Source organism: Pezoporus flaviventris, unplaced genomic scaffold (assembly GCF_033815535.1).
Source record: "Pezoporus flaviventris isolate CSIRO_AGI_PZ_B2104156 unplaced genomic scaffold, CSIRO_AGI_Pfla_v1 ptg000046l, whole genome shotgun sequence".
Lineage (NCBI taxonomy): Eukaryota > Metazoa > Chordata > Aves > Psittaciformes > Psittacidae > Pezoporus > Pezoporus flaviventris.
This window is the reverse complement of record NW_026892594.1, coordinates 3,910,037-4,052,351: the sequence shown is the minus strand read 5'-3', so window position 1 is coordinate 4,052,351 and position 142,315 is coordinate 3,910,037. Positions and strand designations below refer to the sequence as shown.

The following is a 142,315-nucleotide window of genomic DNA, read 5'->3' as shown; positions in this document are numbered from 1 at the left end:
ATTTGTTTAATATAAACATTTCAAAAGGTAATTCTTCTGTAGTCTTAAATAAGGTAACACCCCTCGTTACTGCAACCTAGGGCAACTGCTCAGCCAGATTCTTTATAGAATCATAGAAGAGTTTGGGTTGGAAAGGGCCTTAAGATCATCCAGTTCCAACCCCCCTGCCACGAGCAGGGACACCTCACACTAAACCATCTCACCCAATGCTTTGCCCAACCTGCCCTTGAACACTGCCAGGGATGGAGCATTCACAACCTCCCTGGGCAACCCATTCCAGGGCCCCCCACCCTCACAGGAAAGAACTTCCTCCTTCCAGACAATCTAAACTTCCCCTGTTTAAGTTTCAACCTGTTACCCCTTGTCCTGTCACTACTGTCCCTAATGAAGAGTCCCTCCCCACCATCCCTATAGGCCCCCTTCAGATACTGGAAGGCTTCTCGGAGGTCTCCACGCATCCTTCTCTTCTCCAGGCTGAACAGCCCCAACTTTCTCAGCCTGTCTTCATACAGGAGGTGCTCTGTTGCAGAATGACTCTAAGAGCAGGACCATAGAGTTCTGGAGGACTGTGCAAGCAAGGCAGGGGGTGGCCCCCACAGGTGGCCGGAGACCGGACCTGGGAGGAGAATGTGGAGGAAGCTGTGGGGGCTAACCAATACTGTTATACCAAGAAGGAGTGGCTGAATACCACTCCTATATATGTGTGAACTGCGTCACAAATAAAGAAGTTGCTTATCACCCATATGGGGTTGGCCTGTCTGCTTCTCCTCGCCACTTACAAATGGCGCCCGAACAGGGACGCGGACTACAGGGCCCTGGTCGCTGGGGACCCGGAATACAGGGCCCCGGTTTAACGGGGACCCGGATACAGGGCCCCGGTCGACGGGGACCCGGGATACAGAGCCCCAACTAGCGGGGACCTGGATACAGGGCCCCGGTCGACGGGGACCCGGAACGGCGAGTGAGCGGCGCCGGCTGCAGCGGCCGGGAAGCGCGGGCAATGCTGCTGCGGTGGCGTGATGGACCCGGGTGCTTGGACCAACCGAAAGAAATCCGCCGCTGGGGCGAACCAGACACTGCTGCATCGGGAGGCCGATCCGGAGACCGAGGTTACAGGACGACCCAGAAGAAGACGATCCGGAAAAGGCTGGCCATGAAAATGGACCGAGAGGTAGCCCTGGACTTATTACAGTGCTTTTTATAAAAGCGGGGAACTGAGCCCTGAACTTTTTGCAGTGCTTTTTATAAAAGCGGGGAATTGAGCCTGAGACTCTAAAGCAGCTAGCAGGTCTACTGGCTGTAGGGAAGGCTAAGGGAGTTTTTTTGCAGATCCTTATACAATATTTGAGGAGAGTGAGTGGCGAAAGTTTGGTGATGAACTATTTGACTCAGTGCTTAATGATTATAAATAGGCAAAGAAACTCGGTAAACCACGGAGGGAAGTAATGAACTGTATAAAAAGATACAAGGCAGAAAAGAAAACTGCCGCGGTAGCAACGGAGAAACTAGGAACAGACGTCCCCGGTCGGTTGAAACCGGGGGAAGATTACAACTCGTTTCCCCCAACTCGCGCGAGCACAGGGTTCCCCCACCCCCCCCCTTTTCTTCCCCCCTTTTCTCCCCCTCCATCAGAAGGTGCCGCGGAGGAGGTGTAACCCCCTGCTTCCCCACCACCCCAGTTCCGAAAGTAGGGACTTTGAAAAGGACAGAGAAAGTATATTAGAAGGGATACGTATGATAAAAGTCGAGGAATCCGAAAGAAAGAGGGCGGTGCCTCGGCGCCGGATCGATTGCGGCGCCACTGTGAAGCCCGCAGTAGAAAATAGGGATCATGCGCGAGCGGGAGATTTAAAGGAACCGCGAGCCTTTCCAACCCACTATGCCCTAGAGTGAAAAAAAATTTAACTCAGTCACAGAGGAGCCAGGTCTGCAGATGGCCACATACCGAACGAGAGACATCTGATAAGAAAGACACAGCTGCGAGCAGCGGAGACCCCGAGTTCAGCGCAGGATCAGCCCCCGAATCCCCTGAATCCGAGCCAGATCTATATCCTCTGCTTCCAGACCCTGACTCTTCATCTCCCGGGTCGGTCTGCTCAGACTTACTGGCCCTGGAGACGCTCAGCTGTAACAATGGGTAACCAAAGATGCGAACATCACTGGGGAATTTTCTGCAATGGGCATCTTTGCATATCCTGTGTTTACTACACAGCAGGGGGCTAAAGAGTGGGAAGCTCTTGATCTCAAAATAGTTAAGGAGGCCTGACAAACAGTGACCACGTATGCGTTAAAATCCTCTTATACTCAAGCTGTATACGTTATGATTTTTTCCTTGCAATTGACAGGGGGAGCCCATACAGTTTCTCTGTGATACTCATGTACTAGAAGTTGGTATATATAAGTATGTCCAGGTTTCTATCAACCCTTGGAGACCTCTGTAGATACTGCTGGCCACTTCTTCCAGCACAGGCAGGCTACCTGTGTCGGAATGAGTGTGCATTTTGGTCAGTATAAAAGCCCAAGCCTCATACGATGTGGGGGAGGCAGAGCCTCTGCGGGGACGCCCGCTAAGGTTGAGCCTGCCACCTCGCACTGCAGTGATGCTTCTCGGAGCTGGTTTGCTGTTAGTCTCCACAGGGTCCTTGTGCCACGTTCTGCACGTGGGACTGTAGTGGGGAAAAAAAAAGGGGGGGGGGGGAGAGAGTAATGATGTTACATTTAACTTTAACCTGTCTAACCTGTCTACTTCTGAAGAACTGATAACCTGGGGGAGGGGGTATATTTGTGTCCTCCTGCCTACAGGTCCATGGTGAATGCCTGCAAAGTTTGTCAAGCCTTCCCATGAGCTGGACAGACGAATGGAAAAACCTGATGCCTCAGCTACAGGAGCTGACCCTGATTACCCCAAGCAGAATGAGATAGAGGAAGAGAAAGAACAAATAACTGCAAAACATCACTTGGGGGCAACTGAAAAGTAACATCCTGAATATGTGTGCTTGTAAAGTAGCTATTATTAGAGGTTGTGATTTTGTGTATAAAACCACCTGTATTTACTAGCTAGTTGCTAGTAAGAAACTGCACCTTGTATTGTATAGATTGGTCACTTGTAAAAGAGTTGTTAGAGTATGGAAATTTGCAGTAGCTGCTAGAAAATGCTAAGGCAAAAGCTAGAAAAATTTTAATACAATGGTAGTGTTATAAAGCAGGTGATGGAACAAATTAAGAGGGGGGAGAATTCCACTGGTAAGAAATTTCTTTGGGTGGTCCCTCGCTGTCATCAGCATCTTCAACTGCTGCTGCACCCTGTAATAGTTACTCTGCTAATGTAAATGTGTGTGTGCCTTGCTGTAGTAGCGACTTGTCACTGGATAAAGCAGGTGAAACTGTGCCTTGACAGCAAGGTGCAAGGACTGAGGCTGACCAAATGCCTGCCACCACAATCAAGGGCAAGACTGGGTTGGCTTCTGTGTTTGCCACCAAGAAGAACCTTTAGCTCCGCTGCTGGCTGCAACCCAGCAGGCGTGGAGCGGTGGGGACACACGTCATGCCAGACCTTGATGTGAAGGAACAGAGAGCTATACAGCCTGTTACCGGAGAGCCATACAGCAGAAAAAAAGGGCAGGACCAGGCAGTCTCTGGTTGGCATATGTTGGAGACATAATCTAGCCCAGATCCCCTGCTCAAGTAGGGTCACCCAAACCATATATAGAACATAAAGGGGGAAGATGCGGAGACAGTGTTCTCACGGGAGAATGCATAACTGGTACATAAACTTTGAATAGTCCTGAAAGATACAGCAAGGCCATGAGAGGCCTGAAGAAGCTTAAGCAAGCAAGATAAGAGGCTGGAATTCACCAAGTTAATGAGAACTGTGGACTGTTGGCAAGCTTTCAAGGTTGAGTTCTCACACCTGTGTTTAACCAATTATATGTTAGTCACTAAGGGTCTTCAAAACATGTATCCAATCATAATATGCCAAATCACTGTAAGTGCTTCAGCCGGGCCTTGGCTCAACTAAGCAGACTGGGTTGCTGAGTTGCTAAGCAAATCCTACATCAAAGGCAATTTATGATTTGTTTTAACGTTGACTCTGTAAGACATGCAACACTGCAGAAGCTTTTGTTGTTGGAACAGGGACATGGATGTGAAAAGTTTGTTGGAATGTGTTGTATGAGTCTCTGATTATGCTAATTCGATGCACGCACAGCTGAGAACCCTGGCTCAGCTTACCCAGCAATAGTAAATGAGCAATATCCTAAGAATAACTAGATGGTTGTCTTCACGCGGCATTACAGGTTGAGTCAAACACTGTTTAAAAGTATTGCACTTATGTATCATTGATTGGGTTAATCATCGTAGCTATTAGACATGTTTATAGTTGTGTGATAAAACAGGTGAACAGAATAACCCATAGTGCCTTGCTTGCACAAAGAAAAAGGGGGGAATTGCTGCAGAATGACTCTAAGAGCAGGACCATAGAGTTCTGGAGGACTGTGTAAGCAAGGCAGGGGGTGGCCCCCACAGGTGGCCAGAGACCGGACCTGGGAGGAGAATGTGGAGGAAGCTGTGTGGGGGCTAACCAATACTGTTGTGCCAAGAAGGAGTGGCTGAATACCACTCCTATATATGTGTGAACTGTGTCACAAATAAAGGAGAAGTTGCTTATCACCCATATTGGGTTGGCCTGTCTGCTTCTCCTCGCCGCTTACATTTCCCCTTGGTGTTTTTCATGTGCCTTAGCATGCCTTCCAGGAGAATTTTCTCCAAGATTTTGCCAGGCACACAAGTGAGACTGACTGCTCTGTAGTTCCCTGGGTCATGCAGGAGACTCTGGGGACGCAGGCTCCCAAACAGGGCTTTTCCAGGCCAGAGAGTGCCAGTGGAGTGCAGCAGCTTGGTGGGCACAGGTGCTTGTATGTGGGGTGGCCAGGGGCTGCTCCTGCAGTGACACGTGGCCACAGGCCAGGGATGCTGCCGAGCCCTCCTTGTGTGTGATGGGGAGTTTCCGAGCCAGGGTTCCACACTCAGCCCACACAGGTGCTTGGGTGAACATGAGGAATTATTTATTGGCTGCTGGGCCCACAGGGTGCTAGGGCTTCAGCGGGGGACGCCCAGTCGTGCGTGGCTCCTGGGGTTTGAGTTTGACGGAAGGGGGCAGGAGGGGCTGGACGAGCCGCGGTGCCTGGGGAAGGCTGCCCTGGGTCGGGTTCCTCCTGCCTGTACCCTCCTTGCCCTTGAGCACAGGCTGCTGCTTGTCCTGCCGGCGGCTGGTGTTGCCCAGCAGCTCGGTTGCATTGTCACCATCCTGCTGGGAAGGAGAGAGGGGTCTGGCTAAAGCACGGGGCAGTATTGATCATTCCCAAGCAACCCTCCACACGCAGCCCTCCTGGGGAAACTGAGGCACGAATCCCCCCATCCCAAATACTCAGCATCACACTCCCAGCCTCATTTGCCCCCTCCAGATCCCTTCCTTCTTCATCCCTACCTTCCTGTGGAGCACAGCGGACGGCCTGAGAGTCCGTGGGGTGCTGGGTGAGACAGGCTGGGGAGCAGTGTTCTGGTCCCCGCACTGCCACGGCACGCTGGGGTTCCAGCAGCGAGCCGCCTGCTCCCTGCAGGATGGGAAATAGGGGGACTCAGCACCCAGCACTGTGGTCTGCCAGGGTGGGGGACAGGGCGTATGTGGGCAGCCTGCCCAGGCACCCACAGAGCCTTCTATCCCCACCCAGGGAAGAGCTCTCCCGCCAGGGCAGGGCCACCCTGCACCCTGGCAGGGGATGGGTCCCAAGTCCCCTACCTCTTGCTTTCCCCTGGTTTGAGGGAACGAGGAATTTTCTCAGTGACGCGGGAGGTCAGCCGTGGCGCGGGTGGGATGGGCTTGACGGGCCTGTGGAAACCAAGAGCCACCGGTGGGTGACAGGGGACAAATGATCCAGCCCGCCTCAAGGCAGTGCCCCAAAATCCACGGGCTTTCACCCTATGGCATCCCCCTGCCCACTGCCCTCAGGGAAGGGTCCCCATCCCCCCACTCGTGGGCAGAGCATTAGAGGGGTCTCAGCAGGGTCAACCCCCCCACACTGACTCCCAGAACCCTGTGCCTGTCAGGCGGAGCTCTCAGCATCCGTCTCCTCCCGTGCCACCCGTGCAGCCCCTCGATGCTCCAGGGACAGGTGCTACTTACGAGGCAGGCACCCTCACGTTGAGCTGCCGGTCACAGGACAGGCGCCGGGAATCGGCATTGGAAGGCTGCCTGGGCAGGGGAGGAAAGGGCTGGGTGAGCTGGGAAACGTGGGTTTCAGCCCGGTTTGTAGCCTAGCACCCAAGCAAGGTCCCAACCCCCTGGCTGCTTACAGAAGAATGGCGGGAGGATGAGGGAGAGCAGTTGGAGGTTGGCTCCAAAAACCACCACCATCAGTGCGAACTACTGCCATGGGCACTCAGAGCACCATAGGAACCGGGGGTGCTGGCACGGCCAAAGTGGCAACGGGGCGAGTGCTGTCTCTGAAGCCACCACTGTCCCCATCACACTCACGTCTTAATGCCAGCCGCATTGTTAGCCTCTCTCGGCGGTGCCTTCTCCGTGACCTGCTCCAGACTTCTCTTCCACTGCTCCTCCAGCTGCTGCTGGAAAGGCCCCAGCTCCTTGCGGTCCAGCTGCAGGCACACACACTCCCCTCAGCCAGCGGCCCCAGCTTGGGGCACTGCGGCGCCCAGAGAAAAGCCAGGAGCAGGAATCCTCAGAGGGATACAGCCTTGGGCCACCAAGCCCCAGAGGTGCCAGTTTGGCTCGGGGGGGTTGGGCCACCCCTCACCTTGGAGGCCATCTCTTCCCGCAGCTGATGACGGACTTGCTGCAGCTCCTGCTCCTGGGCCTTCAAGCGGCTCAGCACCTCCTGGTCCTGATGCAGGGAGGAAGACGACAGGGTAGTGCCATGCAAGGGGGGGGTGCCTGTCCCTTGGGAACAGACCTGGCTTAATGGGCAAGTGACCACGGGCTCTCAGTGCCAGCAGGACATCTACAGCACAGCTGCAATTTCCCTCCATGCTGCTGACTCGTACAACCCTATCTGGGGGGAGGAGCAAGGGGCTCTCCCCACATTTCACAGAAGCACAACCAGCTGCGGGGCAGGGGAGGTCCCAGCAGCCTCTTCCGAAGCCCCCCATGCCACCATCTCCATCAGCTCCTGCTTCAGCTTCTGAAGCGCGGACGTGAGCTGGGAGCAGTGGTGGGGCAGAGTCAGGGCATGGTGCCAGTGTCTTCCCAGACCAGGGGCTCTTCTTCTGCCCCTCCCTGCCCAAACCCCCAAGCATCCCCACGTGCCCCCTGGGGACTGCCACCGGCTCACCTTCCACACCTTCTGCTTTAAGTCACTTGCCAGGCCCTGCAGGGAGGACGCCTGGCCACGGAGCTCCTCAAGCTTGATGGCGATGCTCTCCTGGCCTGCAAGAACATGGGCCAAGGGGACACACTGTCAGTGAGGGGGTCTCACCTTCAAGGCCAGGCTCTGAGGGCAACGAGCCCCCGACCCAGGCTCTCAAACATCCCACCAGACCTCACAGCTCCCACCTTCCTCCTGCTGGTGCAGCAGCTCGGACCGCAGCATCTCCAGCTCAGCGCGGTCCGACTTGGTGGCTTGCAGCTGCGCCGCCTGCTTCTTTAGCAGATCATAGAGGCTGTGAAGAGTCTTGAACTCAGCCTCCATCATCGAGGAGGTGGAGGAACTGCTGGAGCCGGAGGATTCTGACGATCCACACGCCTCTTGCAGCTGGCCCATGGCCCTGGGATGCACACTGGAGCTAGGGGCTATTGGCTGCGTCCCTGCTCCCTGGAGGTCTGCCCAGGAAACCCTTTTTCTGGAACGCATCCCTGGGCTGCGGGTCTTGCTGGAAACAAGACAAGACTTTCTCCGTGGAGCCTTGGCCGCGGCGACAGCAGCTCCAACTTCTTTCTTTGATCTCCAGGCAGGGGTGGCAGCAAGAGAAGGCTTTCTCCATACAGCCCTGTCCTCACGGTCAGCAGCTCCAGCCCATCTCCATGAGATGTTGGGCGGAACACTGCGACTTGCAGACCTGCTGGTTGAGCTGGTGCTCTGAGCAGTAGGGGCTGCACGCTCTGTCCCTGGTTCCTTGGGACGCAGTGCTGAGCTTGCCCTGTGCAGGGTGTCCATGTCCAAAGTGGAGGACTTGGTGAGGGCAGACCGGGCTCTGTAGTCCTCCTGGGAAGAGGCGGCAAAGGGGAGCAGGTTTGTGGACAGAAGTGCAGCAGCAAGGGCAGAGCCAGGGCTCCCCGCACGGTCCCCAGCTCTGTCCCCAGCCGCCCCGGGCTGAACTCACACACTTTCACACTTCCGGCTCAGAGCCCCCTTCCCACTCCTCCCTCGCTGGGTGGCGCCCAGGGTGATGGACACAGGGTTACGCAGGGAGGAAACGATGGGCACAGGGACCCCAGCAGCAGCTCAGCAAGCCAAGCCCCTTCCCGACTGCCTCGTTCATGCCACCGATCCCCTCCGGGAGAGGCTGGGACAGAGCCATGTCCTAGGAGAGGAGGGCGGCGGGGGTTGAGCCCCAGGGGAGGGCCCCTGCAGACCAGGAGCTGGTTCTCCAGGCCTGCCCCTTGGGACACCCGGGAAAAGCCTGTGCCTGAGCAGCTCAGTGCCGTGCAGGGTGAGGCCCCTCTCCAGTACCCCGCAGTGCCGGGTTTAGCCCTGGGGCGAGCCAAGGAGACTGGAGGTGGAGATGAGGCCCATGAGGTGCTGACGGTGCCTCTCAGGTGCCTGAGGAGTGGACACGGCTCCCACCCATGTGTCAGGAGTGGGGAAGACAGGGATGGAGAGGATGGTGGGGCCAGAGCTCCAGGGCTGTGGAGCCCATGGGACTTGGGAGAGCCCCTACCTCAGAGCTGCTGCTGTCCACGTCTTCCATCTCCTCCAGCTGCCCCACACCGGCAGCCCTGGTGTAAAGTCGGGAGCTGCCAGCGGTGCCCTGCAGCAGGGCTGTCCTGGGCTGCCACCCGCCTGGCTCCAGGCGCTGCTGCCTCACATGCCGGGCCTGGGCCCTGACCCCCTGGGCAGCCTGCCCCCAGTCTGGGACAGGCAGGTCCCCAAGGCCCGTGAGCTCCAGCACAGCCCGCAGTAGGATTCGCAGCTGCATGATATTCACGCGTCCCCCGTTGGAGGTGCTGATGGCAGCGTCCAGCAGCTGAAATAGGCTGAGCGTTGCCATCGCTGCTGCGGTGTTCCACAACGGGAGTCTGACCTGGGGGCAGTAGAGACAGCGGGCAGCCGGCGGCCTTCCTCCTGCCCCTCCGCACCTGCAGCAGTGACTGAGACCACCCTGCCCCCTGCCCGCTATTTATTGGCCACAGCCCGCTGCTCCTCGATGCCCATTGGCCGAGTCCATTGTCCGTTTCCGGGCGACGCCCCGTTGCCATCCCGCAGCTCCAGCGCATCGCCTCGTGTCCCGGGCACACTGGCAGACGCACGAAGCCTGTGTTCCCTTTCCTTGGAGTCGCCGTTCCATTTCCATCCGCAGCCTTTGCCTTTCCTCGCAGCTTTCTTCCTCTTTGTCCAAACCAAACGCGCTGGCAGTGCAAACACGAAGCCCAGAGCGACAACATTTGATTTACGCCTCTAAGATTACACGAGGTGACTTGGATTCAAACAGCCCGTCTTCATTCATTCTCATGACCTTGGCATGTCAATCCAGCAGGAATTTCAGGGTTGTTTCGTAACCCTCTGGGAAAACCTGCTGCACTTGCAGCCCCTTTCCTGCAGAGCAAGATGCTGTCCTGAGAGCACAAAGGAAAACAGTCAGTGTAGCAAGGAACAGGAGGGAAGGATGCACTTGATGTCATAATGATCTTAGATCTTAGTTGGTTGATGTGGTTGGAGGAGCCAACAGAGGGTGAGGACCAGAGGTAATTGTTTTCTCACTCCTTGGCAGGGACGGCTGAGTTAGAGACATGCTCTGCAGGCTACTCAAGCCTAAAGTAGCTGTTAACACTAGAGAATCGACAGTGTGAAAACGAGCTCATGCTGAACGAGCCATGGGCTAGATGCAAATTTGGGGTGCTTAAGAAGTGAAGTCAAAAGCTTTTTGTGCAGGCGACTCTCTCCGAGTCAGACCTCCTGCTAGACCAAGAGCTAGCTCGTGGATGCAATGGAGCAAGTCAGAAGGCACCATATGCCTGCTCTGGGCTTACTCTTTCCCTTTGTGATGCAGCCTTACCCCTTAACACTCCCCATTCAACCCGAGTAGATGACCTCAGAGAGTTGAGTACAACCCAAAAGGACCAGTGACACTTCCTTTGGGGCTTGGTTTTCTGCTTGATGGCGCTTATGGAAACACCACTTTGTGGCATGTGGCCATTGCCAATAGGATGCATGAGAAAACCCTAAATTCCAATGTTATGGATGCAGAGCTCAATGCTTGTTTTCACTATGACTTCCTAGACAGATATTCCTGTGTCCATACTAAGCAAGTGGGGACATTTGAAATGCGTCTTTCCAGGAGTATGTGAACAAGAGGCAGTGAGTCACAAACTGCGGTGAGCTAAACTCAGCATTCCCTTTGTTCTGTGTGCTTCTGCACCAACATGGCTTTGAAAGTGTTGTATATGGGCAGCACCCATCTTTCCGAGTAGGGAACAGGGAGGGCTGATGGGTCTGCAGGTCTAACTGGAGCAGGGTGAGACAATGAACCACAACAATGGGCTAATTCTTCACTGACGAACAAAGATCTTCCTCACACAGAAGCAGGCAGGAACCCATCAAGGAAATGCAGAAACCTGCATGCAGCCAGGTCAGACCTCAGCTCAGCTGCCTCTTTGATGCCTTTCCTATGACAAAGGTATTGCCATAGGACACCAAATTCACAGTGAGGATCCACTGCCAGGACCCATCCCTCAATGGGGGATATTTGCCAGGGCAGAGAAAGTAGCTGATGATGTTAGAGAAGCCTTGTGTCAAGGCAAGCTGCAGCAGCAGTCCACCAGATGGGTCTAACCAGAGGCTGTTTTGCTCTTGAAAAGCAAAAGCAGAAGTATCTGCTGGCACCTGCGAGGAAACCAGCCCAGCAGAACAGCTTTGTGCGAGATGCATCTGAAATCAAGACTGGCTGATAAGAGCAGATCCCATTAGTAATAAATCTTTGGAGGCCGTTTAGGTGTTTCTGCATGTTTAATTTCCCACCTACAGCTCTTTTTTCTTCCTTTCACTCCTTTATCTGCAAAAACTCTCTGTTTAAAGACAGAGCCTTCTCTGGAAAGGGACTTTTGACAAGAGCCTGTAGGGACAGGACAAGGAGTAATAGCTTTAAGCTGAAAAGGGTTAGATTTAGATTGGATATCAGGCAGAAGCTCTTCCCTGTGAGGGTGCTGAGGCGCTGGCACAGGGTGCCCAGAGAAGCTGTGGCTGCCCCATCCCTGGCAGTCTTCAAGGCCACATTGGACAGGGCTTGGAGCGAGCTGCTCTAGTGGAAGGAGTCCCAGGACCCAAAGGTAGTGAGGGAGAAGGAGTCAGAGAGCAGTCATGTCCGACCTCAAATGTCAAAAGGCAAGTCGATATGAAACCAAGGGCCAGATGTAAAAGACCCGGACAGTTACTCAGAATAAGACCAAAATAGAGGTCAATGCACTTAGGGCTCATTCTGGTAAATGCAGAGCTGTTGCCATCATTTACAGGATCCTGGGAGGTGAGGTACAAGAAACACAGCACTGAGCACATGATGCTTACTTCTGGTACCACTCCCACACTTCATTCCTGGGTGTGGAATTATAGAATGGAATAGTTTGGATTGGAAGGGCCCTTCAAAGCCCATCTAGTCCACCCCACCTGCAATAAGCAGGGAGAGCTAGATCAGCTTACCCACGGATATTCCCTGTGGAATGCTTTATTTGGAAAGCATGTTGAGTTGCCACAAACTTGCCATTAAATTCCGTGCATTTGTTTAATATAAACATTTCAAAAGGTAATTCTTCTGTAGTCTTAAATAAGGTAACACCCCTCGTTACTGCAACCTAGGGCAACTGCTCAGCCAGATTCTTTATAGAATCATAGAAGAGTTTGGGTTGGAAAGGGCCTTAAGATCATCCAGTTCCAACCCCCCTGCCACGAGCAGGGACACCTCACACTAAACCATCTCACCCAATGCTTTGCCCAACCTGCCCTTGAACACTGCCAGGGATGGAGCATTCACAACCTCCCTGGGCAACCCATTCCAGGGCCCCCCACCCTCACAGGAAAGAACTTCCTCCTTCCAGACAATCTAAACTTCCCCTGTTTAAGTTTCAACCTGTTACCCCTTGTCCTGTCACTACTGTCCCTAATGAAGAGTCCCTCCCCACCATCCCTATAGGCCCCCTTCAGATACTGGAAGGCTTCTCGGAGGTCTCCACGCATCCTTCTCTTCTCCAGGCTGAACAGCCCCAACTTTCTCAGCCTGTCTTCATACAGGAGGTGCTCTGTTGCAGAATGACTCTAAGAGCAGGACCATAGAGTTCTGGAGGACTGTGCAAGCAAGGCAGGGGGTGGCCCCCACAGGTGGCCGGAGACCGGACCTGGGAGGAGAATGTGGAGGAAGCTGTGGGGGCTAACCAATACTGTTATACCAAGAAGGAGTGGCTGAATACCACTCCTATATATGTGTGAACTGCGTCACAAATAAAGAAGTTGCTTATCACCCATATGGGGTTGGCCTGTCTGCTTCTCCTCGCCACTTACAAATGGCGCCCGAACAGGGACGCGGACTACAGGGCCCTGGTCGCTGGGGACCCGGAATACAGGGCCCCGGTTTAACGGGGACCCGGATACAGGGCCCCGGTCGACGGGGACCCGGGATACAGAGCCCCAACTAGCGGGGACCTGGATACAGGGCCCCGGTCGACGGGGACCCGGAACGGCGAGTGAGCGGCGCCGGCTGCAGCGGCCGGGAAGCGCGGGCAATGCTGCTGCGGTGGCGTGATGGACCCGGGTGCTTGGACCAACCGAAAGAAATCCGCCGCTGGGGCGAACCAGACACTGCTGCATCGGGAGGCCGATCCGGAGACCGAGGTTACAGGACGACCCAGAAGAAGACGATCCGGAAAAGGCTGGCCATGAAAATGGACCGAGAGGTAGCCCTGGACTTATTACAGTGCTTTTTATAAAAGCGGGGAACTGAGCCCTGAACTTTTTGCAGTGCTTTTTATAAAAGCGGGGAATTGAGCCTGAGACTCTAAAGCAGCTAGCAGGTCTACTGGCTGTAGGGAAGGCTAAGGGAGTTTTTTTGCAGATCCTTATACAATATTTGAGGAGAGTGAGTGGCGAAAGTTTGGTGATGAACTATTTGACTCAGTGCTTAATGATTATAAATAGGCAAAGAAACTCGGTAAACCACGGAGGGAAGTAATGAACTGTATAAAAAGATACAAGGCAGAAAAGAAAACTGCCGCGGTAGCAACGGAGAAACTAGGAACAGACGTCCCCGGTCGGTTGAAACCGGGGGAAGATTACAACTCGTTTCCCCCAACTCGCGCGAGCACAGGGTTCCCCCCCCCCCCCTTTTCTTCCCCCCTTTTCTCCCCCTCCATCAGAAGGTGCCGCGGAGGAGGTGTAACCCCCTGCTTCCCCACCACCCCAGTTCCGAAAGTAGGGACTTTGAAAAGGACAGAGAAAGTATATTAGAAGGGATACGTATGATAAAAGTCGAGGAATCCGAAAGAAAGAGGGCGGTGCCTCGGCGCCGGATCGATTGCGGCGCCACTGTGAAGCCCGCAGTAGAAAATAGGGATCATGCGCGAGCGGGAGATTTAAAGGAACCGCGAGCCTTTCCAACCCACTATGCCCTAGAGTGAAAAAAAATTTAACTCAGTCACGGAGGAGCCAGGTCTGCAGATGGCCACATACCGAACGAGAGACATCTGATAAGAAAGACACAGCTGCGAGCAGCGGAGACCCCGAGTTCAGCGCAGGATCAGCCCCCGAATCCCCTGAATCCGAGCCAGATCTATATCCTCTGCTTCCAGACCCTGACTCTTCATCTCCCGGGTCGGTCTGCTCAGACTTACTGGCCCTGGAGACGCTCAGCTGTAACAATGGGTAACCAAAGATGCGAACATCACTGGGGAATTTTCTGCAATGGGCATCTTTGCATATCCTGTGTTTACTACACAGCAGGGGGCTAAAGAGTGGGAAGCTCTTGATCTCAAAATAGTTAAGGAGGCCTGACAAACAGTGACCACGTATGCGTTAAAATCCTCTTATACTCAAGCTGTATACGTTATGATTTTTTCCTTGCAATTGACAGGGGGAGCCCATACAGTTTCTCTGTGATACTCATGTACTAGAAGTTGGTAAATATAAGTATGTCCAGGTTTCTATCAACCCTTGGAGACCTCTGTAGATACTGCTGGCCACTTCTTCCAGCACAGGCAGGCTACCTGTGTCGGAATGAGTGTGCATTTTGGTCAGTATAAAAGCCCAAGCCTCATACGATGTGGGGGAGGCAGAGCCTCTGCGGGGACGCCCGCTAAGGTTGAGCCTGCCACCTCGCACTGCAGTGATGCTTCTCGGAGCTGGTTTGCTGTTAGTCTCCACAGGGTCCTTGTGCCACGTTCTGCACGTGGGACTGTAGTGGGAAAAAAAAAGGGGGGGGGGGGGGGAGAGAGTAATGATGTTACATTTAACTTTAACCTGTCTAACCTGTCTACTTCTGAAGAACTGATAACCTGGGGGAGGGGGTATATTTGTGTCCTCCTGCCTACAGGTCCATGGTGAATGCCTGCAAAGTTTGTCAAGCCTTCCCATGAGCTGGACAGACGAATGGAAAAACCTGATGCCTCAGCTACAGGAGCTGACCCTGATTACCCCAAGCAGAATGAGATAGAGGAAGAGAAAGAACAAATAACTGCAAAACATCACTTGGGGGCAACTGAAAAGTAACATCCTGAATATGTGTGCTTGTAAAGTAGCTATTATTAGAGGTTGTGATTTTGTGTATAAAACCACCTGTATTTACTAGCTAGTTGCTAGTAAGAAACTGCACCTTGTATTGTATAGATTGGTCACTTGTAAAAGAGTTGTTAGAGTATGGAAATTTGCAGTAGCTGCTAGAAAATGCTAAGGCAAAAGCTAGAAAAATTTTAATACAATGGTAGTGTTATAAAGCAGGTGATGGAACAAATTAAGAGGGGGGAGAATTCCACTGGTAAGAAATTTCTTTGGGTGGTCCCTCGCTGTCATCAGCATCTTCAACTGCTGCTGCACCCTGTAATAGTTACTCTGCTAATGTAAATGTGTGTGTGCCTTGCTGTAGTAGCGACTTGTCACTGGATAAAGCAGGTGAAACTGTGCCTTGACAGCAAGGTGCAAGGACTGAGGCTGACCAAATGCCTGCTACCACAATCAAGGGCAAGACTGGGTTGGCTTCTGTGTTTGCCACCAAGAAGAACCTTTAGCTCCGCTGCTGGCTGCAACCCAGCAGGCGTGGAGCGGTGGGGACACACGTCATGCCAGACCTTGATGTGAAGGAACAGAGAGCTATACAGCCTGTTACCGGAGAGCCATACAGCAGAAAAAAAGGGCAGGACCAGGCAGTCTCTGGTTGGCATATGTTGGAGACATAATCTAGCCCAGATCCCCTGCTCAAGTAGGGTCACCCAAACCATATATAGAACATAAAGGGGGAAGATGCGGAGACAGTGTTCTCACGGGAGAATGCATAACTGGTACATAAACTTTGAATAGTCCTGAAAGATACAGCAAGGCCATGAGAGGCCTGAAGAAGCTTAAGCAAGCAAGATAAGAGGCTGGAATTCACCAAGTTAATGAGAACTGTGGACTGTTGGCAAGCTTTCAAGGTTGAGTTCTCACACCTGTGTTTAACCAATTATATGTTAGTCACTAAGGGTCTTCAAAACATGTATCCAATCATAATATGCCAAATCACTGTAAGTGCTTCAGCCGGGCCTTGGCTCAACTAAGCAGACTGGGTTGCTGAGTTGCTAAGCAAATCCTACATCGAAGGCAATTTATGATTTGTTTTAACGTTGACTCTGTAAGACATGCAACACTGCAGAACCTTTTGTTGTTGGAACAGGGACATGGATGTGAAAAGTTTGTTGGAATGTGTTGTATGAGTCTCTGATTATGCTAATTCGATGCACGCACAGCTGAGAACCCTGGCTCAGCTTACCCAGCAATAGTAAATGAGCAATATCCTAAGAATAACTAGATGGTTGTCTTCACGGGGCATTACAGGTTGAGTCAAACACTGTTTAAAAGTATTGCACTTATGTATCATTGATTGGGTTAATCATAATAGCTATTAGACATGTTTATAGTTGTGTGATAAAACAGGTGAACAGAATAACCCATAATGCCTTGCTTGCACAAAGAAAAAGGGGGGAATTGCTGCAGAATGACTCTAAGAGCAGGACCATAGAGTTCCAGGCCAGAGAGTGCCAGTGGAGCGCAGCAGCTTGGTGGGCACAGGTGCTTGTATGTGGGGTGGCCAGGGGCTGCTCCTGCAGTGACACGTGGCCACAGGCCAGGGATGCTGCCGAGCCCTCCTTGTGTGTGATGGGGAGTTTCCGAGCCAGGGTTCCACACTCAGCCCACACAGGTGCTTGGGTGAACATGAAGAATTATTTATTGGCTGCTGGGCCCACAGGGTGCTAGGGCTTCAGCGGGGGACGCCCAGTCGTGCGTGGCTCCTGGGGTTTGAGTTTGACGGAAGGGGGCAGGAGGGGCTGGACGAGCCGCGGTGCCTGGGGAAGGCTGCCCTGGGTCGGGTTCCTCCTGCCTGTACCCTCCTTGCCCTTGAGCACAGGCTGCTGCTTGTCCTGCCGGCGGCTGGTGTTGCCCAGCAGCTCGGTTGCATTGTCACCATCCTGCTGGGAAGGAGAGAGGGGTCTGGCTAAAGCACGGGGCAGTATTGATCATTCCCAAGCAACCCTCCACACGCAGCCCTCCTGGGGAAACTGAGGCACGAATCCCCCCCCATCCCAAATACTCAGCATCACACTCCCAGCCTCATTTGCCCCCTCCAGATCCCTTCCTTCTTCATCCCTACCTTCCTGTGGAGCACAGCGGACGGCCTGAGAGTCCGTGGGGTGCTGGGTAAGACAGGCTGGGGAGCAGTGTTCTGGTCCCCGCACTGCCACGGCACGCTGGGGTTCCAGCAGCGAGCCGCCTGCTCCCTGCAGGATGGGAAATAGGGGGACTCAGCACCCAGCACTGTGGTCTGCCAGGGTGGGGGACAGGGCGTATGTGGGCAGCCTGCCCAGGCACCCACAGAGCCTTCTATCCCCACCCAGGGAAGAGCTCTCCCGCCAGGGCAGGGCCACCCTGCACCCTGGCAGGGGATGGGTCCCAAGTCCCCTACCTCTTGCTTTCCCCTGGTTTGAGGGAACGAGGAATTTTCTCAGTGACGCGGGAGGTCAGCCGTGGCGCGGGTGGGATGGGCACGACGGGCCTGTGGAAACCAAGAGCCACCGGTGGGTGACAGGGGACAAATGATCCAGCCCGCCTCAAGGCAGTGCCCCAAAATCCACGGGCTTTCACCCTATGGCATCCCCCTGCCCACTGCCCTCAGGGAAGGGTCCCCATCCCCCCACTCGTGGGCAGAGCATTAGAGGGGTCTCAGCAGGGTCAACCCCCCCACACTGACTCCCAGAACCCTGTGCCTGTCAGGCGGAGCTCTCAGCATCCGTCTCCTCCCGTGCCACCCGTGCAGCCCCTCGATGCTCCAGGGACAGGTGCTACTTACGAGGCAGGCACCCTCACGTTGAGCTGCCGGTCACAGGACAGGCGCCGGGAATTGGCACTGGAAGGCTGCCTGGGCAGGGGAGGAAAGGGGTGGGTGAGCTGGGAAACGTGGGTTTCAGCCCGGTTTGTAGCCTAGCACCCAAGCAAGGTCCCAACCCCCTGGCTGCTTACAGAAGAATGGCGGGAGGATGAGGGAGAGCAGTTGGAGGTTGGCTCCAAAAACCACCACCATCAGTGCGAACTACTGCCATGGGCACCCAGAGCACCATAGGAACCGGGGGTGCTGGCAAGGCCAAAGTGGCAATGGGGCGAGTGCTGTCTCTGAAGCCACCACTGTCCCCATCACACTCACGTCTTAATGCCAGCCGCATTGTTAGCCTCTCTCGGCGGTGCCTTCTCCGTGACCTGCTCCAGACTTCTCTTCCACTGCTCCTCCAGCTGCTGCTGGAAAGGCCCCAGCTCCTTGCGGTCCAGCTGCAGGCACACACACTCCCCTCAGCCAGCGGCCCCAGCTTGGGGCACTGCGGCGCCCAGAGAAAAGCCAGGAGCAGGAATCCTCAGAGGGATACAGCCTTGGGCCTCCAAGCCCCAGAGGTGCCAGTTTGGCTCGGGCGGGTTGGGCCACCCCTCACCTTGGAGGCCATCTCTTCCCGCAGCTGATGACGGACTTGCTGCAGCTCCTGCTCCTGGGCCTTCAAGCGGCTCAGCACCTCCTGGTCCTGATGCAGGGAGGAAGACGACAGGGTAGTGCCATGCAAGGGGGGGGTGCCTGTCCCTTGGGAACAGACCCGGCTTAATGGGCAAGTGACCACGGGCTCTCAGTGCCAGCAGGACATCTACAGCACAGCTGCAATTTCCCTCCATGCTGCTGACTCGTACAACCCTATCTGGGGGGAGGAGCAAGGGGCTCTCCCCACATTTCACAGAAGCACAACCAGCTGCGGGGCAGGGGAGGTCCCAGCAGCCTCTTCCGAAGCCCCCCATGCCACCATCTCCATCAGCTCCTGCTTCAGCTTCTGAAGCGCGGACGTGAGCTGGGAGCAGTGGTGGGGCAGAGTCAGGGCATGGTGCCAGTGTCTTCCCAGACCAGGGGCTCTTCTTCTGCCCCTCCCTGCCCAAACCCCCAAGCATCCCCACGTGCCCCCTGGGGACTGCCACCGGCTCACCTTCCACACCTTCTGCTTTAAGTCACTTGCCAGGCCCTGCAGGGAGGACGCCTGGCCACGGAGCTCCTCAAGCTTGATGGCGATGCTCTCCTGGCCTGCAAGAACATGGGCCAAGGGGACACACTGTCAGTGAGGGGGTCTCACCTTCAAGGCCAGGCTCTGAGGGCAACGAGCCCCCGACCCAGGCTCTCAAACATCCCACCAGACCTCACAGCTCCCACCTTCCTCCTGCTGGTGCAGCAGCTCGGACCGCAGCATCTCCAGCTCAGCGCGGTCCGACTTGGTGGCTTGCAGCTGCGCCGCCTGCTTCTTTAGCAGATCATAGAGGCTGTGAAGAGTCTTGAACTCAGCCTCCATCATCGAGGAGGTGGAGGAACTGCTGGAGCCGGAGGATTCTGACGATCCACACGCCTCTTGCAGCTGGCCCATGGCCCTGGGATGCACACTGGAGCTAGGGGCTATTGGCTGCGTCCCTGCTCCCTGGAGGTCTGCCCAGGAAACCCTTTTTCTGGAACGCATCCCTGGGCTGCGGGTCTTGCTGGAAACAAGACAAGACTTTCTCCGTGGAGCCTTGGCCGCGGCGACAGCAGCTCCAACTTCTTTCTTTGATCTCCAGGCAGGGGTGGCAGCAAGAGAAGGCTTTCTCCATACAGCCCTGTCCTCACGGTCAGCAGCTCCAGCCCATCTCCATGAGATGTTGGGCGGAACACTGCGACTTGCAGACCTGCTGGTTGAGCTGGTGCTCTGAGCAGTAGGGGCTGCACGCTCTGTCCCTGGTTCCTTGGGACGCAGTGCTGAGCTTGCCCTGTGCAGGGTGTCCATGTCCAAAGTGGAGGACTTGGTGAGGGCAGACCGGGCTCTGTAGTCCTCCTGGGAAGAGGCGGCAAAGGGGAGCAGGTTTGTGGACAGAAGTGCAGCAGCAAGGGCAGAGCCAGGGCTCCCCGCACGGTCCCCAGCTCTGTCCCCAGCCGCCCCGGGCTGAACTCACACACTTTCACACTTCCGGCTCAGAGCCCCCTTCCCACTCCTCCCTCGCTGGGTGGCGCCCAGGGTGATGGACACAGGGTTACGCAGGGAGGAAACGATGGGCACAGGGACCCCAGCAGCAGCTCAGCAAGCCAAGCCCCTTCCCGACTGCCTCGTTCATGCCACCGATCCCCTCCGGGAGAGGCTGGGACAGAGCCATGTCCTAGGAGAGGAGGGCGGCGGGGGTTGAGCCCCAGGGGAGGGCCCCTGCAGACCAGGAGCTGGTTCTCCAGGCCTGCCCCTTGGGACACCCGGGAAAAGCCTGTGCCTGAGCAGCTCAGTGCCGTGCAGGGTGAGGCCCCTCTCCAGTACCCCGCAGTGCCGGGTTTAGCCCTGGGGCGAGCCAAGGAGACTGGGGGTGGAGATGAGGCCCATGAGGTGCTGACGGTGCCTCTCAGGTGCCTGAGGAGTGGACACGGCTCCCACCCATGTGTCAGGAGTGGGGAAGACAGGGATGGAGAGGATGGTGGGGCCAGAGCTCCAGGGCTGTGGAGCCCATGGGACTTGGGAGAGCCCCTACCTCAGAGCTGCTGCTGTCCATGTCTTCTATCTCCTCCAGCTGCCCCATACCGGCAGCCCTGGTGTAAAGTCGGGAGTTGCCAGCGGTGCCCTGCAGCAGGGCTGTCCTGGGCTGCCACCCGCCTGGCTCCAGGCGCTGCTGCCTCACATGCCGGGCCTGGGCCCTGACCCCCTGGGCAGCCTGCCCCCAGTCTGGGACAGGCAGGTCCCCAAGGCCCGTGAGCTCCAGCACAGCCCGCAGTAGGATTCGCAGCTGCATGATATTCACGCGTCCCCCGTTGGAGGTGCTGATGGCAGCGTCCAGCAGCTGAAATAGGCTGAGCGTTGCCATCGCTGCTGCGGTGTTCCACAACGGGAGTCTGACCTGGGGGCAGTAGAGACAGCGGGCAGCCGGCGGCCTTCCTCCTGCCCCTCCGCACCTGCAGCAGTGACTGAGACCACCCTGCCCCCTGCCCGCTATTTATTGGCCACAGCCCGCTGCTCCTCGATGCCCATTGGCCGAGTCCATTGTCCGTTTCCGGGCGACGCCCCGTTGCCATCCCGCAGCTCCAGCGCATCGCCTCGTGTCCCGGGCACACTGGCAGACGCACGAAGCCTGTGTTCCCTTTCCTTGGAGTCGCCGTTCCATTTCCATCCGCAGCCTTTGCCATCCCTCGCAGCTTTCTTCCTCTTTGTCCAAACCAAACGCGCTGGCAGTGCAAACACGAAGCCCAGAGCGACAACATTTGATTTACGCCTCTAAGATTACACGAGGTGACTTGGATTCAAACAGCCCGTCTTCATTCATTCTCATGACCTTGGCATGTCAATCCAGCAGGAATTTCAGGGTTGTTTCGTAACCCTCTGGGAAAACCTGCTGCACTTGCAGCCCCTTTCCTGCAGAGCAAGATGCTGTCCTGAGAGCACAAAGGAAAACAGTCAGTGTAGCAAGGAACAGGAGGGAAGGATGCACTTGATGTCATAATGATCTTAGATCTTAGTTGGTTGATGTGGTTGGAGGAGCCAACAGAGGGTGAGGACCAGAGGTAATTGTTTTCTCACTCCTTGGCAGGGACGGCTGAGTTAGAGACATGCTCTGCAGGCTACTCAAGCCTAAAGTAGCTGTTAACACTAGAGAATCGACAGTGTGAAAACGAGCTCATGCTGAACGAGCCATGGGCTAGATGCAAATTTGGGGTGCTTAAGAAGTGAAGTCAAAAGCTTTTTGTGCAGGCGACTCTCTCCGAGTCAGACCTCCTGCTAGACCAAGAGCTAGCTCGTGGATGCAATGGAGCAAGTCAGAAGGCACCATATGCCTGCTCTGGGCTTACTCTTTCCCTTTGTGATGCAGCCTTACCCCTTAACACTCCCCGTTCAACCCGAGTAGATGACCTCAGAGAGTTGAGTACAACCCAAAAGGACCAGTGACACTTCCTTTGGGGCTTGGTTTTCTGCTTTATGGCGCTTATGGAAACACCACTTTGTGGCACGTGGCCATTGCCAATAGGATACATGAGAAAACCCTAAATTCCAATGTTATGGATGCAGAGCTCAATGCTTGTTTTCACTATGACTTCCTAGACAGATATTCCTGTGTCCATACTAAGCAAGTGGGGACATTTGAAATGCGTCTTTCCAGGAGTATGTGAACAAGAGGCAGTGAGTCACAAACTGCGGTGAGCTAAACTCAGCATTCCCTTTGTTCTGTGTGCTTCTGCACCAACATGGCTTTGAAAGTGTTGTATATGGGCAGCACCCATCTTTCCGAGTAGGGAACAGGGAGGGCTGATGGGTCTGCAGGTCTAACTGGAGCAGGGTGAGACAATGAACCACAACAATGGGCTAATTCTTCACTGACGAACAAAGATCTTCCTCACACAGAAGCAGGCAGGAACCCATCAAGGAAATGCAGAAACCTGCATGCAGCCAGGTCAGACCTCAGCTCAGCTGCCTCTTTGATGCCTTTCCTATGACAAAGGTATTGCCATAGGACACCAAATTCACAGTGAGGATCCACTGCCAGGACCCATCCCTCAATGGGGGATATTTGCCAGGGCAGAGAAAGTAGCTGATGATGTTAGAGAAGCCTTGTGTCAAGGCAAGCTGCAGCAGCAGTCCACCAGATGGGTCTAACCAGAGGCTGTTTTGCTCTTGAAAAGCAAAAGCAGAAGTATCTGCTGGCACCTGCGAGGAAACCAGCCCAGCAGAACAGCTTTGTGCGAGATGCATCTGAAATCAAGACTGGCTGATAAGAGCAGATCCCATTAGTAATAAATCTTTGGAGGCCGTTTAGGTGTTTCTGCATGTTTAATTTCCCACCTACAGCTCTTTTTTCTTCCTTTCACTCCTTTATCTGCAAAAACTCTCTGTTTAAAGACAGAGCCTTCTCTGGAAAGGGACTTTTGACAAGAGCCTGTAGGGACAGGACAAGGAGTAATAGCTTTAAGCTGAAAAGGGTTAGATTTAGATTGGATATCAGGCAGAAGCTCTTCCCTGTGAGGGTGCTGAGGCGCTGGCACAGGGTGCCCAGAGAAGCTGTGGCTGCCCCATCCCTGGCAGTCTTCAAGGCCACATTGGACAGGGCTTGGAGCGAGCTGCTCTAGTGGAGGGAGTCCCAGGACCCAAAGGTAGTGAGGGAGAAGGAGTCAGAGAGCAGTCATGTCCGACCTCAAATGTCAAAAGGCAAGTCAATATGAAACCAAGGGCCAGATGTAAAAGACCCGGACAGTTACTCAGAATAAGACCAAAATAGAGGTCAATGCACTTAGGGCTCATTCTGGTAAATGCAGAGCTGTTGCCATCATTTACAGGATCCTGGGAGGTGAGGTACAAGAAACACAGCACTGAGCACATGATGCTTACTTCTGGTACCACTCCCACACTTCATTCCTGGGTGTGGAATTATAGAATGGAATAGTTTGGATTGGAAGGGCCCTTCAAAGCCCATCTAGTCCACCCCACCTGCAATAAGCAGGGAGAGCTAGATCAGCTTACCCACGGATATTCCCTGTGGAATGCTTTATTTGGAAAGCATGTTGAGTTGCCACAAACTTGCCATTAAATTCCGTGCATTTGTTTAATATAAACATTTCAAAAGGTAATTCTTCTGTAGTCTTAAATAAGGTAACACCCCTCGTTACTGCAACCTAGGGCAACTGCTCAGCCAGATTCTTTATAGAATCATAGAAGAGTTTGGGTTGGAAAGGGCCTTAAGATCATCCAGTTCCAACCCCCCTGCCACGAGCAGGGACACCTCACACTAAACCATCTCACCCAATGCTTTGCCCAACCTGCCCTTGAACACTGCCAGGGATGGAGCATTCACAACCTCCCTGGGCAACCCATTCCAGGGCCCCCCACCCTCACAGGAAAGAACTTCCTCCTTCCAGACAATCTAAACTTCCCCTGTTTAAGTTTCAACCTGTTACCCCTTGTCCTGTCACTACGGTCCCTAATGAAGAGTCCCTCCCCACCATCCCTATAGGCCCCCTTCAGATACTGGAAGGCTTCTCGGAGGTCTCCACGCATCCTTCTCTTCTCCAGGCTGAACAGCCCCAACTTTCTCAGCCTGTCTTCATACAGGAGGTGCTCTGTTGCAGAATGACTCTAAGAGCAGGACCATAGAGTTCTGGAGGACTGTGCAAGCAAGGCAGGGGGTGGCCCCCACAGGTGGCCGGAGACCGGACCTGGGAGGAGAATGTGGAGGAAGCTGTGGGGGCTAACCAATACTGTTATACCAAGAAGGAGTGGCTGAATACCACTCCTATATATGTGTGAACTGCGTCACAAATAAAGAAGTTGCTTATCACCCATATGGGGTTGGCCTGTCTGCTTCTCCTCGCCGCTTACAAATGGCGCCCGAACAGGGACGCGGACTACAGGGCCCTGGTCGCTGGGGACCCGGTTTACAGGGCCTCGACTAGCGAGGACCCGGGATACAGGGTCCCGGTCAGTGGGGACCTGGATTACAGGGCCCCGACTAGCGGGGAGCCGGATGACAGGGCCCCGGTCGACGGGGACCCGGATTACAGGCTCCCCACTAGCGGGGACCCAGAATACAGGGCCCCGACTAGCGGGGACTGGGAATACAGGGCCCCGACTAGCGGGGACCTGGATACAGGGCCCCGACTAGCGGGGACCCGCGATACAGGGCCCCGACTAGCGGGGACCTGGATACAGGGCCCCGACTAGCGGGGACCCGGAATACAGGGCCCCGGTTTAACGGGGACCCGGATACAGGGCCCCGGTCGACGGGGACCCGGGATACAGAGCCCCAACTAGCGGGGACCTGGATACAGGGCCCCGGTCGACGGGGACCCGGAACGGCGAGTGAGCGGCGCCGGCTGCAGCGGCCGGGAAGCGCGGGCAATGCTGCTGCGGTGGCGTGATGGACCCGGGTGCTTGGACCAACCGAAAGAAATCCGCCGCTGGGGCGAACCAGACACTGCTGCATCGGGAGGCCGATCCGGAGACCGAGGTTACAGGACGACCCAGAAGAAGACGATCCGGAAAAGGCTGGCCATGAAAATGGACCGAGAGGTAGCCCTGGACTTATTACAGTGCTTTTTATAAAAGCGGGGAACTGAGCCCTGAACGTTTTGCAGTGCTTTTTATAAAAGCGGGGAATTGAGCCTGAGACTCTAAAGCAGCTAGCAGGTCTACTGGCTGTAGGGAAGGCTAAGGGAGTTTTTTTGCAGATCCTTATACAATATTTGAGGAGAGTGAGTGGCGAAAGTTTGGTGATGAACTATTTGACTCAGTGCTTAATGATTATAAATAGGCAAAGAAACTCGGTAAACCACGGAGGGAAGTAATGAACTGTATAAAAAGATACAAGGCAGAAAAGAAAACTGCCGCGGTAGCAACGGAGAAACTAGGAACAGACGTCCCCGGTCGGTTGAAACCGGGGGAAGATTACAACTCGTTTCCCCCAACTCGCGCGAGCACAGGGTTCCCCCCCCCCCCCCCCCTTTTCTTCCCCCCTTTTCTCCCCCTCCATCAGAAGGTGCCGCAGAGGAGATGTAACCCCCTGCTTCCCCACCACCCCAGTTCCGAAAGTAGGGACTTTGAAAAGGACAGAGAAAGTATATTAGAAGGGATACGTATGATAAAAGTCGAGGAATCCGAAAGAAAGAGGGCGGTGCCTCGGCGCCGGATCGATTGCGGCGCCACTGTGAAGCCCGCAGTAGAAAATAGGGATCATGCGCGAGCGGGAGATTTAAAGGAACCGCGAGCCTTTCCAACCCACTATGCCCTAGAGTGAAAAAAAATTTAACTCAGTCACGGAGGAGCCAGGTCTGCAGATGGCCACATACCGAACGAGAGACATCTGATAAGAAAGACACAGCTGCGAGCAGCGGAGACCCCGAGTTCAGCGCAGGATCAGCCCCCGAATCCCCTGAATCCGAGCCAGATCTATATCCTCTGCTTCCAGACCCTGACTCTTCATCTCCCGGGTCGGTCTGCTCAGACTTACTGGCCCTGGAGACGCTCAGCTGTAACAATGGGTAACCAAAGATGCGAACATCACTGGGGAATTTTCTGCAATGGGCATCTTTGCATATCCTGTGTTTACTACACAGCAGGGGGCTAAAGAGTGGGAAGCTCTTGATCTCAAAATAGTTAAGGAGGCCTGACAAACAGTGACCACGTATGCGTTAAAATCCTCTTATACTCAAGCTGTATACGTTATGATTTTTTCCTTGCAATTGACAGGGGGAGCCCATACAGTTTCTCTGTGATACTCATGTACTAGAAGTTGGTAAATATAAGTATGTCCAGGTTTCTATCAACCCTTGGAGACCTCTGTAGATACTGCTGGCCACTTCTTCCAGCACAGGCAGGCTACCTGTGTCGGAATGAGTGTGCATTTTGGTCAGTATAAAAGCCCAAGCCTCATACGATGTGGGGGAGGCAGAGCCTCTGCGGGGACGCCCGCTAAGGTTGAGCCTGCCACCTCGCACTGCAGTGATGCTTCTCGGAGCTGGTTTGCTGTTAGTCTCCACAGGGTCCTTGTGCCACGTTCTGCACGTGGGACTGTAGTGGGAAAAAAAAAGGGGGGGGGGGGGGGAGAGAGTAATGATGTTACATTTAACTTTAACCTGTCTAACCTGTCTACTTCTGAAGAACTGATAACCTGGGGGAGGGGGTATATTTGTGTCCTCCTGCCTACAGGTCCATGGTGAATGCCTGCAAAGTTTGTCAAGCCTTCCCATGAGCTGGACAGACGAATGGAAAAACCTGATGCCTCAGCTACAGGAGCTGACCCTGATTACCCCAAGCAGAATGAGATAGAGGAAGAGAAAGAACAAATAACTGCAAAACATCACTTGGGGGCAACTGAAAAGTAACATCCTGAATATGTGTGCTTGTAAAGTAGCTATTATTAGAGGTTGTGATTTTGTGTATAAAACCACCTGTATTTACTAGCTAGTTGCTAGTAAGAAACTGCACCTTGTATTGTATAGATTGGTCACTTGTAAAAGAGTTGTTAGAGTATGGAAATTTGCAGTAGCTGCTAGAAAATGCTAAGGCAAAAGCTAGAAAAATTTTAATACAATGGTAGTGTTATAAAGCAGGTGATGGAACAAATTAAGAGGGGGGAGAATTCCACTGGTAAGAAATTTCTTTGGGTGGTCCCTCGCTGTCATCAGCATCTTCAACTGCTGCTGCACCCTGTAATAGTTACTCTGCTAATGTAAATGTGTGTGTGCCTTGCTGTAGTAGCGACTTGTCACTGGATAAAGCAGGTGAAACTGTGCCTTGACAGCAAGGTGCAAGGACTGAGGCTGACCAAATGCCTGCTACCACAATCAAGGGCAAGACTGGGTTGGCTTCTGTGTTTGCCACCAAGAAGAACCTTTAGCTCCGCTGCTGGCTGCAACCCAGCAGGCGTGGAGCGGTGGGGACACACGTCATGCCAGACCTTGATGTGAAGGAACAGAGAGCTATACAGCCTGTTCCCGGAGAGCCATACAGCAGAAAAAAAGGGCAGGACCAGGCAGTCTCTGGTTGGCATATGTTGGAGACATAATCTAGCCCAGATCCCCTGCTCAAGTAGGGTCACCCAAACCATATATAGAACATAAAGGGGGAAGATGCGGAGACAGTGTTCTCACGGGAGAATGCATAACTGGTACATAAACTTTGAATAGTCCTGAAAGATACAGCAAGGCCATGAGAGGCCTGAAGAAGCTTAAGCAAGCAAGATAAGAGGCTGGAATTCACCAAGTTAATGAGAACTGTGGACTGTTGGCAAGCTTTCAAGGTTGAGTTCTCACACCTGTGTTTAACCAATTATATGTTAGTCACTAAGGGTCTTCAAAACATGTATCCAATCATAATATGCCAAATCACTGTAAGTGCTTCAGCCGGGCCTTGGCTCAACTAAGCAGACTGGGTTGCTGAGTTGCTAAGCAAATCCTACATCGAAGGCAATTTATGATTTGTTTTAACGTTGACTCTGTAAGACATGCAACACTGCAGAACCTTTTGTTGTTGGAACAGGGACATGGATGTGAAAAGTTTGTTGGAATGTGTTGTATGAGTCTCTGATTATGCTAATTCGATGCACGCACAGCTGAGAACCCTGGCTCAGCTTACCCAGCAATAGTAAATGAGCAATATCCTAAGAATAACTAGATGGTTGTCTTCACGGGGCATTACAGGTTGAGTCAAACACTGTTTAAAAGTATTGCACTTATGTATCATTGATTGGGTTAATCATAATAGCTATTAGACATGTTTATAGTTGTGTGATAAAACAGGTGAACAGAATAACCCATAATGCCTTGCTTGCACAAAGAAAAAGGGGGGAATTGCTGCAGAATGACTCTAAGAGCAGGACCATAGAGTTCCAGGCCAGAGAGTGCCAGTGGAGCGCAGCAGCTTGGTGGGCACAGGTGCTTGTATGTGGGGTGGCCAGGGGCTGCTCCTGCAGTGACACGTGGCCACAGGCCAGGGATGCTGCCGAGCCCTCCTTGTGTGTGATGGGGAGTTTCCGAGCCAGGGTTCCACACTCAGCCCACACAGGTGCTTGGGTGAACATGAAGAATTATTTATTGGCTGCTGGGCCCACAGGGTGCTAGGGCTTCAGCGGGGGACGCCCAGTCGTGCGTGGCTCCTGGGGTTTGAGTTTGACGGAAGGGGGCAGGAGGGGCTGGACGAGCCGCGGTGCCTGGGGAAGGCTGCCCTGGGTCGGGTTCCTCCTGCCTGTACCCTCCTTGCCCTTGAGCACAGGCTGCTGCTTGTCCTGCCGGCGGCTGGTGTTGCCCAGCAGCTCGGTTGCATTGTCACTATCCTGCTGGGAAGGAGAGAGGGGTCTGGCTAAAGCACGGGGCAGTATTGATCATTCCCAAGCAACCCTCCACACGCAGCCCTCCTGGGGAAACTGAGGCACGAATCCCCCCCCATCCCAAATACTCAGCATCACACTCCCAGCCTCATTTGCCCCCTCCAGATCCCTTCCTTCTTCATCCCTACCTTCCTGTGGAGCACAGCGGACGGCCTGAGAGTCCGTGGGGTGCTGGGTAAGACAGGCTGGGGAGCAGTGTTCTGGTCCCCGCACTGCCACGGCACGCTGGGGTTCCAGCAGCGAGCCGCCTGCTCCCTGCAGGATGGGAAATAGGGGGACTCAGCACCCAGCACTGTGGTCTGCCAGGGTGGGGGACAGGGCGTATGTGGGCAGCCTGCCCAGGCACCCACAGAGCCTTCTATCCCCACCCAGGGAAGAGCTCTCCCGCCAGGGCAGGGCCACCCTGCACCCTGGCAGGGGATGGGTCCCAAGTCCCCTACCTCTTGCTTTCCCCTGGTTTGAGGGAACGAGGAATTTTCTCAGTGACGCGGGAGGTCAGCCGTGGCGCGGGTGGGATGGGCACGACGGGCCTGTGGAAACCAAGAGCCACCGGTGGGTGACAGGGGACAAATGATCCAGCCCGCCTCAAGGCAGTGCCCCAAAATCCACGGGCTTTCACCCTATGGCATCCCCCTGCCCACTGCCCTCAGGGAAGGGTCCCCATCCCCCCACTCGTGGGCAGAGCATTAGAGGGGTCTCAGCAGGGTCAACCCCCCCACACTGACTCCCAGAACCCTGTGCCTGTCAGGCGGAGCTCTCAGCATCCGTCTCCTCCCGTGCCACCCGTGCAGCCCCTCGATGCTCCAGGGACAGGTGCTACTTACGAGGCAGGCACCCTCACGTTGAGCTGCCGGTCACAGGACAGGCGCCGGGAATTGGCACTGGAAGGCTGCCTGGGCAGGGGAGGAAAGGGGTGGGTGAGCTGGGAAACGTGGGTTTCAGCCCGGTTTGTAGCCTAGCACCCAAGCAAGGTCCCAACCCCCTGGCTGCTTACAGAAGAATGGCGGGAGGATGAGGGAGAGCAGTTGGAGGTTGGCTCCAAAAACCACCACCATCAGTGCGAACTACTGCCATGGGCACCCAGAGCACCATAGGAACCGGGGGTGCTGGCAAGGCCAAAGTGGCAATGGGGCGAGTGCTGTCTCTGAAGCCACCACTGTCCCCATCACACTCACGTCTTAATGCCAGCCGCATTGTTAGCCTCTCTCGGCGGTGCCTTCTCCGTGACCTGCTCCAGACTTCTCTTCCACTGCTCCTCCAGCTGCTGCTGGAAAGGCCCCAGCTCCTTGCGGTCCAGCTGCAGGCACACACACTCCCCTCAGCCAGCGGCCCCAGCTTGGGGCACTGCGGCGCCCAGAGAAAAGCCAGGAGCAGGAATCCTCAGAGGGATACAGCCTTGGGCCTCCAAGCCCCAGAGGTGCCAGTTTGGCTCGGGGGGGTTGGGCCACCCCTCACCTTGGAGGCCATCTCTTCCCGCAGCTGATGACGGACTTGCTGCAGCTCCTGCTCCTGGGCCTTCAAGCGGCTCAGCACCTCCTGGTCCTGATGCAGGGAGGAAGACGACAGGGTAGTGCCATGCAAGGGGGGGGTGCCTGTCCCTTGGGAACAGACCCGGCTTAATGGGCAAGTGACCACGGGCTCTCAGTGCCAGCAGGACATCTACAGCACAGCTGCAATTTCCCTCCATGCTGCTGACTCGTACAACCCTATCTGGGGGGAGGAGCAAGGGGCTCTCCCCACATTTCACAGAAGCACAACCAGCTGCGGGGCAGGGGAGGTCCCAGCAGCCTCTTCCGAAGCCCCCCATGCCACCATCTCCATCAGCTCCTGCTTCAGCTTCTGAAGCGCGGACGTGAGCTGGGAGCAGTGGTGGGGCAGAGTCAGGGCATGGTGCCAGTGTCTTCCCAGACCAGGGGCTCTTCTTCTGCCCCTCCCTGCCCAAACCCCCAAGCATCCCCACGTGCCCCCTGGGGACTGCCACCGGCTCACCTTCCACACCTTCTGCTTTAAGTCACTTGCCAGGCCCTGCAGGGAGGACGCCTGGCCACGGAGCTCCTCAAGCTTGATGGCGATGCTCTCCTGGCCTGCAAGAACATGGGCCAAGGGGACACACTGTCAGTGAGGGGGTCTCACCTTCAAGGCCAGGCTCTGAGGGCAACGAGCCCCCGACCCAGGCTCTCAAACATCCCACCAGACCTCACAGCTCCCACCTTCCTCCTGCTGGTGCAGCAGCTCGGACCGCAGCATCTCCAGCTCAGCGCGGTCCGACTTGGTGGCTTGCAGCTGCGCCGCCTGCTTCTTTAGCAGATCATAGAGGCTGTGAAGAGTCTTGAACTCAGCCTCCATCATCGAGGAGGTGGAGGAACTGCTGGAGCCGGAGGATTCTGACGATCCACACGCCTCTTGCAGCTGGCCCATGGCCCTGGGATGCACACTGGAGCTAGGGGCTATTGGCTGCGTCCCTGCTCCCTGGAGGTCTGCCCAGGAAACCCTTTTTCTGGAACGCATCCCTGGGCTGCGGGTCTTGCTGGAAACAAGACAAGACTTTCTCCGTGGAGCCTTGGCCGCGGCGACAGCAGCTCCAACTTCTTTCTTTGATCTCCAGGCAGGGGTGGCAGCAAGAGAAGGCTTTCTCCATACAGCCCTGTCCTCACGGTCAGCAGCTCCAGCCCATCTCCATGAGATGTTGGGCGGAACACTGCGACTTGCAGACCTGCTGGTTGAGCTGGTGCTCTGAGCAGTAGGGGCTGCACGCTCTGTCCCTGGTTCCTTGGGACGCAGTGCTGAGCTTGCCCTGTGCAGGGTGTCCATGTCCAAAGTGGAGGACTTGGTGAGGGCAGACCGGGCTCTGTAGTCCTCCTGGGAAGAGGCGGCAAAGGGGAGCAGGTTTGTGGACAGAAGTGCAGCAGCAAGGGCAGAGCCAGGGCTCCCCGCACGGTCCCCAGCTCTGTCCCCAGCCGCCCCGGGCTGAACTCACACACTTTCACACTTCCGGCTCAGAGCCCCCTTCCCACTCCTCCCTCGCTGGGTGGCGCCCAGGGTGATGGACACAGGGTTACGCAGGGAGGAAACGATGGGCACAGGGACCCCAGCAGCAGCTCAGCAAGCCAAGCCCCTTCCCGACTGCCTCGTTCATGCCACCGATCCCCTCCGGGAGAGGCTGGGACAGAGCCATGTCCTAGGAGAGGAGGGCGGCGGGGGTTGAGCCCCAGGGGAGGGCCCCTGCAGACCAGGAGCTGGTTCTCCAGGCCTGCCCCTTGGGACACCCGGGAAAAGCCTGTGCCTGAGCAGCTCAGTGCCGTGCAGGGTGAGGCCCCTCTCCAGTACCCCGCAGTGCCGGGTTTAGCCCTGGGGCGAGCCAAGGAGACTGGGGGTGGAGATGAGGCCCATGAGGTGCTGACGGTGCCTCTCAGGTGCCTGAGGAGTGGACACGGCTCCCACCCATGTGTCAGGAGTGGGGAAGACAGGGATGGAGAGGATGGTGGGGCCAGAGCTCCAGGGCTGTGGAGCCCATGGGACTTGGGAGAGCCCCTACCTCAGAGCTGCTGCTGTCCATGTCTTCCATCTCCTCCAGCTGCCCCACACCGGCAGCCCTGGTGTAAAGTCGGGAGTTGCCAGCGGTGCCCTGCAGCAGGGCTGTCCTGGGCTGCCACCCGCCTGGCTCCAGGCGCTGCTGCCTCACATGCCGGGCCTGGGCCCTGACCCCCTGGGCAGCCTGCCCCCAGTCTGGGACAGGCAGGTCCCCAAGGCCCGTGAGCTCCAGCACAGCCCGCAGTAGGATTCGCAGCTGCATGATATTCACGCGTCCCCCGTTGGAGGTGCTGATGGCAGCGTCCAGCAGCTGAAATAGGCTGAGCGTTGCCATCGCTGCTGCGGTGTTCCACAACGGGAGTCTGACCTGGGGGCAGTAGAGACAGCGGGCAGCCGGCGGCCTTCCTCCTGCCCCTCCGCACCTGCAGCAGTGACTGAGACCACCCTGCCCCCTGCCCGCTATTTATTGGCCACAGCCCGCTGCTCCTCGAAGCCCATTGGCCGAGTCCATTGTCCGTTTCCGGGCGACGCCCCGTTGCCATCCCGCAGCTCCAGCGCATCGCCTCGTGTCCCGGGCACACTGGCAGACGCACGAAGCCTGTGTTCCCTTTCCTTGGAGTCGCCGTTCCATTTCCATCCGCAGCCTTTGCCATCCCTCGCAGCTTTCTTCCTCTTTGTCCAAACCAAACGCGCTGGCAGTGCAAACACGAAGCCCAGAGCGACAACATTTGATTTACGCCTCTAAGATTACACGAGGTGACTTGGATTCAAACAGCCCGTCTTCATTCATTCTCATGACCTTGGCATGTCAATCCAGCAGGAATTTCAGGGTTGTTTCGTAACCCTCTGGGAAAACCTGCTGCACTTGCAGCCCCTTTCCTGCAGAGCAAGATGCTGTCCTGAGAGCACAAAGGAAAACAGTCAGTGTAGCAAGGAACAGGAGGGAAGGATGCACTTGATGTCATAATGATCTTAGATCTTAGTTGGTTGATGTGGTTGGAGGAGCCAACAGAGGGTGAGGACCAGAGGTAATTGTTTTCTCACTCCTTGGCAGGGACGGCTGAGTTAGAGACATGCTCTGCAGGCTACTCAAGCCTAAAGTAGCTGTTAACACTAGAGAATCGACAGTGTGAAAACGAGCTCATGCTGAACGAGCCATGGGCTAGATGCAAATTTGGGGTGCTTAAGAAGTGAAGTCAAAAGCTTTTTGTGCAGGCGACTCTCTCCGAGTCAGACCTCCTGCTAGACCAAGAGCTAGCTCGTGGATGCAATGGAGCAAGTCAGAAGGCACCATATGCCTGCTCTGGGCTTACTCTTTCCCTTTGTGATGCAGCCTTACCCCTTAACACTCCCCGTTCAACCCGAGTAGATGACCTCAGAGAGTTGAGTACAACCCAAAAGGACCAGTGACACTTCCTTTGGGGCTTGGTTTTCTGCTTTATGGCGCTTATGGAAACACCACTTTGTGGCACGTGGCCATTGCCAATAGGATACATGAGAAAACACTAAATTCCAATGTTATGGATGCAGAGCTCAATGCTTGTTTTCACTATGACTTCCTAGACAGATATTCCTGTGTCCATACTAAGCAAGTGGGGACATTTGAAATGCGTCTTTCCAGGAGTATGTGAACAAGAGGCAGTGAGTCACAAACTGCGGTGAGCTAAACTCAGCATTCCCTTTGTTCTGTGTGCTTCTGCACCAACATGGCTTTGAAAGTGTTGTATATGGGCAGCACCCATCTTTCCGAGTAGGGAACAGGGAGGGCTGATGGGTCTGCAGGTCTAACTGGAGCAGGGTGAGACAATGAACCACAACAATGGGCTAATTCTTCACTGACGAACAAAGATCTTCCTCACACAGAAGCAGGCAGGAACCCATCAAGGAAATGCAGAAACCTGCATGCAGCCAGGTCAGACCTCAGCTCAGCTGCCTCTTTGATGCCTTTCCTATGACAAAGGTATTGCCATAGGACACCAAATTCACAGTGAGGATCCACTGCCAGGACCCATCCCTCAATGGGGGATATTTGCCAGGGCAGAGAAAGTAGCTGATGATGTTAGAGAAGCCTTGTGTCAAGGCAAGCTGCAGCAGCAGTCCACCAGATGGGTCTAACCAGAGGCTGTTTTGCTCTTGAAAAGCAAAAGCAGAAGTATCTGCTGGCACCTGCGAGGAAACCAGCCCAGCAGAACAGCTTTGTGCGAGATGCATCTGAAATCAAGACTGGCTGATAAGAGCAGATCCCATTAGTAATAAATCTTTGGAGGCCGTTTAGGTGTTTCTGCATGTTTAATTTCCCACCTACAGCTCTTTTTTCTTCCTTTCACTCCTTTATCTGCAAAAACTCTCTGTTTAAAGACAGAGCCTTCTCTGGAAAGGGACTTTTGACAAGAGCCTGTAGGGACAGGACAAGGAGTAATAGCTTTAAGCTGAAAAGGGTTAGATTTAGATTGGATATCAGGCAGAAGCTCTTCCCTGTGAGGGTGCTGAGGCGCTGGCACAGGGTGCCCAGAGAAGCTGTGGCTGCCCCATCCCTGGCAGTCTTCAAGGCCACATTGGACAGGGCTTGGAGCGAGCTGCTCTAGTGGAGGGAGTCCCAGGACCCAAAGGTAGTGAGGGAGAAGGAGTCAGAGAGCAGTCATGTCCGACCTCAAATGTCAAAAGGCAAGTCGATATGAAACCAAGGGCCAGATGTAAAAGACCCGGACAGTTACTCAGAATAAGACCAAAATAGAGGTCAATGCACTTAGGGCTCATTCTGGTAAATGCAGAGCTGTTGCCATCATTTACAGGATCCTGGGAGGTGAGGTACAAGAAACACAGCACTGAGCACATGATGCTTACTTCTGGTACCACTCCCACACTTCATTCCTGGGTGTGGAATTATAGAATGGAATAGTTTGGATTGGAAGGGCCCTTCAAAGCCCATCTAGTCCACCCCACCTGCAATAAGCAGGGAGAGCTAGATCAGCTTACCCACGGATATTCCCTGTGGAATGCTTTATTTGGAAAGCATGTTGAGTTGCCACAAACTTGCCATTAAATTCCGTGCATTTGTTTAATATAAACATTTCAAAAGGTAATTCTTCTGTAGTCTTAAATAAGGTAACACCCCTCGTTACTGCAACCTAGGGCAACTGCTCAGCCAGATTCTTTATAGAATCATAGAAGAGTTTGGGTTGGAAAGGGCCTTAAGATCATCCAGTTCCAACCCCCCTGCCACGAGCAGGGACACCTCACACTAAACCATCTCACCCAATGCTTTGCCCAACCTGCCCTTGAACACTGCCAGGGATGGAGCATTCACAACCTCCCTGGGCAACCCATTCCAGGGCCCCCCACCCTCACAGGAAAGAACTTCCTCCTTCCAGACAATCTAAACTTCCCCTGTTTAAGTTTCAACCTGTTACCCCTTGTCCTGTCACTACGGTCCCTAATGAAGAGTCCCTCCCCACCATCCCTATAGGCCCCCTTCAGATACTGGAAGGCTTCTCGGAGGTCTCCACGCATCCTTCTCTTCTCCAGGCTGAACAGCCCCAACTTTCTCAGCCTGTCTTCATACAGGAGGTGCTCTGTTGCAGAATGACTCTAAGAGCAGGACCATAGAGTTCTGGAGGACTGTGCAAGCAAGGCAGGGGGTGGCCCCCACAGGTGGCCGGAGACCGGACCTGGGAGGAGAATGTGGAGGAAGCTGTGGGGGCTAACCAATACTGTTATACCAAGAAGGAGTGGCTGAATACCACTCCTATATATGTGTGAACTGCGTCACAAATAAAGAAGTTGCTTATCACCCATATGGGGTTGGCCTGTCTGCTTCTCCTCGCCGCTTACAAATGGCGCCCGAACAGGGACGCGGACTACAGGGCCCTGGTCGCTGGGGACCCGGTTTACAGGGCCTCGACTAGCGAGGACCCGGGATACAGGGTCCCGGTCAGTGGGGACCTGGATTACAGGGCCCCGACTAGCGGGGAGCCGGATGACAGGGCCCCGGTCGACGGGGACCCGGATTACAGGCTCCCCACTAGCGGGGACCCAGAATACAGGGCCCCGACTAGCGGGGACCGGGAATACAGGGCCCCGACTAGCGGGGACCTGGATACAGGGCCCCGACTAGCGGGGACCCGCGATACAGGGCCCCGACTAGCGGGGAGCCGGATGACAGGGCCCCGGTCGACGGGGACCCGGATTACAGGCTCCCCACTAGCGGGGACCCAGAATACAGGGCCCCGACTAGCGGGGACTGGGAATACAGGGCCCCGACTAGCGGGGACCTGGATACAGGGCCCCGACTAGCGGGGACCCGCGATACAGGGCCCCGACTAGCGGGGACCTGGATACAGGGCCCCGACTAGCGGGGACCCGGAATACAGGGCCCCGGTTTAACGGGGACCCGGATACAGGGCCCCGGTCGACGGGGACCCGGGATACAGAGCCCCAACTAGCGGGGACCTGGATACAGGGCCCCGGTCGACGGGGACCCGGAACGGCGAGTGAGCGGCGCCGGCTGCAGCGGCCGGGAAGCGCGGGCAATGCTGCTGCGGTGGCGTGATGGACCCGGGTGCTTGGACCAACCGAAAGAAATCCGCCGCTGGGGCGAACCAGACACTGCTGCATCGGGAGGCCGATCCGGAGACCGAGGTTACAGGACGACCCAGAAGAAGACGATCCGGAAAAGGCTGGCCATGAAAATGGACCGAGAGGTAGCCCTGGACTTATTACAGTGCTTTTTATAAAAGCGGGGAACTGAGCCCTGAACGTTTTGCAGTGCTTTTTATAAAAGCGGGGAATTGAGCCTGAGACTCTAAAGCAGCTAGCAGGTCTACTGGCTGTAGGGAAGGCTAAGGGAGTTTTTTTGCAGATCCTTATACAATATTTGAGGAGAGTGAGTGGCGAAAGTTTGGTGATGAACTATTTGACTCAGTGCTTAATGATTATAAATAGGCAAAGAAACTCGGTAAACCACGGAGGGAAGTAATGAACTGTATAAAAAGATACAAGGCAGAAAAGAAAACTGCCGCGGTAGCAACGGAGAAACTAGGAACAGACGTCCCCGGTCGGTTGAAACCGGGGGAAGATTACAACTCGTTTCCCCCAACTCGCGCGAGCACAGGGTTCCCCCCCCCCCCCCCCCTTTTCTTCCCCCCTTTTCTCCCCCTCCATCAGAAGGTGCCGCGGAGGAGGTGTAACCCCCTGCTTCCCCACCACCCCAGTTCCGAAAGTAGGGACTTTGAAAAGGACAGAGAAAGTATATTAGAAGGGATACGTATGATAAAAGTCGAGGAATCCGAAAGAAAGAGGGCGGTGCCTCGGCGCCGGATCGATTGCGGCGCCACTGTGAAGCCCGCAGTAGAAAATAGGGATCATGCGCGAGCGGGAGATTTAAAGGAACCGCGAGCCTTTCCAACCCACTATGCCCTAGAGTGAAAAAAAATTTAACTCAGTCACGGAGGAGCCAGGTCTGCAGATGGCCACATACCGAACGAGAGACATCTGATAAGAAAGACACAGCTGCGAGCAGCGGAGACCCCGAGTTCAGCGCAGGATCAGCCCCCGAATCCCCTGAATCCGAGCCAGATCTATATCCTCTGCTTCCAGACCCTGACTCTTCATCTCCCGGGTCGGTCTGCTCAGACTTACTGGCCCTGGAGACGCTCAGCTGTAACAATGGGTAACCAAAGATGCGAACATCACTGGGGAATTTTCTGCAATGGGCATCTTTGCAGATCCTGTGTTTACTACACAGCAGGGGGCTAAAGAGTGGGAAGCTCTTGATCTCAAAATAGTTAAGGAGGCCTGACAAACAGTGACCACGTATGCGTTAAAATCCTCTTATACTCAAGCTGTATACGTTATGATTTTTTCCTTGCAATTGACAGGGGGAGCCCATACAGTTTCTCTGTGATACTCATGTACTAGAAGTTGGTAAATATAAGTATGTCCAGGTTTCTATCAACCCTTGGAGACCTCTGTAGATACTGCTGGCCACTTCTTCCAGCACAGGCAGGCTACCTGTGTCGGAATGAGTGTGCATTTTGGTCAGTATAAAAGCCCAAGCCTCATACGATGTGGGGGAGGCAGAGCCTCTGCGGGGACGCCCGCTAAGGTTGAGCCTGCCACCTCGCACTGCAGTGATGCTTCTCGGAGCTGGTTTGCTGTTAGTCTCCACAGGGTCCTTGTGCCACGTTCTGCACGTGGGACTGTAGTGGGGAAAAAAAAAGGGGGGGGGGGAGAGAGTAATGATGTTACATTTAACTTTAACCTGTCTAACCTGTCTACTTCTGAAGAACTGATAACCTGGGGGAGGGGGTATATTTGTGTCCTCCTGCCTACAGGTCCATGGTGAATGCCTGCAAAGTTTGTCAAGCCTTCCCATGAGCTGGACAGACGAATGGAAAAACCTGATGCCTCAGCTACAGGAGCTGACCCTGATTACCCCAAGCAGAATGAGATAGAGGAAGAGAAAGAACAAATAACTGCAAAACATCACTTGGGGGCAACTGAAAAGTAACATCCTGAATATGTGTGCTTGTAAAGTAGCTATTATTAGAGGTTGTGATTTTGTGTATAAAACCACCTGTATTTACTAGCTAGTTGCTAGTAAGAAACTGCACCTTGTATTGTATAGATTGGTCACTTGTAAAAGAGTTGTTAGAGTATGGAAATTTGCAGTAGCTGCTAGAAAATGCTAAGGCAAAAGCTAGAAAAATTTTAATACAATGGTAGTGTTATAAAGCAGGTGATGGAACAAATTAAGAGGGGGGAGAATTCCACTGGTAAGAAATTTCTTTGGGTGGTCCCTCGCTGTCATCAGCATCTTCAACTGCTGCTGCACCCTGTAATAGTTACTCTGCTAATGTAAATGTGTGTGTGCCTTGCTGTAGTAGCGACTTGTCACTGGATAAAGCAGGTGAAACTGTGCCTTGACAGCAAGGTGCAAGGACTGAGGCTGACCAAATGCCTGCCACCACAATCAAGGGCAAGACTGGGTTGGCTTCTGTGTTTGCCACCAAGAAGAACCTTTAGCTCCGCTGCTGGCTGCAACCCAGCAGGCGTGGAGCGGTGGGGACACACGTCATGCCAGACCTTGATGTGAAGGAACAGAGAGCTATACAGCCTGTTACCGGAGAGCCATACAGCAGAAAAAAAGGGCAGGACCAGGCAGTCTCTGGTTGGCATATGTTGGAGACATAATCTAGCCCAGATCCCCTGCTCAAGTAGGGTCACCCAAACCATATATAGAACATAAAGGGGGAAGATGCGGAGACAGTGTTCTCACGGGAGAATGCATAACTGGTACATAAACTTTGAATAGTCCTGAAAGATACAGCAAGGCCATGAGAGGCCTGAAGAAGCTTAAGCAAGCAAGATAAGAGGCTGGAATTCACCAAGTTAATGAGAACTGTGGACTGTTGGCAAGCTTTCAAGGTTGAGTTCTCACACCTGTGTTTAACCAATTATATGTTAGTCACTAAGGGTCTTCAAAACATGTATCCAATCATAATATGCCAAATCACTGTAAGTGCTTCAGCCGGGCCTTGGCTCAACTAAGCAGACTGGGTTGCTGAGTTGCTAAGCAAATCCTACATCAAAGGCAATTTATGATTTGTTTTAACGTTGACTCTGTAAGACATGCAACACTGCAGAAGCTTTTGTTGTTGGAACAGGGACATGGATGTGAAAAGTTTGTTGGAATGTGTTGTATGAGTCTCTGATTATGCTAATTCGATGCACGCACAGCTGAGAACCCTGGCTCAGCTTACCCAGCAATAGTAAATGAGCAATATCCTAAGAATAACTAGATGGTTGTCTTCACGCGGCATTACAGGTTGAGTCAAACACTGTTTAAAAGTATTGCACTTATGTATCATTGATTGGGTTAATCATCGTAGCTATTAGACATGTTTATAGTTGTGTGATAAAACAGGTGAACAGAATAACCCATAGTGCCTTGCTTGCACAAAGAAAAAGGGGGGAATTGCTGCAGAATGACTCTAAGAGCAGGACCATAGAGTTCTGGAGGACTGTGTAAGCAAGGCAGGGGGTGGCCCCCACAGGTGGCCAGAGACCGGACCTGGGAGGAGAATGTGGAGGAAGCTGTGTGGGGGCTAACCAATACTGTTGTGCCAAGAAGGAGTGGCTGAATACCACTCCTATATATGTGTGAACTGTGTCACAAATAAAGGAGAAGTTGCTTATCACCCATATTGGGTTGGCCTGTCTGCTTCTCCTCGCCGCTTACATTTCCCCTTGGTGTTTTTCATGTGCCTTAGCATGCCTTCCAGGAGAATTTTCTCCAAGATTTTGCCAGGCACACAAGTGAGACTGACTGCTCTGTAGTTCCCTGGGTCATGCAGGAGACTCTGGGGACGCAGGCTCCCAAACAGGGCTTTTCCAGGCCAGAGAGTGCCAGTGGAGCGCAGCAGCTTGGTGGGCACAGGTGCTTGTATGTGGGGTGGCCAGGGGCTGCTCCTGCAGTGACACGTGGCCACAGGCCAGGGATGCTGCCGAGCCCTCCTTGTGTGTGATGGGGAGTTTCCGAGCCAGGGTTCCACACTCAGCCCACACAGGTGCTTGGGTGAACATGAGGAATTATTTATTGGCTGCTGGGCCCACAGGGTGCTAGGGCTTCAGCGGGGGACGCCCAGTTGTGCGTGGCTCCTGGGGTTTGAGTTTGACGGAAGGGGGCAGGAGGGGCTGGACGAGCCGCGGTGCCTGGGGAAGGCTGCCCTGGGTCGGGTTCCTCCTGCCTGTACCCTCCTTGCCCTTGAGCACAGGCTGCTGCTTGTCCTGCCGGCGGCTGGTGTTGCCCAGCAGCTCGGTTGCATTGTCACCATCCTGCTGGGAAGGAGAGAGGGGTCTGGCTAAAGCACGGGGCAGTATTGATCATTCCCAAGCAACCCTCCACACGCAGCCCTCCTGGGGAAACTGAGGCACGAATCCCCCCATCCCAAATACTCAGCATCACACTCCCAGCCTCATTTGCCCCCTCCAGATCCCTTCCTTCTTCATCCCTACCTTCCTGTGGAGCACAGCGGACGGCCTGAGAGTCCGTGGGGTGCTGGGTGAGACAGGCTGGGGAGCAGTGTTCTGGTCCCCGCACTGCCACGGCACGCTGGGGTTCCAGCAGCGAGCCGCCTGCTCCCTGCAGGATGGGAAATAGGGGGACTCAGCACCCAGCACTGTGGTCTGCCAGGGTGGGGGACAGGGCGTATGTGGGCAGCCTGCCCAGGCACCCACAGAGCCTTCTATCCCCACCCAGGGAAGAGCTCTCCCGCCAGGGCAGGGCCACCCTGCACCCTGGCAGGGGATGGGTCCCAAGTCCCCTACCTCTTGCTTTCCCCTGGTTTGAGGGAACGAGGAATTTTCTCAGTGACGCGGGAGGTCAGCCGTGGCGCGGGTGGGATGGGCTTGACGGGCCTGTGGAAACCAAGAGCCACCGGTGGGTGACAGGGGACAAATGATCCAGCCCGCCTCAAGGCAGTGCCCCAAAATCCACGGGCTTTCACCCTATGGCATCCCCCTGCCCACTGCCCTCAGGGAAGGGTCCCCATCCCCCCACTCGTGGGCAGAGCATTAGAGGGGTCTCAGCAGGGTCAACCCCCCCACACTGACTCCCAGAACCCTGTGCCTGTCAGGCGGAGCTCTCAGCATCCGTCTCCTCCCGTGCCACCCGTGCAGCCCCTCGATGCTCCAGGGACAGGTGCTACTTACGAGGCAGGCACCCTCACGTTGAGCTGCCGGTCACAGGACAGGCGCCGGGAATCGGCATTGGAAGGCTGCCTGGGCAGGGGAGGAAAGGGCTGGGTGAGCTGGGAAACGTGGGTTTCAGCCCGGTTTGTAGCCTAGCACCCAAGCAAGGTCCCAACCCCCTGGCTGCTTACAGAAGAATGGCGGGAGGATGAGGGAGAGCAGTTGGAGGTTGGCTCCAAAAACCACCACCATCAGTGCGAACTACTGCCATGGGCACTCAGAGCACCATAGGAACCGGGGGTGCTGGCACGGCCAAAGTGGCAACGGGGCGAGTGCTGTCTCTGAAGCCACCACTGTCCCCATCACACTCACGTCTTAATGCCAGCCGCATTGTTAGCCTCTCTCGGCGGTGCCTTCTCCGTGACCTGCTCCAGACTTCTCTTCCACTGCTCCTCCAGCTGCTGCTGGAAAGGCCCCAGCTCCTTGCGGTCCAGCTGCAGGCACACACACTCCCCTCAGCCAGCGGCCCCAGCTTGGGGCACTGCGGCGCCCAGAGAAAAGCCAGGAGCAGGAATCCTCAGAGGGATACAGCCTTGGGCCACCAAGCCCCAGAGGTGCCAGTTTGGCTCGGGGGGGTTGGGCCACCCCTCACCTTGGAGGCCATCTCTTCCCGCAGCTGATGACGGACTTGCTGCAGCTCCTGCTCCTGGGCCTTCAAGCGGCTCAGCACCTCCTGGTCCTGATGCAGGGAGGAAGACGACAGGGTAGTGCCATGCAAGGGGGGGGTGCCTGTCCCTTGGGAACAGACCCGGCTTAATGGGCAAGTGACCACGGGCTCTCAGTGCCAGCAGGACATCTGCAGCACAGCTGCAATTTCCCTCCATGCTGCTGACTCGTACAACCCTATCTGGGGGGAGGAGCAAGGGGCTCTCCCCACATTTCACAGAAGCACAACCAGCTGCGGGGCAGGGGAGGTCCCAGCAGCCTCTTCCGAAGCCCCCCATGCCACCATCTCCATCAGCTCCTGCTTCAGCTTCTGAAGCGCGGACGTGAGCTGGGAGCAGTGGTGGGGCAGAGTCAGGGCATGGTGCCAGTGTCTTCCCAGACCAGGGGCTCTTCTTCTGCCCCTCCCTGCCCAAACCCCCAAGCATCCCCACGTGCCCCCTGGGGACTGCCACCGGCTCACCTTCCACACCTTCTGCTTTAAGTCACTTGCCAGGCCCTGCAGGGAGGACGCCTGGCCACGGAGCTCCTCAAGCTTGATGGCGATGCTCTCCTGGCCTGCAAGAACATGGGCCAAGGGGACACACTGTCAGTGAGGGGGTCTCACCTTCAAGGCCAGGCTCTGAGGGCAACGAGCCCCCGACCCAGGCTCTCAAACATCCCACCAGACCTCACAGCTCCCACCTTCCTCCTGCTGGTGCAGCAGCTCGGACCGCAGCATCTCCAGCTCAGCGCGGTCCGACTTGGTGGCTTGCAGCTGCGCCGCCTGCTTCTTTAGCTGATCATAGAGGCTGTGAAGAGTCTCGAACTCAGCCTCCATCATCGAGGTGGAGGAACTGCTGGAGCCGGAGGATTCTGACGATCCGCACGCCTCTTGCAGCTGGCCCATGGCCCTGGGATGCACACTGGAGCTAGGGGCTATTGGCTGCGTCCCTGCTCCCTGGAGGTCTGCCCAGGAAACCCTTTTTCTGGAACGCATCCCTGGGCTGCGGGTCTTGCTGGAAACAAGACAAGACTTTCTCCGTGGAGCCTTGGCCGCGGCGACAGCAGCTCCAACTTCTTTCTTTGATCTCCAGGCAGGGGTGGCAGCAAGAGAAGGCTTTCTCCATACAGCCCTGTCCTCACGGTCAGCAGCTCCAGCCCATCTCCATGAGATGTTGGGCTGACCACTGCGACTTGCAGACCTGCTGGTTGAGCTGGTGCTCTGAGCAGTAGGGGCTGCACGCTCTGTCCCTGGTTCCTTGGGACGCAGCGCTGAGCTTGCCCTGTGCAGGGTGTCCATGTCCAAAGTGGAGGACTTGGTGAGGGCAGACCGGGCTCTGTAGTCCTCCTGGGAAGAGGCGGCAAAGGGGAGCAGGTTTGTGGACAGAAGTGCAGCAGCAAGGGCAGAGCCAGGGCTCCCCGCACGGTCCCCAGCTCTGTCCCCAGCCGCCCCGGGCTGAACTCACACACTTTCACACTGCCCGCTCAGAGCCCCCTTCCCACTCCTCCCTCGCTGGGTGGCACCCAGGGTGATGGACACAGGGTTACGCAGGGAGGGGGCGATGGGCACAGGGACCCCAGCAGCAGCTCAGCAAGCCAAGCCCCTTCCCGACTGCCTCGTTCATGCCACCGATCCCCTCCGGGAGAGGCTGGGACAGAGCCATGTCCTAGGAGAGGAGGGCGGCGGGGGTTGAGCCCCAGGGGAGGGCCCCTGCAGACCAGGAGCTGGGTCCCCGGCCCTGCCCCTTGGGACACCCGGGAAAAGCCTGTGCCTGAGCAGCTCAGTGCCGTGCAGGGTGAGGCCCCTCTCCAGTACCCCGCAGTGCCGGGTTTAGCCCTGGGGCGAGCCAAGGAGACTGGGGGTGGAGATGAGGCCCATGAGGTGCTGACGGTGCCTCTCAGGTGCCTGAGGAGTGGACACGGCTCCCACCCATGTGTCAGGAGTGGGGAAGACAGGGATGGAGAGGATGGTGGGGCCAGAGCTCCAGGGCTGTGGAGCCCATGGGACTTGGGAGAGCCCCTACCTCAGAGCTGCTGCTGTCCACGTCTTCCATCTCCTCCAGCTGCCCCACACCGGCAGCCCTGGTGTAAAGTCGGGAGTTGCCAGCGGTGCCCTGCAGCAGGGCTGTCCTGGGCTGCCACCCGCCTGGCTCCAGGCGCTGCTGCCTCACATGCCGGGCCTGGGCCCTGACCCCCTGGGCAGCCTGCCCCCAGTCTGGGACAGGCAGGTCCCCAAGGCCCGTGAGCTCCAGCACAGCCCGCAGTAGGATTCGCAGCTGCATGATATTCACGCGTCCCCCGTTGGAGGTGCTGATGGCAGCGTCCAGCAGCTGAAATAGGCTGAGCGTTGCCATCGCTGCTGCGGTGTTCCACAACGGGAGTCTGACCTGGGGGCAGTAGAGACAGCGGGCAGCCGGCGGCCTTCCTCCTGCCCCTCCGCACCTGCAGCAGTGACTGAGACCACCCTGCCCCCTGCCCGCTATTTATTGGCCACAGCCCGCTGCTCCTCGATGCCCATTGGCCGAGTCCATTGTCCGTTTCCGGGCGACGCCCCGTTGCCATCCCGCAGCTCCAGCGCATCGCTTCGTGTCCCGGGCACACTGGCAGACGCACGAAGCCTGTGTTCCCTTTCCTTGGAGTCGCCGTTCCATTTCCATCCGCAGCCTTTGCCATCCCTCGCAGCTTTCTTCCTCTTTGTCCAAACCAAACGCGCTGGCAGTGCAAACACGAAGCCCAGAGCGACAACATTTGATTTACGCCTCTAAGATTACACGAGGTGACTTGGATTCAAACAGCCCGTCTTCATTCATTCTCATGACCTTGGCATGTCAATCCAGCAGGAATTTCAGGGTTGTTTCGTAACCCTCTGGGAAAACCTGCTGCACTTGCAGCCCCTTTCCTGCAGAGCAAGATGCTGTCCTGAGAGCACAAAGGAAAACAGTCAGTGTAGCAAGGAACAGGAGGGAAGGATGCACTTGATGTCATAATGATCTTAGATCTTAGTTGGTTGATGTGGTTGGAGGAGCCAACAGAGGGTGAGGACCAGAGGTAATTGTTTTCTCACTCCTTGGCAGGGACGGCTGAGTTAGAGACATGCTCTGCAGGCTACTCAAGCCTAAAGTAGCTGTTAACACTAGAGAATCGACAGTGTGAAAACGAGCTCATGCTGAACGAGCCATGGGCTAGATGCAAATTTGGGGTGCTTAAGAAGTGAAGTCAAAAGCTTTTTGTGCAGGCGACTCTCTCCGAGTCAGACCTCCTGCTAGACCAAGAGCTAGCTCGTGGATGCAATGGAGCAAGTCAGAAGGCACCATATGCCTGCTCTGGGCTTACTCTTTCCCTTTGTGATGCAGCCTTACCCCTTAACACTCCCCGTTCAACCCGAGTAGATGACCTCAGAGAGTTGAGTACAACCCAAAAGGACCAGTGACACTTCCTTTGGGGCTTGGTTTTCTGCTTGATGGCGCTTATGGAAACACCACTTTGTGGCACGTGGCCATTGCCAATAGGATACATGAGAAAACCCTAAATTCCAATGTTATGGATGCAGAGCTCAATGCTTGTTTTCACTATGACTTCCTAGACAGATATTCCTGTGTCCATACTAAGCAAGTGGGGACATTTGAAATGCGTCTTTCCAGGAGTATGTGAACAAGAGGCAGTGAGTCACAAACTGCGGTGAGCTAAACTCAGCATTCCCTTTGTTCTGTGTGCTTCTGCACCAACATGGCTTTGAAAGTGTTGTATATGGGCAGCACCCATCTTTCCGAGTAGGGAACAGGGAGGGCTGATGGGTCTGCAGGTCTAACTGGAGCAGGGTGAGACAATGAACCACAACAATGGGCTAATTCTTCACTGACGAACAAAGATCTTCCTCACACAGAAGCAGGCAGGAACCCATCAAGGAAATGCAGAAACCTGCATGCAGCCAGGTCAGACCTCAGCTCAGCTGCCTCTTTGATGCCTTTCCTATGACAAAGGTATTGCCATAGGACACCAAATTCACAGTGAGGATCCACTGCCAGGACCCATCCCTCAATGGGGGATATTTGCCAGGGCAGAGAAAGTAGCTGATGATGTTAGAGAAGCCTTGTGTCAAGGCAAGCTGCAGCAGCAGTCCACCAGATGGGTCTAACCAGAGGCTGTTTTGCTCTTGAAAAGCAAAAGCAGAAGTATCTGCTGGCACCTGCGAGGAAACCAGCCCAGCAGAACAGCTTTGTGCGAGATGCATCTGAAATCAAGACTGGCTGATAAGAGCAGATCCCATTAGTAATAAATCTTTGGAGGCCGTTTAGGTGTTTCTGCATGTTTAATTTCCCACCTACAGCTCTTTTTTCTTCCTTTCACTCCTTTATCTGCAAAAACTCTCTGTTTAAAGACAGAGCCTTCTCTGGAAAGGGACTTTTGACAAGAGCCTGTAGGGACAGGACAAGGAGTAATAGCTTTAAGCTGAAAAGGGTTAGATTTAGATTGGATATCAGGCAGAAGCTCTTCCCTGTGAGGGTGCTGAGGCGCTGGCACAGGGTGCCCAGAGAAGCTGTGGCTGCCCCATCCCTGGCAGTCTTCAAGGCCACATTGGACAGGGCTTGGAGCGAGCTGCTCTAGTGGAGGGAGTCCCAGGACCCAAAGGTAGTGAGGGAGAAGGAGTCAGAGAGCAGTCATGTCCGACCTCAAATGTCAAAAGGCAAGTCGATATGAAACCAAGGGCCAGATGTAAAAGACCCGGACAGTTACTCAGAATAAGACCAAAATAGAGGTCAATGCACTTAGGGCTCATTCTGGTAAATGCAGAGCTGTTGCCATCATTTACAGGATCCTGGGAGGTGAGGTACAAGAAACACAGCACTGAGCACATGATGCTTACTTCTGGTACCACTCCCACACTTCATTCCTGGGTGTGGAATTATAGAATGGAATAGTTTGGATTGGAAGGGCCCTTCAAAGCCCATCTAGTCCACCCCACCTGCAATAAGCAGGGAGAGCTAGATCAGCTTACCCACGGATATTCCCTGTGGAATGCTTTATTTGGAAAGCATGTTGAGTTGCCACAAACTTGCCATTAAATTCCGTGCATTTGTTTAATATAAACATTTCAAAAGGTAATTCTTCTGTAGTCTTAAATAAGGTAACACCCCTCGTTACTGCAACCTAGGGCAACTGCTCAGCCAGATTCTTTATAGAATCATAGAAGAGTTTGGGTTGGAAAGGGCCTTAAGATCATCCAGTTCCAACCCCCCTGCCACGAGCAGGGACACCTCACACTAAACCATCTCACCCAATGCTTTGCCCAACCTGCCCTTGAACACTGCCAGGGATGGAGCATTCACAACCTCCCTGGGCAACCCATTCCAGGGCCCCCCACCCTCACAGGAAAGAACTTCCTCCTTCCAGACAATCTAAACTTCCCCTGTTTAAGTTTCAACCTGTTACCCCTTGTCCTGTCACTACGGTCCCTAATGAAGAGTCCCTCCCCACCATCCCTATAGGCCCCCTTCAGATACTGGAAGGCTTCTCGGAGGTCTCCACGCATCCTTCTCTTCTCCAGGCTGAACAGCCCCAACTTTCTCAGCCTGTCTTCATACAGGAGGTGCTCTGTGGCAGAATGACTCTAAGAGCAGGACCATAGAGTTCTGGAGGACTGTGCAAGCAAGGCAGGGGGTGGCCCCCACAGGTGGCCGGAGACCGGACCTGGGAGGAGAATGTGGAGGAAGCTGTGGGGGCTAACCAATACTGTTATACCAAGAAGGAGTGGCTGAATACCACTCCTATATATGTGTGAACTGCGTCACAAATAAAGAAGTTGCTTATCACCCATATGGGGTTGGCCTGTCTGCTTCTCCTCGCCGCTTACAAATGGCGCCCGAACAGGGACGCGGACTACAGGGCCCTGGTCGCTGGGGACCCGGTTTACAGGGCCTCGACTAGCGAGGACCCGGGATACAGGGTCCCGGTCAGTGGGGACCCGGATTACAGGGCCCCGACTAGCGGGGAGCCGGATGACAGGGCCCCGGTCGACGGGGACCCGGATTACAGGCTCCCCACTAGCGGGGACCCAGAATACAGGGCCCCGACTAGCGGGGACCGGGAATACAGGGCCCCGACTAGCGGGGACCTGGATACAGGGCCCCGACTAGCGGGGACCCGCGATACAGGGCCCCGACTAGCGGGGACCTGGATACAGGGCCCCGACTAGCGGGGACCCGGAATACAGGGCCCCGGTTTAACGGGGACCCGGATACAGGGCCCCGGTCGACGGGGACCCGGGATACAGAGCCCCAACTAGCGGGGACCTGGATACAGGGCCCCGGTCGACGGGGACCCGGAACGGCGAGTGAGCGGCGCCGGCTGCAGCGGCCGGGAAGCGCGGGCAATGCTGCTGCGGTGGCGTGATGGACCCGGGTGCTTGGACCAACCGAAAGAAATCCGCCGCTGGGGCGAACCAGACACTGCTGCATCGGGAGGCCGATCCGGAGACCGAGGTTACAGGACGACCCAGAAGAAGACGATCCGGAAAAGGCTGGCCATGAAAATGGACCGAGAGGTAGCCCTGGACTTATTACAGTGCTTTTTATAAAAGCGGGGAACTGAGCCCTGAACGTTTTGCAGTGCTTTTTATAAAAGCGGGGAATTGAGCCTGAGACTCTAAAGCAGCTAGCAGGTCTACTGGCTGTAGGGAAGGCTAAGGGAGTTTTTTTGCAGATCCTTATACAATATTTGAGGAGAGTGAGTGGCGAAAGTTTGGTGATGAACTATTTGACTCAGTGCTTAATGATTATAAATAGGCAAAGAAACTCGGTAAACCACGGAGGGAAGTAATGAACTGTATAAAAAGATACAAGGCAGAAAAGAAAACTGCCGCGGTAGCAACGGAGAAACTAGGAACAGACGTCCCCGGTCGGTTGAAACCGGGGGAAGATTACAACTCGTTTCCCCCAACTCGCGCGAGCACAGGGTTCCCCCCCCCCCCCTTTTCTTCCCCCCTTTTCTCCCCCTCCATCAGAAGGTGCCGCGGAGGAGGTGTAACCCCCTGCTTCCCCACCACCCCAGTTCCGAAAGTAGGGACTTTGAAAAGGACAGAGAAAGTATATTAGAAGGGATACGTATGATAAAAGTCGAGGAATCCGAAAGAAAGAGGGCGGTGCCTCGGCGCCGGATCGATTGCGGCGCCACTGTGAAGCCCGCAGTAGAAAATAGGGATCATGCGCGAGCGGGAGATTTAAAGGAACCGCGAGCCTTTCCAACCCACTATGCCCTAGAGTGAAAAAAAATTTAACTCAGTCACGGAGGAGCCAGGTCTGCAGATGGCCACATACCGAACGAGAGACATCTGATAAGAAAGACACAGCTGCGAGCAGCGGAGACCCCGAGTTCAGCGCAGGATCAGCCCCCGAATCCCCTGAATCCGAGCCAGATCTATATCCTCTGCTTCCAGACCCTGACTCTTCATCTCCCGGGTCGGTCTGCTCAGACTTACTGGCCCTGGAGACGCTCAGCTGTAACAATGGGTAACCAAAGATGCGAACATCACTGGGGAATTTTCTGCAATGGGCATCTTTGCATATCCTGTGTTTACTACACAGCAGGGGGCTAAAGAGTGGGAAGCTCTTGATCTCAAAATAGTTAAGGAGGCCTGACAAACAGTGACCACGTATGCGTTAAAATCCTCTTATACTCAAGCTGTATACGTTATGATTTTTTCCTTGCAATTGACAGGGGGAGCCCATACAGTTTCTCTGTGATACTCATGTACTAGAAGTTGGTATATATAAGTATGTCCAGGTTTCTATCAACCCTTGGAGACCTCTGTAGATACTGCTGGCCACTTCTTCCAGCACAGGCAGGCTACCTGTGTCGGAATGAGTGTGCATTTTGGTCAGTATAAAAGCCCAAGCCTCATACGATGTGGGGGAGGCAGAGCCTCTGCGGGGACGCCCGCTAAGGTTGAGCCTGCCACCTCGCACTGCAGTGATGCTTCTCGGAGCTGGTTTGCTGTTAGTCTCCACAGGGTCCTTGTGCCACGTTCTGCACGTGGGACTGTAGTGGGGAAAAAAAAAGGGGGGGGGGGAGAGAGTAATGATGTTACATTTAACTTTAACCTGTCTAACCTGTCTACTTCTGAAGAACTGATAACCTGGGGGAGGGGGTATATTTGTGTCCTCCTGCCTACAGGTCCATGGTGAATGCCTGCAAAGTTTGTCAAGCCTTCCCATGAGCTGGACAGACGAATGGAAAAACCTGATGCCTCAGCTACAGGAGCTGACCCTGATTACCCCAAGCAGAATGAGATAGAGGAAGAGAAAGAACAAATAACTGCAAAACATCACTTGGGGGCAACTGAAAAGTAACATCCTGAATATGTGTGCTTGTAAAGTAGCTATTATTAGAGGTTGTGATTTTGTGTATAAAACCACCTGTATTTACTAGCTAGTTGCTAGTAAGAAACTGCACCTTGTATTGTATAGATTGGTCACTTGTAAAAGAGTTGTTAGAGTATGGAAATTTGCAGTAGCTGCTAGAAAATGCTAAGGCAAAAGCTAGAAAAATTTTAATACAATGGTAGTGTTATAAAGCAGGTGATGGAACAAATTAAGAGGGGGGAGAATTCCACTGGTAAGAAATTTCTTTGGGTGGTCCCTCGCTGTCATCAGCATCTTCAACTGCTGCTGCACCCTGTAATAGTTACTCTGCTAATGTAAATGTGTGTGTGCCTTGCTGTAGTAGCGACTTGTCACTGGATAAAGCAGGTGAAAGTGTGCCTTGACAGCAAGGTGCAAGGACTGAGGCTGACCAAATGCCTGCCACCACAATCAAGGGCAAGACTGGGTTGGCTTCTGTGTTTGCCACCAAGAAGAACCTTTAGCTCCGCTGCTGGCTGCAACCCAGCAGGCGTGGAGCGGTGGGGACACACGTCATGCCAGACCTTGATGTGAAGGAACAGAGAGCTATACAGCCTGTTACCGGAGAGCCATACAGCAGAAAAAAAGGGCAGGACCAGGCAGTCTCTGGTTGGCATATGTTGGAGACATAATCTAGCCCAGATCCCCTGCTCAAGTAGGGTCACCCAAACCATATATAGAACATAAAGGGGGAAGATGCGGAGACAGTGTTCTCACGGGAGAATGCATAACTGGTACATAAACTTTGAATAGTCCTGAAAGATACAGCAAGGCCATGAGAGGCCTGAAGAAGCTTAAGCAAGCAAGATAAGAGGCTGGAATTCACCAAGTTAATGAGAACTGTGGACTGTTGGCAAGCTTTCAAGGTTGAGTTCTCACACCTGTGTTTAACCAATTATATGTTAGTCACTAAGGGTCTTCAAAACATGTATCCAATCATAATATGCCAAATCACTGTAAGTGCTTCAGCCGGGCCTTGGCTCAACTAAGCAGACTGGGTTGCTGAGTTGCTAAGCAAATCCTACATCAAAGGCAATTTATGATTTGTTTTAATGTTGACTCTGTAAGACATGCAACACTGCAGAAGCTTTTGTTGTTGGAACAGGGACATGGATGTGAAAAGTTTGTTGGAATGTGTTGTATGAGTCTCTGATTATGCTAATTCGATGCACGCACAGCTGAGAACCCTGGCTCAGCTTACCCAGCAATAGTAAATGAGCAATATCCTAAGAATAACTAGATGGTTGTCTTCACGCGGCATTACAGGTTGAGTCAAACACTGTTTAAAAGTATTGCACTTATGTATCATTGATTGGGTTAATCATCGTAGCTATTAGACATGTTTATAGTTGTGTGATAAAACAGGTGAACAGAATAACCCATAGTGCCTTGCTTGCACAAAGAAAAAGGGGGGAATTGTTGCAGAATGACTCTAAGAGCAGGACCATAGAGTTCTGGAGGACTGTGCAAGCAAGGCAGGGGGTGGCCCCCACAGGTGGCCAGAGACCGGACCTGGGAGGAGAATGTGGAGGAAGCTGTGTGGGGGCTAACCAATACTGTTGTGCCAAGAAGGAGTGGCTGAATACCACTCCTATATATGTGTGAACTGTGTCACAAATAAAGGAGAAGTTGCTTATCACCCATATTGGGTTGGCCTGTCTGCTTCTCCTCGCCGCTTACATTTCCCCTTGGTGTTTTTCATGTGCCTTAGCATGCCTTCCAGGAGAATTTTCTCCAAGATTTTGCCAGGCACACAAGTGAGACTGACTGCTCTGTAGTTCCCTGGGTCATGCAGGAGACTCTGGGGACGCAGGCTCCCAAACAGGGCTTTTCCAGGCCAGAGAGTGCCAGTGGAGCGCAGCAGCTTGGTGGGCACAGGTGCTTGTATGTGGGGTGGCCAGGGGCTGCTCCTGCAGTGACACGTGGCCACAGGCCAGGGATGCTGCCGAGCCCTCCTTGTGTGTGATGGGGAGTTTCCGAGCCAGGGTTCCACACTCAGCCCACACAGGTGCTTGGGTGAACATGAGGAATTATTTATTGGCTGCTGGGCCCACAGGGTGCTAGGGCTTCAGCGGGGGACGCCCAGTCGTGCGTGGCTCCTGGGGTTTGAGTTTGACGGAAGGGGGCAGGAGGGGCTGGACGAGCCGCGGTGCCTGGGGAAGGCTGCCCTGGGTCGGGTTCCTCCTGCCTGTACCCTCCTTGCCCTTGAGCACAGGCTGCTGCTTGTCCTGCCGGCGGCTGGTGTTGCCCAGCAGCTCGGTTGCATTGTCACCATCCTGCTGGGAAGGAGAGAGGGGTCTGGCTAAAGCACGGGGCAGTATTGATCATTCCCAAGCAACCCTCCACACGCAGCCCTCCTGGGGAAACTGAGGCACGAATCCCCCCATCCCAAATACTCAGCATCACACTCCCAGCCTCATTTGCCCCCTCCAGATCCCTTCCTTCTTCATCCCTACCTTCCTGTGGAGCACAGCGGACGGCCTGAGAGTCCGTGGGGTGCTGGGTGAGACAGGCTGGGGAGCAGTGTTCTGGTCCCCGCACTGCCACGGCACGCTGGGGTTCCAGCAGCGAGCCGCCTGCTCCCTGCAGGATGGGAAATAGGGGGACTCAGCACCCAGCACTGTGGTCTGCCAGGGTGGGGGACAGGGCGTATGTGGGCAGCCTGCCCAGGCACCCACAGAGCCTTCTATCCCCACCCAGGGAAGAGCTCTCCCGCCAGGGCAGGGCCACCCTGCACCCTGGCAGGGGATGGGTCCCAAGTCCCCTACCTCTTGCTTTCCCCTGGTTTGAGGGAACGAGGAATTTTCTCAGTGACGCGGGAGGTCAGCCGTGGCGCGGGTGGGATGGGCTTGACGGGCCTGTGGAAACCAAGAGCCACCGGTGGGTGACAGGGGACAAATGATCCAGCCCGCCTCAAGGCAGTGCCCCAAAATCCACGGGCTTTCACCCTATGGCATCCCCCTGCCCACTGCCCTCAGGGAAGGGTCCCCATCCCCCCACTCGTGGGCAGAGCATTAGAGGGGTCTCAGCAGGGTCAACCCCCCCAGACTGACTCCCAGAACCCTGTGCCTGTCAGGCGGAGCTCTCAGCATCCGTCTCCTCCCGTGCCACCCGTGCAGCCCCTCGATGCTCCAGGGACAGGTGCTACTTACGAGGCAGGCACCCTCACGTTGAGCTGCCGGTCACAGGACAGGCACCGGGAATCGGCATTGGAAGGCTGCCTGGGCAGGGGAGGAAAGGGCTGGGTGAGCTGGGAAACGTGGGTTTCAGCCCGGTTTGTAGCCTAGCACCCAAGCAAGGTCCCAACCCCCTGGCTGCTTACAGAAGAATGGCGGGAGGATGAGGGAGAGCAGTTGGAGGTTGGCTCCAAAAACCACCACCATCAGTGCGAACTACTGCCATGGGCACTCAGAGCACCATAGGAACCGGGGGTGCTGGCACGGCCAAAGTGGCAACGGGGCGAGTGCTGTCTCTGAAGCCACCACTGTCCCCATCACACTCACGTCTTAATGCCAGCCGCATTGTTAGCCTCTCTCGGCGGTGCCTTCTCCGTGACCTGCTCCAGACTTCTCTTCCACTGCTCCTCCAGCTGCTGCTGGAAAGGCCCCAGCTCCTTGCGGTCCAGCTGCAGGCACACACACTCCCCTCAGCCAGCGGCCCCAGCTTGGGGCACTGCGGCGCCCAGAGAAAAGCCAGGAGCAGGAATCCTCAGAGGGATACAGCCTTGGGCCACCAAGCCCCAGAGGTGCCAGTTTGGCTCGGGGGGGTTGGGCCACCCCTCACCTTGGAGGCCATCTCTTCCCGCAGCTGATGACGGACTTGCTGCAGCTCCTGCTCCTGGGCCTTCAAGCGGCTCAGCACCTCCTGGTCCTGATGCAGGGAGGAAGACGACAGGGTAGTGCCATGCAAGGGGGGGGTGCCTGTCCCTTGGGAACAGACCCGGCTTAATGGGCAAGTGACCACGGGCTCTCAGTGCCAGCAGGACATCTGCAGCACAGCTGCAATTTCCCTCCATGCTGCTGACTCGTACAACCCTATCTGGGGGGAGGAGCAAGGGGCTCTCCCCACATTTCACAGAAGCACAACCAGCTGCGGGGCAGGGGAGGTCCCAGCAGCCTCTTCCGAAGCCCCCCATGCCACCATCTCCATCAGCTCCTGCTTCAGCTTCTGAAGCGCGGACGTGAGCTGGGAGCAGTGGTGGGGCAGAGTCAGGGCATGGTGCCAGTGTCTTCCCAGACCAGGGGCTCTTCTTCTGCCCCTCCCTGCCCAAACCCCCAAGCATCCCCACGTGCCCCCTGGGGACTGCCACCGGCTCACCTTCCACACCTTCTGCTTTAAGTCACTTGCCAGGCCCTGCAGGGAGGACGCCTGGCCACGGAGCTCCTCAAGCTTGATGGCGATGCTCTCCTGGCCTGCAAGAACATGGGCCAAGGGGACACACTGTCAGTGAGGGGGTCTCACCTTCAAGGCCAGGCTCTGAGGGCAACGAGCCCCCGACCCAGGCTCTCAAACATCCCACCAGACCTCACAGCTCCCACCTTCCTCCTGCTGGTGCAGCAGCTCGGACCGCAGCATCTCCAGCTCAGCGCGGTCCGACTTGGTGGCTTGCAGCTGCGCCGCCTGCTTCTTTAGCTGATCATAGAGGCTGTGAAGAGTCTTGAACTCAGCCTCCATCATCGAGGAGGTGGAGGAACTGCTGGAGCCGGAGGATTCTGACGATCCACACGCCTCTTGCAGCTGGCCCATGGCCCTGGGATGCACACTGGAGCTAGGGGCTATTGGCTGCGTCCCTGCTCCCTGGAGGTCTGCCCAGGAAACCCTTTTTCTGGAACGCATCCCTGGGCTGCGGGTCTTGCTGGAAACAAGACAAGACTTTCTCCGTGGAGCCTTGGCCGCGGCGACAGCAGCTCCAACTTCTTTCTTTGATCTCCAGGCAGGGGTGGCAGCAAGAGAAGGCTTTCTCCATACAGCCCTGTCCTCACGGTCAGCAGCTCCAGCCCATCTCCATGAGATGTTGGGCGGAACACTGCGACTTGCAGACCTGCTGGTTGAGCTGGTGCTCTGAGCAGTAGGGGCTGCACGCTCTGTCCCTGGTTCCTTGGGACGCAGCGCTGAGCTTGCCCTGTGCAGGGTGTCCATGTCCAAAGTGGAGGACTTGGTGAGGGCAGACCGGGCTCTGTAGTCCTCCTGGGAAGAGGCGGCAAAGGGGAGCAGGTTTGTGGACAGAAGTGCAGCAGCAAGGGCAGAGCCAGGGCTCCCCGCACGGTCCCCAGCTCTGTCCCCAGCCGCCCCGGGCTGAACTCACACACTTTCACACTGCCCGCTCAGAGCCCCCTTCCCACTCCTCCCTCGCTGGGTGGCACCCAGGGTGATGGACACAGGGTTACGCAGGGAGGGGGCGATGGGCACAGGGACCCCAGCAGCAGCTCAGCAAGCCAAGCCCCTTCCCGACTGCCTCGTTCATGCCACCGATCCCCTCCGGGAGAGGCTGGGACAGAGCCATGTCCTAGGAGAGGAGGGCGGCGGGGGTTGAGCCCCAGGGGAGGGCCCCTGCAGACCAGGATCTGGGTCCCCGGCCCTGCCCCTTGGGACACCCGGGAAAAGCCTGTGCCTGAGCAGCTCAGTGCCGTGCAGGGTGAGGCCCCTCTCCAGTACCCTGCAGTGCCGGGTTTAGCCCTGGGGCGAGCCAAGGAGACTGGGGGTGGAGATGAGGCCCATGAGGTGCTGACGGTGCCTCTCAGGTGCCTGAGGAGTGGACACGGCTCCCACCCATGTGTCAGGAGTGGGGAAGACAGGGATGGAGAGGATGGTGGGGCCAGAGCTCCAGGGCTGTGGAGCCCATGGGACTTGGGAGAGCCCCTACCTCAGAGCTGCTGCTGTCCACGTCTTCCATCTCCTCCAGCTGCCCCACACCGGCAGCCCTGGTGTAAAGTCGGGAGTTGCCAGCGGTGCCCTGCAGCAGGGCTGTCCTGGGCTGCCACCCGCCTGGCTCCAGGCGCTGCTGCCTCACATGCCGGGCCTGGGCCCTGACCCCCTGGGCAGCCTGCCCCCAGTCTGGGACAGGCAGGTCCCCAAGGCCCGTGAGCTCCAGCACAGCCCGCAGTAGGATTCGCAGCTGCATGATATTCACGCGTCCCCCGTTGGAGGTGCTGATGGCAGCGTCCAGCAGCTGAAATAGGCTGAGCGTTGCCATCGCTGCTGCGGTGTTCCACAACGGGAGTCTGACCTGGGGGCAGTAGAGACAGCGGGCAGCCGGCGGCCTTCCTCCTGCCCCTCCGCACCTGCAGCAGTGACTGAGACCACCCTGCCCCCTGCCCGCTATTTATTGGCCACAGCCCGCTGCTCCTCGATGCCCATTGGCCGAGTCCATTGTCCGTTTCCAGGCGACGCCCCGTTGCCATCCCGCAGCTCCAGCGCATCGCCTCGTGTCCCGGGCACACTGGCAGACGCACGAAGCCTGTGTTCCCTTTCCTTGGAGTCGCCGTTCCATTTCCATCCGCAGCCTTTGCCATCCCTCGCAGCTTTCTTCCTCTTTGTCCAAACCAAACGCGCTGGCAGTGCAAACACGAAGCCCAGAGCGACAACATTTGATTTACGCCTCTAAGATTACACGAGGTGACTTGGATTCAAACAGCCCGTCTTCATTCATTCTCATGACCTTGGCATGTCAATCCAGCAGGAATTTCAGGGTTGTTTCGTAACCCTCTGGGAAAACCTGCTGCACTTGCAGCCCCTTTCCTGCAGAGCAAGATGCTGTCCTGAGAGCACAAAGGAAAACAGTCAGTGTAGCAAGGAACAGGAGGGAAGGATGCACTTGATGTCATAATGATCTTAGATCTTAGTTGGTTGATGTGGTTGGAGGAGCCAACAGAGGGTGAGGACCAGAGGTAATTGTTTTCTCACTCCTTGGCAGGGACGGCTGAGTTAGAGACATGCTCTGCAGGCTACTCAAGCCTAAAGTAGCTGTTAACACTAGAGAATCGACAGTGTGAAAACGAGCTCATGCTGAACGAGCCATGGGCTAGATGCAAATTTGGGGTGCTTAAGAAGTGAAGTCAAAAGCTTTTTGTGCAGGCGACTCTCTCCGAGTCAGACCTCCTGCTAGACCAAGAGCTAGCTCGTGGATGCAATGGAGCAAGTCAGAAGGCACCATATGCCTGCTCTGGGCTTACTCTTTCCCTTTGTGATGCAGCCTTACCCCTTAACACTCCCCATTCAACCCGAGTAGATGACCTCAGAGAGTTGAGTACAACCCGAAAGGACCAGTGACACTTCCTTTGGGGCTTGGTTTTCTGCTTGATGGCGCTTATGGAAACACCACTTTGTGGCACGTGGCCATTGCCAATAGGATACATGAGAAAACCCTAAATTCCAATGTTATGGATGCAGAGCTCAATGCTTGTTTTCACTATGACTTCCTAGACAGATATTCCTGTGTCCATACTAAGCAAGTGGGGACATTTGAAATGCGTCTTTCCAGGAGTATGTGAACAAGAGGCAGTGAGTCACAAACTGCGGTGAGCTAAACTCAGCATTCCCTTTGTTCTGTGTGCTTCTGCACCAACATGGCTTTGAAAGTGTTGTATATGGGCAGCACCCATCTTTCCGAGTAGGGAACAGGGAGGGCTGATGGGTCTGCAGGTCTAACTGGAGCAGGGTGAGACAATGAACCACAACAATGGGCTAATTCTTCACTGACGAACAAAGATCTTCCTCACACAGAAGCAGGCAGGAACCCATCAAGGAAATGCAGAAACCTGCATGCAGCCAGGTCAGACCTCAGCTCAGCTGCCTCTTTGATGCCTTTCCTATGACAAAGGTATTGCCATAGGACACCAAATTCACAGTGAGGATCCACTGCCAGGACCCATCCCTCAATGGGGGATATTTGCCAGGGCAGAGAAAGTAGCTGATGATGTTAGAGAAGCCTTGTGTCAAGGCAAGCTGCAGCAGCAGTCCACCAGATGGGTCTAACCAGAGGCTGTTTTGCTCTTGAAAAGCAAAAGCAGAAGTATCTGCTGGCACCTGCGAGGAAACCAGCCCAGCAGAACAGCTTTGTGCGAGATGCATCTGAAATCAAGACTGGCTGATAAGAGCAGATCCCATTAGTAATAAATCTTTGGAGGCCGTTTAGGTGTTTCTGCATGTTTAATTTCCCACCTACAGCTCTTTTTTCTTCCTTTCACTCCTTTATCTGCAAAAACTCTCTGTTTAAAGACAGAGCCTTCTCTGGAAAGGGACTTTTGACAAGAGCCTGTAGGGACAGGACAAGGAGTAATAGCTTTAAGCTGAAAAGGGTTAGATTTAGATTGGATATCAGGCAGAAGCTCTTCCCTGTGAGGGTGCTGAGGCGCTGGCACAGGGTGCCCAGAGAAGCTGTGGCTGCCCCATCCCTGGCAGTCTTCAAGGCCACATTGGACAGGGCTTGGAGCGAGCTGCTCTAGTGGAGGGAGTCCCAGGACCCAAAGGTAGTGAGGGAGAAGGAGTCAGAGAGCAGTCATGTCCGACCTCAAATGTCAAAAGGCAAGTCGATATGAAACCAAGGGCCAGATGTAAAAGACCCGGACAGTTACTCAGAATAAGACCAAAATAGAGGTCAATGCACTTAGGGCTCATTCTGGTAAATGCAGAGCTGTTGCCATCATTTACAGGATCCTGGGAGGTGAGGTACAAGAAACACAGCACTGAGCACATGATGCTTACTTCTGGTACCACTCCCACACTTCATTCCTGGGTGTGGAATTATAGAATGGAATAGTTTGGATTGGAAGGGCCCTTCAAAGCCCATCTAGTCCACCCCACCTGCAATAAGCAGGGAGAGCTAGATCAGCTTACCCACGGATATTCCCTGTGGAATGCTTTATTTGGAAAGCATGTTGAGTTGCCACAAACTTGCCATTAAATTCCGTGCATTTGTTTAATATAAACATTTCAAAAGGTAATTCTTCTGTAGTCTTAAATAAGGTAACACCCCTCGTTACTGCAACCTAGGGCAACTGCTCAGCCAGATTCTTTATAGAATCATAGAAGAGTTTGGGTTGGAAAGGGCCTTAAGATCATCCAGTTCCAACCCCCCTGCCACGAGCAGGGACACCTCACACTAAACCATCTCACCCAATGCTTTGCCCAACCTGCCCTTGAACACTGCCAGGGATGGAGCATTCACAACCTCCCTGGGCAACCCATTCCAGGGCCCCCCACCCTCACAGGAAAGAACTTCCTCCTTCCAGACAATCTAAACTTCCCCTGTTTAAGTTTCAACCTGTTACCCCTTGTCCTGTCACTACTGTCCCTAATGAAGAGTCCCTCCCCACCATCCCTATAGGCCCCCTTCAGATACTGGAAGGCTTCTCGGAGGTCTCCACGCATCCTTCTCTTCTCCAGGCTGAACAGCCCCAACTTTCTCAGCCTGTCTTCATACAGGAGGTGCTCTGTTGCAGAATGACTCTAAGAGCAGGACCATAGAGTTCTGGAGGACTGTGCAAGCAAGGCAGGGGGTGGCCCCCACAGGTGGCCGGAGACCGGACCTGGGAGGAGAATGTGGAGGAAGCTGTGGGGGCTAACCAATACTGTTATACCAAGAAGGAGTGGCTGAATACCACTCCTATATATGTGTGAACTGCATCACAAATAAAGAAGTTGCTTATCACCCATATGGGGTTGGCCTGTCTGCTTCTCCTCGCCACTTACAAATGGCGCCCGAACAGGGACGCGGACTACAGGGCCCTGGTCGCTGGGGACCCGGAATACAGGGCCCCGGTTTAACGGGGACCCGGATACAGGGCCCCGGTCGACGGGGACCCGGGATACAGAGCCCCAACTAGCGGGGACCTGGATACAGGGCCCCGGTCGACGGGGACCCGGAACGGCGAGTGAGCGGCGCCGGCTGCAGCGGCCGGGAAGCGCGGGCAATGCTGCTGCGGTGGCCTGATGGACCCGGGTGCTTGGACCAACCGAAAGAAATCCGCCGCTGGGGCGAACCAGACACTGCTGCATCGGGAGGCCGATCCGGAGACCGAGGTTACAGGACGACCCAGAAGAAGACGATCCGGAAAAGGCTGGCCATGAAAATGGACCGAGAGGTAGCCCTGGACTTATTACAGTGCTTTTTATAAAAGCGGGGAACTGAGCCCTGAACTTTTTGCAGTGCTTTTTATAAAAGCGGGGAATTGAGCCTGAGACTCTAAAGCAGCTAGCAGGTCTACTGGCTGTACGGAAGGCTAAGGGAGTTTTTTTGCAGATCCTTATACAATATTTGAGGAGAGTGAGTGGCGAAAGTTTGGTGATGAACTATTTGACTCAGTGCTTAATGATTATAAATAGGCAAAGAAACTCGGTAAACCACGGAGGGAAGTAATGAACTGTATAAAAAGATACAAGGCAGAAAAGAAAACTGCCGCGGTAGCAACGGAGAAACTAGGAACAGACGTCCCCGGTCGGTTGAAACCGGGGGAAGATTACAACTCGTTTCCCCCAACTCGCGCGAGCACAGGGTTCCCCCCCCCCCCCCTTTTCTTCCCCCCTTTTCTCCCCCTCCATCAGAAGGTGCCGCGGAGGAGGTGTAACCCCCTGCTTCCCCACCACCCCAGTTCCGAAAGTAGGGACTTTGAAAAGGACAGAGAAAGTATATTAGAAGGGATACGTATGATAAAAGTCGAGGAATCCGAAAGAAAGAGGGCGGTGCCTCGGCGCCGGATCGATTGCGGCGCCACTGTGAAGCCCGCAGTAGAAAATAGGGATCATGCGCGAGCGGGAGATTTAAAGGAACCGCGAGCCTTTCCAACCCACTATGCCCTAGAGTGAAAAAAAATTTAACTCAGTCACGGAGGAGCCAGGTCTGCAGATGGCCACATACCGAACGAGAGACATCTGATAAGAAAGACACAGCTGCGAGCAGCGGAGACCCCGAGTTCAGCGCAGGATCAGCCCCCGAATCCCCTGAATCCGAGCCAGATCTATATCCTCTGCTTCCAGACCCTGACTCTTCATCTCCCGGGTCGGTCTGCTCAGACTTACTGGCCCTGGAGACGCTCAGCTGTAACAATGGGTAACCAAAGATGCGAACATCACTGGGGAATTTTCTGCAATGGGCATCTTTGCATATCCTGTGTTTACTACACAGCAGGGGGCTAAAGAGTGGGAAGCTCTTGATCTCAAAATAGTTAAGGAGGCCTGACAAACAGTGACCACGTATGCGTTAAAATCCTCTTATACTCAAGCTGTATACGTTATGATTTTTTCCTTGCAATTGACAGGGGGAGCCCATACAGTTTCACTGTGATACTCATGTACTAGAAGTTGGTATATATAAGTATGTCCAGGTTTCTATCAACCCTTGGAGACCTCTGTAGATACTGCTGGCCACTTCTTCCAGCACAGGCAGGCTACCTGTGTCGGAATGAGTGTGCATTTTGGTCAGTATAAAAGCCCAAGCCTCATACGATGTGGGGGAGGCAGAGCCTCTGCGGGGACGCCCGCTAAGGTTGAGCCTGCCACCTCGCACTGCAGTGATGCTTCTCGGAGCTGGTTTGCTGTTAGTCTCCACAGGGTCCTTGTGCCACGTTCTGCACGTGGGACTGTAGTGGGGAAAAAAAAAGGGGGGGGGGGAGAGAGTAATGATGTTACATTTAACTTTAACCTGTCTAACCTGTCTACTTCTGAAGAACTGATAACCTGGGGGAGGGGGTATATTTGTGTCCTCCTGCCTACAGGTCCATGGTGAATGCCTGCAAAGTTTGTCAAGCCTTCCCATGAGCTGGACAGACGAATGGAAAAACCTGATGCCTCAGCTACAGGAGCTGACCCTGATTACCCCAAGCAGAATGAGATAGAGGAAGAGAAAGAACAAATAACTGCAAAACATCACTTGGGGGCAACTGAAAAGTAACATCCTGAATATGTGTGCTTGTAAAGTAGCTATTATTAGAGGTTGTGATTTTGTGTATAAAACCACCTGTATTTACTAGCTAGTTGCTAGTAAGAAACTGCACCTTGTATTGTATAGATTGGTCACTTGTAAAAGAGTTGTTAGAGTATGGAAATTTGCAGTAGCTGCTAGAAAATGCTAAGGCAAAAGCTAGAAAAATTTTAATACAATGGTAGTGTTATAAAGCAGGTGATGGAACAAATTAAGAGGGGGGAGAATTCCACTGGTAAGAAATTTCTTTGGGTGGTCCCTCGCTGTCATCAGCATCTTCAACTGCTGCTGCACCCTGTAATAGTTACTCTGCTAATGTAAATGTGTGTGTGCCTTGCTGTAGTAGCGACTTGTCACTGGATAAAGCAGGTGAAACTGTGCCTTGACAGCAAGGTGCAAGGACTGAGGCTGACCAAATGCCTGCCACCACAATCAAGGGCAAGACTGGGTTGGCTTCTGTGTTTGCCACCAAGAAGAACCTTTAGCTCCGCTGCTGGCTGCAACCCAGCAGGCGTGGAGCGGTGGGGACACACGTCATGCCAGACCTTGATGTGAAGGAACAGAGAGCTATACAGCCTGTTACCGGAGAGCCATACAGCAGAAAAAAAGGGCAGGACCAGGCAGTCTCTGGTTGGCATATGTTGGAGACATAATCTAGCCCAGATCCCCTGCTCAAGTAGGGTCACCCAAACCATATATAGAACATAAAGGGGGAAGATGCGGAGACAGTGTTCTCACGGGAGAATGCATAACTGGTACATAAACTTTGAATAGTCCTGAAAGATACAGCAAGGCCATGAGAGGCCTGAAGAAGCTTAAGCAAGCAAGATAAGAGGCTGGAATTCACCAAGTTAATGAGAACTGTGGACTGTTGGCAAGCTTTCAAGGTTGAGTTCTCACACCTGTGTTTAACCAATTATATGTTAGTCACTAAGGGTCTTCAAAACATGTATCCAATCATAATATGCCAAATCACTGTAAGTGCTTCAGCCGGGCCTTGGCTCAACTAAGCAGACTGGGTTGCTGAGTTGCTAAGCAAATCCTACATCAAAGGCAATTTATGATTTGTTTTAATGTTGACTCTGTAAGACATGCAACACTGCAGAAGCTTTTGTTGTTGGAACAGGGACATGGATGTGAAAAGTTTGTTGGAATGTGTTGTATGAGTCTCTGATTATGCTAATTCGATGCACGCACAGCTGAGAACCCTGGCTCAGCTTACCCAGCAATAGTAAATGAGCAATATCCTAAGAATAACTAGATGGTTGTCTTCACGCGGCATTACAGGTTGAGTCAAACACTGTTTAAAAGTATTGCACTTATGTATCATTGATTGGGTTAATCATCGTAGCTATTAGACATGTTTATAGTTGTGTGATAAAACAGGTGAACAGAATAACCCATAGTGCCTTGCTTGCACAAAGAAAAAGGGGGGAATTGTTGCAGAATGACTCTAAGAGCAGGACCATAGAGTTCTGGAGGACTGTGCAAGCAAGGCAGGGGGTGGCCCCCACAGGTGGCCAGAGACCGGACCTGGGAGGAGAATGTGGAGGAAGCTGTGTGGGGGCTAACCAATACTGTTGTGCCAAGAAGGAGTGGCTGAATACCACTCCTATATATGTGTGAACTGTGTCACAAATAAAGGAGAAGTTGCTTATCACCCATATTGGGTTGGCCTGTCTGCTTCTCCTCGCCGCTTACATTTCCCCTTGGTGTTTTTCATGTGCCTTAGCATGCCTTCCAGGAGAATTTTCTCCAAGATTTTGCCAGGCACACAAGTGAGACTGACTGCTCTGTAGTTCCCTGGGTCATGCAGGAGACTCTGGGGACGCAGGCTCCCAAACAGGGCTTTTCCAGGCCAGAGAGTGCCAGTGGAGCGCAGCAGCTTGGTGGGCACAGGTGCTTGTATGTGGGGTGGCCAGGGGCTGCTCCTGCAGTGACACGTGGCCACAGGCCAGGGATGCTGCCGAGCCCTCCTTGTGTGTGATGGGGAGTTTCCGAGCCAGGGTTCCACACTCAGCCCACACAGGTGCTTGGGTGAACATGAGGAATTATTTATTGGCTGCTGGGCCCACAGGGTGCTAGGGCTTCAGCGGGGGACGCCCAGTCGTGCGTGGCTCCTGGGGTTTGAGTTTGACGGAAGGGGGCAGGAGGGGCTGGACGAGCCGCGGTGCCTGGGGAAGGCTGCCCTGGGTCGGGTTCCTCCTGCCTGTACCCTCCTTGCCCTTGAGCACAGGCTGCTGCTTGTCCTGCCGGCGGCTGGTGTTGCCCAGCAGCTCGGTTGCATTGTCACCATCCTGCTGGGAAGGAGAGAGGGGTCTGGCTAAAGCACGGGGCAGTATTGATCATTCCCAAGCAACCCTCCACACGCAGCCCTCCTGGGGAAACTGAGGCACGAATCCCCCCATCCCAAATACTCAGCATCACACTCCCAGCCTCATTTGCCCCCTCCAGATCCCTTCCTTCTTCATCCCTACCTTCCTGTGGAGCACAGCGGACGGCCTGAGAGTCCGTGGGGTGCTGGGTGAGACAGGCTGGGGAGCAGTGTTCTGGTCCCCGCACTGCCACGGCACGCTGGGGTTCCAGCAGCGAGCCGCCTGCTCCCTGCAGGATGGGAAATAGGGGGACTCAGCACCCAGCACTGTGGTCTGCCAGGGTGGGGGACAGGGCGTATGTGGGCAGCCTGCCCAGGCACCCACAGAGCCTTCTATCCCCACCCAGGGAAGAGCTCTCCCGCCAGGGCAGGGCCACCCTGCACCCTGGCAGGGGATGGGTCCCAAGTCCCCTACCTCTTGCTTTCCCCTGGTTTGAGGGAACGAGGAATTTTCTCAGTGACGCGGGAGGTCAGCCGTGGCGCGGGTGGGATGGGCTTGACGGGCCTGTGGAAACCAAGAGCCACCGGTGGGTGACAGGGGACAAATGATCCAGCCCGCCTCAAGGCAGTGCCCCAAAATCCACGGGCTTTCACCCTATGGCATCCCCCTGCCCACTGCCCTCAGGGAAGGGTCCCCATCCCCCCACTCGTGGGCAGAGCATTAGAGGGGTCTCAGCAGGGTCAACCCCCCCACACTGACTCCCAGAACCCTGTGCCTGTCAGGCGGAGCTCTCAGCATCCGTCTCCTCCCGTGCCACCCGTGCAGCCCCTCGATGCTCCAGGGACAGGTGCTACTTACGAGGCAGGCACCCTCACGTTGAGCTGCCGGTCACAGGACAGGCGCCGGGAATCGGCATTGGAAGGCTGCCTGGGCAGGGGAGGAAAGGGCTGGGTGAGCTGGGAAACGTGGGTTTCAGCCCGGTTTGTAGCCTAGCACCCAAGCAAGGTCCCAACCCCCTGGCTGCTTACAGAAGAATGGCGGGAGGATGAGGGAGAGCAGTTGGAGGTTGGCTCCAAAAACCACCACCATCAGTGCGAACTACTGCCATGGGCACTCAGAGCACCATAGGAACCGGGGGTGCTGGCACGGCCAAAGTGGCAACGGGGCGAGTGCTGTCTCTGAAGCCACCACTGTCCCCATCACACTCACGTCTTAATGCCAGCCGCATTGTTAGCCTCTCTCGGCGGTGCCTTCTCCGTGACCTGCTCCAGACTTCTCTTCCACTGCTCCTCCAGCTGCTGCTGGAAAGGCCCCAGCTCCTTGCGGTCCAGCTGCAGGCACACACACTCCCCTCAGCCAGCGGCCCCAGCTTGGGGCACTGCGGCGCCCAGAGAAAAGCCAGGAGCAGGAATCCTCAGAGGGATACAGCCTTGGGCCACCAAGCCCCAGAGGTGCCAGTTTGGCTCGGGGGGGTTGGGCCACCCCTCACCTTGGAGGCCATCTCTTCCCGCAGCTGATGACGGACTTGCTGCAGCTCCTGCTCCTGGGCCTTCAAGCGGCTCAGCACCTCCTGGTCCTGATGCAGGGAGGAAGACGACAGGGTAGTGCCATGCAAGGGGGGGGTGCCTGTCCCTTGGGAACAGACCCGGCTTAATGGGCAAGTGACCACGGGCTCTCAGTGCCAGCAGGACATCTACAGCACAGCTGCAATTTCCCTCCATGCTGCTGACTCGTACAACCCTATCTGGGGGGAGGAGCAAGGGGCTCTCCCCACATTTCACAGAAGCACAACCAGCTGCGGGGCAGGGGAGGTCCCAGCAGCCTCTTCCGAAGCCCCCCATGCCACCATCTCCATCAGCTCCTGCTTCAGCTTCTGAAGCGCGGACGTGAGCTGGGAGCAGTGGTGGGGCAGAGTCAGGGCATGGTGCCAGTGTCTTCCCAGACCAGGGGCTCTTCTTCTGCCCCTCCCTGCCCAAACCCCCAAGCATCCCCACGTGCCCCCTGGGGACTGCCACCGGCTCACCTTCCACACCTTCTGCTTTAAGTCACTTGCCAGGCCCTGCAGGGAGGACGCCTGGCCACGGAGCTCCTCAAGCTTGATGGCGATGCTCTCCTGGCCTGCAAGAACATGGGCCAAGGGGACACACTGTCAGTGAGGGGGTCTCACCTTCAAGGCCAGGCTCTGAGGGCAACGAGCCCCCGACCCAGGCTCTCAAACATCCCACCAGACCTCACAGCTCCCACCTTCCTCCTGCTGGTGCAGCAGCTCGGACCGCAGCATCTCCAGCTCAGCGCGGTCCGACTTGGTGGCTTGCAGCTGCGCCGCCTGCTTCTTTAGCTGATCATAGAGGCTGTGAAGAGTCTTGAACTCAGCCTCCATCATCGAGGAGGTGGAGGAACTGCTGGAGCCGGAGGATTCTGACGATCCACACGCCTCTTGCAGCTGGCCCATGGCCCTGGGATGCACACTGGAGCTAGGGGCTATTGGCTGCGTCCCTGCTCCCTGGAGGTCTGCCCAGGAAACCCTTTTTCTGGAACGCATCCCTGGGCTGCGGGTCTTGCTGGAAACAAGACAAGACTTTCTCCGTGGAGCCTTGGCCGCGGCGACAGCAGCTCCAACTTCTTTCTTTGATCTCCAGGCAGGGGTGGCAGCAAGAGAAGGCTTTCTCCATACAGCCCTGTCCTCACGGTCAGCAGCTCCAGCCCATCTCCATGAGATGTTGGGCGGAACACTGCGACTTGCAGACCTGCTGGTTGAGCTGGTGCTCTGAGCAGTAGGGGCTGCACGCTCTGTCCCTGGTTCCTTGGGACGCAGCGCTGAGCTTGCCCTGTGCAGGGTGTCCATGTCCAAAGTGGAGGACTTGGTGAGGGCAGACCGGGCTCTGTAGTCCTCCTGGGAAGAGGCGGCAAAGGGGAGCAGGTTTGTGGACAGAAGTGCAGCAGCAAGGGCAGAGCCAGGGCTCCCCGCACGGTCCCCAGCTCTGTCCCCAGCCGCCCCGGGCTGAACTCACACACTTTCACACTGCCCGCTCAGAGCCCCCTTCCCACTCCTCCCTCGCTGGGTGGCACCCAGGGTGATGGACACAGGGTTACGCAGGGAGGGGGCGATGGGCACAGGGACCCCAGCAGCAGCTCAGCAAGCCAAGCCCCTTCCCGACTGCCTCGTTCATGCCACCGATCCCCTCCGGGAGAGGCTGGGACAGAGCCATGTCCTAGGAGAGGAGGGCGGCGGGGGTTGAGCCCCAGGGGAGGGCCCCTGCAGACCAGGAGCTGGGTCCCCGGCCCTGCCCCTTGGGACACCCGGGAAAAGCCTGTGCCTGAGCAGCTCAGTGCCGTGCAGGGTGAGGCCCCTCTCCAGTACCCCGCAGTGCCGGGTTTAGCCCTGGGGCGAGCCAAGGAGACTGGGGGTGGAGATGAGGCCCATGAGGTGCTGACGGTGCCTCTCAGGTGCCTGAGGAGTGGACACGGCTCCCACCCATGTGTCAGGAGTGGGGAAGACAGGGATGGAGAGGATGGTGGGGCCAGAGCTCCAGGGCTGTGGAGCCCATGGGACTTGGGAGAGCCCCTACCTCAGAGCTGCTGCTGTCCACGTCTTCCATCTCCTCCAGCTGCCCCACACCGGCAGCCCTGGTGTAAAGTCGGGAGTTGCCAGCGGTGCCCTGCAGCAGGGCTGTCCTGGGCTGCCACCCGCCTGGCTCCAGGCGCTGCTGCCTCACATGCCGGGCCTGGGCCCTGACCCCCTGGGCAGCCTGCCCCCAGTCTGGGACAGGCAGGTCCCCAAGGCCCGTGAGCTCCAGCACAGCCCGCAGTAGGATTCGCAGCTGCATGATATTCACGCGTCCCCCGTTGGAGGTGCTGATGGCAGCGTCCAGCAGCTGAAATAGGCTGAGCGTTGCCATCGCTGCTGCGGTGTTCCACAACGGGAGTCTGACCTGGGGGCAGTAGAGACAGCGGGCAGCCGGCGGCCTTCCTCCTGCCCCTCCGCACCTGCAGCAGTGACTGAGACCACCCTGCCCCCTGCCCGCTATTTATTGGCCACAGCCCGCTGCTCCTCGATGCCCATTGGCCGAGTCCATTGTCCGTTTCCGGGCGACGCCCCGTTGCCATCCCGCAGCTCCAGCGCATCGCCTCGTGTCCCGGGCACACTGGCAGACGCACGAAGCCTGTGTTCCCTTTCCTTGGAGTCGCCGTTCCATTTCCATCCGCAGCCTTTGCCATCCCTCGCAGCTTTCTTCCTCTTTGTCCAAACCAAACGCGCTGGCAGTGCAAACACGAAGCCCAGAGCGACAACATTTGATTTACGCCTCTAAGATTACACGAGGTGACTTGGATTCAAACAGCCCGTCTTCATTCATTCTCATGACCTTGGCATGTCAATCCAGCAGGAATTTCAGGGTTGTTTCGTAACCCTCTGGGAAAACCTGCTGCACTTGCAGCCCCTTTCCTGCAGAGCAAGATGCTGTCCTGAGAGCACAAAGGAAAACAGTCAGTGTAGCAAGGAACAGGAGGGAAGGATGCACTTGATGTCATAATGATCTTAGATCTTAGTTGGTTGATGTGGTTGGAGGAGCCAACAGAGGGTGAGGACCAGAGGTAATTGTTTTCTCACTCCTTGGCAGGGACGGCTGAGTTAGAGACATGCTCTGCAGGCTACTCAAGCCTAAAGTAGCTGTTAACACTAGAGAATCGACAGTGTGAAAACGAGCTCATGCTGAACGAGCCATGGGCTAGATGCAAATTTGGGGTGCTTAAGAAGTGAAGTCAAAAGCTTTTTGTGCAGGCGACTCTCTCCGAGTCAGACCTCCTGCTAGACCAAGAGCTAGCTCGTGGATGCAATGGAGCAAGTCAGAAGGCACCATATGCCTGCTCTGGGCTTACTCTTTCCCTTTGTGATGCAGCCTTACCCCTTAACACTCCCCATTCAACCCGAGTAGATGACCTCAGAGAGTTGAGTACAACCCGAAAGGACCAGTGACACTTCCTTTGGGGCTTGGTTTTCTGCTTGATGGCGCTTATGGAAACACCACTTTGTGGCACGTGGCCATTGCCAATAGGATACATGAGAAAACCCTAAATTCCAATGTTATGGATGCAGAGCTCAATGCTTGTTTTCACTATGACTTCCTAGACAGATATTCCTGTGTCCATACTAAGCAAGTGGGGACATTTGAAATGCGTCTTTCCAGGAGTATGTGAACAAGAGGCAGTGAGTCACAAACTGCGGTGAGCTAAACTCAGCATTCCCTTTGTTCTGTGTGCTTCTGCACCAACATGGCTTTGAAAGTGTTGTATATGGGCAGCACCCATCTTTCCGAGTAGGGAACAGGGAGGGCTGATGGGTCTGCAGGTCTAACTGGAGCAGGGTGAGACAATGAACCACAACAATGGGCTAATTCTTCACTGACGAACAAAGATCTTCCTCACACAGAAGCAGGCAGGAACCCATCAAGGAAATGCAGAAACCTGCATGCAGCCAGGTCAGACCTCAGCTCAGCTGCCTCTTTGATGCCTTTCCTATGACAAAGGTATTGCCATAGGACACCAAATTCACAGTGAGGATCCACTGCCAGGACCCATCCCTCAATGGGGGATATTTGCCAGGGCAGAGAAAGTAGCTGATGATGTTAGAGAAGCCTTGTGTCAAGGCAAGCTGCAGCAGCAGTCCACCAGATGGGTCTAACCAGAGGCTGTTTTGCTCTTGAAAAGCAAAAGCAGAAGTATCTGCTGGCACCTGCGAGGAAACCAGCCCAGCAGAACAGCTTTGTGCGAGATGCATCTGAAATCAAGACTGGCTGATAAGAGCAGATCCCATTAGTAATAAATCTTTGGAGGCCGTTTAGGTGTTTCTGCATGTTTAATTTCCCACCTACAGCTCTTTTTTCTTCCTTTCACTCCTTTATCTGCAAAAACTCTCTGTTTAAAGACAGAGCCTTCTCTGGAAAGGGACTTTTGACAAGAGCCTGTAGGGACAGGACAAGGAGTAATAGCTTTAAGCTGAAAAGGGTTAGATTTAGATTGGATATCAGGCAGAAGCTCTTCCCTGTGAGGGTGCTGAGGCGCTGGCACAGGGTGCCCAGAGAAGCTGTGGCTGCCCCATCCCTGGCAGTCTTCAAGGCCACATTGGACAGGGCTTGGAGCGAGCTGCTCTAGTGGAAGGAGTCCCAGGACCCAAAGGTAGTGAGGGAGAAGGAGTCAGAGAGCAGTCATGTCCGACCTCAAATGTCAAAAGGCAAGTCGATATGAAACCAAGGGCCAGATGTAAAAGACCCGGACAGTTACTCAGAATAAGACCAAAATAGAGGTCAATGCACTTAGGGCTCATTCTGGTAAATGCAGAGCTGTTGCCATCATTTACAGGATCCTGGGAGGTGAGGTACAAGAAACACAGCACTGAGCACATGATGCTTACTTCTGGTACCACTCCCACACTTCATTCCTGGGTGTGGAATTATAGAATGGAATAGTTTGGATTGGAAGGGCCCTTCAAAGCCCATCTAGTCCACCCCACCTGCAATAAGCAGGGAGAGCTAGATCAGCTTACCCACGGATATTCCCTGTGGAATGCTTTATTTGGAAAGCATGTTGAGTTGCCACAAACTTGCCATTAAATTCCGTGCATTTGTTTAATATAAACATTTCAAAAGGTAATTCTTCTGTAGTCTTAAATAAGGTAACACCCCTCGTTACTGCAACCTAGGGCAACTGCTCAGCCAGATTCTTTATAGAATCATAGAAGAGTTTGGGTTGGAAAGGGCCTTAAGATCATCCAGTTCCAACCCCCCTGCCACGAGCAGGGACACCTCACACTAAACCATCTCACCCAATGCTTTGCCCAACCTGCCCTTGAACACTGCCAGGGATGGAGCATTCACAACCTCCCTGGGCAACCCATTCCAGGGCCCCCCACCCTCACAGGAAAGAACTTCCTCCTTCCAGACAATCTAAACTTCCCCTGTTTAAGTTTCAACCTGTTACCCCTTGTCCTGTCACTACTGTCCCTAATGAAGAGTCCCTCCCCACCATCCCTATAGGCCCCCTTCAGATACTGGAAGGCTTCTCGGAGGTCTCCACGCATCCTTCTCTTCTCCAGGCTGAACAGCCCCAACTTTCTCAGCCTGTCTTCATACAGGAGGTGCTCTGTTGCAGAATGACTCTAAGAGCAGGACCATAGAGTTCTGGAGGACTGTGCAAGCAAGGCAGGGGGTGGCCCCCACAGGTGGCCGGAGACCGGACCTGGGAGGAGAATGTGGAGGAAGCTGTGGGGGCTAACCAATACTGTTATACCAAGAAGGAGTGGCTGAATACCACTCCTATATATGTGTGAACTGCGTCACAAATAAAGAAGTTGCTTATCACCCATATGGGGTTGGCCTGTCTGCTTCTCCTCGCCACTTACAAATGGCGCCCGAACAGGGACGCGGACTACAGGGCCCTGGTCGCTGGGGACCCGGAATACAGGGCCCCGGTTTAACGGGGACCCGGATACAGGGCCCCGGTCGACGGGGACCCGGGATACAGAGCCCCAACTAGCGGGGACCTGGATACAGGGCCCCGGTCGACGGGGACCCGGAACGGCGAGTGAGCGGCGCCGGCTGCAGCGGCCGGGAAGCGCGGGCAATGCTGCTGCGGTGGCGTGATGGACCCGGGTGCTTGGACCAACCGAAAGAAATCCGCCGCTGGGGCGAACCAGACACTGCTGCATCGGGAGGCCGATCCGGAGACCGAGGTTACAGGACGACCCAGAAGAAGACGATCCGGAAAAGGCTGGCCATGAAAATGGACCGAGAGGTAGCCCTGGACTTATTACAGTGCTTTTTATAAAAGCGGGGAACTGAGCCCTGAACTTTTTGCAGTGCTTTTTATAAAAGCGGGGAATTGAGCCTGAGACTCTAAAGCAGCTAGCAGGTCTACTGGCTGTAGGGAAGGCTAAGGGAGTTTTTTTGCAGATCCTTATACAATATTTGAGGAGAGTGAGTGGCGAAAGTTTGGTGATGAACTATTTGACTCAGTGCTTAATGATTATAAATAGGCAAAGAAACTCGGTAAACCACGGAGGGAAGTAATGAACTGTATCAAAAGATACAAGGCAGAAAAGAAAACTGCCGCGGTAGCAACGGAGAAACTAGGAACAGACGTCCCCGGTCGGTTGAAACCGGGGGAAGATTACAACTCGTTTCCCCCAACTCGCGCGAGCACAGGGTTCCCCCCCCCCCCCTTTTCTTCCCCCCTTTTCTCCCCCTCCATCAGAAGGTGCCGCGGAGGAGGTGTAACCCCCTGCTTCCCCACCACCCCAGTTCCGAAAGTAGGGACTTTGAAAAGGACAGAGAAAGTATATTAGAAGGGATACGTATGATAAAAGTCGAGGAATCCGAAAGAAAGAGGGCGGTGCCTCGGCGCCGGATCGATTGCGGCGCCACTGTGAAGCCCGCAGTAGAAAATAGGGATCATGCGCGAGCGGGAGATTTAAAGGAACCGCGAGCCTTTCCAACCCACTATGCCCTAGAGTGAAAAAAAATTTAACTCAGTCACGGAGGAGCCAGGTCTGCAGATGGCCACATACCGAACGAGAGACATCTGATAAGAAAGACACAGCTGCGAGCAGCGGAGACCCCGAGTTCAGCGCAGGATCAGCCCCCGAATCCCCTGAATCCGAGCCAGATCTATATCCTCTGCTTCCAGACCCTGACTCTTCATCTCCCGGGTCGGTCTGCTCAGACTTACTGGCCCTGGAGACGCTCAGCTGTAACAATGGGTAACCAAAGATGCGAACATCACTGGGGAATTTTCTGCAATGGGCATCTTTGCATATCCTGTGTTTACTACACAGCAGGGGGCTAAAGAGTGGGAAGCTCTTGATCTCAAAATAGTTAAGGAGGCCTGACAAACAGTGACCACGTATGCGTTAAAATCCTCTTATACTCAAGCTGTATACGTTATGATTTTTTCCTTGCAATTGACAGGGGGAGCCCATACAGTTTCTCTGTGATACTCATGTACTAGAAGTTGGTATATATAAGTATGTCCAGGTTTCTATCAACCCTTGGAGACCTCTGTAGATACTGCTGGCCACTTCTTCCAGCACAGGCAGGCTACCTGTGTCGGAATGAGTGTGCATTTTGGTCAGTATAAAAGCCCAAGCCTCATACGATGTGGGGGAGGCAGAGCCTCTGCGGGGACGCCCGCTAAGGTTGAGCCTGCCACCTCGCACTGCAGTGATGCTTCTCGGAGCTGGTTTGCTGTTAGTCTCCACAGGGTCCTTGTGCCACGTTCTGCACGTGGGACTGTAGTGGGGAAAAAAAAAGGGGGGGGGGGAGAGAGTAATGATGTTACATTTAACTTTAACCTGTCTAACCTGTCTACTTCTGAAGAACTGATAACCTGGGGGAGGGGGTATATTTGTGTCCTCCTGCCTACAGGTCCATGGTGAATGCCTGCAAAGTTTGTCAAGCCTTCCCATGAGCTGGACAGACGAATGGAAAAACCTGATGCCTCAGCTACAGGAGCTGACCCTGATTACCCCAAGCAGAATGAGATAGAGGAAGAGAAAGAACAAATAACTGCAAAACATCACTTGGGGGCAACTGAAAAGTAACATCCTGAATATGTGTGCTTGTAAAGTAGCTATTATTAGAGGTTGTGATTTTGTGTATAAAACCACCTGTATTTACTAGCTAGTTGCTAGTAAGAAACTGCACCTTGTATTGTATAGATTGGTCACTTGTAAAAGAGTTGTTAGAGTATGGAAATTTGCAGTAGCTGCTAGAAAATGCTAAGGCAAAAGCTAGAAAAATTTTAATACAATGGTAGTGTTATAAAGCAGGTGATGGAACAAATTAAGAGGGGGGAGAATTCCACTGGTAAGAAATTTCTTTGGGTGGTCCCTCGCTGTCATCAGCATCTTCAACTGCTGCTGCACCCTGTAATAGTTACTCTGCTAATGTAAATGTGTGTGTGCCTTGCTGTAGTAGCGACTTGTCACTGGATAAAGCAGGTGAAACTGTGCCTTGACAGCAAGGTGCAAGGACTGAGGCTGACCAAATGCCTGCCACCACAATCAAGGGCAAGACTGGGTTGGCTTCTGTGTTTGCCACCAAGAAGAACCTTTAGCTCCGCTGCTGGCTGCAACCCAGCAGGCGTGGAGCGGTGGGGACACACGTCATGCCAGACCTTGATGTGAAGGAACAGAGAGCTATACAGCCTGTTACCGGAGAGCCATACAGCAGAAAAAAAGGGCAGGACCAGGCAGTCTCTGGTTGGCATATGTTGGAGACATAATCTAGCCCAGATCCCCTGCTCAAGTAGGGTCACCCAAACCATATATAGAACATAAAGGGGGAAGATGCGGAGACAGTGTTCTCACGGGAGAATGCATAACTGGTACATAAACTTTGAATAGTCCTGAAAGATACAGCAAGGCCATGAGAGGCCTGAAGAAGCTTAAGCAAGCAAGATAAGAGGCTGGAATTCACCAAGTTAATGAGAACTGTGGACTGTTGGCAAGCTTTCAAGGTTGAGTTCTCACACCTGTGTTTAACCAATTATATGTTAGTCACTAAGGGTCTTCAAAACATGTATCCAATCATAATATGCCAAATCACTGTAAGTGCTTCAGCCGGGCCTTGGCTCAACTAAGCAGACTGGGTTGCTGAGTTGCTAAGCAAATCCTACATCGAAGGCAATTTATGATTTGTTTTAATGTTGACTCTGTAAGACATGCAACACTGCAGAAGCTTTTGTTGTTGGAACAGGGACATGGATGTGAAAAGTTTGTTGGAATGTGTTGTATGAGTCTCTGATTATGCTAATTCGATGCACGCACAGCTGAGAACCCTGGCTCAGCTTACCCAGCAATAGTAAATGAGCAATATCCTAAGAATAACTAGATGGTTGTCTTCACGCGGCATTACAGGTTGAGTCAAACACTGTTTAAAAGTATTGCACTTATGTATCATTGATTGGGTTAATCATCGTAGCTATTAGACATGTTTATAGTTGTGTGATAAAACAGGTGAACAGAATAACCCATAGTGCCTTGCTTGCACAAAGAAAAAGGGGGGAATTGTTGCAGAATGACTCTAAGAGCAGGACCATAGAGTTCTGGAGGACTGTGCAAGCAAGGCAGGGGGTGGCCCCCACAGGTGGCCAGAGACCGGACCTGGGAGGAGAATGTGGAGGAAGCTGTGTGGGGGCTAACCAATACTGTTGTGCCAAGAAGGAGTGGCTGAATACCACTCCTATATATGTGTGAACTGTGTCACAAATAAAGGAGAAGTTGCTTATCACCCATATTGGGTTGGCCTGTCTGCTTCTCCTCGCCGCTTACATTTCCCCTTGGTGTTTTTCATGTGCCTTAGCATGCCTTCCAGGAGAATTTTCTCCAAGATTTTGCCAGGCACACAAGTGAGACTGACTGCTCTGTAGTTCCCTGGGTCATGCAGGAGACTCTGGGGACGCAGGCTCCCAAACAGGGCTTTTCCAGGCCAGAGAGTGCCAGTGGAGCGCAGCAGCTTGGTGGGCACAGGTGCTTGTATGTGGGGTGGCCAGGGGCTGCTCCTGCAGTGACACGTGGCCACAGGCCAGGGATGCTGCCGAGCCCTCCTTGTGTGTGATGGGGAGTTTCCGAGCCAGGGTTCCACACTCAGCCCACACAGGTGCTTGGGTGAACATGAGGAATTATTTATTGGCTGCTGGGCCCACAGGGTGCTAGGGCTTCAGCGGGGGACGCCCAGTCGTGCGTGGCTCCTGGGGTTTGAGTTTGACGGAAGGGGGCAGGAGGGGCTGGACGAGCCGCGGTGCCTGGGGAAGGCTGCCCTGGGTCGGGTTCCTCCTGCCTGTACCCTCCTTGCCCTTGAGCACAGGCTGCTGCTTGTCCTGCCGGCGGCTGGTGTTGCCCAGCAGCTCGGTTGCATTGTCACCATCCTGCTGGGAAGGAGAGAGGGGTCTGGCTAAAGCACGGGGCAGTATTGATCATTCCCAAGCAACCCTCCACACGCAGCCCTCCTGGGGAAACTGAGGCACGAATCCCCCCATCCCAAATACTCAGCATCACACTCCCAGCCTCATTTGCCCCCTCCAGATCCCTTCCTTCTTCATCCCTACCTTCCTGTGGAGCACAGCGGACGGCCTGAGAGTCCGTGGGGTGCTGGGTGAGACAGGCTGGGGAGCAGTGTTCTGGTCCCCGCACTGCCACGGCACGCTGGGGTTCCAGCAGCGAGCCGCCTGCTCCCTGCAGGATGGGAAATAGGGGGACTCAGCACCCAGCACTGTGGTCTGCCAGGGTGGGGGACAGGGCGTATGTGGGCAGCCTGCCCAGGCACCCACAGAGCCTTCTATCCCCACCCAGGGAAGAGCTCTCCCGCCAGGGCAGGGCCACCCTGCACCCTGGCAGGGGATGGGTCCCAAGTCCCCTACCTCTTGCTTTCCCCTGGTTTGAGGGAACGAGGAATTTTCTCAGTGACGCGGGAGGTCAGCCGTGGCGCGGGTGGGATGGGCTTGACGGGCCTGTGGAAACCAAGAGCCACCGGTGGGTGACAGGGGACAAATGATCCAGCCCGCCTCAAGGCAGTGCCCCAAAATCCACGGGCTTTCACCCTATGGCATCCCCCTGCCCACTGCCCTCAGGGAAGGGTCCCCATCCCCCCACTCGTGGGCAGAGCATTAGAGGGGTCTCAGCAGGGTCAACCCCCCCACACTGACTCCCAGAACCCTGTGCCTGTCAGGCGGAGCTCTCAGCATCCGTCTCCTCCCGTGCCACTCGTGCAGCCCCTCGATGCTCCAGGGACAGGTGCTACTTACGAGGCAGGCACCCTCACGTTGAGCTGCCGGTCACAGGACAGGCGCCGGGAATCGGCATTGGAAGGCTGCCTGGGCAGGGGAGGAAAGGGCTGGGTGAGCTGGGAAACGTGGGTTTCAGCCCGGTTTGTAGCCTAGCACCCAAGCAAGGTCCCAACCCCCTGGCTGCTTACAGAAGAATGGCGGGAGGATGAGGGAGAGCAGTTGGAGGTTGGCTCCAAAAACCACCACCATCAGTGCGAACTACTGCCATGGGCACTCAGAGCACCATAGGAACCGGGGGTGCTGGCACGGCCAAAGTGGCAACGGGGCGAGTGCTGTCTCTGAAGCCACCACTGTCCCCATCACACTCACGTCTTAATGCCAGCCGCATTGTTAGCCTCTCTCGGCGGTGCCTTCTCCGTGACCTGCTCCAGACTTCTCTTCCACTGCTCCTCCAGCTGCTGCTGGAAAGGCCCCAGCTCCTTGCGGTCCAGCTGCAGGCACACACACTCCCCTCAGCCAGCGGCCCCAGCTTGGGGCACTGCGGCGCCCAGAGAAAAGCCAGGAGCAGGAATCCTCAGAGGGATACAGCCTTGGGCCACCAAGCCCCAGAGGTGCCAGTTTGGCTCGGGGGGGTTGGGCCACCCCTCACCTTGGAGGCCATCTCTTCCCGCAGCTGATGACGGACTTGCTGCAGCTCCTGCTCCTGGGCCTTCAAGCGGCTCAGCACCTCCTGGTCCTGATGCAGGGAGGAAGACGACAGGGTAGTGCCATGCAAGGGGGGGGTGCCTGTCCCTTGGGAACAGACCCGGCTTAATGGGCAAGTGACCACGGGCTCTCAGTGCCAGCAGGACATCTGCAGCACAGCTGCAATTTCCCTCCATGCTGCTGACTCGTACAACCCTATCTGGGGGGAGGAGCAAGGGGCTCTCCCCACATTTCACAGAAGCACAACCAGCTGCGGGGCAGGGGAGGTCCCAGCAGCCTCTTCCGAAGCCCCCCATGCCACCATCTCCATCAGCTCCTGCTTCAGCTTCTGAAGCGCGGACGTGAGCTGGGAGCAGTGGTGGGGCAGAGTCAGGGCATGGTGCCAGTGTCTTCCCAGACCAGGGGCTCTTCTTCTGCCCCTCCCTGCCCAAACCCCCAAGCATCCCCACGTGCCCCCTGGGGACTGCCACCGGCTCACCTTCCACACCTTCTGCTTTAAGTCACTTGCCAGGCCCTGCAGGGAGGACGCCTGGCCACGGAGCTCCTCAAGCTTGATGGCGATGCTCTCCTGGCCTGCAAGAACATGGGCCAAGGGGACACACTGTCAGTGAGGGGGTCTCACCTTCAAGGCCAGGCTCTGAGGGCAACGAGCCCCCGACCCAGGCTCTCAAACATCCCACCAGACCTCACAGCTCCCACCTTCCTCCTGCTGGTGCAGCAGCTCGGACCGCAGCATCTCCAGCTCAGCGCGGTCCGACTTGGTGGCTTGCAGCTGCGCCGCCTGCTTCTTTAGCTGATCATAGAGGCTGTGAAGAGTCTCGAACTCAGCCTCCATCATCGAGGTGGAGGAACTGCTGGAGCCGGAGGATTCTGACGATCCGCACGCCTCTTGCAGCTGGCCCATGGCCCTGGGATGCACACTGGAGCTAGGGGCTATTGGCTGCGTCCCTGCTCCCTGGAGGTCTGCCCAGGAAACCCTTTTTCTGGAACGCATCCCTGGGCTGCGGGTCTTGCTGGAAACAAGACAAGACTTTCTCCGTGGAGCCTTGGCCGCGGCGACAGCAGCTCCAACTTCTTTCTTTGATCTCCAGGCAGGGGTGGCAGCAAGAGAAGGCTTTCTCCATACAGCCCTGTCCTCACGGTCAGCAGCTCCAGCCCATCTCCATGAGATGTTGGGCTGACCACTGCGACTTGCAGACCTGCTGGTTGAGCTGGTGCTCTGAGCAGTAGGGGCTGCACGCTCTGTCCCTGGTTCCTTGGGACGCAGCGCTGAGCTTGCCCTGTGCAGGGTGTCCATGTCCAAAGTGGAGGACTTGGTGAGGGCAGACCGGGCTCTGTAGTCCTCCTGGGAAGAGGCGGCAAAGGGGAGCAGGTTTGTGGACAGAAGTGCAGCAGCAAGGGCAGAGCCAGGGCTCCCCGCACGGTCCCCAGCTCTGTCCCCAGCCGCCCCGGGCTGAACTCACACACTTTCACACTGCCCGCTCAGAGCCCCCTTCCCACTCCTCCCTCGCTGGGTGGCACCCAGGGTGATGGACACAGGGTTACGCAGGGAGGGGGCGATGGGCACAGGGACCCCAGCAGCAGCTCAGCAAGCCAAGCCCCTTCCCGACTGCCTCGTTCATGCCACCGATCCCCTCCGGGAGAGGCTGGGACAGAGCCATGTCCTAGGAGAGGAGGGCGGCGGGGGTTGAGCCCCAGGGGAGGGCCCCTGCAGACCAGGAGCTGGGTCCCCGGCCCTGCCCCTTGGGACACCCGGGAAAAGCCTGTGCCTGAGCAGCTCAGTGCCGTGCAGGGTGAGGCCCCTCTCCAGTACCCCGCAGTGCCGGGTTTAGCCCTGGGGCGAGCCAAGGAGACTGGGGGTGGAGATGAGGCCCATGAGGTGCTGACGGTGCCTCTCAGGTGCCTGAGGAGTGGACACGGCTCCCACCCATGTGTCAGGAGTGGGGAAGACAGGGATGGAGAGGATGGTGGGGCCAGAGCTCCAGGGCTGTGGAGCCCATGGGACTTGGGAGAGCCCCTACCTCAGAGCTGCTGCTGTCCACGTCTTCCATCTCCTCCAGCTGCCCCACACCGGCAGCCCTGGTGTAAAGTCGGGAGTTGCCAGCGGTGCCCTGCAGCAGGGCTGTCCTGGGCTGCCACCCGCCTGGCTCCAGGCGCTGCTGCCTCACATGCCGGGCCTGGGCCCTGACCCCCTGGGCAGCCTGCCCCCAGTCTGGGACAGGCAGGTCCCCAAGGCCCGTGAGCTCCAGCACAGCCCGCAGTAGGATTCGCAGCTGCATGATATTCACGCGTCCCCCGTTGGAGGTGCTGATGGCAGCGTCCAGCAGCTGAAATAGGCTGAGCGTTGCCATCGCTGCTGCGGTGTTCCACAACGGGAGTCTGACCTGGGGGCAGTAGAGACAGCGGGCAGCCGGCGGCCTTCCTCCTGCCCCTCCGCACCTGCAGCAGTGACTGAGACCACCCTGCCCCCTGCCCGCTATTTATTGGCCACAGCCCGCTGCTCCTCAATGCCCATTGGCCGAGTCCATTGTCCGTTTCCGGGCGACGCCCCGTTGCCATCCCGCAGCTCCAGCGCATCGCCTCGTGTCCCGGGCACACTGGCAGACGCACGAAGCCTGTGTTCCCTTTCCTTGGAGTCGCCGTTCCATTTCCATCCGCAGCCTTTGCCATCCCTCGCAGCTTTCTTCCTCTTTGTCCAAACCAAACGCGCTGGCAGTGCAAACACGAAGCCCAGAGCGACAACATTTGATTTACGCCTCTAAGATTACACGAGGTGACTTGGATTCAAACAGCCCGTCTTCATTCATTCTCATGACCTTGGCATGTCAATCCAGCAGGAATTTCAGGGTTGTTTCGTAACCCTCTGGGAAAACCTGCTGCACTTGCAGCCCCTTTCCTGCAGAGCAAGATGCTGTCCTGAGAGCACAAAGGAAAACAGTCAGTGTAGCAAGGAACAGGAGGGAAGGATGCACTTGATGTCATAATGATCTTAGATCTTAGTTGGTTGATGTGGTTGGAGGAGCCAACAGAGGGTGAGGACCAGAGGTAATTGTTTTCTCACTCCTTGGCAGGGACGGCTGAGTTAGAGACATGCTCTGCAGGCTACTCAAGCCTAAAGTAGCTGTTAACACTAGAGAATCGACAGTGTGAAAACGAGCTCATGCTGAACGAGCCATGGGCTAGATGCAAATTTGGGGTGCTTAAGAAGTGAAGTCAAAAGCTTTTTGTGCAGGCGACTCTCTCCGAGTCAGACCTCCTGCTAGACCAAGAGCTAGCTCGTGGATGCAATGGAGCAAGTCAGAAGGCACCATATGCCTGCTCTGGGCTTACTCTTTCCCTTTGTGATGCAGCCTTACCCCTTAACACTCCCCGTTCAACCCGAGTAGATGACCTCAGAGAGTTGAGTACAACCCAAAAGGACCAGTGACACTTCCTTTGGGGCTTGGTTTTCTGCTTGATGGCGCTTATGGAAACACCACTTTGTGGCACGTGGCCATTGCCAATAGGATACATGAGAAAACCCTAAATTCCAATGTTATGGATGCAGAGCTCAATGCTTGTTTTCACTATGACTTCCTAGACAGATATTCCTGTGTCCATACTAAGCAAGTGGGGACATTTGAAATGCGTCTTTCCAGGAGTATGTGAACAAGAGGCAGTGAGTCACAAACTGCGGTGAGCTAAACTCAGCATTCCCTTTGTTCTGTGTGCTTCTGCACCAACATGGCTTTGAAAGTGTTGTATATGGGCAGCACCCATCTTTCCGAGTAGGGAACAGGGAGGGCTGATGGGTCTGCAGGTCTAACTGGAGCAGGGTGAGACAATGAACCACAACAATGGGCTAATTCTTCACTGACGAACAAAGATCTTCCTCACACAGAAGCAGGCAGGAACCCATCAAGGAAATGCAGAAACCTGCATGCAGCCAGGTCAGACCTCAGCTCAGCTGCCTCTTTGATGCCTTTCCTATGACAAAGGTATTGCCATAGGACACCAAATTCACAGTGAGGATCCACTGCCAGGACCCATCCCTCAATGGGGGATATTTGCCAGGGCAGAGAAAGTAGCTGATGATGTTAGAGAAGCCTTGTGTCAAGGCAAGCTGCAGCAGCAGTCCACCAGATGGGTCTAACCAGAGGCTGTTTTGCTCTTGAAAAGCAAAAGCAGAAGTATCTGCTGGCACCTGCGAGGAAACCAGCCCAGCAGAACAGCTTTGTGCGAGATGCATCTGAAATCAAGACTGGCTGATAAGAGCAGATCCCATTAGTAATAAATCTTTGGAGGCCGTTTAGGTGTTTCTGCATGTTTAATTTCCCACCTACAGCTCTTTTTTCTTCCTTTCACTCCTTTATCTGCAAAAACTCTCTGTTTAAAGACAGAGCCTTCTCTGGAAAGGGACTTTTGACAAGAGCCTGTAGGGACAGGACAAGGAGTAATAGCTTTAAGCTGAAAAGGGTTAGATTTAGATTGGATATCAGGCAGAAGCTCTTCCCTGTGAGGGTGCTGAGGCGCTGGCACAGGGTGCCCAGAGAAGCTGTGGCTGCCCCATCCCTGGCAGTCTTCAAGGCCACATTGGACAGGGCTTGGAGCGAGCTGCTCTAGTGGAGGGAGTCCCAGGACCCAAAGGTAGTGAGGGAGAAGGAGTCAGAGAGCAGTCATGTCCGACCTCAAATGTCAAAAGGCAAGTCGATATGAAACCAAGGGCCAGATGTAAAAGACCCGGACAGTTACTCAGAATAAGACCAAAATAGAGGTCAATGCACTTAGGGCTCATTCTGGTAAATGCAGAGCTGTTGCCATCATTTACAGGATCCTGGGAGGTGAGGTACAAGAAACACAGCACTGAGCACATGATGCTTACTTCTGGTACCACTCCCACACTTCATTCCTGGGTGTGGAATTATAGAATGGAATAGTTTGGATTGGAAGGGCCCTTCAAAGCCCATCTAGTCCACCCCACCTGCAATAAGCAGGGAGAGCTAGATCAGCTTACCCACGGATATTCCCTGTGGAATGCTTTATTTGGAAAGCATGTTGAGTTGCCACAAACTTGCCATTAAATTCCGTGCATTTGTTTAATATAAACATTTCAAAAGGTAATTCTTCTGTAGTCTTAAATAAGGTAACACCCCTCGTTACTGCAACCTAGGGCAACTGCTCAGCCAGATTCTTTATAGAATCATAGAAGAGTTTGGGTTGGAAAGGGCCTTAAGATCATCCAGTTCCAACCCCCCTGCCACGAGCAGGGACACCTCACACTAAACCATCTCACCCAATGCTTTGCCCAACCTGCCCTTGAACACTGCCAGGGATGGAGCATTCACAACCTCCCTGGGCAACCCATTCCAGGGCCCCCCACCCTCACAGGAAAGAACTTCCTCCTTCCAGACAATCTAAACTTCCCCTGTTTAAGTTTCAACCTGTTACCCCTTGTCCTGTCACTACGGTCCCTAATGAAGAGTCCCTCCCCACCATCCCTATAGGCCCCCTTCAGATACTGGAAGGCTTCTCGGAGGTCTCCACGCATCCTTCTCTTCTCCAGGCTGAACAGCCCCAACTTTCTCAGCCTGTCTTCATACAGGAGGTGCTCTGTTGCAGAATGACTCTAAGAGCAGGACCATAGAGTTCTGGAGGACTGTGCAAGCAAGGCAGGGGGTGGCCCCCACAGGTGGCCGGAAACCGGACCTGGGAGGAGAATGTGGAGGAAGCTGTGGGGGCTAACCAATACTGTTATACCAAGAAGGAGTGGCTGAATACCACTCCTATATATGTGTGAACTGCGTCACAAATAAAGAAGTTGCTTATCACCCATATGGGGTTGGCCTGTCTGCTTCTCCTCGCCGCTTACAAATGGCGCCCGAACAGGGACGGGGACTACAGGGCCCTGGTCGCTGGGGACCCGGTTTACAGGGCCCCGACTAGCGAGGACCCGGGATACAGGGTCCCGGTCAGTGGGGACCCGGATTACAGGGCCCCGACTAGCGGGGAGCCGGATGACAGGGCCCCGGTCGACGGGGACCCGGATTACAGGCTCCCCACTAGCGGGGACCCAGAATACAGGGCCCAGACTAGCGGGGACCGGGAATACAGGGCCCCGACTAGCGGGGACCTGGATACAGGGCCCCGACTAGCGGGGACCCGCGATACAGGGCCCCGACTAGCGGGGACCTGGATACAGGGCCCCGACTAGCGGGGACCCCGAATACAGGACCCCGGTTTAAAGGGGACCCGGATACAGGGCCCCGGTCGACGGGGACCCGGGATACAGAGCCCCAACTAGCGGGGACCTGGATACAGGGCCCCGGTCGACGGGGACCCGGAACGGCGAGTGAGCGGCGCCGGCTGCAGCGGCCGGGAAGCGCGGGCAATGCTGCTGCGGTGGCGTGATGGACCCGGGTGCTTGGACCAACCGAAAGAAATCCGCCGCTGGGGCGAACCAGACACTGCTGCATCGGGAGGCCGATCCGGAGACCGAGGTTACAGGACGACCCAGAAGAAGACGATCCGGAAAAGGCTGGCCATGAAAATGGACCGAGAGGTAGCCCTGGACTTATTACAGTGCTTTTTATAAAAGCGGGGAACTGAGCCCTGAACGTTTTGCAGTGCTTTTTATAAAAGCGGGGAATTGAGCCTGAGACTCTAAAGCAGCTAGCAGGTCTACTGGCTGTACGGAAGGCTAAGGGAGTTTTTTTGCAGATCCTTATACAATATTTGAGGAGAGTGAGTGGCGAAAGTTTGGTGATGAACTATTTGACTCAGTGCTTAATGATTATAAATAGGCAAAGAAACTCGGTAAACCACGGAGGGAAGTAATGAACTGTATAAAAAGATACAAGGCAGAAAAGAAAACTGCCGCGGTAGCAACGGAGAAACTAGGAACAGACGTCCCCGGTCGGTTGAAACCGGGGGAAGATTACAACTCGTTTCCCCCAACTCGCGCGAGCACAGGGTTCCCCCCCCCCCCCTTTTCTTCCCCCCTTTTCTCCCCCTCCATCAGAAGGTGCCGCGGAGGAGGTGTAACCCCCTGCTTCCCCACCACCCCAGTTCCGAAAGTAGGGACTTTGAAAAGGACAGAGAAAGTATATTAGAAGGGATACGTATGATAAAAGTCGAGGAATCCGAAAGAAAGAGGGCGGTGCCTCGGCGCCGGATCGATTGCGGCGCCACTGTGAAGCCCGCAGTAGAAAATAGGGATCATGCGCGAGCGGGAGATTTAAAGGAACCGCGAGCCTTTCCAACCCACTATGCCCTAGAGTGAAAAAAAATTTAACTCAGTCACGGAGGAGCCAGGTCTGCAGATGGCCACATACCGAACGAGAGACATCTGATAAGAAAGACACAGCTGCGAGCAGCGGAGACCCCGAGTTCAGCGCAGGATCAGCCCCCGAATCCCCTGAATCCGAGCCAGATCTATATCCTCTGCTTCCAGACCCTGACTCTTCATCTCCCGGGTCGGTCTGCTCAGACTTACTGGCCCTGGAGACGCTCAGCTGTAACAATGGGTAACCAAAGATGCGAACATCACTGGGGAATTTTCTGCAATGGGCATCTTTGCATATCCTGTGTTTACTACACAGCAGGGGGCTAAAGAGTGGGAAGCTCTTGATCTCAAAATAGTTAAGGAGGCCTGACAAACAGTGACCACGTATGCGTTAAAATCCTCTTATACTCAAGCTGTATACGTTATGATTTTTTCCTTGCAATTGACAGGGGGAGCCCATACAGTTTCTCTGTGATACTCATGTACTAGAAGTTGGTATATATAAGTATGTCCAGGTTTCTATCAACCCTTGGAGACCTCTGTAGATACTGCTGGCCACTTCTTCCAGCACAGGCAGGCTACCTGTGTCGGAATGAGTGTGCATTTTGGTCAGTATAAAAGCCCAAGCCTCATACGATGTGGGGGAGGCAGAGCCTCTGCGGGGACGCCCGCTAAGGTTGAGCCTGCCACCTCGCACTGCAGTGATGCTTCTCGGAGCTGGTTTGCTGTTAGTCTCCACAGGGTCCTTGTGCCACGTTCTGCACGTGGGACTGTAGTGGGGAAAAAAAAAGGGGGGGGGGGAGAGAGTAATGATGTTACATTTAACTTTAACCTGTCTAACCTGTCTACTTCTGAAGAACTGATAACCTGGGGGAGGGGGTATATTTGTGTCCTCCTGCCTACAGGTCCATGGTGAATGCCTGCAAAGTTTGTCAAGCCTTCCCATGAGCTGGACAGACGAATGGAAAAACCTGATGCCTCAGCTACAGGAGCTGACCCTGATTACCCCAAGCAGAATGAGATAGAGGAAGAGAAAGAACAAATAACTGCAAAACATCACTTGGGGGCAACTGAAAAGTAACATCCTGAATATGTGTGCTTGTAAAGTAGCTATTATTAGAGGTTGTGATTTTGTGTATAAAACCACCTGTATTTACTAGCTAGTTGCTAGTAAGAAACTGCACCTTGTATTGTATAGATTGGTCACTTGTAAAAGAGTTGTTAGAGTATGGAAATTTGCAGTAGCTGCTAGAAAATGCTAAGGCAAAAGCTAGAAAAATTTTAATACAATGGTAGTGTTATAAAGCAGGTGATGGAACAAATTAAGAGGGGGGAGAATTCCACTGGTAAGAAATTTCTTTGGGTGGTCCCTCGCTGTCATCAGCATCTTCAACTGCTGCTGCACCCTGTAATAGTTACTCTGCTAATGTAAATGTGTGTGTGCCTTGCTGTAGTAGCGACTTGTCACTGGATAAAGCAGGTGAAACTGTGCCTTGACAGCAAGGTGCAAGGACTGAGGCTGACCAAATGCCTGCCACCACAATCAAGGGCAAGACTGGGTTGGCTTCTGTGTTTGCCACCAAGAAGAACCTTTAGCTCCGCTGCTGGCTGCAACCCAGCAGGCGTGGAGCGGTGGGGACACACGTCATGCCAGACCTTGATGTGAAGGAACAGAGAGCTATACAGCCTGTTACCGGAGAGCCATACAGCAGAAAAAAAGGGCAGGACCAGGCAGTCTCTGGTTGGCATATGTTGGAGACATAATCTAGCCCAGATCCCCTGCTCAAGTAGGGTCACCCAAACCATATATAGAACATAAAGGGGGAAGATGCGGAGACAGTGTTCTCACGGGAGAATGCATAACTGGTACATAAACTTTGAATAGTCCTGAAAGATACAGCAAGGCCATGAGAGGCCTGAAGAAGCTTAAGCAAGCAAGATAAGAGGCTGGAATTCACCAAGTTAATGAGAACTGTGGACTGTTGGCAAGCTTTCAAGGTTGAGTTCTCACACCTGTGTTTAACCAATTATATGTTAGTCACTAAGGGTCTTCAAAACATGTATCCAATCATAATATGCCAAATCACTGTAAGTGCTTCAGCCGGGCCTTGGCTCAACTAAGCAGACTGGGTTGCTGAGTTGCTAAGCAAATCCTACATCAAAGGCAATTTATGATTTGTTTTAATGTTGACTCTGTAAGACATGCAACACTGCAGAAGCTTTTGTTGTTGGAACAGGGACATGGATGTGAAAAGTTTGTTGGAATGTGTTGTATGAGTCTCTGATTATGCTAATTCGATGCACGCACAGCTGAGAACCCTGGCTCAGCTTACCCAGCAATAGTAAATGAGCAATATCCTAAGAATAACTAGATGGTTGTCTTCACGCGGCATTACAGGTTGAGTCAAACACTGTTTAAAAGTATTGCACTTATGTATCATTGATTGGGTTAATCATCGTAGCTATTAGACATGTTTATAGTTGTGTGATAAAACAGGTGAACAGAATAACCCATAGTGCCTTGCTTGCACAAAGAAAAAGGGGGGAATTGTTGCAGAATGACTCTAAGAGCAGGACCATAGAGTTCTGGAGGACTGTGCAAGCAAGGCAGGGGGTGGCCCCCACAGGTGGCCAGAGACCGGACCTGGGAGGAGAATGTGGAGGAAGCTGTGTGGGGGCTAACCAATACTGTTGTGCCAAGAAGGAGTGGCTGAATACCACTCCTATATATGTGTGAACTGTGTCACAAATAAAGGAGAAGTTGCTTATCACCCATATTGGGTTGGCCTGTCTGCTTCTCCTCGCCGCTTACATTTCCCCTTGGTGTTTTTCATGTGCCTTAGCATGCCTTCCAGGAGAATTTTCTCCAAGATTTTGCCAGGCACACAAGTGAGACTGACTGCTCTGTAGTTCCCTGGGTCATGCAGGAGACTCTGGGGACGCAGGCTCCCAAACAGGGCTTTTCCAGGCCAGAGAGTGCCAGTGGAGCGCAGCAGCTTGGTGGGCACAGGTGCTTGTATGTGGGGTGGCCAGGGGCTGCTCCTGCAGTGACACGTGGCCACAGGCCAGGGATGCTGCCGAGCCCTCCTTGTGTGTGATGGGGAGTTTCCGAGCCAGGGTTCCACACTCAGCCCACACAGGTGCTTGGGTGAACATGAGGAATTATTTATTGGCTGCTGGGCCCACAGGGTGCTAGGGCTTCAGCGGGGGACGCCCAGTCGTGCGTGGCTCCTGGGGTTTGAGTTTGACGGAAGGGGGCAGGAGGGGCTGGACGAGCCGCGGTGCCTGGGGAAGGCTGCCCTGGGTCGGGTTCCTCCTGCCTGTACCCTCCTTGCCCTTGAGCACAGGCTGCTGCTTGTCCTGCCGGCGGCTGGTGTTGCCCAGCAGCTCGGTTGCATTGTCACCATCCTGCTGGGAAGGAGAGAGGGGTCTGGCTAAAGCACGGGGCAGTATTGATCATTCCCAAGCAACCCTCCACACGCAGCCCTCCTGGGGAAACTGAGGCACGAATCCCCCCATCCCAAATACTCAGCATCACACTCCCAGCCTCATTTGCCCCCTCCAGATCCCTTCCTTCTTCATCCCTACCTTCCTGTGGAGCACAGCGGACGGCCTGAGAGTCCGTGGGGTGCTGGGTGAGACAGGCTGGGGAGCAGTGTTCTGGTCCCCGCACTGCCACGGCACGCTGGGGTTCCAGCAGCGAGCCGCCTGCTCCCTGCAGGATGGGAAATAGGGGGACTCAGCACCCAGCACTGTGGTCTGCCAGGGTGGGGGACAGGGCGTATGTGGGCAGCCTGCCCAGGCACCCACAGAGCCTTCTATCCCCACCCAGGGAAGAGCTCTCCCGCCAGGGCAGGGCCACCCTGCACCCTGGCAGGGGATGGGTCCCAAGTCCCCTACCTCTTGCTTTCCCCTGGTTTGAGGGAACGAGGAATTTTCTCAGTGACGCGGGAGGTCAGCCGTGGCGCGGGTGGGATGGGCTTGACGGGCCTGTGGAAACCAAGAGCCACCGGTGGGTGACAGGGGACAAATGATCCAGCCCGCCTCAAGGCAGTGCCCCAAAATCCACGGGCTTTCACCCTATGGCATCCCCCTGCCCACTGCCCTCAGGGAAGGGTCCCCATCCCCCCACTCGTGGGCAGAGCATTAGAGGGGTCTCAGCAGGGTCAACCCCCCCAGACTGACTCCCAGAACCCTGTGCCTGTCAGGCGGAGCTCTCAGCATCCGTCTCCTCCCGTGCCACCCGTGCAGCCCCTCGATGCTCCAGGGACAGGTGCTACTTACGAGGCAGGCACCCTCACGTTGAGCTGCCGGTCACAGGACAGGCGCCGGGAATCGGCATTGGAAGGCTGCCTGGGCAGGGGAGGAAAGGGCTGGGTGAGCTGGGAAACGTGGGTTTCAGCCCGGTTTGTAGCCTAGCACCCAAGCAAGGTCCCAACCCCCTGGCTGCTTACAGAAGAATGGCGGGAGGATGAGGGAGAGCAGTTGGAGGTTGGCTCCAAAAACCACCACCATCAGTGCGAACTACTGCCATGGGCACTCAGAGCACCATAGGAACCGGGGGTGCTGGCACGGCCAAAGTGGCAACGGGGCGAGTGCTGTCTCTGAAGCCACCACTGTCCCCATCACACTCACGTCTTAATGCCAGCCGCATTGTTAGCCTCTCTCGGCGGTGCCTTCTCCGTGACCTGCTCCAGACTTCTCTTCCACTGCTCCTCCAGCTGCTGCTGGAAAGGCCCCAGCTCCTTGCGGTCCAGCTGCAGGCACACACACTCCCCTCAGCCAGCGGCCCCAGCTTGGGGCACTGCGGCGCCCAGAGAAAAGCCAGGAGCAGGAATCCTCAGAGGGATACAGCCTTGGGCCACCAAGCCCCAGAGGTGCCAGTTTGGCTCGGGGGGGTTGGGCCACCCCTCACCTTGGAGGCCATCTCTTCCCGCAGCTGATGACGGACTTGCTGCAGCTCCTGCTCCTGGGCCTTCAAGCGGCTCAGCACCTCCTGGTCCTGATGCAGGGAGGAAGACGACAGGGTAGTGCCATGCAAGGGGGGGGTGCCTGTCCCTTGGGAACAGACCCGGCTTAATGGGCAAGTGACCACGGGCTCTCAGTGCCAGCAGGACATCTGCAGCACAGCTGCAATTTCCCTCCATGCTGCTGACTCGTACAACCCTATCTGGGGGGAGGAGCAAGGGGCTCTCCCCACATTTCACAGAAGCACAACCAGCTGCGGGGCAGGGGAGGTCCCAGCAGCCTCTTCCGAAGCCCCCCATGCCACCATCTCCATCAGCTCCTGCTTCAGCTTCTGAAGCGCGGACGTGAGCTGGGAGCAGTGGTGGGGCAGAGTCAGGGCATGGTGCCAGTGTCTTCCCAGACCAGGGGCTCTTCTTCTGCCCCTCCCTGCCCAAACCCCCAAGCATCCCCACGTGCCCCCTGGGGACTGCCACCGGCTCACCTTCCACACCTTCTGCTTTAAGTCACTTGCCAGGCCCTGCAGGGAGGACGCCTGGCCACGGAGCTCCTCAAGCTTGATGGCGATGCTCTCCTGGCCTGCAAGAACATGGGCCAAGGGGACACACTGTCAGTGAGGGGGTCTCACCTTCAAGGCCAGGCTCTGAGGGCAACGAGCCCCCGACCCAGGCTCTCAAACATCCCACCAGACCTCACAGCTCCCACCTTCCTCCTGCTGGTGCAGCAGCTCGGACCGCAGCATCTCCAGCTCAGCGCGGTCCGACTTGGTGGCTTGCAGCTGCGCCGCCTGCTTCTTTAGCTGATCATAGAGGCTGTGAAGAGTCTTGAACTCAGCCTCCATCATCGAGGAGGTGGAGGAACTGCTGGAGCCGGAGGATTCTGACGATCCACACGCCTCTTGCAGCTGGCCCATGGCCCTGGGATGCACACTGGAGCTAGGGGCTATTGGCTGCGTCCCTGCTCCCTGGAGGTCTGCCCAGGAAACCCTTTTTCTGGAACGCATCCCTGGGCTGCGGGTCTTGCTGGAAACAAGACAAGACTTTCTCCGTGGAGCCTTGGCCGCGGCGACAGCAGCTCCAACTTCTTTCTTTGATCTCCAGGCAGGGGTGGCAGCAAGAGAAGGCTTTCTCCATACAGCCCTGTCCTCACGGTCAGCAGCTCCAGCCCATCTCCATGAGATGTTGGGCGGAACACTGCGACTTGCAGACCTGCTGGTTGAGCTGGTGCTCTGAGCAGTAGGGGCTGCACGCTCTGTCCCTGGTTCCTTGGGACGCAGCGCTGAGCTTGCCCTGTGCAGGGTGTCCATGTCCAAAGTGGAGGACTTGGTGAGGGCAGACCGGGCTCTGTAGTCCTCCTGGGAAGAGGCGGCAAAGGGGAGCAGGTTTGTGGACAGAAGTGCAGCAGCAAGGGCAGAGCCAGGGCTCCCCGCACGGTCCCCAGCTCTGTCCCCAGCCGCCCCGGGCTGAACTCACACACTTTCACACTGCCCGCTCAGAGCCCCCTTCCCACTCCTCCCTCGCTGGGTGGCACCCAGGGTGATGGACACAGGGTTACGCAGGGAGGGGGCGATGGGCACAGGGACCCCAGCAGCAGCTCAGCAAGCCAAGCCCCTTCCCGACTGCCTCGTTCATGCCACCGATCCCCTCCGGGAGAGGCTGGGACAGAGCCATGTCCTAGGAGAGGAGGGCGGCGGGGGTTGAGCCCCAGGGGAGGGCCCCTGCAGACCAGGATCTGGGTCCCCGGCCCTGCCCCTTGGGACACCCGGGAAAAGCCTGTGCCTGAGCAGCTCAGTGCCGTGCAGGGTGAGGCCCCTCTCCAGTACCCTGCAGTGCCGGGTTTAGCCCTGGGGCGAGCCAAGGAGACTGGGGGTGGAGATGAGGCCCATGAGGTGCTGACGGTGCCTCTCAGGTGCCTGAGGAGTGGACACGGCTCCCACCCATGTGTCAGGAGTGGGGAAGACAGGGATGGAGAGGATGGTGGGGCCAGAGCTCCAGGGCTGTGGAGCCCATGGGACTTGGGAGAGCCCCTACCTCAGAGCTGCTGCTGTCCACGTCTTCCATCTCCTCCAGCTGCCCCACACCGGCAGCCCTGGTGTAAAGTCGGGAGTTGCCAGCGGTGCCCTGCAGCAGGGCTGTCCTGGGCTGCCACCCGCCTGGCTCCAGGCGCTGCTGCCTCACATGCCGGGCCTGGGCCCTGACCCCCTGGGCAGCCTGCCCCCAGTCTGGGACAGGCAGGTCCCCAAGGCCCGTGAGCTCCAGCACAGCCCGCAGTAGGATTCGCAGCTGCATGATATTCACGCGTCCCCCGTTGGAGGTGCTGATGGCAGCGTCCAGCAGCTGAAATAGGCTGAGCGTTGCCATCGCTGCTGCGGTGTTCCACAACGGGAGTCTGACCTGGGGGCAGTAGAGACAGCGGGCAGCCGGCGGCCTTCCTCCTGCCCCTCCGCACCTGCAGCAGTGACTGAGACCACCCTGCCCCCTGCCCGCTATTTATTGGCCACAGCCCGCTGCTCCTCGATGCCCATTGGCCGAGTCCATTGTCCGTTTCCAGGCGACGCCCCGTTGCCATCCCGCAGCTCCAGCGCATCGCCTCGTGTCCCGGGCACACTGGCAGACGCACGAAGCCTGTGTTCCCTTTCCTTGGAGTCGCCGTTCCATTTCCATCCGCAGCCTTTGCCATCCCTCGCAGCTTTCTTCCTCTTTGTCCAAACCAAACGCGCTGGCAGTGCAAACACGAAGCCCAGAGCGACAACATTTGATTTACGCCTCTAAGATTACACGAGGTGACTTGGATTCAAACAGCCCGTCTTCATTCATTCTCATGACCTTGGCATGTCAATCCAGCAGGAATTTCAGGGTTGTTTCGTAACCCTCTGGGAAAACCTGCTGCACTTGCAGCCCCTTTCCTGCAGAGCAAGATGCTGTCCTGAGAGCACAAAGGAAAACAGTCAGTGTAGCAAGGAACAGGAGGGAAGGATGCACTTGATGTCATAATGATCTTAGATCTTAGTTGGTTGATGTGGTTGGAGGAGCCAACAGAGGGTGAGGACCAGAGGTAATTGTTTTCTCACTCCTTGGCAGGGACGGCTGAGTTAGAGACATGCTCTGCAGGCTACTCAAGCCTAAAGTAGCTGTTAACACTAGAGAATCGACAGTGTGAAAACGAGCTCATGCTGAACGAGCCATGGGCTAGATGCAAATTTGGGGTGCTTAAGAAGTGAAGTCAAAAGCTTTTTGTGCAGGCGACTCTCTCCGAGTCAGACCTCCTGCTAGACCAAGAGCTAGCTCGTGGATGCAATGGAGCAAGTCAGAAGGCACCATATGCCTGCTCTGGGCTTACTCTTTCCCTTTGTGATGCAGCCTTACCCCTTAACACTCCCCATTCAACCCGAGTAGATGACCTCAGAGAGTTGAGTACAACCCGAAAGGACCAGTGACACTTCCTTTGGGGCTTGGTTTTCTGCTTGATGGCGCTTATGGAAACACCACTTTGTGGCACGTGGCCATTGCCAATAGGATACATGAGAAAACCCTAAATTCCAATGTTATGGATGCAGAGCTCAATGCTTGTTTTCACTATGACTTCCTAGACAGATATTCCTGTGTCCATACTAAGCAAGTGGGGACATTTGAAATGCGTCTTTCCAGGAGTATGTGAACAAGAGGCAGTGAGTCACAAACTGCGGTGAGCTAAACTCAGCATTCCCTTTGTTCTGTGTGCTTCTGCACCAACATGGCTTTGAAAGTGTTGTATATGGGCAGCACCCATCTTTCCGAGTAGGGAACAGGGAGGGCTGATGGGTCTGCAGGTCTAACTGGAGCAGGGTGAGACAATGAACCACAACAATGGGCTAATTCTTCACTGACGAACAAAGATCTTCCTCACACAGAAGCAGGCAGGAACCCATCAAGGAAATGCAGAAACCTGCATGCAGCCAGGTCAGACCTCAGCTCAGCTGCCTCTTTGATGCCTTTCCTATGACAAAGGTATTGCCATAGGACACCAAATTCACAGTGAGGATCCACTGCCAGGACCCATCCCTCAATGGGGGATATTTGCCAGGGCAGAGAAAGTAGCTGATGATGTTAGAGAAGCCTTGTGTCAAGGCAAGCTGCAGCAGCAGTCCACCAGATGGGTCTAACCAGAGGCTGTTTTGCTCTTGAAAAGCAAAAGCAGAAGTATCTGCTGGCACCTGCGAGGAAACCAGCCCAGCAGAACAGCTTTGTGCGAGATGCATCTGAAATCAAGACTGGCTGATAAGAGCAGATCCCATTAGTAATAAATCTTTGGAGGCCGTTTAGGTGTTTCTGCATGTTTAATTTCCCACCTACAGCTCTTTTTTCTTCCTTTCACTCCTTTATCTGCAAAAACTCTCTGTTTAAAGACAGAGCCTTCTCTGGAAAGGGACTTTTGACAAGAGCCTGTAGGGACAGGACAAGGAGTAATAGCTTTAAGCTGAAAAGGGTTAGATTTAGATTGGATATCAGGCAGAAGCTCTTCCCTGTGAGGGTGCTGAGGCGCTGGCACAGGGTGCCCAGAGAAGCTGTGGCTGCCCCATCCCTGGCAGTCTTCAAGGCCACATTGGACAGGGCTTGGAGCGAGCTGCTCTAGTGGAGGGAGTCCCAGGACCCAAAGGTAGTGAGGGAGAAGGAGTCAGAGAGCAGTCATGTCCGACCTCAAATGTCAAAAGGCAAGTCGATATGAAACCAAGGGCCAGATGTAAAAGACCCGGACAGTTACTCAGAATAAGACCAAAATAGAGGTCAATGCACTTAGGGCTCATTCTGGTAAATGCAGAGCTGTTGCCATCATTTACAGGATCCTGGGAGGTGAGGTACAAGAAACACAGCACTGAGCACATGATGCTTACTTCTGGTACCACTCCCACACTTCATTCCTGGGTGTGGAATTATAGAATGGAATAGTTTGGATTGGAAGGGCCCTTCAAAGCCCATCTAGTCCACCCCACCTGCAATAAGCAGGGAGAGCTAGATCAGCTTACCCACGGATATTCCCTGTGGAATGCTTTATTTGGAAAGCATGTTGAGTTGCCACAAACTTGCCATTAAATTCCGTGCATTTGTTTAATATAAACATTTCAAAAGGTAATTCTTCTGTAGTCTTAAATAAGGTAACACCCCTCGTTACTGCAACCTAGGGCAACTGCTCAGCCAGATTCTTTATAGAATCATAGAAGAGTTTGGGTTGGAAAGGGCCTTAAGATCATCCAGTTCCAACCCCCCTGCCACGAGCAGGGACACCTCACACTAAACCATCTCACCCAATGCTTTGCCCAACCTGCCCTTGAACACTGCCAGGGATGGAGCATTCACAACCTCCCTGGGCAACCCATTCCAGGGCCCCCCACCCTCACAGGAAAGAACTTCCTCCTTCCAGACAATCTAAACTTCCCCTGTTTAAGTTTCAACCTGTTACCCCTTGTCCTGTCACTACTGTCCCTAATGAAGAGTCCCTCCCCACCATCCCTATAGGCCCCCTTCAGATACTGGAAGGCTTCTCGGAGGTCTCCACGCATCCTTCTCTTCTCCAGGCTGAACAGCCCCAACTTTCTCAGCCTGTCTTCATACAGGAGGTGCTCTGTTGCAGAATGACTCTAAGAGCAGGACCATAGAGTTCTGGAGGACTGTGCAAGCAAGGCAGGGGGTGGCCCCCACAGGTGGCCGGAGACCGGACCTGGGAGGAGAATGTGGAGGAAGCTGTGGGGGCTAACCAATACTGTTATACCAAGAAGGAGTGGCTGAATACCACTCCTATATATGTGTGAACTGCATCACAAATAAAGAAGTTGCTTATCACCCATATGGGGTTGGCCTGTCTGCTTCTCCTCGCCACTTACAAATGGCGCCCGAACAGGGACGCGGACTACAGGGCCCTGGTCGCTGGGGACCCGGAATACAGGGCCCCGGTTTAACGGGGACCCGGATACAGGGCCCCGGTCGACGGGGACCCGGGATACAGAGCCCCAACTAGCGGGGACCTGGATACAGGGCCCCGGTCGACGGGGACCCGGAACGGCGAGTGAGCGGCGCCGGCTGCAGCGGCCGGGAAGCGCGGGCAATGCTGCTGCGGTGGCCTGATGGACCCGGGTGCTTGGACCAACCGAAAGAAATCCGCCGCTGGGGCGAACCAGACACTGCTGCATCGGGAGGCCGATCCGGAGACCGAGGTTACAGGACGACCCAGAAGAAGACGATCCGGAAAAGGCTGGCCATGAAAATGGACCGAGAGGTAGCCCTGGACTTATTACAGTGCTTTTTATAAAAGCGGGGAACTGAGCCCTGAACTTTTTGCAGTGCTTTTTATAAAAGCGGGGAATTGAGCCTGAGACTCTAAAGCAGCTAGCAGGTCTACTGGCTGTACGGAAGGCTAAGGGAGTTTTTTTGCAGATCCTTATACAATATTTGAGGAGAGTGAGTGGCGAAAGTTTGGTGATGAACTATTTGACTCAGTGCTTAATGATTATAAATAGGCAAAGAAACTCGGTAAACCACGGAGGGAAGTAATGAACTGTATAAAAAGATACAAGGCAGAAAAGAAAACTGCCGCGGTAGCAACGGAGAAACTAGGAACAGACGTCCCCGGTCGGTTGAAACCGGGGGAAGATTACAACTCGTTTCCCCCAACTCGCGCGAGCACAGGGTTCCCCCCCCCCCCCCCTTTTCTTCCCCCCTTTTCTCCCCCTCCATCAGAAGGTGCCGCGGAGGAGGTGTAACCCCCTGCTTCCCCACCACCCCAGTTCCGAAAGTAGGGACTTTGAAAAGGACAGAGAAAGTATATTAGAAGGGATACGTATGATAAAAGTCGAGGAATCCGAAAGAAAGAGGGCGGTGCCTCGGCGCCGGATCGATTGCGGCGCCACTGTGAAGCCCGCAGTAGAAAATAGGGATCATGCGCGAGCGGGAGATTTAAAGGAACCGCGAGCCTTTCCAACCCACTATGCCCTAGAGTGAAAAAAAATTTAACTCAGTCACAGAGGAGCCAGGTCTGCAGATGGCCACATACCGAACGAGAGACATCTGATAAGAAAGACACAGCTGCGAGCAGCGGAGACCCCGAGTTCAGCGCAGGATCAGCCCCCGAATACCCTGAATCCGAGCCAGATCTATATCCTCTGCTTCCAGACCCTGACTCTTCATCTCCCGGGTCGGTCTGCTCAGACTTACTGGCCCTGGAGACGCTCAGCTGTAACAATGGGTAACCAAAGATGCGAACATCACTGGGGAATTTTCTGCAATGGGCATCTTTGCATATCCTGTGTTTACTACACAGCAGGGGGCTAAAGAGTGGGAAGCTCTTGATCTCAAAATAGTTAAGGAGGCCTGACAAACAGTGACCACGTATGCGTTAAAATCCTCTTATACTCAAGCTGTATACGTTATGATTTTTTCCTTGCAATTGACAGGGGGAGCCCATACAGTTTCACTGTGATACTCATGTACTAGAAGTTGGTATATATAAGTATGTCCAGGTTTCTATCAACCCTTGGAGACCTCTGTAGATACTGCTGGCCACTTCTTCCAGCACAGGCAGGCTACCTGTGTCGGAATGAGTGTGCATTTTGGTCAGTATAAAAGCCCAAGCCTCATACGATGTGGGGGAGGCAGAGCCTCTGCGGGGACGCCCGCTAAGGTTGAGCCTGCCACCTCGCACTGCAGTGATGCTTCTCGGAGCTGGTTTGCTGTTAGTCTCCACAGGGTCCTTGTGCCACGTTCTGCACGTGGGACTGTAGTGGGGAAAAAAAAAGGGGGGGGGGGAGAGAGTAATGATGTTACATTTAACTTTAACCTGTCTAACCTGTCTACTTCTGAAGAACTGATAACCTGGGGGAGGGGGTATATTTGTGTCCTCCTGCCTACAGGTCCATGGTGAATGCCTGCAAAGTTTGTCAAGCCTTCCCATGAGCTGGACAGACGAATGGAAAAACCTGATGCCTCAGCTACAGGAGCTGACCCTGATTACCCCAAGCAGAATGAGATAGAGGAAGAGAAAGAACAAATAACTGCAAAACATCACTTGGGGGCAACTGAAAAGTAACATCCTGAATATGTGTGCTTGTAAAGTAGCTATTATTAGAGGTTGTGATTTTGTGTATAAAACCACCTGTATTTACTAGCTAGTTGCTAGTAAGAAACTGCACCTTGTATTGTATAGATTGGTCACTTGTAAAAGAGTTGTTAGAGTATGGAAATTTGCAGTAGCTGCTAGAAAATGCTAAGGCAAAAGCTAGAAAAATTTTAATACAATGGTAGTGTTATAAAGCAGGTGATGGAACAAATTAAGAGGGGGGAGAATTCCACTGGTAAGAAATTTCTTTGGGTGGTCCCTCGCTGTCATCAGCATCTTCAACTGCTGCTGCACCCTGTAATAGTTACTCTGCTAATGTAAATGTGTGTGTGCCTTGCTGTAGTAGCGACTTGTCACTGGATAAAGCAGGTGAAACTGTGCCTTGACAGCAAGGTGCAAGGACTGAGGCTGACCAAATGCCTGCCACCACAATCAAGGGCAAGACTGGGTTGGCTTCTGTGTTTGCCACCAAGAAGAACCTTTAGCTCCGCTGCTGGCTGCAACCCAGCAGGCGTGGAGCGGTGGGGACACACGTCATGCCAGACCTTGATGTGAAGGAACAGAGAGCTATACAGCCTGTTACCGGAGAGCCATACAGCAGAAAAAAAGGGCAGGACCAGGCAGTCTCTGGTTGGCATATGTTGGAGACATAATCTAGCCCAGATCCCCTGCTCAAGTAGGGTCACCCAAACCATATATAGAACATAAAGGGGGAAGATGCGGAGACAGTGTTCTCACGGGAGAATGCATAACTGGTACATAAACTTTGAATAGTCCTGAAAGATACAGCAAGGCCATGAGAGGCCTGAAGAAGCTTAAGCAAGCAAGATAAGAGGCTGGAATTCACCAAGTTAATGAGAACTGTGGACTGTTGGCAAGCTTTCAAGGTTGAGTTCTCACACCTGTGTTTAACCAATTATATGTTAGTCACTAAGGGTCTTCAAAACATGTATCCAATCATAATATGCCAAATCACTGTAAGTGCTTCAGCCGGGCCTTGGCTCAACTAAGCAGACTGGGTTGCTGAGTTGCTAAGCAAATCCTACATCAAAGGCAATTTATGATTTGTTTTAATGTTGACTCTGTAAGACATGCAACACTGCAGAAGCTTTTGTTGTTGGAACAGGGACATGGATGTGAAAAGTTTGTTGGAATGTGTTGTATGAGTCTCTGATTATGCTAATTCGATGCACGCACAGCTGAGAACCCTGGCTCAGCTTACCCAGCAATAGTAAATGAGCAATATCCTAAGAATAACTAGATGGTTGTCTTCACGCGGCATTACAGGTTGAGTCAAACACTGTTTAAAAGTATTGCACTTATGTATCATTGATTGGGTTAATCATCGTAGCTATTAGACATGTTTATAGTTGTGTGATAAAACAGGTGAACAGAATAACCCATAGTGCCTTGCTTGCACAAAGAAAAAGGGGGGAATTGTTGCAGAATGACTCTAAGAGCAGGACCATAGAGTTCTGGAGGACTGTGCAAGCAAGGCAGGGGGTGGCCCCCACAGGTGGCCAGAGACCGGACCTGGGAGGAGAATGTGGAGGAAGCTGTGTGGGGGCTAACCAATACTGTTGTGCCAAGAAGGAGTGGCTGAATACCACTCCTATATATGTGTGAACTGTGTCACAAATAAAGGAGAAGTTGCTTATCACCCATATTGGGTTGGCCTGTCTGCTTCTCCTCGCCGCTTACATTTCCCCTTGGTGTTTTTCATGTGCCTTAGCATGCCTTCCAGGAGAATTTTCTCCAAGATTTTGCCAGGCACACAAGTGAGACTGACTGCTCTGTAGTTCCCTGGGTCATGCAGGAGACTCTGGGGACGCAGGCTCCCAAACAGGGCTTTTCCAGGCCAGAGAGTGCCAGTGGAGCGCAGCAGCTTGGTGGGCACAGGTGCTTGTATGTGGGGTGGCCAGGGGCTGCTCCTGCAGTGACACGTGGCCACAGGCCAGGGATGCTGCCGAGCCCTCCTTGTGTGTGATGGGGAGTTTCCGAGCCAGGGTTCCACACTCAGCCCACACAGGTGCTTGGGTGAACATGAGGAATTATTTATTGGCTGCTGGGCCCACAGGGTGCTAGGGCTTCAGCGGGGGACGCCCAGTCGTGCGTGGCTCCTGGGGTTTGAGTTTGACGGAAGGGGGCAGGAGGGGCTGGACGAGCCGCGGTGCCTGGGGAAGGCTGCCCTGGGTCGGGTTCCTCCTGCCTGTACCCTCCTTGCCCTTGAGCACAGGCTGCTGCTTGTCCTGCCGGCGGCTGGTGTTGCCCAGCAGCTCGGTTGCATTGTCACCATCCTGCTGGGAAGGAGAGAGGGGTCTGGCTAAAGCACGGGGCAGTATTGATCATTCCCAAGCAACCCTCCACACGCAGCCCTCCTGGGGAAACTGAGGCACGAATCCCCCCATCCCAAATACTCAGCATCACACTCCCAGCCTCATTTGCCCCCTCCAGATCCCTTCCTTCTTCATCCCTACCTTCCTGTGGAGCACAGCGGACGGCCTGAGAGTCCGTGGGGTGCTGGGTGAGACAGGCTGGGGAGCAGTGTTCTGGTCCCCGCACTGCCACGGCACGCTGGGGTTCCAGCAGCGAGCCGCCTGCTCCCTGCAGGATGGGAAATAGGGGGACTCAGCACCCAGCACTGTGGTCTGCCAGGGTGGGGGACAGGGCGTATGTGGGCAGCCTGCCCAGGCACCCACAGAGCCTTCTATCCCCACCCAGGGAAGAGCTCTCCCGCCAGGGCAGGGCCACCCTGCACCCTGGCAGGGGATGGGTCCCAAGTCCCCTACCTCTTGCTTTCCCCTGGTTTGAGGGAACGAGGAATTTTCTCAGTGACGCGGGAGGTCAGCCGTGGCGCGGGTGGGATGGGCTTGACGGGCCTGTGGAAACCAAGAGCCACCGGTGGGTGACAGGGGACAAATGATCCAGCCCGCCTCAAGGCAGTGCCCCAAAATCCACGGGCTTTCACCCTATGGCATCCCCCTGCCCACTGCCCTCAGGGAAGGGTCCCCATCCCCCCACTCGTGGGCAGAGCATTAGAGGGGTCTCAGCAGGGTCAACCCCCCCACACTGACTCCCAGAACCCTGTGCCTGTCAGGCGGAGCTCTCAGCATCCGTCTCCTCCCGTGCCACCCGTGCAGCCCCTCGATGCTCCAGGGACAGGTGCTACTTACGAGGCAGGCACCCTCACGTTGAGCTGCCGGTCACAGGACAGGCGCCGGGAATCGGCATTGGAAGGCTGCCTGGGCAGGGGAGGAAAGGGCTGGGTGAGCTGGGAAACGTGGGTTTCAGCCCGGTTTGTAGCCTAGCACCCAAGCAAGGTCCCAACCCCCTGGCTGCTTACAGAAGAATGGCGGGAGGATGAGGGAGAGCAGTTGGAGGTTGGCTCCAAAAACCACCACCATCAGTGCGAACTACTGCCATGGGCACTCAGAGCACCATAGGAACCGGGGGTGCTGGCACGGCCAAAGTGGCAACGGGGCGAGTGCTGTCTCTGAAGCCACCACTGTCCCCATCACACTCACGTCTTAATGCCAGCCGCATTGTTAGCCTCTCTCGGCGGTGCCTTCTCCGTGACCTGCTCCAGACTTCTCTTCCACTGCTCCTCCAGCTGCTGCTGGAAAGGCCCCAGCTCCTTGCGGTCCAGCTGCAGGCACACACACTCCCCTCAGCCAGCGGCCCCAGCTTGGGGCACTGCGGCGCCCAGAGAAAAGCCAGGAGCAGGAATCCTCAGAGGGATACAGCCTTGGGCCACCAAGCCCCAGAGGTGCCAGTTTGGCTCGGGGGGGTTGGGCCACCCCTCACCTTGGAGGCCATCTCTTCCCGCAGCTGATGACGGACTTGCTGCAGCTCCTGCTCCTGGGCCTTCAAGCGGCTCAGCACCTCCTGGTCCTGATGCAGGGAGGAAGACGACAGGGTAGTGCCATGCAAGGGGGGGGTGCCTGTCCCTTGGGAACAGACCCGGCTTAATGGGCAAGTGACCACGGGCTCTCAGTGCCAGCAGGACATCTACAGCACAGCTGCAATTTCCCTCCATGCTGCTGACTCGTACAACCCTATCTGGGGGGAGGAGCAAGGGGCTCTCCCCACATTTCACAGAAGCACAACCAGCTGCGGGGCAGGGGAGGTCCCAGCAGCCTCTTCCGAAGCCCCCCATGCCACCATCTCCATCAGCTCCTGCTTCAGCTTCTGAAGCGCGGACGTGAGCTGGGAGCAGTGGTGGGGCAGAGTCAGGGCATGGTGCCAGTGTCTTCCCAGACCAGGGGCTCTTCTTCTGCCCCTCCCTGCCCAAACCCCCAAGCATCCCCACGTGCCCCCTGGGGACTGCCACCGGCTCACCTTCCACACCTTCTGCTTTAAGTCACTTGCCAGGCCCTGCAGGGAGGACGCCTGGCCACGGAGCTCCTCAAGCTTGATGGCGATGCTCTCCTGGCCTGCAAGAACATGGGCCAAGGGGACACACTGTCAGTGAGGGGGTCTCACCTTCAAGGCCAGGCTCTGAGGGCAACGAGCCCCCGACCCAGGCTCTCAAACATCCCACCAGACCTCACAGCTCCCACCTTCCTCCTGCTGGTGCAGCAGCTCGGACCGCAGCATCTCCAGCTCAGCGCGGTCCGACTTGGTGGCTTGCAGCTGCGCCGCCTGCTTCTTTAGCTGATCATAGAGGCTGTGAAGAGTCTTGAACTCAGCCTCCATCATCGAGGAGGTGGAGGAACTGCTGGAGCCGGAGGATTCTGACGATCCACACGCCTCTTGCAGCTGGCCCATGGCCCTGGGATGCACACTGGAGCTAGGGGCTATTGGCTGCGTCCCTGCTCCCTGGAGGTCTGCCCAGGAAACCCTTTTTCTGGAACGCATCCCTGGGCTGCGGGTCTTGCTGGAAACAAGACAAGACTTTCTCCGTGGAGCCTTGGCCGCGGCGACAGCAGCTCCAACTTCTTTCTTTGATCTCCAGGCAGGGGTGGCAGCAAGAGAAGGCTTTCTCCATACAGCCCTGTCCTCACGGTCAGCAGCTCCAGCCCATCTCCATGAGATGTTGGGCGGAACACTGCGACTTGCAGACCTGCTGGTTGAGCTGGTGCTCTGAGCAGTAGGGGCTGCACGCTCTGTCCCTGGTTCCTTGGGACGCAGCGCTGAGCTTGCCCTGTGCAGGGTGTCCATGTCCAAAGTGGAGGACTTGGTGAGGGCAGACCGGGCTCTGTAGTCCTCCTGGGAAGAGGCGGCAAAGGGGAGCAGGTTTGTGGACAGAAGTGCAGCAGCAAGGGCAGAGCCAGGGCTCCCCGCACGGTCCCCAGCTCTGTACCCAGCCGCCCCGGGCTGAACTCACACACTTTCACACTGCCCGCTCAGAGCCCCCTTCCCACTCCTCCCTCGCTGGGTGGCACCCAGGGTGATGGACACAGGGTTACGCAGGGAGGGGGCGATGGGCACAGGGACCCCAGCAGCAGCTCAGCAAGCCAAGCCCCTTCCCGACTGCCTCGTTCATGCCACCGATCCCCTCCGGGAGAGGCTGGGACAGAGCCATGTCCTAGGAGAGGAGGGCGGCGGGGGTTGAGCCCCAGGGGAGGGCCCCTGCAGACCAGGAGCTGGGTCCCCGGCCCTGCCCCTTGGGACACCCGGGAAAAGCCTGTGCCTGAGCAGCTCAGTGCCGTGCAGGGTGAGGCCCCTCTCCAGTACCCCGCAGTGCCGGGTTTAGCCCTGGGGCGAGCCAAGGAGACTGGGGGTGGAGATGAGGCCCATGAGGTGCTGACGGTGCCTCTCAGGTGCCTGAGGAGTGGACACGGCTCCCACCCATGTGTCAGGAGTGGGGAAGACAGGGATGGAGAGGATGGTGGGGCCAGAGCTCCAGGGCTGTGGAGCCCATGGGACTTGGGAGAGCCCCTACCTCAGAGCTGCTGCTGTCCACGTCTTCCATCTCCTCCAGCTGCCCCACACCGGCAGCCCTGGTGTAAAGTCGGGAGTTGCCAGCGGTGCCCTGCAGCAGGGCTGTCCTGGGCTGCCACCCGCCTGGCTCCAGGCGCTGCTGCCTCACATGCCGGGCCTGGGCCCTGACCCCCTGGGCAGCCTGCCCCCAGTCTGGGACAGGCAGGTCCCCAAGGCCCGTGAGCTCCAGCACAGCCCGCAGTAGGATTCGCAGCTGCATGATATTCACGCGTCCCCCGTTGGAGGTGCTGATGGCAGCGTCCAGCAGCTGAAATAGGCTGAGCGTTGCCATCGCTGCTGCGGTGTTCCACAACGGGAGTCTGACCTGGGGGCAGTAGAGACAGCGGGCAGCCGGCGGCCTTCCTCCTGCCCCTCCGCACCTGCAGCAGTGACTGAGACCACCCTGCCCCCTGCCCGCTATTTATTGGCCACAGCCCGCTGCTCCTCGATGCCCATTGGCCGAGTCCATTGTCCGTTTCCGGGCGACGCCCCGTTGCCATCCCGCAGCTCCAGCGCATCGCCTCGTGTCCCGGGCACACTGGCAGACGCACGAAGCCTGTGTTCCCTTTCCTTGGAGTCGCCGTTCCATTTCCATCCGCAGCCTTTGCCATCCCTCGCAGCTTTCTTCCTCTTTGTCCAAACCAAACGCGCTGGCAGTGCAAACACGAAGCCCAGAGCGACAACATTTGATTTACGCCTCTAAGATTACACGAGGTGACTTGGATTCAAACAGCCCGTCTTCATTCATTCTCATGACCTTGGCATGTCAATCCAGCAGGAATTTCAGGGTTGTTTCGTAACCCTCTGGGAAAACCTGCTGCACTTGCAGCCCCTTTCCTGCAGAGCAAGATGCTGTCCTGAGAGCACAAAGGAAAACAGTCAGTGTAGCAAGGAACAGGAGGGAAGGATGCACTTGATGTCATAATGATCTTAGATCTTAGTTGGTTGATGTGGTTGGAGGAGCCAACAGAGGGTGAGGACCAGAGGTAATTGTTTTCTCACTCCTTGGCAGGGACGGCTGAGTTAGAGACATGCTCTGCAGGCTACTCAAGCCTAAAGTAGCTGTTAACACTAGAGAATCGACAGTGTGAAAACGAGCTCATGCTGAACGAGCCATGGGCTAGATGCAAATTTGGGGTGCTTAAGAAGTGAAGTCAAAAGCTTTTTGTGCAGGCGACTCTCTCCGAGTCAGACCTCCTGCTAGACCAAGAGCTAGCTCGTGGATGCAATGGAGCAAGTCAGAAGGCACCATATGCCTGCTCTGGGCTTACTCTTTCCCTTTGTGATGCAGCCTTACCCCTTAACACTCCCCATTCAACCCGAGTAGATGACCTCAGAGAGTTGAGTACAACCCGAAAGGACCAGTGACACTTCCTTTGGGGCTTGGTTTTCTGCTTGATGGCGCTTATGGAAACACCACTTTGTGGCACGTGGCCATTGCCAATAGGATACATGAGAAAACCCTAAATTCCAATGTTATGGATGCAGAGCTCAATGCTTGTTTTCACTATGACTTCCTAGACAGATATTCCTGTGTCCATACTAAGCAAGTGGGGACATTTGAAATGCGTCTTTCCAGGAGTATGTGAACAAGAGGCAGTGAGTCACAAACTGCGGTGAGCTAAACTCAGCATTCCCTTTGTTCTGTGTGCTTCTGCACCAACATGGCTTTGAAAGTGTTGTATATGGGCAGCACCCATCTTTCCGAGTAGGGAACAGGGAGGGCTGATGGGTCTGCAGGTCTAACTGGAGCAGGGTGAGACAATGAACCACAACAATGGGCTAATTCTTCACTGACGAACAAAGATCTTCCTCACACAGAAGCAGGCAGGAACCCATCAAGGAAATGCAGAAACCTGCATGCAGCCAGGTCAGACCTCAGCTCAGCTGCCTCTTTGATGCCTTTCCTATGACAAAGGTATTGCCATAGGACACCAAATTCACAGTGAGGATCCACTGCCAGGACCCATCCCTCAATGGGGGATATTTGCCAGGGCAGAGAAAGTAGCTGATGATGTTAGAGAAGCCTTGTGTCAAGGCAAGCTGCAGCAGCAGTCCACCAGATGGGTCTAACCAGAGGCTGTTTTGCTCTTGAAAAGCAAAAGCAGAAGTATCTGCTGGCACCTGCGAGGAAACCAGCCCAGCAGAACAGCTTTGTGCGAGATGCATCTGAAATCAAGACTGGCTGATAAGAGCAGATCCCATTAGTAATAAATCTTTGGAGGCCGTTTAGGTGTTTCTGCATGTTTAATTTCCCACCTACAGCTCTTTTTTCTTCCTTTCACTCCTTTATCTGCAAAAACTCTCTGTTTAAAGACAGAGCCTTCTCTGGAAAGGGACTTTTGACAAGAGCCTGTAGGGACAGGACAAGGAGTAATAGCTTTAAGCTGAAAAGGGTTAGATTTAGATTGGATATCAGGCAGAAGCTCTTCCCTGTGAGGGTGCTGAGGCGCTGGCACAGGGTGCCCAGAGAAGCTGTGGCTGCCCCATCCCTGGCAGTCTTCAAGGCCACATTGGACAGGGCTTGGAGCGAGCTGCTCTAGTGGAAGGAGTCCCAGGACCCAAAGGTAGTGAGGGAGAAGGAGTCAGAGAGCAGTCATGTCCGACCTCAAATGTCAAAAGGCAAGTCGATATGAAACCAAGGGCCAGATGTAAAAGACCCGGACAGTTACTCAGAATAAGACCAAAATAGAGGTCAATGCACTTAGGGCTCATTCTGGTAAATGCAGAGCTGTTGCCATCATTTACAGGATCCTGGGAGGTGAGGTACAAGAAACACAGCACTGAGCACATGATGCTTACTTCTGGTACCACTCCCACACTTCATTCCTGGGTGTGGAATTATAGAATGGAATAGTTTGGATTGGAAGGGCCCTTCAAAGCCCATCTAGTCCACCCCACCTGCAATAAGCAGGGAGAGCTAGATCAGCTTACCCACGGATATTCCCTGTGGAATGCTTTATTTGGAAAGCATGTTGAGTTGCCACAAACTTGCCATTAAATTCCGTGCATTTGTTTAATATAAACATTTCAAAAGGTAATTCTTCTGTAGTCTTAAATAAGGTAACACCCCTCGTTACTGCAACCTAGGGCAACTGCTCAGCCAGATTCTTTATAGAATCATAGAAGAGTTTGGGTTGGAAAGGGCCTTAAGATCATCCAGTTCCAACCCCCCTGCCACGAGCAGGGACACCTCACACTAAACCATCTCACCCAATGCTTTGCCCAACCTGCCCTTGAACACTGCCAGGGATGGAGCATTCACAACCTCCCTGGGCAACCCATTCCAGGGCCCCCCACCCTCACAGGAAAGAACTTCCTCCTTCCAGACAATCTAAACTTCCCCTGTTTAAGTTTCAACCTGTTACCCCTTGTCCTGTCACTACTGTCCCTAATGAAGAGTCCCTCCCCACCATCCCTATAGGCCCCCTTCAGATACTGGAAGGCTTCTCGGAGGTCTCCACGCATCCTTCTCTTCTCCAGGCTGAACAGCCCCAACTTTCTCAGCCTGTCTTCATACAGGAGGTGCTCTGTTGCAGAATGACTCTAAGAGCAGGACCATAGAGTTCTGGAGGACTGTGCAAGCAAGGCAGGGGGTGGCCCCCACAGGTGGCCGGAGACCGGACCTGGGAGGAGAATGTGGAGGAAGCTGTGGGGGCTAACCAATACTGTTATACCAAGAAGGAGTGGCTGAATACCACTCCTATATATGTGTGAACTGCATCACAAATAAAGAAGTTGCTTATCACCCATATGGGGTTGGCCTGTCTGCTTCTCCTCGCCACTTACAAATGGCGCCCGAACAGGGACGCGGACTACAGGGCCCTGGTCGCTGGGGACCCGGAATACAGGGCCCCGGTTTAACGGGGACCCGGATACAGGGCCCCGGTCGACGGGGACCCGGGATACAGAGCCCCAACTAGCGGGGACCTGGATACAGGGCCCCGGTCGACGGGGACCCGGAACGGCGAGTGAGCGGCGCCGGCTGCAGCGGCCGGGAAGCGCGGGCAATGCTGCTGCGGTGGCGTGATGGACCCGGGTGCTTGGACCAACCGAAAGAAATCCGCCGCTGGGGCGAACCAGACACTGCTGCATCGGGAGGCCGATCCGGAGACCGAGGTTACAGGACGACCCAGAAGAAGACGATCCGGAAAAGGCTGGCCATGAAAATGGACCGAGAGGTAGCCCTGGACTTATTACAGTGCTTTTTATAAAAGCGGGGAACTGAGCCCTGAACTTTTTGCAGTGCTTTTTATAAAAGCGGGGAATTGAGCCTGAGACTCTAAAGCAGCTAGCAGGTCTACTGGCTGTAGGGAAGGCTAAGGGAGTTTTTTTGCAGATCCTTATACAATATTTGAGGAGAGTGAGTGGCGAAAGTTTGGTGATGAACTATTTGACTCAGTGCTTAATGATTATAAATAGGCAAAGAAACTCGGTAAACCACGGAGGGAAGTAATGAACTGTATAAAAAGATACAAGGCAGAAAAGAAAACTGCCGCGGTAGCAACGGAGAAACTAGGAACAGACGTCCCCGGTCGGTTGAAACCGGGGGAAGATTACAACTCGTTTCCCCCAACTCGCGCGAGCACAGGGTTCCCCCCCCCCCCCCCTTTTCTTCCCCCCTTTTCTCCCCCTCCATCAGAAGGTGCCGCGGAGGAGGTGTAACCCCCTGCTTCCCCACCACCCCAGTTCCGAAAGTAGGGACTTTGAAAAGGACAGAGAAAGTATATTAGAAGGGATACGTATGATAAAAGTCGAGGAATCCGAAAGAAAGAGGGCGGTGCCTCGGCGCCGGATCGATTGCGGCGCCACTGTGAAGCCCGCAGTAGAAAATAGGGATCATGCGCGAGCGGGAGATTTAAAGGAACCGCGAGCCTTTCCAACCCACTATGCCCTAGAGTGAAAAAAAATTTAACTCAGTCACAGAGGAGCCAGGTCTGCAGATGGCCACATACCGAACGAGAGACATCTGATAAGAAAGACACAGCTGCGAGCAGCGGAGACCCCGAGTTCAGCGCAGGATCAGCCCCCGAATCCCCTGAATCCGAGCCAGATCTATATCCTCTGCTTCCAGACCCTGACTCTTCATCTCCCGGGTCGGTCTGCTCAGACTTACTGGCCCTGGAGACGCTCAGCTGTAACAATGGGTAACCAAAGATGCGAACATCACTGGGGAATTTTCTGCAATGGGCATCTTTGCATATCCTGTGTTTACTACACAGCAGGGGGCTAAAGAGTGGGAAGCTCTTGATCTCAAAATAGTTAAGGAGGCCTGACAAACAGTGACCACGTATGCGTTAAAATCCTCTTATACTCAAGCTGTATACGTTATGATTTTTTCCTTGCAATTGACAGGGGGAGCCCATACAGTTTCTCTGTGATACTCATGTACTAGAAGTTGGTATATATAAGTATGTCCAGGTTTCTATCAACCCTTGGAGACCTCTGTAGATACTGCTGGCCACTTCTTCCAGCACAGGCAGGCTACCTGTGTCGGAATGAGTGTGCATTTTGGTCAGTATAAAAGCCCAAGCCTCATACGATGTGGGGGAGGCAGAGCCTCTGCGGGGACGCCCGCTAAGGTTGAGCCTGCCACCTCGCACTGCAGTGATGCTTCTCGGAGCTGGTTTGCTGTTAGTCTCCACAGGGTCCTTGTGCCACGTTCTGCACGTGGGACTGTAGTGGGGAAAAAAAAAGGGGGGGGGGGAGAGAGTAATGATGTTACATTTAACTTTAACCTGTCTAACCTGTCTACTTCTGAAGAACTGATAACCTGGGGGAGGGGGTATATTTGTGTCCTCCTGCCTACAGGTCCATGGTGAATGCCTGCAAAGTTTGTCAAGCCTTCCCATGAGCTGGACAGACGAATGGAAAAACCTGATGCCTCAGCTACAGGAGCTGACCCTGATTACCCCAAGCAGAATGAGATAGAGTAAGAGAAAGAACAAATAACTGCAAAACATCACTTGGGGGCAACTGAAAAGTAACATCCTGAATATGTGTGCTTGTAAAGTAGCTATTATTAGAGGTTGTGATTTTGTGTATAAAACCACCTGTATTTACTAGCTAGTTGCTAGTAAGAAACTGCACCTTGTATTGTATAGATTGGTCACTTGTAAAAGAGTTGTTAGAGTATGGAAATTTGCAGTAGCTGCTAGAAAATGCTAAGGCAAAAGCTAGAAAAATTTTAATACAATGGTAGTGTTATAAAGCAGGTGATGGAACAAATTAAGAGGGGGGAGAATTCCACTGGTAAGAAATTTCTTTGGGTGGTCCCTCGCTGTCATCAGCATCTTCAACTGCTGCTGCACCCTGTAATAGTTACTCTGCTAATGTAAATGTGTGTGTGCCTTGCTGTAGTAGCGACTTGTCACTGGATAAAGCAGGTGAAACTGTGCCTTGACAGCAAGGTGCAAGGACTGAGGCTGACCAAATGCCTGCCACCACAATCAAGGGCAAGACTGGGTTGGCTTCTGTGTTTGCCACCAAGAAGAACCTTTAGCTCCGCTGCTGGCTGCAACCCAGCAGGCGTGGAGCGGTGGGGACACACGTCATGCCAGACCTTGATGTGAAGGAACAGAGAGCTATACAGCCTGTTACCGGAGAGCCATACAGCAGAAAAAAAGGGCAGGACCAGGCAGTCTCTGGTTGGCATATGTTGGAGACATAATCTAGCCCAGATCCCCTGCTCAAGTAGGGTCACCCAAACCATATATAGAACATAAAGGGGGAAGATGCGGAGACAGTGTTCTCACGGGAGAATGCATAACTGGTACATAAACTTTGAATAGTCCTGAAAGATACAGCAAGGCCATGAGAGGCCTGAAGAAGCTTAAGCAAGCAAGATAAGAGGCTGGAATTCACCAAGTTAATGAGAACTGTGGACTGTTGGCAAGCTTTCAAGGTTGAGTTCTCACACCTGTGTTTAACCAATTATATGTTAGTCACTAAGGGTCTTCAAAACATGTATCCAATCATAATATGCCAAATCACTGTAAGTGCTTCAGCCGGGCCTTGGCTCAACTAAGCAGACTGGGTTGCTGAGTTGCTAAGCAAATCCTACATCAAAGGCAATTTATGATTTGTTTTAATGTTGACTCTGTAAGACATGCAACACTGCAGAAGCTTTTGTTGTTGGAACAGGGACATGGATGTGAAAAGTTTGTTGGAATGTGTTGTATGAGTCTCTGATTATGCTAATTCGATGCACGCACAGCTGAGAACCCTGGCTCAGCTTACCCAGCAATAGTAAATGAGCAATATCCTAAGAATAACTAGATGGTTGTCTTCACGCGGCATTACAGGTTGAGTCAAACACTGTTTAAAAGTATTGCACTTATGTATCATTGATTGGGTTAATCATCGTAGCTATTAGACATGTTTATAGTTGTGTGATAAAACAGGTGAACAGAATAACCCATAGTGCCTTGCTTGCACAAAGAAAAAGGGGGGAATTGTTGCAGAATGACTCTAAGAGCAGGACCATAGAGTTCTGGAGGACTGTGCAAGCAAGGCAGGGGGTGGCCCCCACAGGTGGCCAGAGACCGGACCTGGGAGGAGAATGTGGAGGAAGCTGTGTGGGGGCTAACCAATACTGTTGTGCCAAGAAGGAGTGGCTGAATACCACTCCTATATATGTGTGAACTGTGTCACAAATAAAGGAGAAGTTGCTTATCACCCATATTGGGTTGGCCTGTCTGCTTCTCCTCGCCGCTTACATTTCCCCTTGGTGTTTTTCATGTGCCTTAGCATGCCTTCCAGGAGAATTTTCTCCAAGATTTTGCCAGGCACACAAGTGAGACTGACTGCTCTGTAGTTCCCTGGGTCATGCAGGAGACTCTGGGGACGCAGGCTCCCAAACAGGGCTTTTCCAGGCCAGAGAGTGCCAGTGGAGCGCAGCAGCTTGGTGGGCACAGGTGCTTGTATGTGGGGTGGCCAGGGGCTGCTCCTGCAGTGACACGTGGCCACAGGCCAGGGATGCTGCCGAGCCCTCCTTGTGTGTGATGGGGAGTTTCCGAGCCAGGGTTCCACACTCAGCCCACACAGGTGCTTGGGTGAACATGAGGAATTATTTATTGGCTGCTGGGCCCACAGGGTGCTAGGGCTTCAGCGGGGGACGCCCAGTCGTGCGTGGCTCCTGGGGTTTGAGTTTGACGGAAGGGGGCAGGAGGGGCTGGACGAGCCGCGGTGCCTGGGGAAGGCTGCCCTGGGTCGGGTTCCTCCTGCCTGTACCCTCCTTGCCCTTGAGCACAGGCTGCTGCTTGTCCTGCCGGCGGCTGGTGTTGCCCAGCAGCTCGGTTGCATTGTCACCATCCTGCTGGGAAGGAGAGAGGGGTCTGGCTAAAGCACGGGGCAGTATTGATCATTCCCAAGCAACCCTCCACACGCAGCCCTCCTGGGGAAACTGAGGCACGAATCCCCCCATCCCAAATACTCAGCATCACACTCCCAGCCTCATTTGCCCCCTCCAGATCCCTTCCTTCTTCATCCCTACCTTCCTGTGGAGCACAGCGGACGGCCTGAGAGTCCGTGGGGTGCTGGGTGAGACAGGCTGGGGAGCAGTGTTCTGGTCCCCGCACTGCCACGGCACGCTGGGGTTCCAGCAGCGAGCCGCCTGCTCCCTGCAGGATGGGAAATAGGGGGACTCAGCACCCAGCACTGTGGTCTGCCAGGGTGGGGGACAGGGCGTATGTGGGCAGCCTGCCCAGGCACCCACAGAGCCTTCTATCCCCACCCAGGGAAGAGCTCTCCCGCCAGGGCAGGGCCACCCTGCACCCTGGCAGGGGATGGGTCCCAAGTCCCCTACCTCTTGCTTTCCCCTGGTTTGAGGGAACGAGGAATTTTCTCAGTGACGCGGGAGGTCAGCCGTGGCGCGGGTGGGATGGGCTTGACGGGCCTGTGGAAACCAAGAGCCACCGGTGGGTGACAGGGGACAAATGATCCAGCCCGCCTCAAGGCAGTGCCCCAAAATCCACGGGCTTTCACCCTATGGCATCCCCCTGCCCACTGCCCTCAGGGAAGGGTCCCCATCCCCCCACTCGTGGGCAGAGCATTAGAGGGGTCTCAGCAGGGTCAACCCCCCCACACTGACTCCCAGAACCCTGTGCCTGTCAGGCGGAGCTCTCAGCATCCGTCTCCTCCCGTGCCACCCGTGCAGCCCCTCGATGCTCCAGGGACAGGTGCTACTTACGAGGCAGGCACCCTCACGTTGAGCTGCCGGTCACAGGACAGGCGCCGGGAATCGGCATTGGAAGGCTGCCTGGGCAGGGGAGGAAAGGGCTGGGTGAGCTGGGAAACGTGGGTTTCAGCCCGGTTTGTAGCCTAGCACCCAAGCAAGGTCCCAACCCCCTGGCTGCTTACAGAAGAATGGCGGGAGGATGAGGGAGAGCAGTTGGAGGTTGGCTCCAAAAACCACCACCATCAGTGCGAACTACTGCCATGGGCACTCAGAGCACCATAGGAACCGGGGGTGCTGGCACGGCCAAAGTGGCAACGGGGCGAGTGCTGTCTCTGAAGCCACCACTGTCCCCATCACACTCACGTCTTAATGCCAGCCGCATTGTTAGCCTCTCTCGGCGGTGCCTTCTCCGTGACCTGCTCCAGACTTCTCTTCCACTGCTCCTCCAGCTGCTGCTGGAAAGGCCCCAGCTCCTTGCGGTCCAGCTGCAGGCACACACACTCCCCTCAGCCAGCGGCCCCAGCTTGGGGCACTGCGGCGCCCAGAGAAAAGCCAGGAGCAGGAATCCTCAGAGGGATACAGCCTTGGGCCACCAAGCCCCAGAGGTGCCAGTTTGGCTCGGGGGGGTTGGGCCACCCCTCACCTTGGAGGCCATCTCTTCCCGCAGCTGATGACGGACTTGCTGCAGCTCCTGCTCCTGGGCCTTCAAGCGGCTCAGCACCTCCTGGTCCTGATGCAGGGAGGAAGACGACAGGGTAGTGCCATGCAAGGGGGGGGTGCCTGTCCCTTGGGAACAGACCCGGCTTAATGGGCAAGTGACCACGGGCTCTCAGTGCCAGCAGGACATCTACAGCACAGCTGCAATTTCCCTCCATGCTGCTGACTCGTACAACCCTATCTGGGGGGAGGAGCAAGGGGCTCTCCCCACATTTCACAGAAGCACAACCAGCTGCGGGGCAGGGGAGGTCCCAGCAGCCTCTTCCGAAGCCCCCCATGCCACCATCTCCATCAGCTCCTGCTTCAGCTTCTGAAGCGCGGACGTGAGCTGGGAGCAGTGGTGGGGCAGAGTCAGGGCATGGTGCCAGTGTCTTCCCAGACCAGGGGCTCTTCTTCTGCCCCTCCCTGCCCAAACCCCCAAGCATCCCCACGTGCCCCCTGGGGACTGCCACCGGCTCACCTTCCACACCTTCTGCTTTAAGTCACTTGCCAGGCCCTGCAGGGAGGACGCCTGGCCACGGAGCTCCTCAAGCTTGATGGCGATGCTCTCCTGGCCTGCAAGAACATGGGCCAAGGGGACACACTGTCAGTGAGGGGGTCTCACCTTCAAGGCCAGGCTCTGAGGGCAACGAGCCCCCGACCCAGGCTCTCAAACATCCCACCAGACCTCACAGCTCCCACCTTCCTCCTGCTGGTGCAGCAGCTCGGACCGCAGCATCTCCAGCTCAGCGCGGTCCGACTTGGTGGCTTGCAGCTGCGCCGCCTGCTTCTTTAGCAGATCATAGAGGCTGTGAAGAGTCTTGAACTCAGCCTCCATCATCGAGGAGGTGGAGGAACTGCTGGAGCCGGAGGATTCTGACGATCCACACGCCTCTTGCAGCTGGCCCATGGCCCTGGGATGCACACTGGAGCTAGGGGCTATTGGCTGCGTCCCTGCTCCCTGGAGGTCTGCCCAGGAAACCCTTTTTCTGGAACGCATCCCTGGGCTGCGGGTCTTGCTGGAAACAAGACAAGACTTTCTCCGTGGAGCCTTGGCCGCGGCGACAGCAGCTCCAACTTCTTTCTTTGATCTCCAGGCAGGGGTGGCAGCAAGAGAAGGCTTTCTCCATACAGCCCTGTCCTCACGGTCAGCAGCTCCAGCCCATCTCCATGAGATGTTGGGCGGAACACTGCGACTTGCAGACCTGCTGGTTGAGCTGGTGCTCTGAGCAGTAGGGGCTGCACGCTCTGTCCCTGGTTCCTTGGGACGCAGTGCTGAGCTTGCCCTGTGCAGGGTGTCCATGTCCAAAGTGGAGGACTTGGTGAGGGCAGACCGGGCTCTGTAGTCCTCCTGGGAAGAGGCGGCAAAGGGGAGCAGGTTTGTGGACAGAAGTGCAGCAGCAAGGGCAGAGCCAGGGCTCCCCGCACGGTCCCCAGCTCTGTCCCCAGCCGCCCCGGGCTGAACTCACACACTTTCACACTTCCGGCTCAGAGCCCCCTTCCCACTCCTCCCTCGCTGGGTGGCGCCCAGGGTGATGGACACAGGGTTACGCAGGGAGGAAACGATGGGCACAGGAACCCCAGCAGCAGCTCAGCAAGCCAAGCCCCTTCCCGACTGCCTCGTTCATGCCACCGATCCCCTCCGGGAGAGGCTGGGACAGAGCCATGTCCTAGGAGAGGAGGGCGGCGGGGGTTGAGCCCCAGGGGAGGGCCCCTGCAGACCAGGAGCTGGTTCTCCAGGCCTGCCCCTTGGGACACCCGGGAAAAGCCTGTGCCTGAGCAGCTCAGTGCCGTGCAGGGTGAGGCCCCTCTCCAGTACCCCGCAGTGCCGGGTTTAGCCCTGGGGCGAGCCAAGGAGACTGGGGGTGGAGATGAGGCCCATGAGGTGCTGACGGTGCCTCTCAGGTGCCTGAGGAGTGGACACGGCTCCCACCCATGTGTCAGGAGTGGGGAAGACAGGGATGGAGAGGATGGTGGGGCCAGAGCTCCAGGGCTGTGGAGCCCATGGGACTTGGGAGAGCCCCTACCTCAGAGCTGCTGCTGTCCACGTCTTCCATCTCCTCCAGCTGCCCCACACCGGCAGCCCTGGTGTAAAGTCGGGAGCTGCCAGCGGTGCCCTGCAGCAGGGCTGTCCTGGGCTGCCACCCGCCTGGCTCCAGGCGCTGCTGCCTCACATGCCGGGCCTGGGCCCTGACCCCCTGGGCAGCCTGCCCCCAGTCTGGGACAGGCAGGTCCCCAAGGCCCGTGAGCTCCAGCACAGCCCGCAGTAGGATTCGCAGCTGCATGATATTCACGCGTCCCCCGTTGGAGGTGCTGATGGCAGCGTCCAGCAGCTGAAATAGGCTGAGCGTTGCCATCGCTGCTGCGGTGTTCCACAACGGGAGTCTGACCTGGGGGCAGTAGAGACAGCGGGCAGCCGGCGGCCTTCCTCCTGCCCCTCCGCACCTGCAGCAGTGACTGAGACCACCCTGCCCCCTGCCCGCTATTTATTGGCCACAGCCCGCTGCTCCTCGATGCCCATTGGCCGAGTCCATTGTCCGTTTCCGGGCGACGCCCCGTTGCCATCCCGCAGCTCCAGCGCATCGCCTCGTGTCCCGGGCACACTGGCAGACGCACGAAGCCTGTGTTCCCTTTCCTTGGAGTCGCCGTTCCATTTCCATCCGCAGCCTTTGCCTTTCCTCGCAGCTTTCTTCCTCTTTGTCCAAACCAAACGCGCTGGCAGTGCAAACACGAAGCCCAGAGCGACAACATTTGATTTACGCCTCTAAGATTACACGAGGTGACTTGGATTCAAACAGCCCGTCTTCATTCATTCTCATGACCTTGGCATGTCAATCCAGCAGGAATTTCAGGGTTGTTTCGTAACCCTCTGGGAAAACCTGCTGCACTTGCAGCCCCTTTCCTGCAGAGCAAGATGCTGTCCTGAGAGCACAAAGGAAAACAGTCAGTGTAGCAAGGAACAGGAGGGAAGGATGCACTTGATGTCATAATGATCTTAGATCTTAGTTGGTTGATGTGGTTGGAGGAGCCAACAGAGGGTGAGGACCAGAGGTAATTGTTTTCTCACTCCTTGGCAGGGACGGCTGAGTTAGAGACATGCTCTGCAGGCTACTCAAGCCTAAAGTAGCTGTTAACACTAGAGAATCGACAGTGTGAAAACGAGCTCATGCTGAACGAGCCATGGGCTAGATGCAAATTTGGGGTGCTTAAGAAGTGAAGTCAAAAGCTTTTTGTGCAGGCGACTCTCTCCGAGTCAGACCTCCTGCTAGACCAAGAGCTAGCTCGTGGATGCAATGGAGCAAGTCAGAAGGCACCATATGCCTGCTCTGGGCTTACTCTTTCCCTTTGTGATGCAGCCTTACCCCTTAACACTCCCCATTCAACCCGAGTAGATGACCTCAGAGAGTTGAGTACAACCCAAAAGGACCAGTGACACTTCCTTTGGGGCTTGGTTTTCTGCTTGATGGCGCTTATGGAAACACCACTTTGTGGCACGTGGCCATTGCCAATAGGATACATGAGAAAACCCTAAATTCCAATGTTATGGATGCAGAGCTCAATGCTTGTTTTCACTATGACTTCCTAGACAGATATTCCTGTGTCCATACTAAGCAAGTGGGGACATTTGAAATGCGTCTTTCCAGGAGTATGTGAACAAGAGGCAGTGAGTCACAAACTGCGGTGAGCTAAACTCAGCATTCCCTTTGTTCTGTGTGCTTCTGCACCAACATGGCTTTGAAAGTGTTGTATATGGGCAGCACCCATCTTTCCGAGTAGGGAACAGGGAGGGCTGATGGGTCTGCAGGTCTAACTGGAGCAGGGTGAGACAATGAACCACAACAATGGGCTAATTCTTCACTGACGAACAAAGATCTTCCTCACACAGAAGCAGGCAGGAACCCATCAAGGAAATGCAGAAACCTGCATGCAGCCAGGTCAGACCTCAGCTCAGCTGCCTCTTTGATGCCTTTCCTATGACAAAGGTATTGCCATAGGACACCAAATTCACAGTGAGGATCCACTGCCAGGACCCATCCCTCAATGGGGGATATTTGCCAGGGCAGAGAAAGTAGCTGATGATGTTAGAGAAGCCTTGTGTCAAGGCAAGCTGCAGCAGCAGTCCACCAGATGGGTCTAACCAGAGGCTGTTTTGCTCTTGAAAAGCAAAAGCAGAAGTATCTGCTGGCACCTGCGAGGAAACCAGCCCAGCAGAACAGCTTTGTGCGAGATGCATCTGAAATCAAGACTGGCTGATAAGAGCAGATCCCATTAGTAATAAATCTTTGGAGGCCGTTTAGGTGTTTCTGCATGTTTAATTTCCCACCTACAGCTCTTTTTTCTTCCTTTCACTCCTTTATCTGCAAAAACTCTCTGTTTAAAGACAGAGCCTTCTCTGGAAAGGGACTTTTGACAAGAGCCTGTAGGGACAGGACAAGGAGTAATAGCTTTAAGCTGAAAAGGGTTAGATTTAGATTGGATATCAGGCAGAAGCTCTTCCCTGTGAGGGTGCTGAGGCGCTGGCACAGGGTGCCCAGAGAAGCTGTGGCTGCCCCATCCCTGGCAGTCTTCAAGGCCACATTGGACAGGGCTTGGAGCGAGCTGCTCTAGTGGAAGGAGTCCCAGGACCCAAAGGTAGTGAGGGAGAAGGAGTCAGAGAGCAGTCATGTCCGACCTCAAATGTCAAAAGGCAAGTCGATATGAAACCAAGGGCCAGATGTAAAAGACCCGGACAGTTACTCAGAATAAGACCAAAATAGAGGTCAATGCACTTAGGGCTCATTCTGGTAAATGCAGAGCTGTTGCCATCATTTACAGGATCCTGGGAGGTGAGGTACAAGAAACACAGCACTGAGCACATGATGCTTACTTCTGGTACCACTCCCACACTTCATTCCTGGGTGTGGAATTATAGAATGGAATAGTTTGGATTGGAAGGGCCCTTCAAAGCCCATCTAGTCCACCCCACCTGCAATAAGCAGGGAGAGCTAGATCAGCTTACCCACGGATATTCCCTGTGGAATGCTTTATTTGGAAAGCATGTTGAGTTGCCACAAACTTGCCATTAAATTCCGTGCATTTGTTTAATATAAACATTTCAAAAGGTAATTCTTCTGTAGTCTTAAATAAGGTAACACCCCTCGTTACTGCAACCTAGGGCAACTGCTCAGCCAGATTCTTTATAGAATCATAGAAGAGTTTGGGTTGGAAAGGGCCTTAAGATCATCCAGTTCCAACCCCCCTGCCACGAGCAGGGACACCTCACACTAAACCATCTCACCCAATGCTTTGCCCAACCTGCCCTTGAACACTGCCAGGGATGGAGCATTCACAACCTCCCTGGGCAACCCATTCCAGGGCCCCCCACCCTCACAGGAAAGAACTTCCTCCTTCCAGACAATCTAAACTTCCCCTGTTTAAGTTTCAACCTGTTACCCCTTGTCCTGTCACTACTGTCCCTAATGAAGAGTCCCTCCCCACCATCCCTATAGGCCCCCTTCAGATACTGGAAGGCTTCTCGGAGGTCTCCACGCATCCTTCTCTTCTCCAGGCTGAACAGCCCCAACTTTCTCAGCCTGTCTTCATACAGGAGGTGCTCTGTTGCAGAATGACTCTAAGAGCAGGACCATAGAGTTCTGGAGGACTGTGCAAGCAAGGCAGGGGGTGGCCCCCACAGGTGGCCGGAGACCGGACCTGGGAGGAGAATGTGGAGGAAGCTGTGGGGGCTAACCAATACTGTTATACCAAGAAGGAGTGGCTGAATACCACTCCTATATATGTGTGAACTGCGTCACAAATAAAGAAGTTGCTTATCACCCATATGGGGTTGGCCTGTCTGCTTCTCCTCGCCACTTACAAATGGCGCCCGAACAGGGACGCGGACTACAGGGCCCTGGTCGCTGGGGACCCGGAATACAGGGCCCCGGTTTAACGGGGACCCGGATACAGGGCCCCGGTCGACGGGGACCCGGGATACAGAGCCCCAACTAGCGGGGACCTGGATACAGGGCCCCGGTCGACGGGGACCCGGAACGGCGAGTGAGCGGCGCCGGCTGCAGCGGCCGGGAAGCGCGGGCAATGCTGCTGCGGTGGCGTGATGGACCCGGGTGCTTGGACCAACCGAAAGAAATCCGCCGCTGGGGCGAACCAGACACTGCTGCATCGGGAGGCCGATCCGGAGACCGAGGTTACAGGACGACCCAGAAGAAGACGATCCGGAAAAGGCTGGCCATGAAAATGGACCGAGAGGTAGCCCTGGACTTATTACAGTGCTTTTTATAAAAGCGGGGAACTGAGCCCTGAACTTTTTGCAGTGCTTTTTATAAAAGCGGGGAATTGAGCCTGAGACTCTAAAGCAGCTAGCAGGTCTACTGGCTGTAGGGAAGGCTAAGGGAGTTTTTTTGCAGATCCTTATACAATATTTGAGGAGAGTGAGTGGCGAAAGTTTGGTGATGAACTATTTGACTCAGTGCTTAATGATTATAAATAGGCAAAGAAACTCGGTAAACCACGGAGGGAAGTAATGAACTGTATCAAAAGATACAAGGCAGAAAAGAAAACTGCCGCGGTAGCAACGGAGAAACTAGGAACAGACGTCCCCGGTCGGTTGAAACCGGGGGAAGATTACAACTCGTTTCCCCCAACTCGCGCGAGCACAGGGTTCCCCCCCCCCCCTTTTCTTCCCCCCTTTTCTCCCCCTCCATCAGAAGGTGCCGCGGAGGAGGTGTAACCCCCTGCTTCCCCACCACCCCAGTTCCGAAAGTAGGGACTTTGAAAAGGACAGAGAAAGTATATTAGAAGGGATACGTATGATAAAAGTCGAGGAATCCGAAAGAAAGAGGGCGGTGCCTCGGCGCCGGATCGATTGCGGCGCCACTGTGAAGCCCGCAGTAGAAAATAGGGATCATGCGCGAGCGGGAGATTTAAAGGAACCGCGAGCCTTTCCAACCCACTATGCCCTAGAGTGAAAAAAAATTTAACTCAGTCACGGAGGAGCCAGGTCTGCAGATGGCCACATACCGAACGAGAGACATCTGATAAGAAAGACACAGCTGCGAGCAGCGGAGACCCCGAGTTCAGCGCAGGATCAGCCCCCGAATCCCCTGAATCCGAGCCAGATCTATATCCTCTGCTTCCAGACCCTGACTCTTCATCTCCCGGGTCGGTCTGCTCAGACTTACTGGCCCTGGAGACGCTCAGCTGTAACAATGGGTAACCAAAGATGCGAACATCACTGGGGAATTTTCTGCAATGGGCATCTTTGCATATCCTGTGTTTACTACACAGCAGGGGGCTAAAGAGTGGGAAGCTCTTGATCTCAAAATAGTTAAGGAGGCCTGACAAACAGTGACCACGTATGCGTTAAAATCCTCTTATACTCAAGCTGTATACGTTATGATTTTTTCCTTGCAATTGACAGGGGGAGCCCATACAGTTTCTCTGTGATACTCATGTACTAGAAGTTGGTAAATATAAGTATGTCCAGGTTTCTATCAACCCTTGGAGACCTCTGTAGATACTGCTGGCCACTTCTTCCAGCACAGGCAGGCTACCTGTGTCGGAATGAGTGTGCATTTTGGTCAGTATAAAAGCCCAAGCCTCATACGATGTGGGGGAGGCAGAGCCTCTGCGGGGACGCCCGCTAAGGTTGAGCCTGCCACCTCGCACTGCAGTGATGCTTCTCGGAGCTGGTTTGCTGTTAGTCTCCACAGGGTCCTTGTGCCACGTTCTGCACGTGGGACTGTAGTGGGGAAAAAAAAAGGGGGGGGGGGAGAGAGTAATGATGTTACATTTAACTTTAACCTGTCTAACCTGTCTACTTCTGAAGAACTGATAACCTGGGGGAGGGGGTATATTTGTGTCCTCCTGCCTACAGGTCCATGGTGAATGCCTGCAAAGTTTGTCAAGCCTTCCCATGAGCTGGACAGACGAATGGAAAAACCTGATGCCTCAGCTACAGGAGCTGACCCTGATTACCCCAAGCAGAATGAGATAGAGGAAGAGAAAGAACAAATAACTGCAAAACATCACTTGGGGGCAACTGAAAAGTAACATCCTGAATATGTGTGCTTGTAAAGTAGCTATTATTAGAGGTTGTGATTTTGTGTATAAAACCACCTGTATTTACTAGCTAGTTGCTAGTAAGAAACTGCACCTTGTATTGTATAGATTGGTCACTTGTAAAAGAGTTGTTAGAGTATGGAAATTTGCAGTAGCTGCTAGAAAATGCTAAGGCAAAAGCTAGAAAAATTTTAATACAATGGTAGTGTTATAAAGCAGGTGATGGAACAAATTAAGAGGGGGGAGAATTCCACTGGTAAGAAATTTCTTTGGGTGGTCCCTCGCTGTCATCAGCATCTTCAACTGCTGCTGCACCCTGTAATAGTTACTCTGCTAATGTAAATGTGTGTGTGCCTTGCTGTAGTAGCGACTTGTCACTGGATAAAGCAGGTGAAACTGTGCCTTGACAGCAAGGTGCAAGGACTGAGGCTGACCAAATGCCTGCCACCACAATCAAGGGCAAGACTGGGTTGGCTTCTGTGTTTGCCACCAAGAAGAACCTTTAGCTCCGCTGCTGGCTGCAACCCAGCAGGCGTGGAGCGGTGGGGACACACGTCATGCCAGACCTTGATGTGAAGGAACAGAGAGCTATACAGCCTGTTACCGGAGAGCCATACAGCAGAAAAAAAGGGCAGGACCAGGCAGTCTCTGGTTGGCATATGTTGGAGACATAATCTAGCCCAGATCCCCTGCTCAAGTAGGGTCACCCAAACCATATATAGAACATAAAGGGGGAAGATGCGGAGACAGTGTTCTCACGGGAGAATGCATAACTGGTACATAAACTTTGAATAGTCCTGAAAGATACAGCAAGGCCATGAGAGGCCTGAAGAAGCTTAAGCAAGCAAGATAAGAGGCTGGAATTCACCAAGTTAATGAGAACTGTGGACTGTTGGCAAGCTTTCAAGGTTGAGTTCTCACACCTGTGTTTAAGCAATTATATGTTAGTCACTAAGGGTCTTCAAAACATGTATCCAATCATAATATGCCAAATCACTGTAAGTGCTTCAGCCGGGCCTTGGCTCAACTAAGCAGACTGGGTTGCTGAGTTGCTAAGCAAATCCTACATCAAAGGCAATTTATGATTTGTTTTAACGTTGACTCTGTAAGACATGCAACACTGCAGAACCTTTTGTTGTTGGAACAGGGACATGGATGTGAAAAGTTTGTTGGAATGTGTTGTATGAGTCTCTGATTATGCTAATTCGATGCACGCACAGCTGAGAACCCTGGCTCAGCTTACCCAGCAATAGTAAATGAGCAATATCCTAAGAATAACTAGATGGTTGTCTTCACGGGGCATTACAGGTTGAGTCAAACACTGTTTAAAAGTATTGCACTTATGTATCATTGATTGGGTTAATCATAATAGCTATTAGACATGTTTATAGTTGTGTGATAAAACAGGTGAACAGAATAACCCATAATGCCTTGCTTGCACAAAGAAAAAGGGGGGAATTGCTGCAGAATGACTCTAAGAGCAGGACCATAGAGTTCCAGGCCAGAGAGTGCCAGTGGAGCGCAGCAGCTTGGTGGGCACAGGTGCTTGTATGTGGGGTGGCCAGGGGCTGCTCCTGCAGTGACACGTGGCCACAGGCCAGGGATGCTGCCGAGCCCTCCTTGTGTGTGATGGGGAGTTTCCGAGCCAGGGTTCCACACTCAGCCCACACAGGTGCTTGGGTGAACATGAAGAATTATTTATTGGCTGCTGGGCCCACAGGGTGCTAGGGCTTCAGCGGGGGACGCCCAGTCGTGCGTGGCTCCTGGGGTTTGAGTTTGACGGAAGGGGGCAGGAGGGGCTGGACGAGCCGTGGTGCCTGGGGAAGGCTGCCCTGGGTCGGGTTCCTCCTGCCTGTACCCTCCTTGCCCTTGAGCACAGGCTGCTGCTTGTCCTGCCGGCGGCTGGTGTTGCCCAGAAGCTCGGTTGCATTGTCACCATCCTGCTGGGAAGGAGAGAGGGGTCTGGCTAAAGCACGGGGCAGTATTGATCATTCCCAAGCAACCCTCCACACGCAGCCCTCCTGGGGAAACTGAGGCACGAATCCCCCCCCATCCCAAATACTCAGCATCACACTCCCAGCCTCATTTGCCCCCTCCAGATCCCTTCCTTCTTCATCCCTACCTTCCTGTGGAGCACAGCGGACGGCCTGAGAGTCCGTGGGGTGCTGGGTGAGACAGGCTGGGGAGCAGTGTTCTGGTCCCCGCACTGCCGCGGCACGCTGGGGTTCCAGCAGCGAGCCGCCTGCTCCCTGCAGGATGGGAAATAGGGGGACTCAGCACCCAGCACTGTGGTCTGCCAGGGTGGGGGACAGGGCGTATGTGGGCAGCCTGCCCTGGCACCCACAGAGCCTTCTATCCCCACCCAGGGAAGAGCTCTCCCGCCAGGGCAGGGCCACCCTGCACCCTGGCAGGGGATGGGTCCCAAGTCCCCTACCTCTTGCTTTCCCCTGGTTTGAGGGAACGAGGAATTTTCTCAGTGACGCGGGAGGTCAGCCGTGGCGTGGGTGGGATGGGCACGACGGGCCTGTGGAAACCAAGAGCCACCGGTGGGTGACAGGGGACAAATGATCCAGCCCGCCTCAAGGCAGTGCCCCAAAATCCACGGGCTTTCACCCTATGGCATCCCCCTGCCCACTGCCCTCAGGGAAGGGTCCCCATCCCCCCACTCGTGGGCAGAGCATTAGAGGGGTCTCAGCAGGGTCAACCCCCCCACACTGACTCCCAGAACCCTGTGCCTGTCAGGCGGAGCTCTCAGCATCCGTCTCCTCCCGTGCCACCCGTGCAGCCCCTCGATGCTCCAGGGACAGGTGCTACTTACGAGGCAGGCACCCTCACGTTGAGCTGCCGGTCACAGGACAGGCGCCGGGAATTGGCACTGGAAGGCTGCCTGGGCAGGGGAGGAAAGGGGTGGGTGAGCTGGGAAACGTGGGTTTCAGCCCGGTTTGTAGCCTAGCACCCAAGCAAGGTCCCAACCCCCTGGCTGGTTACAGAAGAATGGCGGGAGGATGAGGGAGAGCAGTTGGAGGTTGGCTCCAAAAACCACCACCATCAGTGCGAACTACTGCCATGGGCACTCAGAGCACCATAGGAACCGGGGGTGCTAGCACGGCCAAAGTGGCAACGGGGCGAGTGCTGTCTCTGAAGCCACCACTGTCCCCATCACACTCACGTCTTAATGCCAGCCGCATTGTTAGCCTCTCTCGGCGGTGCCTTCTCCGTGACCTGCTCCAGACTTCTCTTCCACTGCTCCTCCAGCTGCTGCTGGAAAGGCCCCAGCTCCTTGCGGTCCAGCTGCAGGCACACACACTCCCCTCAGCCAGCGGCCCCAGCTTGGGGCACTGCGGCGCCCAGAGAAAAGCCAGGAGCAGGAATCCTCAGAGGGATACAGCCTTGGGCCACCAAGCCCCAGAGGTGCCAGTTTGGCTCGGGGGGGTTGGGCCACCCCTCACCTTGGAGGCCATCTCTTCCCGCAGCTGATGACGGACTTGCTGCAGCTCCTGCTCCTGGGCCTTCAAGCGGCTCAGCACCTCCTGGTCCTGATGCAGGGAGGAAGACGACAGGGTAGTGCCATGCAAGGGGGGGGTGCCTGTCCCTTGGGAACAGACCCGGCTTAATGGGCAAGTGACCACGGGCTCTCAGTGCCAGCAGGACATCTGCAGCACAGCTGCAATTTCCCTCCATGCTGCTGACTCGTACAACCCTATCTGGGGGGAGGAGCAAGGGGCTCTCCCCACATTTCACAGAAGCACAACCAGCTGCGGGGCAGGGGAGGTCCCAGCAGCCTCTTCCGAAGCCCCCCATGCCACCATCTCCATCAGCTCCTGCTTCAGCTTCTGAAGCGCGGACGTGAGCTGGGAGCAGTGGTGGGGCAGAGTCAGGGCATGGTGCCAGTGTCTTCCCAGACCAGGGGCTCTTCTTCTGCCCCTCCCTGCCCAAACCCCCAAGCATCCCCACGTGCCCCCTGGGGACTGCCACCGGCTCACCTTCCACACCTTCTGCTTTAAGTCACTTGCCAGGCCCTGCAGGGAGGACGCCTGGCCACGGAGCTCCTCAAGCTTGATGGCGATGCTCTCCTGGCCTGCAAGAACATGGGCCAAGGGGACACACTGTCAGTGAGGGGGTCTCACCTTCAAGGCCAGGCTCTGAGGGCAACGAGCCCCCGACCCAGGCTCTCAAACATCCCACCAGACCTCACAGCTCCCACCTTCCTCCTGCTGGTGCAGCAGCTCGGACCGCAGCATCTCCAGCTCAGCGCGGTCCGACTTGGTGGCTTGCAGCTGCGCCGCCTGCTTCTTTAGCTGATCATAGAGGCTGTGAAGAGTCTTGAACTCAGCCTCCATCATCGAGGTGGAGGAACTGCTGGAGCCGGAGGATTCTGACGATCCGCACGCCTCTTGCAGCTGGCCCATGGCCCTGGGATGCACACTGGAGCTAGGGGCTATTGGCTGCGTCCCTGCTCCCTGGAGGTCTGCCCAGGAAACCCTTTTTCTGGAACGCATCCCTGGGCTGCGGGTCTTGCTGGAAACAAGACAAGACTTTCTCCGTGGAGCCTTGGCCGCGGCGACAGCAGCTCCAACTTCTTTCTTTGATCTCCAGGCAGGGGTGGCAGCAAGAGAAGGCTTTCTCCATACAGCCCTGTCCTCACGGTCAGCAGCTCCAGCCCATCTCCATGAGATGTTGGGCTGACCACTGCGACTTGCAGACCTGCTGGTTGAGCTGGTGCTCTGAGCAGTAGGGGCTGCACGCTCTGTCCCTGGTTCCTTGGGACGCAGCGCTGAGCTTGCCCTGTGCAGGGTGTCCATGTCCAAAGTGGAGGACTTGGTGAGGGCAGACCGGGCTCTGTAGTCCTCCTGGGAAGAGGCGGCAAAGGGGAGCAGGTTTGTGGACAGAAGTGCAGCAGCAAGGGCAGAGCCAGGGCTCCCCGCACGGTCCCCAGCTCTGTCCCCAGCCGCCCCGGGCTGAACTCACACACTTTCACACTGCCCGCTCAGAGCCCCCTTCCCACTCCTCCCTCGCTGGGTGGCACCCAGGGTGATGGACACAGGGTTACGCAGGGAGGGGGCGATGGGCACAGGGACCCCAGCAGCAGCTCAGCAAGCCAAGCCCCTTCCCGACTGCCTCGTTCATGCCACCGATCCCCTCCGGGAGAGGCTGGGACAGAGCCATGTCCTAGGAGAGGAGGGCGGCGGGGGTTGAGCCCCAGGGGAGGGCCCCTGCAGACCAGGAGCTGGGTCCCCGGCCCTGCCCCTTGGGACACCCGGGAAAAGCCTGTGCCTGAGCAGCTCAGTGCCGTGCAGGGTGAGGCCCCTCTCCAGTACCCCGCAGTGCCGGGTTTAGCCCTGGGGCGAGCCAAGGAGACTGGGGGTGGAGATGAGGCCCATGAGGTGCTGACGGTGCCTCTCAGGTGCCTGAGGAGTGGACACGGCTCCCACCCATGTGTCAGGAGTGGGGAAGACAGGGATGGAGAGGATGGTGGGGCCAGAGCTCCAGGGCTGTGGAGCCCATGGGACTTGGGAGAGCCCCTACCTCAGAGCTGCTGCTGTCCACGTCTTCCATCTCCTCCAGCTGCCCCACACCGGCAGCCCTGGTGTAAAGTCGGGAGTTGCCAGCGGTGCCCTGCAGCAGGGCTGTCCTGGGCTGCCACCCGCCTGGCTCCAGGCGCTGCTGCCTCACATGCCGGGCCTGGGCCCTGACCCCCTGGGCAGCCTGCCCCCAGTCTGGGACAGGCAGGTCCCCAAGGCCCGTGAGCTCCAGCACAGCCCGCAGTAGGATTCGCAGCTGCATGATATTCACGCGTCCCCCGTTGGAGGTGCTGATGGCAGCGTCCAGCAGCTGAAATAGGCTGAGCGTTGCCATCGCTGCTGCGGTGTTCCACAACGGGAGTCTGACCTGGGGGCAGTAGAGACAGCGGGCAGCCGGCGGCCTTCCTCCTGCCCCTCCGCACCTGCAGCAGTGACTGAGACCACCCTGCCCCCTGCCCGCTATTTATTGGCCACAGCCCGCTGCTCCTCGATGCCCATTGGCCGAGTCCATTGTCCGTTTCCGGGCGACGCCCCGTTGCCATCCCGCAGCTCCAGCGCATCGCCTCGTGTCCCGGGCACACTGGCAGACGCACGAAGCCTGTGTTCCCTTTCCTTGGAGTCGCCGTTCCATTTCCATCCGCAGCCTTTGCCATCCCTCGCAGCTTTCTTCCTCTTTGTCCAAACCAAACGCGCTGGCAGTGCAAACACGAAGCCCAGAGCGACAACATTTGATTTACGCCTCTAAGATTACACGAGGTGACTTGGATTCAAACAGCCCGTCTTCATTCATTCTCATGACCTTGGCATGTCAATCCAGCAGGAATTTCAGGGTTGTTTCGTAACCCTCTGGGAAAACCTGCTGCACTTGCAGCCCCTTTCCTGCAGAGCAAGATGCTGTCCTGAGAGCACAAAGGAAAACAGTCAGTGTAGCAAGGAACAGGAGGGAAGGATGCACTTGATGTCATAATGATCTTAGATCTTAGTTGGTTGATGTGGTTGGAGGAGCCAACAGAGGGTGAGGACCAGAGGTAATTGTTTTCTCACTCCTTGGCAGGGACGGCTGAGTTAGAGACATGCTCTGCAGGCTACTCAAGCCTAAAGTAGCTGTTAACACTAGAGAATCGACAGTGTGAAAACGAGCTCATGCTGAACGAGCCATGGGCTAGATGCAAATTTGGGGTGCTTAAGAAGTGAAGTCAAAAGCTTTTTGTGCAGGCGACTCTCTCCGAGTCAGACCTCCTGCTAGACCAAGAGCTAGCTCGTGGATGCAATGGAGCAAGTCAGAAGGCACCATATGCCTGCTCTGGGCTTACTCTTTCCCTTTGTGATGCAGCCTTACCCCTTAACACTCCCCATTCAACCCGAGTAGATGACCTCAAGAGAGTTGAGTACAACCCAAAAGGACCAGTGACACTTCCTTTGGGGCTTGGTTTTCTGCTTGATGGCGCTTATGGAAACACCACTTTGTGGCACGTGGCCATTGCCAATAGGATACATGAGAAAACCCTAAATTCCAATGTTATGGATGCAGAGCTCAATGCTTGTTTTCACTATGACTTCCTAGACAGATATTCCTGTGTCCATACTAAGCAAGTGGGGACATTTGAAATGCGTCTTTCCAGGAGTATGTGAACAAGAGGCAGTGAGTCACAAACTGCGGTGAGCTAAACTCAGCATTCCCTTTGTTCTGTGTGCTTCTGCACCAACATGGCTTTGAAAGTGTTGTATATGGGCAGCACCCATCTTTCCGAGTAGGGAACAGGGAGGGCTGATGGGTCTGCAGGTCTAACTGGAGCAGGGTGAGACAATGAACCACAACAATGGGCTAATTCTTCACTGACGAACAAAGATCTTCCTCACACAGAAGCAGGCAGGAACCCATCAAGGAAATGCAGAAACCTGCATGCAGCCAGGTCAGACCTCAGCTCAGCTGCCTCTTTGATGCCTTTCCTATGACAAAGGTATTGCCATAGGACACTAAATTCACAGTGAGGATCCACTGCCAGGACCCATCCCTCAATGGGGGATATTTGCCAGGGCAGAGAAAGTAGCTGATGATGTTAGAGAAGCCTTGTGTCAAGGCAAGCTGCAGCAGCAGTCCACCAGATGGGTCTAACCAGAGGCTGTTTTGCTCTTGAAAAGCAAAAGCAGAAGTATCTGCTGGCACCTGCGAGGAAACCAGCCCAGCAGAACAGCTTTGTGCGAGATGCATCTGAAATCAAGACTGGCTGATAAGAGCAGATCCCATTAGTAATAAATCTTTGGAGGCCGTTTAGGTGTTTCTGCATGTTTAATTTCCTACCTACAGCTCTTTTTTCTTCCTTTCACTCCTTTATCTGCAAAAACTCTCTGTTTAAAGACAGAGCCTTCTCTGGAAAGGGACTTTTGACAAGAGCCTGTAGGGACAGGACAAGGAGTAATAGCTTTAAGCTGAAAAGGGTTAGATTTAGATTGGATATCAGGCAGAAGCTCTTCCCTGTGAGGGTGCTGAGGCGCTGGCACAGGGTGCCCAGAGAAGCTGTGGCTGCCCCATCCCTGGCAGTCTTCAAGGCCACATTGGACAGGGCTTGGAGCGAGCTGCTCTAGTGGAGGGAGTCCCAGGACCCAAAGGTAGTGAGGGAGAAGGAGTCAGAGAGCAGTCATGTCCGACCTCAAATGTCAAAAGGCAAGTCGATATGAAACCAAGGGCCAGATGTAAAAGACCCGGACAGTTACTCAGAATAAGACCAAAATAGAGGTCAATGCACTTAGGGCTCATTCTGGTAAATGCAGAGCTGTTGCCATCATTTACAGGATCCTGGGAGGTGAGGTACAAGAAACACAGCACTGAGCACATGATGCTTACTTCTGGTACCACTCCCACACTTCATTCCTGGGTGTGGAATTATAGAATGGAATAGTTTGGATTGGAAGGGCCCTTCAAAGCCCATCTAGTCCACCCCACCTGCAATAAGCAGGGAGAGCTAGATCAGCTTACCCACGGATATTCCCTGTGGAATGCTTTATTTGGAAAGCATGTTGAGTTGCCACAAACTTGCCATTAAATTCCGTGCATTTGTTTAATATAAACATTTCAAAAGGTAATTCTTCTGTAGTCTTAAATAAGGTAACACCCCTCGTTACTGCAACCTAGGGCAACTGCTCAGCCAGATTCTTTATAGAATCATAGAAGAGTTTGGGTTGGAAAGGGCCTTAAGATCATCCAGTTCCAACCCCCCTGCCACGAGCAGGGACACCTCACACTAAACCATCTCACCCAATGCTTTGCCCAACCTGCCCTTGAACACTGCCAGGGATGGAGCATTCACAACCTCCCTGGGCAACCCATTCCAGGGCCCCCCACCCTCACAGGAAAGAACTTCCTCCTTCCAGACAATCTAAACTTCCCCTGTTTAAGTTTCAACCTGTTACCCCTTGTCCTGTCACTACGGTCCCTAATGAAGAGTCCCTCCCCACCATCCCTATAGGCCCCCTTCAGATACTGGAAGGCTTCTCGGAGGTCTCCACGCATCCTTCTCTTCTCCAGGCTGAACAGCCCCAACTTTCTCAGCCTGTCTTCATACAGGAGGTGCTCTGTTGCAGAATGACTCTAAGAGCAGGACCATAGAGTTCTGGAGGACTGTGCAAGCAAGGCAGGGGGTGGCCCCCACAGGTGGCCGGAAACCGGACCTGGGAGGAGAATGTGGAGGAAGCTGTGGGGGCTAACCAATACTGTTATACCAAGAAGGAGTGGCTGAATACCACTCCTATATATGTGTGAACTGCGTCACAAATAAAGAAGTTGCTTATCACCCATATGGGGTTGGCCTGTCTGCTTCTCCTCGCCGCTTACAAATGGCGCCCGAACAGGGACGCGGACTACAGGGCCCTGGTCGCTGGGGACCCGGTTTACAGGGCCCCGACTAGCGAGGACCCGGGATACAGGGTCCCGGTCAGTGGGGACCCGGATTACAGGGCCCCGACTAGCGGGGAGCCGGATGACAGGGCCCCGGTCGACGGGGACCCGGATTACAGGCTCCCCACTAGCGGGGACCCAGAATACAGGGCCCAGACTAGCGGGGACCGGGAATACAGGGCCCCGACTAGCGGGGACCTGGATACAGGGCCCCGACTAGCGGGGACCCGCGATACAGGGCCCCGACTAGCGGGGACCCGCGATACAGGGCCCCGACTAGCGGGGACCTGGATACAGGGCCCCGACTAGCGGGGACCCGGAATACAGGGCCCCGGTTTAAAGGGGACCCGGATACAGGGCCCCGGTCGACGGGGACCCGGGATACAGAGCCCCAACTAGCGGGGACCTGGATACAGGGCCCCGGTCGACGGGGACCCGGAACGGCGAGTGAGCGGCGCCGGCTGCAGCGGCCGGGAAGCGCGGGCAATGCTGCTGCGGTGGCGTGATGGACCCGGGTGCTTGGACCAACCGAAAGAAATCCGCCGCTGGGGCGAACCAGACACTGCTGCATCGGGAGGCCGATCCGGAGACCGAGGTTACAGGACGACCCAGAAGAAGACGATCCGGAAAAGGCTGGCCATGAAAATGGACCGAGAGGTAGCCCTGGACTTATTACAGTGCTTTTTATAAAAGCGGGGAACTGAGCCCTGAACGTTTTGCAGTGCTTTTTATAAAAGCGGGGAATTGAGCCTGAGACTCTAAAGCAGCTAGCAGGTCTACTGGCTGTAGGGAAGGCTAAGGGAGTTTTTTTGCAGATCCTTATACAATATTTGAGGAGAGTGAGTGGCGAAAGTTTGGTGATGAACTATTTGACTCAGTGCTTAATGATTATAAATAGGCAAAGAAACTCGGTAAACCACGGAGGGAAGTAATGAACTGTATCAAAAGATACAAGGCAGAAAAGAAAACTGCCGCGGTAGCAACGGAGAAACTAGGAACAGACGTCCCCGGTCGGTTGAAACCGGGGGAAGATTACAACTCGTTTCCCCCAACTCGCGCGAGCACAGGGTTCCCCCCCCCCCCCCCTTTTCTTCCCCCCTTTTCTCCCCCTCCATCAGAAGGTGCCGCGGAGGAGGTGTAACCCCCTGCTTCCCCACCACCCCAGTTCCGAAAGTAGGGACTTTGAAAAGGACAGAGAAAGTATATTAGAAGGGATACGTATGATAAAAGTCGAGGAATCCGAAAGAAAGAGGGCGGTGCCTCGGCGCCGGATCGATTGCGGCGCCACTGTGAAGCCCGCAGTAGAAAATAGGGATCATGCGCGAGCGGGAGATTTAAAGGAACCGCGAGCCTTTCCAACCCACTATGCCCTAGAGTGAAAAAAAATTTAACTCAGTCACGGAGGAGCCAGGTCTGCAGATGGCCACATACCGAACGAGAGGCATCTGATAAGAAAGACACAGCTGCGAGCAGCGGAGACCCCGAGTTCAGCGCAGGATCAGCCCCCGAATCCCCTGAATCCGAGCCAGATCTATATCCTCTGCTTCCAGACCCTGACTCTTCATCTCCCGGGTCGGTCTGCTCAGACTTACTGGCCCTGGAGACGCTCAGCTGTAACAATGGGTAACCAAAGATGCGAACATCACTGGGGAATTTTCTGCAATGGGCATCTTTGCAGATCCTGTGTTTACTACACAGCAGGGGGCTAAAGAGTGGGAAGCTCTTGATCTCAAAATAGTTAAGGAGGCCTGACAAACAGTGACCACGTATGCGTTAAAATCCTCTTATACTCAAGCTGTATACGTTATGATTTTTTCCTTGCAATTGACAGGGGGAGCCCATACAGTTTCTCTGTGATACTCATGTACTAGAAGTTGGTAAATATAAGTATGTCCAGGTTTCTATCAACCCTTGGAGACCTCTGTAGATACTGCTGGCCACTTCTTCCAGCACAGGCAGGCTACCTGTGTCGGAATGAGTGTGCATTTTGGTCAGTATAAAAGCCCAAGCCTCATACGATGTGGGGGAGGCAAAGCCTCTGCGGGGACGCCCGCTAAGGTTGAGCCTGCCACCTCGCACTGCAGTGATGCTTCTCGGAGCTGGTTTGCTGTTAGTCTCCACAGGGTCCTTGTGCCACGTTCTGCACGTGGGACTGTAGTGGGGAAAAAAAAAGGGGGGGGGGGAGAGAGTAATGATGTTACATTTAACTTTAACCTGTCTAACCTGTCTACTTCTGAAGAACTGATAACCTGGGGGAGGGGGTATATTTGTGTCCTCCTGCCTACAGGTCCATGGTGAATGCCTGCAAAGTTTGTCAAGCCTTCCCATGAGCTGGACAGACGAATGGAAAAACCTGATGCCTCAGCTACAGGAGCTGACCCTGATTACCCCAAGCAGAATGAGATAGAGGAAGAGAAAGAACAAATAACTGCAAAACATCACTTGGGGGCAACTGAAAAGTAACATCCTGAATATGTGTGCTTGTAAAGTAGCTATTATTAGAGGTTGTGATTTTGTGTATAAAACCACCTGTATTTACTAGCTAGTTGCTAGTAAGAAACTGCACCTTGTATTGTATAGATTGGTCACTTGTAAAAGAGTTGTTAGAGTATGGAAATTTGCAGTAGCTGCTAGAAAATGCTAAGGCAAAAGCTAGAAAAATTTTAATACAATGGTAGTGTTATAAAGCAGGTGATGGAACAAATTAAGAGGGGGGAGAATTCCACTGGTAAGAAATTTCTTTGGGTGGTCCCTCGCTGTCATCAGCATCTTCAACTGCTGCTGCACCCTGTAATAGTTACTCTGCTAATGTAAATGTGTGTGTGCCTTGCTGTAGTAGCGACTTGTCACTGGATAAAGCAGGTGAAACTGTGCCTTGACAGCAAGGTGCAAGGACTGAGGCTGACCAAATGCCTGCTACCACAATCAAGGGCAAGACTGGGTTGGCTTCTGTGTTTGCCACCAAGAAGAACCTTTAGCTCCGCTGCTGGCTGCAACCCAGCAGGCGTGGAGCGGTGGGGACACACGTCATGCCAGACCTTGATGTGAAGGAACAGAGAGCTATACAGCCTGTTACCGGAGAGCCATACAGCAGAAAAAAAGGGCAGGACCAGGCAGTCTCTGGTTGGCATATGTTGGAGACATAATCTAGCCCAGATCCCCTGCTCAAGTAGGGTCACCCAAACCATATATAGAACATAAAGGGGGAAGATGCGGAGACAGTGTTCTCACGGGAGAATGCATAACTGGTACATAAACTTTGAATAGTCCTGAAAGATACAGCAAGGCCATGAGAGGCCTGAAGAAGCTTAAGCAAGCAAGATAAGAGGCTGGAATTCACCAAGTTAATGAGAACTGTGGACTGTTGGCAAGCTTTCAAGGTTGAGTTCTCACACCTGTGTTTAACCAATTATATGTTAGTCACTAAGGGTCTTCAAAACATGTATCCAATCATAATATGCCAAATCACTGTAAGTGCTTCAGCCGGGCCTTGGCTCAACTAAGCAGACTGGGTTGCTGAGTTGCTAAGCAAATCCTACATCGAAGGCAATTTATGATTTGTTTTAATGTTGACTCTGTAAGACATGCAACACTGCAGAACCTTTTGTTGTTGGAACAGGGACATGGATGTGAAAAGTTTGTTGGAATGTGTTGTATGAGTCTCTGATTATGCTAATTCGATGCACGCACAGCTGAGAACCCTGGCTCAGCTTACCCAGCAATAGTAAATGAGCAATATCCTAAGAATAACTAGATGGTTGTCTTCACGGGGCATTACAGGTTGAGTCAAACACTGTTTAAAAGTATTGCACTTATGTATCATTGATTGGGTTAATCATAATAGCTATTAGACATGTTTATAGTTGTGTGATAAAACAGGTGAACAGAATAACCCATAATGCCTTGCTTGCACAAAGAAAAAGGGGGGAATTGCTGCAGAATGACTCTAAGAGCAGGACCATAGAGTTCCAGGCCAGAGAGTGCCAGTGGAGCGCAGCAGCTTGGTGGGCACAGGTGCTTGTATGTGGGGTGGCCAGGGGCTGCTCCTGCAGTGACACGTGGCCACAGGCCAGGGATGCTGCCGAGCCCTCCTTGTGTGTGATGGGGAGTTTCCGAGCCAGGGTTCCACACTCAGCCCACACAGGTGCTTGGGTGAACATGAAGAATTATTTATTGGCTGCTGGGCCCACAGGGTGCTAGGGCTTCAGCGGGGGACGCCCAGTCGTGCGTGGCTCCTGGGGTTTGAGTTTGACGGAAGGGGGCAGGAGGGGCTGGACGAGCCGCGGTGCCTGGGGAAGGCTGCCCTGGGTCGGGTTCCTCCTGCCTGTACCCTCCTTGCCCTTGAGCACAGGCTGCTGCTTGTCCTGCCGGCGGCTGGTGTTGCCCAGAAGCTCGGTTGCATTGTCACCATCCTGCTGGGAAGGAGAGAGGGGTCTGGCTAAAGCACGGGGCAGTATTGATCATTCCCAAGCAACCCTCCACACGCAGCCCTCCTGGGGAAACTGAGGCACGAATCCCCCCCCATCCCAAATACTCAGCATCACACTCCCAGCCTCATTTGCCCCCTCCAGATCCCTTCCTTCTTCATCCCTACCTTCCTGTGGAGCACAGCGGACGGCCTGAGAGTCCGTGGGGTGCTGGGTAAGACAGGCTGGGGAGCAGTGTTCTGGTCCCCGCACTGCCGCGGCACGCTGGGGTTCCAGCAGCGAGCCGCCTGCTCCCTGCAGGATGGGAAATAGGGGGACTCAGCACCCAGCACTGTGGTCTGCCAGGGTGGGGGACAGGGCGTATGTGGGCAGCCTGCCCTGGCACCCACAGAGCCTTCTATCCCCACCCAGGGAAGAGCTCTCCCGCCAGGGCAGGGCCACCCTGCACCCTGGCAGGGGATGGGTCCCAAGTCCCCTACCTCTTGCTTTCCCCTGGTTTGAGGGAACGAGGAATTTTCTCAGTGACGCGGGAGGTCAGCCGTGGCGCGGGTGGGATGGGCATGACGGGCCTGTGGAAACCAAGAGCCACCGGTGGGTGACAGGGGACAAATGATCCAGCCCGCCTCAAGGCAGTGCCCCAAAATCCATGGGCTTTCACCCTATGGCATCCCCCTGCCCACTGCCCTCAGGGAAGGGTCCCCATCCCCCCACTCGTGGGCAGAGCATTAGAGGGGTCTCAGCAGGGTCAACCCCCCCACACTGACTCCCAGAACCCTGTGCCTGTCAGGCGGAGCTCTCAGCATCCGTCTCCTCCCGTGCCACCCGTGCAGCCCCTCGATGCTCCAGGGACAGGTGCTACTTACGAGGCAGGCACCCTCACGTTGAGCTGCCGGTCACAGGACAGGCGCCGGGAATCGGCATTGGAAGGCTGCCTGGGCAGGGGAGGAAAGGGCTGGGTGAGCTGGGAAACGTGGGTTTCAGCCCGGTTTGTAGCCTAGCAACCAAGCAAGGTCCCAACCCCCTGGCTGCTTACAGAAGAATGGCGGGAGGATGAGGGAGAGCAGTTGGAGGTTGGCTCCAAAAACCACCACCATCAGTGCGAACTACTGCCATGGGCACTCAGAGCACCATAGGAACCGGGGGTGCTGGCACGGCCAAAGTGGCAACGGGGCGAGTGCTGTCTCTGAAGCCACCACTGTCCCCATCACACTCACGTCTTAATGCCAGCCGCATTGTTAGCCTCTCTCGGCAGTGCCTTCTCTGTGACCTGCTCCAGACTTCTCTTCCACTGCTCCTCCAGCTGCTGCTGGAAAGGCCCCAGCTCCTTGCGGTCCAGCTGCAGGCACACACACTCCCCTCAGCCAGCAGCCCCAGCTTGGGGCACTGCGGCGCCCAGAGAAAAGCCAGGAGCAGGAATCCTCAGAGGGATACAGCCTTGGGCCACCAAGCCCCAGAGGTGCCAGTTTGGCACGGGGGGGTTGGGCCACCCCTCACCTTGGAGGCCATCTCTTCCCGCAGCTGATGACGGACTTGCTGCAGCTCCTGCTCCTGGGCCTTCAAGCGGCTCAGCACCTCCTGGTCCTGATGCAGGGAGGAAGACGACAGGGTAGTGCCATGCAAGGGGGAGGTGCCTGTCCCTTGGGAACAGACCCGGCTTAATGGGCAAGTGACCACGGGCTCTCAGTGCCAGCAGGACATCTGCAGCACAGCTGCAATTTCCCTCCATTCTGCTGACTCGTACAACCCTATCTGGGGGGAGGAGCAAGGGGCTCTCCCCACATTTCACAGAAGCACAACCAGCTGCGGGGCAGGAGAGGTCCCAGCAGCCTCTTCCGAAGCCCCCCATGCCACCATCTCCATCAGCTCCTGCTTCAGCTTCTGAAGCGCGGACGTGAGCTGGGAGCAGTGGTGGGGCAGAGTCAGGGCATGGTGCCAGTGTCTTCCCAGACCAGGGGCTCTTCTTCTGCCCCTCCCTGCCCAAACCCCCAAGCATCCCCACGTGCCCCCTGGGGACTGCCACCGGCTCACCTTCCACACCTTCTGCTTTAAGTCACTTGCCAGGCCCTGCAGGGAGGACGCCTGGCCACGGAGCTCCTCAAGCTTGATGGCGATGCTCTCCTGGCCTGCAAGAACATGGGCCAAGGGGACACACTGTCAGTGAGGGGGTCTCACCTTCAAGGCCAGGCTCTGAGGGCAACGAGCCCCCGACCCAGGCTCTCAAACATCCCACCAGACCTCACAGCTCCCACCTTCCTCCTGCTGGTGCAGCAGCTCGGACCGCAGCATCTCCAGCTCAGCGCGGTCCGACTTGGTGGCTTGCAGCTGCGCCGCCTGCTTCTTTAGCTGATCATAGAGGCTGTGAAGAGCCTCGAACTCAGCCTCCATCATCGAGGTGGAGGAACTGCTGGAGCCGGAGGATTCTGACGATCCGCACGCCTCTTGCAGCTGGCCCATGGCCCTGGGATGCACACTGGAGCTAGGGGCTATTGGCTGCGTCCCTGCTCCCTGGAGGTCTGCCCAGGAAACCCTTTTTCTGGAACGCATCCCTGGGCTGCGGGTCTTGCTGGAAACAAGACAAGACTTTCTCCGTGGAGCCTTGGGCGCGGCGACAGCAGCTCCAACTTCTTTCTTTGATCTCCAGGCAGGGGTGGCAGCAAGAGAAGGCTTTCTCCATACAGCCCTGTCCTCACGATCAGCAGCTCCAGCCCATCTCCATGAGATGTTGGGCTGACCACTGCGACTTGCAGACCTGCTGGTTGAGCTGGTGCTCTGAGCAGTAGGGGTTGCACGCTCTGTCCCTGGTTCCTTGGGACGCAGCGCTGAGCTTGCCCTGTGCAGGGTGTCCATGTCCAAAGTGGAGGACTTGGTGAGGGCAGACCGGGCTCTGTAGTCCTCCTGGGAAGAGGCGGCAAAGGGGAGCAGGTTTGTGGACAGAAGTGCAGCAGCAAGGGCAGAGCCAGGGCTCCCCGCACGGTCCCCAGCTCTGTCCCCAGCCGCCCCGGGCTGAACTCACACACTTTCACACTGCCCGCTCAGAGCCCCCTTCCCACTCCTCCCTCGCTGGGTGGCACCCAGGGTGATGGACACAGGGTTACGCAGGGAGGGGGCGATGGGCACAGGGACCCCAGTAGCAGCTCAGCAAGCCAAGCCCCTTCCCGACTGCCTCGTTCATGCCACCGATCCCCTCCGGGAGAGGCTGGGACAGAGCCATGTCCTAGGAGAGGAGGGCGGCGGGGGTTGAGCCCCAGGGGAGGGCCCCTGCAGACCAGGAGCTGGGTCCCCGGCCCTGCCCCTTGGGACACCCGGGAAAAGCCTGTGCCTGAGCAGCTCAGTGCCGTGCAGGGTGAGGCCCCTCTCCAGTACCCCGCAGTGCCGGGTTTAGCCCTGGGGCGAGCCAAGGAGACTGGGGGTGGAGATGAGGCCCATGAGGTGCTGACGGTGCCTCTCAGGTGCCTGAGGAGTGGACACGGCTCCCACCCATGTGTCAGGAGTGGGGAAGACAGGGATGGAGAGGATGGTGGGGCCAGAGCTCCAGGGCTGTGGAGCCCATGGGACTTGGGAGAGCCCCTACCTCAGAGCTGCTGCTGTCCACGTCTTCCATCTCCTCCAGCTGCCCCACACCGGCAGCCCTGGTGTAAAGTCGGGAGTTGCCAGCGGTGCCCTGCAGCAGGGCTGTCCTGGGCTGCCACCCGCCTGGCTCCAGGCGCTGCTGCCTCACATGCCGGGCCTGGGCCCTGACCCCCTGGGCAGCCTGCCCCCAGTCTGGGACAGGCAGGTCCCCAAGGCCCGTGAGCTCCAGCACAGCCCGCAGTAGGATTCGCAGCTGCATGATATTCACGCGTCCCCCGTTGGAGGTGCTGATGGCAGCGTCCAGCAGCTGAAATAGGCTGAGCGTTGCCATCGCTGCTGCGGTGTTCCACAACGGGAGTCTGACCTGGGGGCAGTAGAGACAGCGGGCAGCCGGCGGCCTTCCTCCTGCCCCTCCGCACCTGCAGCAGTGACTGAGACCACCCTGCCCCCTGCCCGCTATTTATTGGCCACAGCCCGCTGCTCCTCGATGCCCATTGGCCGAGTCCATTGTCCGTTTCCGGGCGACGCCCCGTTGCCATCCCGCAGCTCCAGCGCATCGCCTCGTGTCCCGGGCACACTGGCAGACGCACGAAGCCTGTGTTCCCTTTCCTTGGAGTCGCCGTTCCATTTCCATCCGCAGCCTTTGCCATCCCTCGCAGCTTTCTTCCTCTTTGTCCAAACCAAACGCGCTGGCAGTGCAAACACGAAGCCCAGAGCGACAACATTTGATTTACGCCTCTAAGATTACACGAGGTGACTTGGATTCAAACAGCCCGTCTTCATTCATTCTCATGACCTTGGCATGTCAATCCAGCAGGAATTTCAGGGTTGTTTCGTAACCCTCTGGGAAAACCTGCTGCACTTGCAGCCCCTTTCCTGCAGAGCAAGATGCTGTCCTGAGAGCACAAAGGAAAACAGTCAGTGTAGCAAGGAACAGGAGGGAAGGATGCACTTGATGTCATAATGATCTTAGATCTTAGTTGGTTGATGTGGTTGGAGGAGCCAACAGAGGGTGAGGACCAGAGGTAATTGTTTTCTCACTCCTTGGCAGGGACGGCTGAGTTAGAGACATGCTCTGCAGGCTACTCAAGCCTAAAGTAGCTGTTAACACTAGAGAATCGACAGTGTGAAAACGAGCTCATGCTGAACGAGCCATGGGCTAGATGCAAATTTGGGGTGCTTAAGAAGTGAAGTCAAAAGCTTTTTGTGCAGGCGACTCTCTCCGAGTCAGACCTCCTGCTAGACCAAGAGCTAGCTCGTGGATGCAATGGAGCAAGTCAGAAGGCACCATATGCCTGCTCTGGGCTTACTCTTTCCCTTTGTGATGCAGCCTTACCCCTTAACACTCCCCATTCAACCCGAGTAGATGACCTCAGAGAGTTGAGTACAACCCAAAAGGACCAGTGACACTTCCTTTGGGGCTTGGTTTTCTGCTTGATGGCGCTTATGGAAACACCACTTTGTGGCACGTGGCCATTGCCAATAGGATACATGAGAAAACCCTAAATTCCAATGTTATGGATGCAGAGCTCAATGCTTGTTTTCACTATGACTTCCTAGACAGATATTCCTGTGTCCATACTAAGCAAGTGGGGACATTTGAAATGCGTCTTTCCAGGAGTATGTGAACAAGAGGCAGTGAGTCACAAACTGCGGTGAGCTAAACTCAGCATTCCCTTTGTTCTGTGTGCTTCTGCACCAACATGGCTTTGAAAGTGTTGTATATGGGCAGCACCCATCTTTCCGAGTAGGGAACAGGGAGGGCTGATGGGTCTGCAGGTCTAACTGGAGCAGGGTGAGACAATGAACCACAACAATGGGCTAATTCTTCACTGACGAACAAAGATCTTCCTCACACAGAAGCAGGCAGGAACCCATCAAGGAAATGCAGAAACCTGCATGCAGCCAGGTCA

At 55.0% G+C, this 142,315-nt stretch overlaps 1 long non-coding RNA gene across 1 annotated transcript; it reads right to left on the bottom strand.

Annotated features, from left to right (window-relative positions):
* Positions 1-29,232: 29,232 nt before the first annotated feature.
* LOC133276753 (uncharacterized) lies at positions 29,233-138,088 on the bottom strand. Its single transcript, XR_009745988.1, has 3 exons — positions 138,047-138,088; positions 54,262-54,330; positions 29,233-29,317 (listed from the first exon to the last, which is right to left on the bottom strand). It is a non-coding gene; the product is annotated as an uncharacterized LOC133276753 (long non-coding RNA).
* Positions 138,089-142,315: the final 4,227 nt, after the last annotated feature.